The sequence below is a fragment of the Falco punctatus genome (assembly GCF_963210335.1).
Source record: "Falco punctatus genome assembly, chromosome: 1".
NCBI lineage: Eukaryota > Metazoa > Chordata > Aves > Falconiformes > Falconidae > Falco > Falco punctatus.
In genome coordinates, this window is record NC_137580.1 from 45,960,258 (window position 1) to 46,104,436 (window position 144,179).

A 144,179-nucleotide genomic window follows, 5' to 3' on the forward strand; every position below is an offset into this window, starting at 1 on the left:
CAACAGGGCAGACTGCATGCAATGCTGAGAGCAAGATGATCACACCCCAAGGCCTATGCTGAAAATCTTAGCTGAGTAGTAGCAGGTTAGTTGGATTTGTCTCAAATAGACATGAGTTTATGGACTAACCACTTAGAAGTTACTCTGCAGAAACTTAAAAGCAACACATTTGCCAAAGTAGAAATATTTGTTCTATGTTCCATTGTAACAGAAAAGTACTAGTCTCAGTTGTTTGCCTAGTACCTTTCTATACTGCATAGTATTGGGGTTCTTCACAATGTCTTCCCCACATTCCCCCACACCTAAATCTTACAGACTCCTACATTTCCTCCTCCAGTACAGATTCCAAAGAACATGGCTTCACATTACTCATTACTAACCTTTAAAACATTCAGAAGTAACACACATTCTAAAAAACCTCCCTTATAAAAGTCTAGTACCATCAATTACTAATGATCAAGTGGCACAGAGACGTAACTGCATTAAGCTTTAAGTGGCTGACTCAAATTAGATGTATTAACCATTAAAGAAACCTAACAGTAAGTAGCCATGACTTGAAAGTGTTCCCAAGTAGCTTCATATGCAATTGTCTGTCAGGCCTATCATCAAGGTCAAAACCAGAAACACTCAGAAGTTAGTGTGCTACCTGGAAAGTCGTGTTTAAACCCCTTTTAGACATTATATAAAAGCCTTAAGTAAAGGGATCAAGTGATTCTAGTTAGACATAGAAGAATTTGGCTTGACATTAAGACCACTTTTCCTATATCCCCTTCAATAAAAAAGTTCCAAAGCAAATTGCGGCTGAAGCTACAATCAGGCATTACACAACAAAACCACTTAAGAACAACCAGAGACAGCGTGGTCAGAAAATGTACCATGAGAAAAGCAGTCTGGGGAGGGCAGAGAGGGTTTACTCCAGGTAGTGAGCAAGATGAACTATCACTTTGCTGCCTTTTCTGGAAAAAAACACATCCTAGGAAGGCTGTCCCCTTAACACCCGAGTGTAGCTCCAACCTTATCCCAATGCCACTGCTTCCTCTTTTAAGTTTCCCCATCAGATCAAGCTACCAAATTTAATTCAAGAGTGCCTAGCAAACTGGATATCTAGTAGTATTGCTTACAGTTAGAGTACTCACTTGAGTTGAAAAGTTTAGTGTCTCCACTGAGCCTGACAGTGTCGTAACACCAACACGCAGAAATCCCATTTTAGAGATAAAACCAGGTACAGTGACTTTAAAAAAAGGTCCTGTAAACAAGACTGAAGGGCCCATCTAGCTATTCTAGCAGTTTTACTAGAGAACAGAACTTGGTAACCAGCTAACAGGCATCTACTAAACTAAACCGCTTCTGAGGAGTCTGCAAAAGGTCAACAACAGGCTTACCCATTATAACCAAGTTTTAAACTCACTCCAGTGGCCTGTACACAAATAAACAGCTTTTAAGGTCTCCTTAAGTTAAAGCACGGCGCTAACACACACATCTCCTAGCCTAGTATTGGTATCAGTCTTAGATCCATGGCTTTCAGGATTTTCCTGCATTTTGTTATCCATGGAACATCACTAGTAGGAAATGAAGTAGAAGAGTTGTAAGTAAATGCAATTCGATTTATTTTCCAACAACAACTCATACAAAAGCAAAAGAAACACTGACTGCTTTCAGCAGAAAATCTGTACAGCGTTATCATTTACAACAGTTTTACATTTAAAAATCAGAAAAATAGAAGAAACAAGCACTTTCCCTAGACATTGTTTTCTTGACTGTATTAACAAATGACTCCTGACTATTTACAAATTTCAAATTCAGGCTACTGCTTCTTAAAGCGTTATCGCCTAGGCTATACCATATTGAATTCCAATTTCTTGAAAGTATTTCATTTCCCAATTGTTTTTGAAACATTTTTGCAAATAAAGAAATTATTTTTCTAAAAGGTGAGGCAGTTAATCTTACAGTAAATTATTGCAGGAGTGAGTTTACTGGTAATAATGAGCAGTATAGTTTAGTTACCACTCATATTACTTCAAGTCAGATCTTTGTAGAAGAGCCAGATGAAAAAGCAAGGTAACATACAGATGCTCAAAAATATCTCCCTTTGCTCTTGGTCTGCAGGTGGACAACTGAAATTTTGGACACAATGGCAGGGGTGGGGGAAGGGTATCAGTAAAATCTTGCTGAACTAATTTTAATTACTTGAAGACAGCACTGCCTTTGGCTAGTTTTATTATTAGAAGCTTTCATTAAAAAAATCTCATATACATAAATTAAAAGGTAAACAGAAGTCACACAACTTAATTGTATTTTTACATAAGTTTTTTTCAGAGATTATGTAGACCAACCACAACAGAGAACAGTCTTCAACTTTGCTTAAGCTTTCTTACTCTTAACAGTTTATGATTCAAGCTAACTTTTCAAATTTTAAAATAAACTTCCTCTAAAACAGCTTGCACAACACTATTTAACTCACAGTATCAAAATCTTTAAGTGGCTCACTTAAACACACTTCCAAGTCAAATTCACCTTCTGCTTGATAATCAACATGTCTGACTTTGGTGACAATGCCAGCACAGGTATCCTGGAATACAAAGCAGTTAATTAGCAGTTAAATACAGGTTTAGTTATGCTGTAATTCATTTCACTCCTGTAATTCATTTAGACCACCTGGTAACAGAGGCTTACAAACACTTTAAAGGCCATACAAAACCCAAGGCTAGTCTAAGATCAGAGAGTTAAATGAAGGCTTCTGCCCATTCAACCACATTCTAAGATTTCCTGCAAATGTTTTAAGGCTCTATATATGCATACAGTGAAACATTATACAGATTCAGTATTCACCAGAGAAACAAATCCAGTAACAAAGCCATTACTACATCTTTACTGAAGTTCACTGCTCAACTGTACTAAACGCTTTCTGGATATAAAAGGAGCCTACTTCAAAAAGCCTGAGTATGCCGAGAAAATTACTACTTTAGATTGCAATATCTAATGTTAAAATAAGATGTATTTCCACTGTACATCACAGTCCATAACCAACATGCTTTGAACAGATACATTTTCTTTTGCAGGCTATGAAAAAATGAGACACTTGTCATTTGAGATGGTAACTTAAGTTCTAATTCTCTGGACTCAGACTACAGATGAATATTGGCTATAGCTGAGAAAGTGTCTGAATTTGAAGATTGATCAGCTTTATGAACAGTCCCTAAACACAGCGGATTATGGAATTTCTCGTGTATTATGGCTACTCTGGATGTAATTCTTTACAGACCAATTATTGACAAATATTTATGTAAATGACAGATATGCTTACATCATTATCTTGACAGCTCGTTTGAGATTCAGTAGAATTACTTCCAACAGATTCTGTCTCCATCTCACCAAGGTCAACAGGACTACTGTAAAATAATTAAAAAACAATACAGCTTAAAACAAATTATTTTTTTTCAGTAGTAGGTGCAGTTCTGAAAATGATAGCCACACAAGAACAGAGACGTGCAGAGATTTTAGGGACAAACTGCAATGCAAACTGCAGAGACCAAACAGGTCAACTCAATACAACCAAAATGCCAAAGACTAAATTAAATTCTCGAGATTGAATACTGCAACCTGTCAAAGAAAAACACCCAACACTCAAACAATGCCCCAACACAAATGATGACGAATGTTATGAAAGAGCCAGGAAATTCTTTTTCCAAATAAGGTTTTCATCAACTTGTTTTGAAACCTAAGATTTAACACCTACTATACACAGAACTAGACCCCAGCATCTGAAGACAAGACTAGTATTTCTAGACCAATGTATACAGTAGGGTTCAGGCTGAAATACCAACTCCCATCTCATCTATTATAAGGAAGCTAAAAATAAGCTTTTGCTTTTAGATCCCATTGCTCCATTTTGGTTTTAATATCAGCACCGTTATGGAAAACAACAGTAGTTTATTACCACAAAACTGTTTCCTGAGGAATAAATTTACACCTGTGTCCCCTTTATTCTGTAGTCCCAGTTTTATTTCAGATGTTCCCTGATTAGCTTTATTGCTTTCTATAGAGGAAAATAACTAGTCACATTATTCTACATCTTTTAGAGCAGAATACCATAGTAGCTTGGACTGTGAATAATGTGTGGCCACGCTTTTAATTTAATGGTATTTTGCAATGATTTTACAAGTACTTCTTTCCTCCTGTCTGCTCAAAAAGCATTTATACCACTTTTCTTGAACTAGCAAGTGAGGCTACGAAGGCAGGTTCTTGTACACTGTACTGGTCCAAGCTCAATATTCATGAGATCTGTCAACTAGTGAGAACCCTTCAGCACTGCTTGACCACAGATAAGTCTGCAGACTGCTCTGAAAGAATCAGCTTGCCTCAATGGTGTGGTATTTTCTTTTCTGATTTCACCAAGTGGATATACATTAAAAAAGTAAGGGATATATATATGTACACCCTTGCAAGGATACTGCGTAAGTTTAATCCCTCCAGCTAGGTCCAGAAAGCTCTTAGATATTTTGACCGAGGAGGAACTGAAATAGCACTAAGTGTGGACAAGTAACTAATGAAAACATTCAGTAATCACTGACTTGTTTCAAAAAGGGCTATGCTGGTTTTTTTGTTTGGTTGGTTCTTTAACATCACATTTTATATATTAATTTCTATAAAGGTATCTTGAATACTGTATACATACATTTCTTGCAGATCACATCCTTCTTCAGTAGGCGGATCCCAGGAATGCAATGCAACTTTCCATAGTTTAATTTGCTGGTCCCATGACCTACGGCTGTACTTCTTAAATTTATTTGGAGTTCTGGGATGAACTCCTGGTATACGATGGCATCTATTCAGATATTGGACACAAAAAATTCATTAGTGTTTTTCACATACTTAACATTTAATTTTAAATGCTAAGACTGACTGCAGGCTACGCAGATTCATTACAACACAGCAAATTCTGGATTATATCATTTATGAGAAAAGACTACCACACAGTTCCAGCACTCAGGTGAATGTCAGCTGTATGATAAAATTATTAGGTTTTCTGTCTTTGAGTCAAATGAAATAAAGTAAAATAAAATTTTAAAAAAGGCATATCAATCATAGGTCTGAAAACCTCATTTCAAACTTAGGAGCAACTGTAGTCTATTTTGTGTTTTCTTTTACTAATTAGAAAGTTGACTGCAAAAAGCAGTTTCATTTCCTCTAGTTGATGAGCACAACAAAAAATACTTTCACTTCCATTTCTGCAGCATGGGAAAGCCTGAAGGGATATTCTTCATGTACTGACTAGTCAAACAAAAAAATCCACATTTCATTTGATTGTTAGTATGACTTATCAATTAAAAAATGTCTTGGAAAGTTTAATTTGTAGATGCCTCCTATTTGCATGTGTCTCAAATACCAAGTCCAGTATGTTAATATTCTTATAAAGAACAGGTATGGCTTACAATCGAACATTACTTTTCCAGAAACTCAAGCAGCTTACCTAGGAACTTCTTTAATGTATCTATCATAGGCGATTGTGTTTTTTCCGTAGTTTATCTGTTTTTGTCTTCTCATCAAAACCACTTCATCTGTCTCAAGTTCTACTGTCACAGTGGACTCTTTTGAATCAGAACTAAAGAAAAAACATCATCGATTTGGGACTACTAGAAAACAAGCACCGCTCAAACTCACGTGTAAAAGATTATAAACATGTTAAAACTTTTCAAATGAATGCTTTGAATGTTACTAAACTATGATGTTGGGGCTTAAAATGAACTACTTCAAAACAAGCATTTTCAGAAGCAATATGGTACATGTGAAAATTCAGATCTGTTTCAGGATTTTCCTCAGCTAAGCTAGAAATTTATCCTACCTTCCAGAGGAGGACTTCCTTTCTCTTGTAAATTCATTTATCAGAAGTTTTCTTCTATATCTGTAAGAGTTCAAATCAGTATTAAAAATACATATACACAGAGATAACATGTAAGGCTGCACTGTCATAGCTCACAGTTGATTCCACTTCTCAACTAAGCAGCAGTCTTAAAGTCAACCCAGACACTGTAAAAGTCTTTCCACTATGGACTGGATGCTTCAGTTTCCCACTAAAAAGAAAAAAATAATCTGAGGACTTTCTTTTCCCAAGTCTTTTCCCTAAAAATCTTTTTATAGCAATGATAAGCAAAAACAGTAATTAGTGAAATAACACGCAAGGTAATCGAATCCAAGAGATTCAGGAAAGGCTTCTTCCAAAAGGGAGATACTTAATGATACACATCAACTCTACAGAGAGTACATTACATTATTCCTGCAGGACTTAAGTCAAAGCTGACCTAAAAGCACCAGACAAGAAGCTAAGGCTGGTCTTATTTTACTGCAGTGGTGAAGCTGAAAATAAAAGTCAATACAGATTCTGCAAGACAACTACCGTTTCCCCTCCTTTCCCCACTTCATCTTAAACACCCATGAATACCTGGCAATTTCTTTGTTAACACTGGTCCTCATTTCATCTTCTTCGACTGCAGTTCCCCAGTCTGAACTCCGGGAAAGGGGTCCAGGGCCTTCTGGTGTTGTAAAACTAGAAAAAAACCCAACTCTACATTAAAATTGAATTTATTTTTTTTTTAATTTCCCACCCCCAACTCAATAGCTATTTAATATATTAATTTATAGTATTCACAATGGCTGTAAAAATTTTATGTTGAATTAAAATGTCATCATTATAAAGTTAAGCATCAGTTTAGAGTTCTACCTTGAAGCTGTCTGGTTTAGGTTTGGAGTTTTTTATTCTTAAAAAGTTTATGTAGATATCTATAGAAACATACCACTGCAGCATGTAACCTAGCCTACACTTTCAATAACTTTAAGCTGGTATCCTTCACAAAACAGTATGTGAAATATCAACTTCACTTATTTATTCATTTATTTTCATTCCACTAAACGATCTAATGAATATTTTTTTCTTCATGATCGCAGACTCACTAGCTATATGAGACAAAAGTTAGAACACAGAATTAAATTGTACAACTAATTAATTAAAATTACACAATAGCACCAAGAGTTTCTGCATGTGAAAATATACTTAGTAGAGAAGGCAAAGGCACAAGAAAAGCCATCTATTTTTAGCTAGCAAACCAAAATTTGTTACGACTTTGCAAACTGGTATTTAACAACTTCATTGCAGCCCATTAGCATCACAATCAGATTCAGACTGTTGCAGGGGAATAAACTTATATCCCTTCCCAGCATCAACAATAGCTTGCATTCAGATTATTAAGTATGCTTTCCAGTTTTTCCCCTTGATGATCAATTTTCCTAAAGTACAAACTCAAAACTGTATCCTACAGACTAGAGCTTTTTCAGTAGACCTGGAAATGCTCTGGAGACTTACCAGGACTCTGTGTAAATAAGTGCCTTGAAGTCAGGGAATTAGATGCATCTGTGCTAAAACCAGTTCCAACTGCCTCCCTGCTCCCAGCTCAGCAAGTGGCTCGCACTACACTTTTAAGCTTTTAGTAACTTCAAACTAAAAGTTCTTTTTAGATTAAACCCAGTTATGACCTCAGAAAAATTAAAAATCCATAGCAAACAGTACAGGTCCCTCTCCAAATATCTGTTCAAGCTCCAAGGATTTTTAACATTTGTGTATATTGATTTCTAACTTTGAAGAAAATGCAGGTCACGTTCAGTTACAGCTCTCCCATGGCAGAGAACAGTGCAATCCCAGAAGTACTCTGTTAGTCTCACCATCTGAGCTTTGTCCTCAAAAATGCGTCATACTTTTTCATATTTGTTTGATTCTGAACCTGTGCTGCGTATACAGAGAATTAGGGAGAACATGGAAGGGTCTACAGCTTTTTCTCTTGATTAATTTGCTCTGGTGTCAGACATACTAGGCTTAGCCATCTTTCTAAAGCCTCTCATCCCCACATGCTATTTCATGCTCAGTAAGAAGCTCTGGTGCTGTGCTAGGACTGCAAATGGTGCTCAAACTCTGCCAGAGGGGCAGAAAAACAAGGCCATAACCACCCTGCCTCCATCTCGATCCCCTTCCCATTTTAAAATTTTATTTTGACAATGTTGAATTAGCATAAATAAGAAGTAGTTTTAGTGCAGGACGCGAACAACTTCAATCAAAGTCGAATCCAAACTAAACCAAAAAGTATGCCTGTTCAGTTCAACAATAGAAGACACAAAAACGCACTGCTTATTTTGGTTGAAACTGATGAAGGACACAGGTCCTGAAATGAATTTCATTTACACTAAATACTGTAATTTGAGCCATTAACCAGTGCCTTCCCTGCTTATTCTCAGCAAAGAAAAATGGGGAGTTAGAGGGCGAAACCCATCTTTTTTAGATTAGAAATCTATCTAGATTCAATCAATTGGGCTGCAGGCCACAACTCCCATGCACTAATAAAAGGGATTAAAAGGACCATGGCATAAACAGCTCAGACATGAAAACTGAGATAAAATAAGATACTTTCGCTAAACTGAAGTTTACTTGTGCTGGGAAATGGTAAGGAAGGCAGTGAGCAGCAGTATGAAGAGTGAGTGACCTCAGAAGTGGACCCCACCACACATGTGCCAACATACTTAGACAAAACTTCCCAAGATGGTCTGTACTGCTTCCAGAAACACGAAGGCACCTGACTTTTAAGACTTGAATTTTTAATTTGTTGTCTTGTTTAATTTTAATGCAACAGTATGTACAACCTACATCCACAAACATAATTAGTTTGTGCAGTTATTGCATCATGGTAAATAGCAATAAAAAAAGTGTGAAATAGAACCGAAAATGACGAAGAATATAACTAAAGACATAAGAATGAAAAATGTTCGTTCTTAAGAAGTGACTCCAAGATATAAGCACACTGCACTAGGTTCTTTTTCCCTCCTTTAAGACCAGCTGTTCATGATGAGTGATCTACAAACAGACAAGGCTTGAAAAACAGAGTACAACAGTCAATTCAACAGCTCCTGATACACAAAATGGCAGAGAGTAGTTTCTTTTGCAAGCGGTAGCTACCTGTTCAGTCTGCTGTCAGGTCTGTACTTTTCTTCCTCAAAAACGGATGAATCGGGCTCATTCTGCTTTCTCCGCTTCCCATCCGCACCACGTTTCCTTCCTTGGGACCAGCGAGGCGGAGGCTGAGGGCTGGCAGCAGAAAAGCGAAGACGACGTGAGCATGCCAGGTGGCTTTATTTTACTAACCTCTGGGAAACCTCATCGCATGCAGGCAGCACCATAGTTTATTTACTAATTTTACCTCACCCAGCCAAGCTCAGCGACACAACTGGGGCCTGGAGAGCCCCTCAGAAGGAGGCTCTCCCACCCCAGGCAACCGGGCCGCTGCCTGCCCCGCAGCCTGCCCCTCACAGCCCGCCCTGGCGGACAGCGGCGGCCCGGCTTCGCTTTCCCTGAGGGACCCGCACCTCGGCGAGGGGCGGCCGAACGTGGCGGACCCCGGCCGGCGGCCACGCAACCGCCCATGCCTCACGCAGGTGAGCGCGGGCCGCCGTTCCCGCGCCCCTCGGCGCCGGGCCCGCCCGGCGGACGGGGAGCGAGGGCCGCTCGCCGCCGCCCGCTGCTCCGCGCCGGGGCGGGGGGGGGGGGCAGAAGGGCAAGGGGTGAGCAATGGTACCGCCGCCCCACCTGCTCTCGGTGTCGCCGTGCGGGCTCCTCTGGCGGAAGGACATGACACGGAGTGTCCTCAGGAAGGCTGGAGGGAGAACCGGGCGGCGAGGGACCGGCGCAGGCTGCGGGCGAGCGGCACGGGAGAGAAGAGCAGCCTGTCTTCCCGCTCAGCCCCTTCGCATCTCCCGCCAGCGCGGACTGACGCCGCCCGCCCCGCCTGCCCGCGGGGCGCCTGCGCCGGCCGCTCCATGAGGACAGGTGCGCGGGGCGGACGAGGGGGAGAAGAGGGAAAGCGCAGCGGCCAGCCCGCGCCACCTCCCCGCCCAGCCGAGCCGGCCGCTGGGCGCGAAGCAAACCCGCTCCCACGTCGCGGCCCACGCGTCTCTGAGGGCGCCCACCACCCTACACCCCCCCGCCTAGGGTAATGGTTTAGTCCGCGCCCTGCGGCCCGCCCCGGCCCCGCCCCGGGGCGTGTTGGCGGGAGAATCAAGCGCAGCGGCGCGCGGTTTTGGCGCGCGCTTGCTGCGGGGCGGGGCCGGGGCGAACGGCGGGACCCCCACCGCGACCACCCGCCCCGGTAAACGTCAAAAACAGCCCAAACAAAAGGAAAAAGAGAGTGTCCCGTGGTTTAAAGGTGAAGGGTCGCAGTCATCGGCTCTGTAATCCATGGAGAGCGCGTGGCATTGCAACCCTGTGGGAGGCTGTTATGGCAAATTTATATTCCATAACATAACATTAAAAATATTTCATATCAATATTGATTAAGGTTGGATAATGGCACAACATTGCTATGCTTTAGGAAGTGGAGTTTCCAGGTGTTTTTAGTGGCAGACACAGAGTGAGATCCTGTTATCTGTGGGATCTGGTACATACAGACAGAGTGCAACGGTCACTTGGGAACAACTTGGAGAAGGCCTACGGCAGAACACAAGCACAGCTGTCAGTAAAAACGCCTTTGCAAGCCCTTGTGGACTGAAGGCTGTTGGAACACTTCACAGAGAGATGCACACAAACCGGGCAGCATTTTCCTCTTCTGGCCTTAGGGTCACAGAATCATTTAGGTTGGAAAAGGCCTGTAAAATCATCAAGTCCACCCATTAATCCAGCACTGCCAAGCCCACCACTACACCACATCCCTAAGCGCCGCATCTACACAGCTTTTAAATACCCCCAGGGATGGGGATGGTGTCTCCACCATGTCCCTGGGAAGCCTGTCCCAATGCTCAGTCTGTTTTCAGTATACCACAACAATCCCCATCACGACACCCCAACTGACCTTTAAAGTTACAAAAAGGTGCCGCCTACTGCTGCAGTTCACAGGAGCAACACACGAGAGGAGAAAGCCTGCAGTGGGGACAGTCATCCTTTTTTCCCCCACTCTAACAATAACTAGCCCATTTCATTAAATCCCTTTCTTCGCAGCACACTCAGGTAATACTCATTCATCCTAATTTTTCTGGTCATAATTTTTCTGCTGTCAAAATATAAGTTCTTAAGAATTACAGGCTAAGAGCTACTGTCACCTATGGCCATATTAGCTCTAACTTGCCATATAAGCTGGCACAATTTTGCATTAATTCTAATAACATGGTTTCTGCTAGCCACGTCATGAACCCAATCATCTGTTGCACTGGCCCAGCTTGCCTCTTCATAGTATTTGGTTACTGCATGCAGCATACAATTAACTTATCACTATCCGTGTTCACTGCCTTTTTTTAAAAAAAATTTTAAAAATTACCACTGTACAACTATGATAACAAAAGTTAAAAAAAACCCCAAAACCAAAAAAACCCACAACAAACCAAAACCAGAGCAGTATTACAGTCATGGTAACAGGATACAGAAAATAGGATTTTAAACTTAGTTTTAGCAAGCTTTCTTCAGGATCATACATGGTTTGCTTGTCTACATTTTTGCTACATGCTTTCTCTCGCAGGTAGCAGAAAGCCAGCGAACCTGGGCTCTGGTTACTTGTCAGAAACGCAGTTATAGGTTCATACTGAATCTAGCTCATAAATGCATGGATTCAGTCTAAGTTACTGAGCTCTGAAAACAATACAAAAATTCTGCAGGTTTCACCAGTAAAGCTTTCTAGTGCTGATGTGGCCGTAGTCCAAAATACTTCTGATGATATTTAAGGATACGAGACTACTTTAAAAAGTGCAATCAAGATTTTTTGTTGTTTTAACTTGCTTATTTGTTTAGCAAGGTTGCAACAACCAGTGCAGTTCTCAATCTCTGCTCTCTCACTCTAAGACTTGAAGAGCAGCAATGGAAAATTTAATAGTCAACTGAGCACGTGCAAAGCAGCCCTGGAGTAGGTGTTTTACAGATTAAAGCATAAAACATGTCTTCTGACGAACCTGGGTGATATTCATTACTATGAAAGGCTGTATTTGAGTAATACTCGCAAGATCGGCAATGGAATGCGTCAAATGAATGGCAGAAGTAGCAAAAAGAAGTTGGTTTGTTTGGGTTTGTTTGAACAGCTTAACACAAAAAAGAAACTACCAAAGCCCAGCAACATTTTTTGGAGAGTTTCTGAGCACACATTGACAGCTGGTGTTTTGTTTTGATTTTTTTTCACGCATACTAGCAGGGTTGAAGCATACGTTGAGAGGGAGAATTTGCATCTCTCTACTGCATGGTTTCACAAACTACACAGCTTATGCAATTATTTACAGAAATGAAAGATACCTGCTACTCTGACTGGTGTTTCTGGTTATCATTTATATAGAATTGGAACTCTTCTGGTCCACAAGTTGAGTAGAAAGAACAGTCACCAGGCAGAGTGGGTGGCAGTACATACCTTCACGTGCTAGGAATAAGGAATTACCTGAACAGCATAACTGCAGCAGAAACAAATACGTTCCTCTAGACCCATATTATTTAAGTAATTAAGACAGCTGTTAGAGGAACAGCACCTGCAAATAAGCAATACATACCTTAGGTCTTTCTGCCTTTTCTTCACCACATACTCCCATTAATTCCAGGTCTCTAGACTCAAACCTCGAGTAGTTTCAGGAACACATTTTCTTTGTTTCCCGATTCATCTTTTTCAGATTTGAACTGAATGGCCTACAGGAACATCCCAGCTGAAGTGTAGTGAATAACCACACAGCCTTCCTTACCCCTTTTGCAGGTATAAAAAGAGGCTTTCTTCAAGGCTGTGCAAACCCATACAGTACAGTATCGACAGCTGCTTTTAACTCTGGGCATAAGACCAAAGCAAGGAAGGTAGAGGTCAGATAAGGGTCTCAGATCAGCCCAGTAAAAACTGCTGAATTTTCTTCTACCAGAGACCACTGCTGTATTATATATGTGGTCTTGAAAGCCAAGAGAAAGCACCTGCTCAGTGAAGCTCAGGATTCCTCAGATGTACGAAAGACCCTCTTCACAGTGAATTCAGAAAGCTCGTTGTACATTGTCTTGTTAGAAGTGGGAAAAACTCACATTACTTTTTTCCAAAAAGGCACAAATACTATTCAACCACCTGGCTGGTTTTTGTTTTTTTCCTTTTTGCAAAGCAACAGAGGGATGAGTACACACAAGACACTCACACCAACTTCCCAGCAAAACTAACAACTTCAGCAGTGGGAAGACGACTGCTTCCTGCTAGCCTGCCTTGGGAACTGCACCAGGCCAGACCAAGAGTCTTCAGACATAATTTGCAATAGCTTTTAGAAATTAAAACTGTTTGAAATCTCAGCAGTTGGCTTGCTTTGTATTGAGTTATCTTGCATTACTTCGCTTGACTCTTCAATGGTTTTACACTTCCCACCCATTTGTGAATTCACAGAATTCAAATGTTTCACTTCTACAAACTGCATCTGCATTCTCATGATGCATATGTCAGACTCCTGCTAAGTATCTATTTGGAAACAGTGTTTTAGTTGTTTAATGCCTTTTGGTTGGAATGACTACATACTTTAGTGCTCCTAGCTGAAATCAGTGGTATTTTGAGAGGAGGTAAGGGGAAACTGTGTTCACTTTCCATCAACTCCTCAGTTTTTCCTCAGAGGCTGTACACAGTTCCTGTACTTAATGTCCTCAGAGATCTCTGTTGTAGGATGTCTCCAAAATGCTTGCCTCTGGGCAGTAACAGTCAGGCTGGCTCTATGCTCAGTAAAACACTAAATAGTACAATGTAAAGGATTTACCTTGGAAGTTCCTTTCCCTTTACCTGGCCTTACCATAACCATACAAACGCATGCATCTCCTGTGTGGCATCTGCATAAACACCCATGCTCCTGCAGGAAAGTCTGCTATGCTAGCACCTTTTCTTTCCCACACACCGCTATGAAAAACAGAACTGTGTTCCTGAACCAAGGACATGCCTTAAGTACAGCATAGGTTCAAAACACATACAAACTCTTGCCCTGAGATAAGAAGTCTTGAACTGCACGTTTACCTGAACACATCCAAGTGAGCCAGACAGATAGCTCCAGCCTAGAGGCCACACAGTACTTCTAGCACAACACTGTGTACAAGTTAAATTCAGTTTATCCAGCAGAACTGCCTGCTGTAACACAGCTTAGGGATTACAGCTGCCTTGCATCTTTCTGTCCTTGTCAGCAAAGAAATTCCTTCAAAGAAAACACTTTCACACCACAAGTATGCATAACCAATGGCATAGCAGAACTGCTGGTGAAGGACTGTTTCTATAAGCACAGATAACGTATCATCTGTAAGGAGATTCTCCCAGTGGAAGCACACCAACAGGAGATACATGTCACTTCTTTGAAGAAATTTAAACCTGGCCGTTCAAGTTCAGTGTTTATTTTGGCTTAATTGCAAACTGAGCACAGATATATGCAAAGTGGATTTAATTAAAATAGGTAAAATTTATGGAAGGCTAGCAAGTACAAACTGGAGATGGACTACCAGACTTCAGCTTTGCCTACCTCAGTTGTAAACTCTTATGCCAAACAGCCTTGGATAAACAAATTAGTGGACTGTCCGCATTCCAGTTTTAACTGCTCTGCTCAGACTGATGAGGTTACTGTTACTAATTAGAAGACATTAGGATGGTCCTACATCCAGTGGCAGCACTGCAAGAATGACTTTAGCAGACCTCAAACCTATCTCAGTTTCATTCCTTTCCTTGTGCTACCATAGCTTGGCCAAGCATACAGAACCTGGATTAGGGAATAAATCTGCCCAAAATTTAACTGCCACAGGCAAAATGATTATATTCTATTTCTAGTCTAAGTATCTTCAACTGAGAAATAAAAGATCTTTTAAGGACTGCTGAATTACAAATCCTATGGATTTGTGTCCATATATCCACTGCAGGACCTATCCATCATAGGCAAAAGTTTAAGGGCTCTGACAGCTGACCTTAAGTATTCCATGACAGCCTATTACTCTTACCCAACTGCTCCATCTTCTCCAGGACACCTTTCTCATGGCAGAATGAGTGCTGGGGCTTCAGCTGCTCCCTTCCACTAGGTTACAACGCACTAAGTAAGTTCATGACTAGATGTCAAAATAAAAAATGAAGGGTTGGACACAACTCAAATTGTGAACTCCCTTTAAGAGTTTGTTTTCATCTCTGAAGAGTCCTCCTTCCCCCTTTTAGCAAGGGCTACAAATAACTCAAAACACCATAAAACAAACAAACAAACAAAAGACAACTGAACCCACATGCTCCTTTTGTAATGAAACTCTGACAACATAACAGCAAAAGCAGACTAATAGGGATCTTTAAAGTTAAAGTCTTTAATTCTTCTGCATAAAGACAAAATGCCAAAAATTTAACACATTCCCGTATTTACAATCACCATAAATCACATGAAAGCATGCAGGCTGGAACAACAAGGTTCTAAGTATTACTTCTTAAAAAACTGCTGTACAACTGTGTTCCTACTATACACACACTTGAGTGCTCTGTGGTGTGTGACTGAGCCACCCTTGTGCTGGGACACTACTGAACGCTATGCCCGAGCATGCTAGGAAATCATGTTTTAGAAGGGACTGGGAGTAGTTTCTGGGGAAGCAGCTTACTCCCACATCAGCAGCACAATAGGTTTTTGGCCCTTGGGTACACTGCCAGCCCCACAACAAGGCCATTGTGTGCCATCCCTAGGCCTGACATAGTTCTGCAGTGGTCTTGCAAAGGAAAAAAAAAAAAAAAAAAAAAAGAAACTCCTACAGAGAGACAATTCCCAGCTCTACCAGGCATTTGTACCCCAGTACATGACACACAAAATGCCACAAGGGCTGTAAAAAATTCTTGTAACTGGCACATGAATCTGGTCTAAATTCTACTGTAGCCACAGCCCTCACTTTGACCTTCTGATCACAGTGCTAGAAGAGTAAAACAAAGGAGAGCCTATCTCAACACCATCACCACCCTCAGCCCAGACAGCCCACGCCCAGAAGCAGCTCCAAACCTGCAAATGCTGCTGCTCACCTCCAATTCCTGTAGGAACAGCAGGCACTGAACTCATCCTCTTAATACCCTTAGCAGTAGATTGTCTCTTCAGGTCAGGATGCAATAACATAAAAGCAAAATCCAGGTATTTACACTGTGTTGCTGTTCATACAGTCACTTACCCCCTTAAAGAGAGGGATCAGATTTTGATAAACCATCTGCCCTTGCTCTCTCTTCTCTCACTAGGCACAGACAAATTCGAGCTTAATATATCTTATCTCAGAGAACAGTAAATAAGGCCAAATGGATGAGCAACCAATCCAAAAGCTAAGAACAGTTTAACTGGAGAAAGGTTACAATTATGTACATTCTTTTGAAGCAGTTCTTCAGGTTGGATGTTACAATTCTGGTCCAGTAAAAGAAACAGAGTTTAACTCCTTTGTTTAAAGGGTGGCATTCTGCAGATTGACTCAATATTGGACCAATTCACCAGCGTAACATTAGCATGCTAAGTAGCACGATCTCCAAATGGCAACAGCAGGATCCATCAACTGAAACAGCCTTTATAACGATGCACATGTCATCTGCCAACACAGGTACAGCAGAAACGTTCTTGCAAAAGCTTTAAGGAACATCCATTGTAGCACAGGCTTAGTGAAACCTGAAGTTTTACACTTGAGGCAGAGCTTGCAGAAAACTATCCTTAAAGAACTGGAGAAACCTAAACAAAAAGGTAGATAACAGCATTTTATAAATACAATCTATCTAGTCATTAAGAGCAAAACATTTACTATTTTAAGCTGCAGTGTTATAGTAACAGTAAATGAAACACAGCGCTGCATATGGTGAGCTTAAAACACAGTATAAAAGACAAACCTATATTGTCAATACTGAAGAAAGAGTTACAGATAGTATGAACACTTTGCGAACATAAGTTATTGGAAAAACATAGAGAATACTACATACTCTATACTCCTAAAGTATTTGTCAGAGCAAATGAAGCAGCTCAGCCTATCTTTCCCAATCCCTTGCATAATTTTTCACATAAATGTCATTATTAATTCATAAAATACATTTTTATCTCAATTCTAATTAACACATTTCTGCTATATCGTAAGTGTCCTACTGACTAAGGTTTTTTCCTTTCAAAAGCAACCACATACATTCGAACTTACAGACATTTAACTGGGCTTCAAAACAGCCACTTCTGTTTTTCCCATTTAAGACAGAAGTTTTCTTTTAGCAAAAAGGCAGGCGGTATGGAATTCTACCATGTAAACCACTATCTGGTTTGCAAGCAACTTTTACCTGCCACAGCTGACGTTCTGCCAATTGAGAGTTAGAGCTCATCACACCTAAAACTCATGGTTAAAGGCAGTGTCTCTTAAATACTGATCTTTGCATCCCCAGGAAACCCATGTGTTGCTCCACAGAGAAGCTATTTAATTCACTTTCTACATTTTACATGTCACAAAGATTTTTTCAATTAGAATGAGTGATTACGAACCCACTGAATATATATATTCCGTAATAGAGCCTTATTTACAAAGACAACTGCAAAGCAGCTAAATATCAATTATACAGAAGATCAGAAAGGCTCTCTTAACTATGATGTACAAAGGCATGCTTCTTTTACCTGCACATTTCACCTTACGTTGATTGCACATATGCTGACTGTAAATCTCTTGCTTTTTCAGTACAGATTTTATGCGACTGCATCAGTTTTCCAAGACTTGATCTGCTGATCTCATGACTATAACCCTTTTCTTCAAATCATTTTCTGGCACAGGAGAAAGTCCTTCTTCGATACTTCTATATACAAAGAGAGACTAAATATTTTCAAATATTGAATTAGCACTTTTCTAAAGTGAATCCGTATTGTCTTATTCATGCTCAAAGAGTTTAAATTAAAAATTAATAAAGTAAATATAAAAATATCATTAGCACAATTTTTTACTCTACCTGCCTTTTCCTCGTATTGCTAGAATTCAAAATCTACATAGTCTAAAATTAATACTGTGCTGTATATTTAATGCCATATATTTTACTATGCAAAATATTCCCACATCACTATTAAACAGGTATTTACATCCTAGTCCATAACATTTCAGAGCCTGCACTGAATGTAGATCAAAGACAATCAAGTCATACAAAAGGCTATTTGCTAATAAAAGCTATTTTAACTCAAGATTACTACCCATCCTATTAATGCACTAAAAGAATCTACAGTCCAAGAGAAAATTTTCATTGAAATCTACTGCTGCAAATGCAAAGTTGTGATTTCATCACAAAAATATTAAAAGGCAACAAAGCCGCTACTGAAATAATTTAAAAACCTGACTCGTTATCATTCGGGTGATAACACAATGATAAAAATTTTCTGGCTGAACAGGTAAATGTTTCAATTTACCGAGTCCGAAGTATTAGATCTTTAAGTTGCTGCATTAAATGCAATCAGAAGTGATAAGATACTAATACAATACAGGAATAAAAAGAGAAACTGGGCTGCTTGAACTGAACAGTTGGATTCTGTAGAATGACACCTGTATATTGGCTACCGAAAAAACCAGGTAAAATAAGTAGTCAGCATGAGCTCACCTTGGTATTTAAATTTTTTTCCTCATTATTCTACCTTCAGCACTTGCACTTCCCCATCCCCTTTCAGGGTATTCTGGCTGATGTCCTTCCAATAAACTGCTACAAAGTTTAAGCCTACAAATGAAAAAAAACAAAACCCAAAGACCAATTTGTTTTAATATGGTAAACTTTTATACTAAATACAGCTACAACCTGCTATTTACTCTAATACAGACCATAACACGAGAACATTAAGGACATAATATTACCACAAAACATATAAATACTGGCCAACACATCCCTAAGAAGAATAGTTAAAAAAAATAATCTATGTTTATAAGAAAAGCTTGGATTGAAATACAGCAATAAAGCAACTATGTTTCTAACTTAATACGGAAAGAAAAGCCCCTGATCGATGAGTTGCATTTTATACCTCTCCAGCCTGCAGTCTGTATCTCTGCAAATTTTGCTGTCAGGCAGAAAGAAGTTAGTTTTTTTCTGTTTCTGATTGTTCCATCCTGAAGAACAGCTAGCTGGAATCGGGTCACTGCATAAAAACAAACAACTATCATTATCAGCACAAAACATCTTAACCTCTAAGGAGGCAGAGAGGAAGCTTTCAGCTCCTAGGCTGTGCAAGTGAGAGGCTAGAAACAACCATGGGGACCAATTCTGTAAAATGCCATTGCTTTCCATAATACAAAGAGGGTGAAAGGGGCTCACCGTTTTCCAGCATTACTTAATGGCAGAAGCAGCAGATGGAGAATCAGACTGGAAAAAGCCAAGTAAATACAAATAACAACCAAACACACCGCATGTTGGAAGAAATGGAAGAAGAAAAAAACCAGTGGTATTAAACAGTGAAAGAAAAGAAAGATAAAAAGCAAAGGACAACTTCACAGCACAAGCAATAGACAGGAAATCATGATGACTACGGTATTTACCTTGTTATTTCTATACCATGCTGTACTGTCATTACTTCGTTATTTTCACCAAAGGCTTCCCACTCTGAGCACTTTGAAAAAGCTTCCTGACATCCTGATTCAGTAAGACTAGAAAGAAAGTGAAAAGGTCTGAAACCATGGACCTTTGCAACACAGTTCCTCTAAATTCTTCTGAAGGTAAGGGGACTAAGTAGAGAGAAAAAAACCCACGCCTGTATAAACTAAACTTAGTGTGAAAAGTCTACTAAATCCCCAAAAACGTAAATAATTGTTCCACTTTTCCTGGGGTTCTGACAAAACTTTGTATAATTAAACTATGCTCTCCTCTACATAGCCTATCAGTTCTCATTTATAAGAAGACTTCTTGTGAAGCAGCTAGGAAAGGAAAGAAAAGGAAATATGATAAAGACCAATTGCTAGAGGAGTAGTTTAATTCCTGAACAACTTCAAATGAAGACGTAGCCTGAAAAACTCTACCCTTTTCTTCCATCTACCCATACCATCTTTCATAAAGGCAGGGAAAAGCTTAACTAACACACACAAAGTTTCTTTCACATTCCTTCATGGATACGTATTCTCTGTAATACCTGTAGCAAAGGAGGCAATACGGTGAGAATTAAATAGGCAGCAAGTTCAGTATTTGCTGACAGATTTGCAATGAACACTGGGCTTATTCCCTTACCATAACATTCATCAACTTGTACACACTCTGCAAGCCAAAAAGCAGAATACAGTGCACATAAGAGGTACAAGAAATAACTACGGCAGATGCCTAAAAAGTTCAGAATTACAACCTCTGAAGCAGAAACCAAGTTCCACGAGAAAGCAACAGCACATTAGTTTTGCCTAAATCTACACACTAGACTGTGCTATTTTGTGCATTCTAACACCAAAGTTTCTTCACTTTTGCAAAGGGTCACTGCAAATATTTGCTATCATACAACGCAATTATCTGGCATGATTTTCCTTCCCCATTAAATTGCACACACATTTAGATAAAAGTAAAGCTATTAAGAAACGGAGGGATAAATACTAGCCATATTCCAAAAGTCAGTTCATAGTATTAATGAATCGCCATATGGAAAATAATTTCATACCTTTCCAGTGTGTGGCACATATGCACATAATGTTTTTTGCTCTGTGAAACCCCAGAGGAGTCAGAATTGTTTCTTTTTCTGCGTTTCCAGACTGGAGAAGAATCTGGAGAACAGGGACTACAAAAATAAGACAAATCACACACTCAACATTTCTCATTTGTGTTTAAATGCTTATCAGAGTCCTGCAAAATAACAGTACATGCTACACAGGAAGACTTTTTTTGAGGTATCACTCCTCAGTCACAACAGAAGAACAGAGAAAATGGCTCAAATTTTGGTAACCACTCCACTGTATTCCAGCAAGTGAACCCAGCCACAATCGCAGAAGAAACCTGGAAGCAGGACCATTTTCAGCTCCATGCACATGCCCCAGATCAAGGTATCTCAGTAAACAGGGAAGTGCATGAGGTGCTGCACTGTTAAGTCTCCCTGCTGTTCTGCACACAGGTATAATACTGTTAATTAATGATGGTCACTCTTGTTTCTGAAAAAGGTATCCATCCTACTTTCAGCATTTGGCAACAGTAGTTGAAGAAATGTCACTACCCCATTGTATAACCACAGAAGCTGAAAAAACACTCCCTTTTGCCACTGTTAATCATGCAGTTCTGTAATGCTGATATTTTTCCACATTTAGCACTCCATACCAGTGTGGATTACATTCAAAAGCAAAAGTGCCAAACTCCAAAGCTGAGCATTAACTGCCCTCCCTTGTTAAATGTTTCCTACAAAACATCATTCCTGACAGCATCAACGTGTATTGAATTGTTTCAGTAAGTTAACCATATAAGTTATCTCATACCTCTCCAGTGCGTGGTCAGTCTGTCTGCATTCATCTTCACACTCGTTTTTCTGCTTTTCGTCAAATACAAAGGAGCCAGAAACATCCTCGTCTTTGCAGAACCATTCCTGGGAACTGCCTGAGGGTTCTGTACTTCTAAAACCAAGAAATTAAAAAAGTGAAAAAAGCCGGGGGGGGGGAAGGAAAAAAAGGGATTTTACATACTACCCATCTGGCTTACCATTCCAAGCAGAAGACAGTTAAGCTGCAGTAATAATTAACAGTTCATCTCATATGACATCGAAATGGTGCAAACAACTGCAGCTTCGACCTTAGGTCAACTACAACACAGCTAAAAGTATTTACACAATGCAGTAACAGAGCTAATAGAATTCCATTAACTCTTTTCCTCTCAATTTACTAGTTCAAATCTTACAAAGTTTTAGCTGGTGTCAATTAGCAGAGCTAGCCTTGTTACAGAAATACAAAGTTCTGAAAAGATAAAGAAAATTCCATCTTGAACATAGCTGCCACTGTCCTGCAGAGCACAGAAATCTCTTAATACTCTTACACTTCTCAAACCCTCTAACGTATTTTTATTGCATGAGAAAGGCTGTTCCACTGACATCAGAAAAAGGAAATATGGAAAGGTTATTGATGTCAAGGCACAGCAATAATGGAATTTCTGCTTATGCCTATCCTTTTCTAGAAAAATAATTACACCTTGTGCTCACCAGCATAAACACCCAGAGGAAAGAAGCATACTAATGTAGACAGACCAAATACCTTGCTCCCCAAAGCGCTGTATTGAAGATGAATTTAGACTAAATAATGGGAATATTTTGAAGACTAACAATTCAAAAGGGAAACAAGGCATTCAAGGAGACTTCCATTTCTAAGCCTGATCCCCTCTTTTCTTCCCAGTTAGGAATTCTCTAAAGGAAATACAGATAGGAATGCTCTAAAGGAAACAGAGAGTCCTCCTGTATAGCTAGAGACACATGCCGACTTAATTCACCCATACGCACACTGGCTGCAGATCCCAGGTTTCTTCAGTAGGAGGATCCCAGGCATGCAGTGCTATCTTCCATAACCTGATCTGCTGGTCCCAGGACCTGCGGCTGTACTTCTTAAATTTGTTGGGAGTTCTAGGATGCACTCCTGGTATTCGCTGATTCCTGTAAATACAAAGTAACATTTATTATTTCAGAACATGATTTCTGTTCTTAAAAAAAACCCTCAGTCTATCAGATCACACAGGCGTCAGTGGCCTAATAAATTAAATTTTCATATTTTTAAACACTTAACTGAAATGCCTATGTTCTAAAACATTGTCAAAACCAGACCACTCTAGCAACAACTAACAATAACATGCTGAGTCAGACAGAGGTTCTTCAAGTCCAGCAATCTGACAGCTGTCAAAACCTGACCCCTACTGCCCATGGTCAAATATGAAACAGAAGCAGCATAACTGATACTCCTTTGACAGTATCCTAGCCTCCAGCTACTTCTGTCTCAGTTTTACTGAGACAGGTGCAGTTTCTTTGTGTTTAGCCTTGTACGGAGTCTGGCTGGGATGGAGTTAACTTCATTCATAGCAGTACTGTGTTTGGGATTTATGGCTAAAACACTGCTGATAACACACAAATTTTTGGCTATTGCTGAACAGTACTTGCACAGCTTCAAGGCCTCCTCTTTTTCCCCCACTCTGCCCTGTGCCTTCTTGCAGCCACTAAGTTCAGGGGGAACAAGAAGTTGAGAGGGCAAACTGCTGGAACAGTTGACTCAAGTTACCTAAAGAGATATATTCCACACTGTAGAGTATCATGCTTAGCATAAAAAACAAGAGCACAGGAAGAAGGGGAGGCGTCTTCCAAAGCGGCCACTGGTCAGAGACTGTCAAGGCACCAGTCTGCTTGCAGCAGGCAGTGAGAGTGATTGAGTGCATTTGCATCGTTTGCTCCCCGCCCCCCCCTTCTTCACCTATTAAACTGCCCTTATCTCAATCCATCAGTTTTCTTGCTACTGTTCTTCCTATTCTTTCCCCATCACACTGGGGAGAGGGAGGGAGCAAGTAGCTGTGTGGGTACTTAGCTGCTGGCAGGGGTCAATGCACAAGTATCTTACGTCAACTTTTATTTCACCACTGTCCATGCATTATTACAACAGGAATTGCTGGAATTCTAAATAGCATTTGTCGCTTAGGAGTTTAGAAAACAAAGTACCCCACTCTCTGCGTAAAATGTAAATGATATGCCTTTCCACTGAGTTTCCACTGGGCAGACACTGTAACAATGGGGTCTGGGATCATCTCATGGCTGGAAGTACTTTTTCTCAGCTGGTATCTCAAACCCAGATCCTGCCCACCAGATTACTACTGGAGAGCTCACTCAAATTGTATCTACAGCACAGAACAATCCCGTTTATAGTCCTACTATATCAGAGTCAGCTTTATGCCTGGCAGGACGTATATTACAATAATGTTTTAAATCACAGTAAGTACCTTGGTCTTAAGTGGTTTCGTCTACCAGCTTTACAGATCAACATACCATAACACTTTTTCTAAGTTAAGATAAACAGATCCCTGCTAAGGAACAGTATTAAAAACTACCCCATTAAAGTGCAACCCAAAACACTTTTCTTTTTTTTTTTTATTAAGGTTTATCCCATGTTTTTTCTGAACACTGTTCTCACCTTTTCCTGATTTCCACCTGTGATTTAACTGAACACAGCACAGCTATGCAAGTGCCAGGCATCACTGTAAGACTGGCTGCAGTCCTACCACTGACAACAAAATGACAATTCACAAAGCAATCCCAGACTCTTTGAAGAAAAAAAAGTGTAACTGAAGATGTGACAGTGTGTCCTGGTTTCAGCTGGGATTGAGTTAATTTTGTACTTAATAGCTGGTACAATGCTGTGTTTTGGATTTAGTATAAAAATAATGTGGATAACACACTGATGTTTTAGTTGTTGCTCAGTAATGCTCACTCTAAACCAAGGACTTTACAAGTTTCCCATGCTCTGCCAGTAAGCAGGTGCACAAGAAGCCAGGAGGGAGCAGATCCAGGACAGCTGACCCAAACGAGCCAAAGGGCTATTCCAAACCATTGAGCATCATGTCCAGTATATAAACTGGGGTGGAGTTAGCCTGCCGATCACTGCATGGGGACTGGCTGGGTGTTGGTTGGCACGTAGTGAGCAACCGTATTGTGCATCGCTTGTTTTTTCTTTTGGGTTTTATTCCTCTCTCCCCTTTCATTAAAATAGTTATTATTTTATTTCATTTCAACTATTAAACTCTTATCTCAACCCATGAGCTTTACATTTTCCTCCCCGATTCTCCTCCCCATCCTGCTGGGGCAGGATGGTGGAGGAAGTGAGTGAACGGCTGCATGGTGCTTAGTTGCCAGCTGGGGTTAAACCACAACACCATGTCATTGTGTGATATCTGTGATCATTTATGGTATCTGTAGTTGATTTTTAGTCATCTAGTTAATCTTTCAAGTTTTGCTCAACAACAAGCTTGCAGTGTCCACTGCACTTGGCTGGCAATTTTCACCCAGACTCTAACAGGTAGAATCCATAGAAAGCTGGCAACTGTAAGCAGCAAGCCATATTTAGAAAAACACCTCTAAAAAAATAACCCTCAAAACAAACAAACAAACGAAACACAAAAAAACCCAACAGCACAAATACACATCCACACATTGCTACAAACTAGCTTCTGAATCTTGACAGCTCTGCAGTAAGTAGAGGGGGCTGGCTAAGAAATCTTGTCTGAAGCCCAAACTGGAATGACAAAGAATGACAAAAAAAATTTCAGGTTTTGATTTGTTAGTTACTGATGAATTATTAAAGACTGTTCTCCCTTAAGACTGTTCTCTCAACACTTAAATGCAAGGCTTGATTCAGTCCTCATTCAAAGCTGACATTTTCTGGTATCAATTAACATCACATTGACCTAGCAGCACAGTCACCAGAAGCATCACAAGGAGCTGATTAATACAGAATTTATTTAAAGTATATTTGCTAATAGTAACAGCAATATAAAAAGGGAACATTTAGCTTTAAATTTTCGCTAAATTTGCTCATATACAGAAAATACCTAGCTTCTCTTTGATAAAAATAAATTTAAGTTTTCTTCATTTACTGCTCATATAGTTTTAAGAGAACTAAACCTGTGTGCCGATCTACACACACACCAGGAACAAGTAAGAGTTTATTTGGAAATGTGCGACATAGTGCAACTTACTTTGGAACTTCTTTAATATATCTGTCATATGCAAGAGTATTCTTTCCAAAGTTGATCTGTTTCTGTCTTCTCCTCAGAACCACTTCATCGGTTTCCCTTTCAGCTGGATTAGCAGAATCACTTGAAACAGAACTTAAAAATAAGAATTAGAATTAGGTTGAAAAGAACCTTAATAGCTTCACAGCAAGTTATATGAACACGTACTCTAGAACTGCTTGGGTTCTTACCCTGATAGACAGTAAGCACAACTCTTACTTCACTAGTTTACACAAGTGAAAGTTGTGCTAACCAAATGAATCACTGCAAGAGCAGTTTTGCAAGTTCATGCAATTGCTCAGGTTTGTAACAAGTAAACATACACCTGAGGGTACTGGTGCTAGAGCTGCCTTACTAGAAGCTTATAGCTAGCCCTACAAGCAAACCAAATGGCACATAATTATTGCATATGTATGTAACCTCCTAATACAAATATGAAAAAAGCTTAAACTCAGTAAGACATAATAATAAAGGAAGCTAGCTTAAATAATCTAATAGTCATTTCTCTCTCCAAGCCTCAGTGGTTGGTTTTCATTTTTCCTTTCACAATTCCTTTATTTTCTCCTATGGAAAATGTTAATGAATGTACAATTTAAACTGAAGAAGATAATCTGAAATGATCATACAAGTAGCTTTTGAGATAAGACTTCTCAGTGCTACTATGTCCTTAAGGATTCCTTCAGGCTTGAAATGCAACAGCCTGACTGTATTTCAAACCTTCATTAATACATGTAAAGTAGTCAGAGATCATCAGATGGCTATTGCTATGCAACAATAGTTAATAGTTGTTCAGTACTTACTTCATAATTTTTTTAGATGTTCTCATTGCTTTGTCTTCTTCAATTCTACTTTCCCAGTCAGGGTAACTAGAAAGAGGCCTAGAATGTTCTGGTGAGCTGGAAAATAACGGTAACTCAATATGAACATTTATTGATGAACATTTTTAATGAACAGAATCTTCAGTAGTGGACAAAACCAGCTTCATAACTATAACATCACGGGCATGCCCCTACTCTTATTTCAGTTCAAAGTCAAACAAATTAAAACATTTCAGCCCAAGTCACCTTCAGCAGTGATGTAAGATTATCAGTTTTACTTTGCCAGGAAAGAAAATGGACATGAAGTGAATTTCATGTCAGAACACAGACCTGGCAACCTCTTAAAATACTCCCAGCTCAGCCAATGCGAACCCACCTCTCTACTACTCGTGGACCTTCTCAATACTGCAATGCCATTAAAGGGCACAACTCATGAAATTACTTGAAGTCAAACTCATATCTAGTTGCTGCTCTCTGTCACTGGCAAAGGACTTTGTAAAGGACCAGGGAGACGCTCAAAAAATAGAAAAATGCCCATCGTGTGAGCAGAAACAACATTTTGTCAGACACTGTCATATCACAACATAATCATTTCAAGAATGTAAAGTCTAGTATGTAAAGCCAAAGAGTGAGTCAGGAATCTCTTAGTTAAATAATCAGTTGGATCACTGGTGCTCTCCGAGCAGAGAAACACTTATCAGGTTCCTCATTAACTTAAAAAAATATAATAAATGAAAACTGTATAATGTTGTAATATTCTGAAGTGATGAAAACTCCCTTCTTTTAGTCTGTCCACTTCTTTCAACATTAATGCCTTAACAGTTAACATAAGCAATACAGAAGTACATTTAGCTTATAGTCATACTTACCCTAAACTGTTTCACATGAATAGATAAAATTACCATCTATGCCACCAATATTATTTTAACACACAACAAAGATTCCACGGAGGAATCTACTCAGCAGAAGAGAAACACAAAATGCTGCTAGCACATCCAATGCGACTCACAATCATAATATACTGTTAATATTTTTTATGATAGTATCAAAGACAGAAAACAGTCCTGAATACAAAGGCTTTCCTAAGCTCCTCAAAAAGATTCATTTATTAACTGAAGCAATATCAAACATGCCACAGAAATTACAATAGTCTTTGTACAATGTAATACCCAGAGATGTATAAATTATATATTTATTCAGTAAAATATTTAATCTTTTCTAACTTACATTCTACCCAGTTATCTGCACATATCCAAGCACTCACTTTTCATACTTCTGTCAGACATTAAGATACCAATCTCAACCTGCCTCCACCTTAGGTGGTTAGTCTAAAATACCCAAAAGCAAAGCAAAATACTCTTAAAACTACCTACCTATAAAATTTGATCTCATCTCAGAATGTTCTCAGTACTGGACTACAGGAAAAGAAAATATTTACTAAAAACTGTAGTACAGCTAAATATACCAAATATACTGTCAAGTGAAGAGGCAAACATCATGCTTGGCCCACACTTAAACTTTTTATGCTTTGCTTATGCACCTTTATATAAAAGCATATTGCTTTAATGGAATGTTACACTAACACTGAAGACCTCCGCAATAAAGGGCTTAAACTACTACCTCAGCATGTACCATTTCTCTCAAATGGAATACTTGCTAAATTATGGCATGTATTTCAATTAGCCAAACTGAATGGTCTACTCCTGCACAATGCAGATACTGTCTGCTAACTCTGTACTACTGTATTAAACATTTCATCTAATCACATCTAAGGTTTTGTCGGAATCCTAAAGAAAAGAGCGCAGCAAAGTGAACATTTAAAACAAACCGCACTTACTCCTTACCTCTCCAGCCATTGGTCTAAATGTCTACGCTGATATTCATCAAACACCAAAGAATCTGAATCATTCCAGTTTCTACATTCCTGTACTTGATGCCAGCAGTATGGATGTTGCACAGAACTAGAACACAAGAATTTTCATCAGAAATCAAGTCACTGGAAGTCACTGAACATTGCCTATACAAAACAAACATGGACAAAAAGAGTATCATCATCTATATTTACAAAATGCAGATTTGGCATACAGATATGTTATTTGTGTCAATTTACTCATTCAGGCAACACTAACTTTGTCTAACTAAAGTTGTTAGACAATGCAATTGCTGAGAAAAGATCTTCGAGTAATCCAAATAAGACATCAGAATTTTAAAATAAACTATTAATACTTAGATAGCCAAAAGTATACCCTTTCTATTTGCAAACAAAAAGGGGGAAAAAAAACCCCAAGAGGACTGTCACCAGTGCTTATGGAACTGCTGATATGTGCCAACATTCATAGACTGTCTTCTGTCAGCAACGCATTATTTGACATTTATATGCCATTCTACCTGCTACTAAACTTGTGGAAGAGGCAAATACAGAAACATCACTTCAACATAAGAAACCAGCATGTCTAAGGAGAAGTAGGTCAAATGTTTACATGGGAATACTTTTACACAGGAAATTCTTTACCAGACACTGCTGTGGAGTCCTCACAAGTAAGCAGGGGACAAGGAGTTATCTACATTTTCCTCCTCAAGTTTTGGCGGCTTTGGCATCTTAAATGATAGGTTACTAATCAAAACACCATCACAGAATGTTCTAACATCAGGCCTGGCTTCCGGGCTAAGGACCACACCTGCAGATGCACCACCACCAGCCTGAGAGAATGATCCCATATTGCAGACTCTACACTGTAAACATGCTGTTGTTCTGTACGTGAGAGTAAACAGCAAACACACATTCTGCGTGTGTGAGATCACTTTTTAACTCAACAAGCGAGAGGGAAGGAAGGCTTCTGCTATTTTAATCCTGCATTAACAACCCATTTTCTTCCCCTTCCTCCTCCACCCTGACTGGCTTTGGGAGTTTCCTGCTCCCAGAGGCCTCAAAGTTACTAACACACAGCACAAATAGCTCACTCCAAATCGTGCATCTAGGCAAACAGACACTTTCAACACATCACATTCCATTTTTGCAAAGGTAGCGAGTGGATAAAACTTTTCTCCAATCACCCTCGACAACAACTACTCAAAAGACTTGAAAAAGACCGGGAAGGCACACCACCTAGCATACCTTAGGGACAACACTATTTGAGGAAATACGGTAACCGAAAAGTATGCCTTTTAGAAACACTCCAGTATTTCTTCACCTGCCGTGCCGTGCAGTCGCTGCCCACCTCAGGGTCCGCCCTACCCTAGCCCGTCTGCCCCGACCCAGCTCCCTCCCACCGCAAGACCGCAGGACCAAAAGAGCCCCCCGCAAGAGACATGCCCTCAGCGAGGGGCTGAAGACGCTCGGTGGAGGACGGCGAGCTGCTAGCACCTGCTTCCCCCCACCACCACCCCGGCTACCGAGGGGGGCCGGGCTGCAGGCCGGGGAAGGCGAACGCAGCCCACCCCGCGGCCGCACCGCCTACCCCCACCCACAGACGCCACACGCCCACCCGCCCACACTGCAGAGCGCCGGGAGCTCTACCGCCGCCCTGAGGGAGCAATGCCCCTCACGCCCCGGCCCCCCGCAGTAGCTCCCACCTGCGCAACTCGCCCGGCTCCCCGCCGCCGCCCCGGCGCCGCGGGCCCCGCTGCCCTCCGAACATGGCTGAGGCGAGCCAGCCGCCGCTGCCCGCCCAACATGGCTGCGCCCGCCGCCTGAGGCAGCGCGCACGCGCGCCGTTCCTGCCGGGCGGGGCTGCCCCGGCGCACGCGCACCAGCTCCGGTGGGTGCTGGGGCACCGTTGGGGCCGTGCTGCGGGCCGGCAGCGGGAGCGGGCTTTACACGGGCAAGGCGCGTCCTTCAGCCCACGCTGCTGTGAGGCGGCGGGGCGCAGCTTCCCTCAGGCCGAGGGCACCGCTTCCCTCGCAGCCTCCCCGGCGGCTGGACCCCCAGGCCCGCCCCGCCCACCGATTACCTCACTCGTTAGCCGAGGATTCGGTTTTGGCCGAGCCAGGCTCCTGCTAGATGTGAGGTGAATGAGCTCAGCAAGGGGAGTCGACAGGCTCCACAACTTACGCTGGAGAAATGTCCCCCACATCTCATCCTGCTACTGAAATGCACTGCCTTCTGTAGCCTGGCGCTTGTCAGTGCATCGAAGCAAGGCCACAATAAAAAAGTTGTTTTATACAGGATATCTCACCGCTATAGGCCACCGCTCCCCTGGAAAGACAAATTTCTAGTCATCACCCCTGCTGATTTCATGACATCCAGTGTCAATCCCTCCCCCTGCTAGTTAGGGAAAGTATCTTTTTTTCCTGGGATACATACATCAATTTTTTACACACCTCCTTTCATTTGTGCAACACTCTGCGTTCAGGTTACAGTAGGAAAATTCATCAAAGAAGGAATTATCAGGTGCACCTTCAGAAGAATTTAAGTCCTCATTGTATTCATACATTCTAAGCTAAATTCTGGTAAGTCAGACTGCATTCTACCCACATAAAATTTTTACTGGTAAACATAACTTCAAAATGAAAACCAGAAGTCTTATATAAAATCAATTGTATTTTTATTCAGCTCTTCAGAGAATTTTAAGATTAACCACACGTATTCATTAAGCCTTTTCCTTAAAGCCTATCCAAGTAATACTGTCCATTTAAAAATAGGTAAGCTATCCAGGTAAAAAAAAACCAACAACCAACCACAAATAACCAACCCTGCAGTGTATCTTTGGAAGAAAATGCTTGCAATGCATGTAAGAGCTTGAATATTTGTATCTCAAAGTCAAAATTTCATTAGAAATGGCACTCAGAACTTTAGTTAGTTATGTCTTGTTGAGGTTTAACCTGACTAGAATGGTACATAGCTGCAGTCTATCAATTTTCAACACAATAAAAATACTCATACTGAAGAGATCACATAATAACCTGGTATTTTGGTTTCAAGCTATAGCAAACCTCATGGCAAACAACTGCATTCATATCATGGATCCAAACCAAATCCTGCTTGGACAAAATGCCTTTTTTGGGTCAGCGAAGTATGTTAACCTAAAAAATCAACATATATGTAACAAGTTTTGCTACTATTTTCCGGAATGCTACAATTACAGAAAGAGCACAACTGTGCAAATAAATAATATAGCCACAGCCCATGTTTTCAGAAACATCTGTTCAGCTGCAGCACACAGGGAAAGTTGGGCTATACATGTATACACACATATGGGGTATTTATACTGACACTGTGCACCCACATATAGATTGTCGTATTGTAATGACATTACATTTATATAACATACTTCAGACTACTAACATTGCCTACCCACAATGTGATGTGGAATTCAGTGACGTGGAAAAGCATACACACAGCTGAAAAAGCAACACTAAATGACTAGTAATTCAAGAAAATTCTTTAAGTATTTTAGCGCATCACATTACTTAGTTCATTTTTTTCTTAGAAAAATGCTGTAAAAAGGCTGATTCTAAACCCTATCCTTATGTTTAAGAAACATATCAAGATTGGATGGGAGGTAATGTATTTCTTTTTACTGCAGATGGAGAGAGATCTTCTCTAGAAATAGCCCTATATGTGCATGTGGTTCTTCAGGTGATGACCTGAAACTATCATGTAGAAAAATGCCTGTTCTTGTACTCTGTTCTTTTCACGTTCAGTGATTTATTCAAGACAAGTAATATATCACATGACTGTGCTGTGGGAGAGGTCACAGTTTCACCTTCTACTGTCTCTAAGAAGAATACATCACATGCATTTTTACAAGTTGGTTCTCTAACACAGCCTTTAAGAAGCTTACAAACTGTGGAGGCATGCCAGGTTACTTTGAGAATTAAAACTTGGGGAAAAAAATGCTTGTTTTAAGGGATTTAAGCCAGGCACTGTTATTAACATAAATTGTTATTTTATTTTGGTAATTATTACTAAGTTTTCTAAGAGGCACTTCTGTGGATAGAGCACTACCATTAAAGGAAGCAAGAGCATTACACACTTATGACTGTTACTTTGTCATACTGTTATATTGGCAAAAGAAGTAAGATGAATAAAAGCAAAGGTCCACTGAAATGAAAACTTCCAATCAATTAAAAGTAAACTTCTGTAAAGAACAACTCTACTGCACAAGCAATTAAGAGACTAAAGCTCTTACTACATGAGATACTACTGGCAACTGAACTACTTTTCTTGTATAAAACCACCTGCAACCACAAGTATCTATTATCTCAGTTTCTCAAGGCCTTTGTGATTTTAACTTTACACATCTTTACAATAAATATTTGTATTCCAAACAGGAAAAAAGCTGTAGGAATTGAATGACTGTCAATGGCAAAACAACTCCAAAATCCTATCTTCTCTTCTGCAACTACTTCAAGGACCGGACCACATACCTTATCTGTGACACATGATGCAAACTTGCTAGAAGTAAATGTTACAAAATACTTATCTGTAAAGGCTGTTGTGTAGTGAGGAGGTGCATGTCAGATGACACTACCCGGGCCCTGGAAGAATCTTCCAAAGGTCAAAAAATCCTGCAGAGGCCATTTCAGACTTCCTAATAACTTTCCCACAGATGTACTGGAAAATATTTTAAATTCAATCACTGATCAGTTCCTTCATTTTTTATTCATTTTCAGACTTGTTAACAAATCTGTCTGAAACTCAGGAACTCAATTTAATCCTATTCAGTTGAAGAGGGACATACCTCTTAAGATCTTTTTTGAGAAAAAGTGACAAAACCATACTACCAGTCTTAATGTCAAATTTTCAGTCTGTACAATCCAAACCAACAGGTACTGAAAAACAGAAAAATCACCCTTATTAATAGGTAGTATAGGTAATTGCATAGTAAATGTATATGTAACAACTGAGATATGCTCAAGCAATTAGCATCCTTAAACCCAAACAGTTTGGACTTTTGTGTATGACTAAAAAAACCCCACAAAGAAAATACTCAACACCAACAATAGAACATATATGTTAGTTCTCCAATGACGCTGTCAAATCTGTTCTCAGTTCCTTATCCCTCTCCAAAACATGGCTTGCAGCCACATTTGTAACCATTTTCTGGCTGGCTGGCTCTAAGTGCAGTTCAGCATCCTGTAGCTAGGCTGAGCCTCTAATCTTTCATGGTTGTGCTTCCAGTACTTCTACCGTTTTTAACATCCTGCCACCTATTCCTGCTCAAAGCAGTTGCCTGTCATGGTAACCAAGACATTTTCATGTAATCACTGACATGTCACCTACAGTAGTGATTTACTGATAAGATCCATCTGATCATGCAGGTAGGAGGTATTAGGGCTTTTATTCTCCTGTAAGACCGAAGCGTTAAAACATTCCTTTCTCTCACTATCTGACCCACCTGTCTACCTGAGGTTACGACCCCTCTAAGGTGGACAACCCAAGCAAGCAAATACCTGCATCTCAGCCCCTGCTGTGTACAGGTCAGTGTAACAACTCACACATTCTCCAGCAGCTCAAGGATTTCCATCAAGCAGTATGCCAAATAACTGTTCATTGAAGGGTGTGATGGATAGCTAAAACACTAAGCACTGCATTTGGGTTTAGGAGTAGGGCTTTCTTAAATGTATGGAAATGCTTTTATTGTAATTTACAAATTATTCTGATGCAGATCAGATCAAGAAGTATGCATCAGACCCTATGAATATTAAAACAGTGACTACTGCTTATGATCAGTTTTTGAATTGCAAACCTGAAAAACTTTTGTTAATGATGGTTATTCTTCGGGTATGTAGCATGGCGACTTAGACCTTTGTGATCCTGGCATCTCTTTCAGTGGAAAGGTTACCCCTCAGGAAAAGCTTACAGGCTTTGGAATAGCTGGGCATTCCTTCAGAGTATTTAGATAGTTCAGATGTTTGCTGCAATCCCTCCAAAAGTATAAAAAAAGCCCATCACCTAAAAAGCATCGAAATAAGCAATGTAGCTCCTGGAAACCGACAGATTTAACGATGCATAGCATAACCATGTAGGTAGATGGCGTATTTTTCTGAATCCTGCTGTTGTTTGAAATAAATGCATCCATCAAAAAATAAGCTAGAGGCAGATTAATGGAATAAAAGCTCCCTATAGGAGTTTTACATCTTCAAGGATTAAATTCCTTAACCTACAGAAACCTATCCCCTTCATAAGTGTAGGGGACCAGGAGAAGGAATACAACTGGTATAGTTTGGTGAACACTTGCAAAGATTAGTAAGAACTGTACAAATGTATTAAAGAAAACCAAAAGTATCAATGAAGTCTAACCAAAGTAATTTTCTCAGTTAGCCCTTTTGCTGAAGAGTCAAAACCCAAGTTAAACTTAAAAATTGGAAGAATTTAACCTACATTAAAACTTGAGAAGAGAATAGTACTGAAAAATATAGAGGGATACCCTTGTTCCATCCAAGACGTAAGAAAGCAAAATACGGGTTAAAAAATACCAGTAATTACAAAAACTGACATCTGGTGAATAAAATCCCAAGGAAGAGGTAAAAGTGGAGAGGAACTGAAAAGGTTTACACCTGTTTTCAACACTGTAAAAGAAAGCTTTGGAGTCTGTACCCCTGTAGAATATGAAGTCTCAGAAACAAATCTAACAGGCCTTTCAACCAAACCCATTATGAAATACATTCAAATTAAAAAAAGTTAAAACATACCCAAGTGTTATTCATCGTATTATGCAAACATCTAAAATGCAAAATTTGGCTCGGCAAGTTGGACAAGGCACTTGGCTTGACAGCCAGGTCTCTGGGTGCTGCTGATCCTGTCGACTGGCAAACCATTTGCCCATGCAGGTGAGGCACCACATGGGACGACAGTAGCATTGCTGGCATTCCCCTTCATTTGACTCCTGGCAGTTCTTGACGAGCTTGATGTTAGCGATAGTCTGCATACACCCTATGCATGGCTCCAGCTCCTAAAGGAGGAGAAAAATGTCAAAATAATGAACTGCACAGAATGGTTTCTGTTACTGCTTTTCAAAGGCTTTTAGAAAATTATCTGTGCACAGGCATAGCAGGAATCTGTTGGCAGGAATGAGTTGGGCAGAGCCTCAAAGCAGAACTGCCCCATCAGAAGACACCAAATGGTTTCCATCTTCACAGCAGTGTTTTATTAGAACACCCTCTAATGAATGAGAACAAAATACCTCTTTAAACAGAAAACTGAAAACTGCTGCATGAGACTGATTAAACAAAAATGACTGGAAATAAACATCTTCTCTCCCTCTGAAGAGCGCCACCTGCTTCCAGAGCACAGCAGCCAGAGCAAGGTATGCAAGTAGCCCTCTTTATCATTCAGACATAGTATTTTTCAAAAAGCATACCAATATAAAGGACAATAAACAAAGTAAACAGTTCTTACCATTTATTACAGCAGATGGCTGTTCTTGTCTTCCATCTTGGTAAGTAAGGCATAAATAACAGAGGAAGTTAGGGCTTTACTGAACACAATGGGCGCTCATCTTGAAGAACCAGAAATCCACTTAATTTTTCTTGGCTAATATTAGAATAATTCATATTTCCCTGAAGTTAATTACGCCACACAAACTTGCAGTTGCATATAGGAAGATCATCTTGCTATGAAGCGATTTACAATTAATAAACAATAATTAGCGTTTCCCATGTGTACTCCAGCCCATGCTCCCCAAGAACTTAACAAAATTCAAAAGACAGCACACTGAACAGGCACGGAGACCTGAATACTATTCATACCACTACTGGTGTAACAAAAAGCAGCTCTGCTTTGTGATCTCTAGTTCCCACCTCCACTGTCTCTTCCCTTATCAGCTCAAGTGTCTGTTCAACCACACTGGCAGCTTGACTGTGGGGCGGATCCAGATGAAAACTAGTCATCTTTCTTTGCCTCCTTTAACCTCAATTACTTCCCCCAACCAGGTTCATTGCAGGCAAAGTCTTGTGTCAACATGGGGACAAGGAGTGTGCAGGAAGCAGGACTGCTTCTTTCAGAGGCTGTTATCAGCTTTAACTTAGGAAATTAGGGCTTATCTTAGTTTTTCGGCAGGAAAAACTCTTAGCATAGAACAGTTAAATAACTTTTTTCACTTATTAATAGAGCTCCAGAACAGGGAGGAACCCCATGCTGTATTTTTAATGTCTGTATCATAACTTCTGATGTTATTTATCACTCAATGTCATACCAAAGTTCAGTAGTTCAGCTGACATTTAAATGTGTCACTAATTAAAAGCCCTGCAAGAAAGCAACTCAAGTGAATAGTATCTTCTATTTTGAACATTTCTTTTTGCTGTATGCTGGCACTGCAATCAGAACAAACAAGCACATTATGTGCAGACATATCTGATCCAGTTTTATTTTAGCTAGTTCATGTAACCATATAGTGAAGACACCATATAAGCTGCATGACATTACCAAAGATATCAACTACTCACTACATTAGCTGAAGCATCTGACACTCACTGCAAAGTCACCAGAACCAGTTTTATTAGTTACCTCTGGTACACTGAACAGTGCTCTACTCACACTTCCAAATGTTGAACAAGTATAGTAATGACCAGGTCTCCGCGAATATTACTGAAGGTAGGACTCTATGGCGTTACTGACAACTAAAGCAAGATCCAGTTAAGAATAATTCATTTATTTCAGCAGAAGATCCAGCAAAATCTGGCTGTCTAGAAAAGCAAGCTGTAATGCAGCGAACTGCCTAAAGAACAGGCATTACAACTGCGATTCTAGCTCCCCATAAACTTTCTGGAAATATAACCTCACCATTTCCAAATAAAATTTTAATGGAAATTATTATAGGGGACTTTCTTCCACTATGCTGTTTCTCATGTCTTAAAAATGCAATGCTCATGATACAGTTCATCTCCTCACAGAAGAAGCTGCCAGAACTGTATTTACTGCATGTTTACTGAAATGGAAGGTAAGCCCTGTGACAGAGGCACCCACACTGACCAAGCTAACAGCATTTTGGTTTAGTCTTCACGGACAAGGAGACCTGACTACAGTCAGTCCTGCTGTGCAGACCTTGAGAAATTGTGCTAGGCCATGTCTTCTCAGGAGCTGATGGTGCCAGCCTGAGCTGGAACTATACGAAAATAAAATTGCCACAGCTGCACACCCTCACTGGAGGGGAGTGTGACTACCAGTCAATCACTTTATGCTACAAATATCCATAGCTCCCCCATCCCCCCCAACCCTGAGTCCATTAAGCTCTCCTATAAGGCAGTGGGCTGCACAGCGGTGATCTCCCCTTAGGCAGGACGCCTCTCAAGGTTACTCCTCAAGGTCAAGAGACTCCTTACCCAGCATGTCTTATCTACAATGAAGTAAGACATTTTATACAAGATCTAAAGCATACTGTATACAAACTAGCTTAATTATTAGAATTGTAGTAGGTCATGAAGTGTCTGACTGCTGTTTGATTACCATTTAATTACTATTTAATTCCATTTAAATAATCATTGTTTAATAACTATTGTTTGCTCATAATATAATCATTGTTTAATAAAACTGGTTAACCCCACAACTTCTCTTAATAATTCACCTGCAACAAGGATTGGCATAGTCAGCATTAGGGCGGGCTCAATCACTGACTACTTATGGAGGCATGGGATTAGCCCTTTGCTGAAATTTTTGGAATATTGGGCATGTGAAAACTGGGATAATTGGAATAAGATAGAGGAACAGTTAAACCTCACTAATGGGAAAATGAGAGATGGTAAAGAAGAGGAAATAATATGCAAAACATTGGAAACATGTTTGGAAGCAGCCTGTCAGTATAAGGAATGCAAGGAAAGGGAAATGCAAATGTTAGAAGATAAGGTTGAAAGAAAGCAACAAAAGAAAAAAATCAGTTTATTTACAGTCAATTACTATTTTACAATAATGCTTGCTTGGCTCACAAATATATGTAAAAAGTCCACAGATGTAAATAAAGCCCAATTTGAAAGACAATGGACAACCTTTTCTTGCTAGGAACGTGAGAGTCCTAATTGTGCTGGCAGTCTGTAATTGCCCTCATACCACTTCCCTTGGGCACCTATACGAATCAAAGAATATTTTGGGTTGGAAGGGACCTTAAAAGATCTAGCCCAACTCCCCCTGCCATGGGCAGGGATACCTTCAACTACATCAGGTTGCTCAGAGCCCTGACCAATGTGATCCTGAATGGTTCCAGGGATGGGCATCTACCATCTCTCTGGGCAACCTGGTCCAGTGTTTCGCCACCCTCATCATAAGACATTTCTTCCTTATATCTACCCTGTTTCAGTTTAAGACCATTGCCTTTTGTCCTATTGCAACAGGCCCTGCTAAAGTCTGTCCCCATCTTTCTTACAACCCCCCAGTAAGTACTGAAAGGCTCCAATAAGGTCTTCCTGGAGCTTTCTCTTCTTCTCTAGGCCGAACAACCCCAGCTCTCTCAGCCTGTCTTCATAGGAGAGGTGCTCCATCCCTCTGATCATCTTCATGGCCCCTCTGTGGACCTGCTCCAACAGGTCCATGTCCTTCTTATGTGGGGGCCCCAGAGCTGGATGCAGTACTGCAGGTGGGCTCTCACGAGAGCAGAGGAGCAGAATCACCTCCCTTGACCTGCTGGCCATGCTGCTTTTGATGCAGTCTGGGACACAGTTGGCTTTCTGGGATACGAGCACACATTGCTGACTCATGTCTGACTTTTCATCCACCAGTACTCCCAAGTCCTTCTCCTCAGGGCGGCTCTCAATCCATCCAGGAAATCAAATGAGTTTTATATTACTGGCATTTGTCACCTCCTGGATTTGCTCCTTAAGATGTTGATATCTCCCTAACTTTCTCAGCCACTGCATCAGCAGTGATGATGGTTTACTCTCATATCTAACAGTTAAGTCCATCACAGAAGCCTGACCTCTCTTGACAAGCATCATGTCAAGTTTACATAATGAATTTTGATGGTCTTTTAAAATTGGCTCCTGAAATATTACCCGTTCTTTCTTTTTAGCTTCCTCTGCCAAGGTGGTTGTGTCTCTTTACTCTAGCACCTTGAACCACAGCGCAATATCCAATATGGAAAATGTCTCACTCTCTGCTTGACAATGCCGTTTTTAATTAGTGTGTCCTGCCTTACCTCTTGCCAAAAGCTCTCTTGTGGGGTAGACTTTAGCTCTTAATTGTAATTCGGTGATGAGCTTTCTGTGAGGAATATCCCTATAATATTAAATCCAGTTATTACTAATTTTATCCTTGTCAAAGTTGGTAATCCCATGGCCTTGGGATGGCAACTTGGTCCAATTCAAAAATTCCTGCTTTCACCAGTCACAGGGTCTCAGAAAGATGACCTTCAGAGCAGACATCTCCCATTCCAAGACTGGTTCCCCACTGCCCACAGCTTCTGAGATTGACATGACTGCTCAGGGGTCCCAAGTAGATGGCATTTTCTCTTTATCACCACCTGCCATAATCTATAGTTTTTCAGACTCTTTCTCTACACCAGGGGTCCTCAAACTACGGCCCGCGGGCCGGATACGGACCCCCCGGGGTCCTCAATCTAGCCCCCGGTATTTACAGAACCCCCCGCCTCCCCTGCCGGGGGTTGGGGAGGGGAAACCAAGCAGCCGCAGATGACTGCCTGCCACTTCATCCGCACGCCAGCCCCCTGTTTAAAAAGTTTGAGGACGCCTGCTCTATACCTTCTTGCCAGACAACAGATCTTACAGCATCATCCAATGACTGTGTGATTCCTTACAGTCTATGGGCCTGCACACTAGGAATCCATCCAGAGAGCCTGGTAATACCCAGCCCTCCACACCAAGTGCTGGAATACAGGATGGCATCACAGATACATGCAGGCAGATGTAACCAATCCTTGATGGCCGCGTGAATTGCCAGACCAAGGGTCTTGTGGGCATGTGGCTTTCACACTGGCTTGGTCTGCTAAGTAAATCAATCATGAGATAGTGTATCTGTTCAAGATGTCCACTTTCTGAAACAACTTCAACAAAGCCTGCCCGATCTGCTTTAACCATTTGTTGTTTTTCTAGTACTTTTGGCTTAGATATTCTAACCCACGGCCTCTACATGTAGTCCCAGGTATTTTTCCAAACTACTTGGATCAATCATATTGAGAAGCATGCCATTTACTGTCTGTGCCAGACAGTCATTAACTGTGTAAGAATCCTTTGTAGGCTGGATGTAAAAGGCATGGCACTTCTCCCCTTGTGTTTTGAGGCTGTTAAGATTGCAGAAGACCTCTAGAATTTAAATATTTTTCTGCATTCCATCTCAAGATTCACTTCATAGGACCAAGCTGTCTGCGAAGACTGCTAGGTAGATCTATCCTGGCTACTAAAAGATGTAAGCAGTCCAGAGTGATCCTGCCAAGACTTGTGTTATTCTCCCTTTCCAGTAACAGTACTGGAAATGAGACAGGAATGCCTCTCTTGGAGATAGGATTGATCATCAGAGGAATATTCATCCTTCTCAAATTATCATCAAGATGGACCAGATCCGGTTTACACCTCGACAAGCCCGGTGCACCGGGTGGAGGCCCTCACTTCTTTTATTTGTGCGAAACAATATGGTAACTGTAGTACATTCTGCATCATCCATGTTTAAAATTGATGGAAGTACAGGAATATTGGGGGAACCAATAAAAAACCTAACAATGACAATTGTAAAAGCAAGTAAGAATCACCTTATTTCTGTTACACTAGGTGACAAGAATCTCTATTGAATGTAATGTGACAAATTATTCAAAGGAAAACACCTACATGATCATCAAGAAGATAAATCAAACTCAATCAAAAAGCAAAGTAGGCTGTCCCTCATGCCCAAATTGTATTATTAGTTTCCTCTTTAATGACACAACTATAGAAGCAGTGCACCTGTGGACAGATAAAGGGAGAGAGAGTGAAAATGGACTATCCCTAAAAGCATGCTGCCATCTACTCCCTGACCTCACACTATGCCAACAACTGCCGCTACTACCTATCAACCTACTTCCTATTCTATTATTCCCACAACTGACCAAGCTACGTATCCACAAATTTCTGTGACTGGACCCCTACACTAATAAATGTACAGAACAAGAAGAAGTCATATTTAACCTGGTGTGATCCCTGAAAAGGGTAAAACTGTCCATATATACTAATCCATGTAAGAACACTTTGGAAAGACTTAATTGTTGATAGAAATCTTACCCATAATGTGATCAATCAATCAAATGTGTATCTTCATAACTTTGTAAACATTACTGGATGTGACTTCAATTGCACAGCCCCAGTGACCTCATACGTACTGTTAAAGGAAAACTATACACTGTATCAAGACATTTTACCTTTTCTCATCGGAATGAACTTGACACTGTTTCACAAGCTACTTGAAACATAAAGACTTACAGGCCTTATTACAAAAAGTACAACAACAAAGCAAAAATGCAGTAACTGTACATCGCAATAGAGAAGACATACTTCTCTGTATACTAGGAAGAGTGAAGAAAGATGGGGAACATCACTGGTAGGAAACCCTACTATGATGGTCTCCAATGGCAACAGATGTATTGAATGCCAGGTTACATCCAGTAGTAATAATGTTTGCCTTCCTGATAGTTTGTTTTGCTGTTACTGTCTTTTTATATATATGAGTCTGGGTTTTGGACCAATCGGTGTATCTCATTATAAAACATACACAGTATCTTGCTACTGATTGTATGGACCTATCTTATAATCAACTTTCTATTTTTTTTTTATTTGTCACTTAACCCTCCAGTAGACAACATGATGCTATTACTGCCTCGTATTTATAGCACAGAGGCAAGAGATGGCTGTACCACCACTCTGTGAAGCAAAGCGAATTGACCGTCATCACAGGGTGGAGTGTGATGGATGCACCCACCATGACCAACTGAACAGCATTTTGGTTCAGCCTTCACGGACAAGGAGACCTGACTGGAGTCAGCCCTGCTGTGTAGACCTTGAGAAACTGTGCTAGGCCAAGTCTTCTCAGGAAGGTAATCTAAGCCATGTCTTCTCAGGAGCTGATGATGCCAGCCTGAGCTGGAACTAGATGTAACTAGAACTGCCATGGCTGCACACCTGCACATACAACAAAGGGGGGGTTGACTATGAGTCAATCATTTTACACTATAAATATCAGTAGCTCCCCCGAGCCCACTGAGCTCTCCCATAAAGCAGCAGGCTGCGCAGTGGTGATCACCCCTTATGTAGGATGCCTTTCAAGGTTATTTCATGAGGTTGAGAGATATGTGACCTAGCACCAGTTATCTACAGTGAGGTAAGTGACATTTTACATTAGATCTAAAGCATATTGTATACAAGTTAGAAGCTACCTTAATTATTAGAAGTGTAAAGTTGTAGAGTGTTTGACTGCTGTTTAATTACCATTTAATTACTTTTTGATTACTGTTTAATTACAATTTAATAACAATAATTTAATAAGTATAATTTAATCATCATTCTATTTTGGCTTAAGACTTTAATAAAACCTTTGGGTTAACCCCAGAAGAATGATTTCTCTTAATAATTCACCTGTGACAGCCTTCAGCAAACAGTTATCAATTACAGAGTAATCACAGGCTCAACTATATTGCAAATATAATTATTACAGTCTCATATGGATAGAAGGTCTCACCTGAGTGCTTGGAACAGAATACGTCTGGTTAATTTCCACCAGAGATGTAAAGGTTTCTAGAAATAAATCACTAAGGCTTTGATGGATCACAACATTAGCTGCATTGATAATAGGAGCACGGAGCTTTTCTCGGAGCTCCCCATACTCTGTGGAGTTCAACCTGAAGAAGAAAAGATGGAACAAAATGTCGTCATGATTATCCATTCAAATACCTTGATAGTACATTGCAGAGGCTAGCATCAGAGAAGTGAATCCACAGAAAAACTATTTATATATTAATCAGAATATAAGTCACATACTAACCAGAATAAATACACAGCAAGCATTTTGTTTTCTTTTGCTGTTTAGTTGCGGTTATATTAGACAACAGAACACGCTGTCCTCCTTCATATCCCTGTCAGACTACTGACAAGATATGCCAGAGATTAACTAAAACATCATACAAAAATAAAGGATGGCTTTTGAAGTAATCACCATGAACAAAAACAACACAGGTACATAAATAACGCATTAACTGTAAAGTATTGCACGCACAACTTCTGTCCACCTTTTAATGCCTACTTACTTAGACTATATGTAGTTTATAAACTCCTGAGGACAGAAATCAGAGTTATGTCATGTGGCACGTATCACAAGGCGATGCAGTACATGTAAGTGTCAGAAGAATGTCAATCGGTATTAGTTACTGTGATTTTATAATACAGGCTTAGATGAAACCTGAAATTTCACAAAGGCTACAAACAGCTGCTGAATGTGACTTGCACTCTGATTCAAGCCTGTATTAAGTTGTGTTTCACACTAGTTTGCTTCTGCTGAAGTCTAAGTAAGGCCCACAGACCTCAAGTGGCATATGAAACCTTGTGCAGGTCCTTTAATGACACATTACTGTTGTTATCCCTTTTTACTATAACAGTTCTAAATGGTAGATTCAGAACTCCCCAGCTCGATGTTTCCACTCATTAAACAGCTTTCATGGAAAAGCCCTGGGAACATCACCCTGAAATTCCTCGTTCTTCCTACCACTCACTGACTGGATTCCAGTACAATGCAATGCTGGCTTAGCTTTAGCTCCCGGTGGTCTCCATTGTTTTAACTACTATAGGATAATGTTGTTTGTTAAAAGATGCTATCTGTGCAAATAACAGAGACCTTTCTATCCTGAGGAAAAATTCACATTGAACACATGGGACCATGTGGCCTGCCTGCACAAAAATGTTTTTCTTCCAGAAACATCCCACTGTATCTAATTCTGATTCTGGATATATGCAATGATCCTATATCCTTAATAGGGGAGTTTTTTCCTATGGCACTTAAATCCTCTATGACTGCATTCTAGCAGAGGTTTGCTATTTCTGACACATCTTATTATAAGAACTCTGAAACACTGTTTCTCAGTGCTGTTCTGTTTAGCAACAAAATATAATTTTTGGGGTTTGGATTTTTTTTTCCCTAAAAGGACTTGTCAAAGCCACCATGATTTTTCTCAGCTGGAGATGTAGTTTTATCACTCTGGCACTGAAGCACTTGCAGAAGAAAATCATTAGTTGTTTGATACTTATTTGGTCACCACTCTCACAGGTCTATAAAAGTCTCTTCTTTTCTTAGGATTGTCATGCTTACCTTAACTAACCTCTCGTTCTGAGCTCTGTTCACCTGGATCTAACAAAACCACCTCTATGCCTTCTTTATGCTTGCCAGGACCCCTCTGCTAACCCACAAGTCTGGTCATATGCCTACTTTCAGTTAACTAGTAAATAAATGCTGCCGATGTACAGATTTACAGCAAACAGGTATTCAAATGCCTTTTCAAATATATAGTTTTAGGAGCACCAACGTGGCTTTGTGTAGTCCTTTTAATGACACAGTAGCAACAGACTTTAGCACCATTCTACTCAGTTACGGGTTTCTGCAGCTTGTACTTTTGCCTAACTACACAGAGAGACTGCTGAAAAGAATTTCATGGGCCCTTGGAAAACAAGCCCTAACAGTTCACAGCACGTTTGCTATGATTTACTGCTACAGGAACACATACATCAGAAATGGATCAAAATTACTTCCTTGCTCTGAGGGCATTTGGCTTGCAGTAGCTCAGCGAGAACTCTTCTGAGCAGTGACAAAATAACGAGTCTTGAGCAGAAGGAAAAGAAGTGTCATGGGTGAACAACAGCCAGTGTTAGACAAATAACTATTTCTCCTCCTCCAAAATTGTGAAGCACAAAGACTCTCCCTTTCATTCCTGTTCTCCATCTTTCACCTAAGTTTTTCTAGTTACTTCTTTCTGCATCCAGCACAATCCTCTTAAGAACAGATCAAACAGGGAAGTCCCTCTGTTTAACTATTGTGCATTCAATACTGCAGGTGTGTGAATCCTTCTAAATGACCTTTCTTCACTGCACTGAGTGGCAGAACTGCACATAAAACATCTCTGAACACCAGACAGGGAGCAAAACAGAAGAGACGAGACCCAAGAAGTCTTTACATCTGCCACAAAAGCACTTCATTAGCACCATCAGACGGCATATATATAATATAATTGTATAGTTGTTTTACCGGATATCAAATGCCTTCACGTAGGGATTAATACTGGCAACACGGATGGTGAGGAACTGCACAGGCATATTTGAGTCTGGGGTGAGTTCATGCTGTCTGGAGTCTGTCACAGTCAAATGAATGTCCTGCTGCTGGGCAACATGTAAACAGTAGGTGGTCACTTTAATCACCCATGTGTCCGTAACAATCACCCTCGCTCCTGGGGCTCCAGTAGCAAATTTGTCGATTCTCCTAAATTCTGTATTGATGGAAGAAGCTACTTCCCTCCAACCAGACTGTGGGAGAGCATGAACAGCAAGTGTTCGGGCTAACGGATGATTATTCCAACCTTTCCGTGACCAGTAATATGCCAGGGCACTGGTGACTGCTGGAAAGAGAACAGCGAAGAAGAAGAAAGTTTTCCATCCTTTTGAAGCCAGGTAGAAAAAGCAAAGATGTTTTTCAGGTGCAGCAAAGCACATACCAAGGTAATAACCTGCAAGGAAAAAGACTTACTTTCAGAAAGCAATTAAGTACACACATAAACACATACCCCTGAATCATACAGCTATCTAACCAATGAGCTCACCTCCAAGAGAGCTGTTGTACTTCCAGATGACAACTCAAATTCAAGCCTCTTGTCCTAAGCAATCAGAGGTAAATTCTTACCTGCCACTGATTTTTACCAGAATTACATAGCTATATGAAGCTGATTTGAATTTGCAGGTTAAATAAAATTACCTGTAAGATGCCACTTTTACCAGAATTATATACTTAAAGGAAGCCAATTTGAATTTGTTGGTTGAATAAATTTACCTGTAAGATGCCACTTAGTTTTAGCAGAAGTATATGGCTAAAGGAAGCTGATCTGAATTTGCTGGTTAAATAAAATGCTATTCCTTTGTAACTGCATGTATGCTGATGCAGCCAACTAGTTACAAAGCCTAGGGTATATGCTGCAAAGAAGCTTGAGCGACAGTAAACCCCTGCATTTCCAAACTGTGTAGCCTGATTCACCCACACCTGCATGCACCCAACACGCGGACTCGGGTGAAGAACACCGGGCACAACAGGTTTCCGAGCGCAGGCTCACTCAGCAACGGGCTCGCCTCTCGATGCAGTCTCCCCGCTGTGACTTTGCCCGTGGGGACCCCCCCCGGCCCCCTCGCCCGCCGCCGGCCGGGGCTCACCCAGGGGCAGGAGGGAGTGCGCCAGCAGCGTGCCGGTGCTGCGCCGCAGGTGGTACTGCACGAAGGCCGCGTCCTCGCTGCCCAGCCAGGCGGCCAGCAGGCTCTGCACCGTCAGCCCCGCCGAGCGCACCTCGTCGGGCGGGAAGACGAAGCAGACGGCGAACACCAAGTAGGCCAACGTGAAGGTCACCGCCGGGCTCTCCATGCTACGGCCCGCTCCCGCCGCGGCCCGACCCGCCGCCGCCGCCCCGCGGCTCCCTGGGAGCGGTAGTTCCCGCCTCAGCCCCGGATGGACGGCGCGGCCGCTGCCGGGCTGGCAGTTCCGCTGGGGCGGGGCGGGGCGGGGCGGCGGCGCGGCCGCGGGAGCCCCGGCCGGGTCTGGTCCCTCCCGCTGGCGGGCCCCGGCGCGGAGCCGCTCCGCCCCGGCCGTCTCGGGGCGAGCCCCCGGGGCCCCGCTCCCGCTGGGGACTGGCTGGCTGTCTCACCCCGTCTGCCCAGGGCTGGTCAGGGCTCGCATCTCCCAGCGGCCAACCCTCCCCGTGGCCTCACGCCTTACAAACCTCTTAGGTCATGCTTCACAGGCCTGGCAAAAGAGACCAATTCCTATGATCTTCAAGGTCTTTTCCAACCTAAATGGTTCTACAGTTCTGTGATTCTAAACGTAAAAGAACTGCAGAATGAGGGCAGCATCCTGAAGTTGGTAAATGGCCTGTTCCACTTAAGGGTCTGCAAAACCATTTTGTTTCCTGGTATATTTTATGTAATGTTTTCTTCCCAGAATGATTGAGACAGGGACGTAAGCTCTTAAAGGGCCTTAAAGAGAGACAGATTTTAAGACACCTTTGTACACTCCTGAACACAGTACAAGGGAGAAGCCTGACATCTCTGGTTGGTATTGAAGTACAAATAATAACTAACAGTCACAAAAATCACCATTTCTCTTAGAAAGCAACAAACCCACTGCGTGCACCCTGTAATAACCATAAATAGCCATTATTTGTCTCTTAGAGAAAGGGGAAATTGCACAACTGGAAAAGCACAGCAGAGGAAACAACATGCAATGTTACACACTACTGATGGGGAACTAAATCAATAGGAAATGCAGCCCACAGAATGCAAAATTTTACACTGGCAGATGGCTGATGTGTAACTGTTGTTGATGGACATGAGGAATCCAGTGACAGTGGAATAAAACAGTTGCATCAGTAAAGTTATGCCTGGATTTTGGGCATCTTATTTCATTCTGAAAGACGTCATTGTTAGCAAGTTTACTGTTTTAACAATCGTTTCATTGTTGCTGTCTAACGACTCAACAGTAAGGACTGTTTTTGAAGAATGGACTACGAAGTTCAATAATAAAAATCAGGTTGTGAAAGAGCAAGTTTTCTTTCTGTGGTTTTATTCAGACAATTGTTGAAGCAGAATGACTGAGACGTGGATGTGCTTGGGGCTACAGGGGACCAGTGGGTTTATTGTGAGGGGCTAAGAGAGGTAACATGCTCTAACAGCTACATGAGACAGTTGTGCAAAAGTCCTGAAGATGATGGAAGTTTATGTGGTTTATTTATCATTCAAAATCTAACTGTGGACCTTCTTCCTCCAAAAGCTTTCCAGCTTCTGGGCTGACCGACCCTACATTAACTTCTGTGTCAGCAACTTTCATTTACTTTAAGAAGTCTTAATAGTATCAACACTATTTCATGAACTCAGCACAGGACTGAGTGTTAAGGGACATTCCAAGTTTACTTATATTGACCTCTTTTATGAAGCTTGTGTAGGCCCCCTGACACAATACCTCCATAGCAGACACCTACACTGGAGTCGACATCTCAAATTCTGGCCCAGTCTTGCTTTGCGCAGAAATCAGAGTGTGCATAGCATGCAGCACTGAGAATGGGCAAGTGCCTGCCTGGCTGCCTGAGCAAGGTGACGGAGAGGCTGATGCCCAAGAGGCATGCTGGGGTTTGTGAAAATCCATATGGGCCTTTAGCACTTTGTCCCAGCCCTCTTATTTTGTTCCTTCCACTGCAAAAGGGTTTGAGTATTGAGAGTTCGCATTTCTAAAATTTCATGCCAAAGGGTGGCATTATTTACCTCAGAATTTGCAGACACAAGTATCTGCCCCTAGAGACAGTTAATGCCTGTGGGGCCCGATCTTGAACTAGCAGTAACGCCAGATACGACACATGGTTCTTCCCGAAGAGCACAAAACGCGTAGTTTTTGACCCAAAGCCAGTACACGCTTGCCCGAGCACGGGTCTGAAGCAGGACTGCGCTGCGGACCGCTGGCAGGCAGAGGCATTCAGCCGCCGTTCCCGCCAGCGCCACGGCGATGCCCTGCGCACTACGCTTCCCAACATGCCTCGCGCGGGAGCGCACTCCCGCGGGGGCTGATCAGCCGCGAAGCGCGGCTGTCCCGCCTCCCCGCAGGACGCGTTTCTGACTGGCGGGCTCCTTCCGAATGCCGCTTCCTCATTCGCGGGCCGTGGCTGCCGTTGAAATTTGAAATCCTGTGACGGCTACCGAGAGGGTGCTGCCCGGCGGTGGCTGCAGCGGTGGGGAAGGTTGAGGCCGCTAGGACCCGCGTACCGCCTCAGCCGAGCGTCCTGCGGGATCGCACCTGGGCCCCGCCGGCAGGTAGGGGTCCTCTGAGGGGGTGTGGGGAGGGGGCTGCTCGCATTGCCTACGGAGCTGTGGGCTGCCCCACTGAGTTTGGGAGGGGGCACACAGCCTCGGGGACCCTCTCTGTGAGCTTGGGGTGGTGTGGATCTGGGGGGTGAAGGGGGGGGGGGCAGGCTCGGGGACCTCCCTTTGTGAGCTTGGGGTGGTGCGGGGCTTGGGGGACGCACACACAGACCCAGGCCTTCCCCGCCCCCCCCCCCCCCCCCCCCCTTTGAGCTTGGGGTGGTGGTGCGGGGTTTCAGGGACACTTGTGAGCTTAGGGCTCGGAGATTTGTGGGAAACTTTTGTGAGTTTGGGGATGAAGTGGAGCTAGGAGCTGGGGGGTAATGGAGGGGGCGGCGGATGATGGAGTGGAGCTCAGGGGCTCCTCAGGAATTCGGGGGTGAGGTGGGGCTCAGGAGGACCTCGGGGGCATCTCTGTGTGTTTTGAGGGCGATGCGGGGCTGGTGGGCGCTCTGAGGGGATATACGCGGGCACTTCTGTGAGGCGGGGGGGACTCCGGGGCCGAGGGAGGCTCTGGTAGCCTAGCGGCTGGGGGGTGTTGGGGGGGCTCTTGTGGCCTGGAGAGATTCGGGAGCGCTGGGAGCACCCGGTGAGCTGGGGGGCTGCGACAGGGGCGGTTTGGGCTTTTTTGTTTGGGTTTCTCTTGCGCCTTAAAGCACGGCTAGGCGCATTGATGGACAGGGGCGGCGCTGCCCGGCCTCGCCGCTCCCCCGCTGCCCTGCCCGGCCCGCGGAGGCCCTTCACCGCCGACTCCCGCCCCGAGCGGCGCCTCCGACTCGGCCCCTGAAGGCCAAGGCCACCTTTTGTTCCCCCGCAGCCAGCTGCAGGCCCGAGTGCCTGTTGCGGGGGGTACCGAGGCCGGCTGCGCTGAGGCTCGGCATCTGCTGCCTCCCAAGCTTGGTTTTGGCTAAAGCTGCTGCAAATTCCCCTTCCCGCACTGGTGTATTGAGAGTCGGGTGACTTCTGTAGTCGGGGGAAGGTCGTGAATATGAAAGAGTCGGTTAACCAGACAGATTTGTTCTGAGTTGAGATGTTTGCACTAAAAAAAAAGTAGTCAGCTCTGTGTCACTTTGTATGGAAATATTCACAGCCTATACTAAGTTACTTTGTCAGTGAGCAAGTGTCTTGCATCTTGGCTCCTGGCGAAGTTCAGAAGGGTAATTAAGTAGAAAAATTCCATCTTTGCCCTGAATGTTCAGTGGCACGTTTCAGGCATTAGAGACCAAATTGGTGTTTTGAATGTTGTGCCCAGTGTTCATGAAACAACAGGTAGTTGCTATGAAGCCCTCAATTTGCATACAAAAGGTACCTGAGGCTTAATTATCTGATGTAATTGAATTTTATGTTCATTCTCAAATACAGAATGACAGACTGCTGCTTGTGTGCAGATAAATATGTTTCTAAAACTAGGAGCAGGTTCATTTTTTTTGAACTTTGATAGGCCGTAGTGGAAAACTTGCTGCCTTTCACAACACTTGCATGCCTTAGACACTGACCACTTCAAACAAAAAGATGTCTTGAATAAAGCTTCCCTTTCACTTTATCACAGCTTCTAGCTAACAAATTTTTAAATGCAATTTAGATCAAATCTTGATTGCAAATATCTTAAATGCTGAATTACTTGCAATAATTTAATCTTAGAAAGGAGGTTTTGTGGGTTTTATTTTTGGATTCAGTATCTAAAATGCTGGGCAAAAGTGATGTAGGTATATGGTGTCAATTTACTGGATATTTTAATGATCTGAATCTGGTTTAGCAAGGGTGTATGAGTAGCTCAATGACAAACCTGGAAAAGTATCAAAACAAACCTCCCCTGCTTATGAGGCTTGTTTTAGAAGGTGTTGACAACTTTGTCCTGTCCTTGGCTTTGTTTCTAAAGTAATTACAGTAAACAGCAACAGTTTTTAAAGATTTAATTGACCTGTTGTCTCAATTTTAGTTTGGAATGAAGGAAAGCAATGAAGTTCACTTCAAGTTCTAAAAGTTGTTAATGTAAAAATGTCTATGTATGAAATAACTTGGGCTAAAGTATCAATATGATCAAGAATAATGGAGGAATGAAGAAATAGCTAATACAGGCTTGTTTGCTTGCCATTGCTTTTGTAGCCATTGTTTGCATTCCATTACTGATTAGAAGTGCTGTTGTCAGGCTTGCAGACAGAGCAGCTAGTTCACTGGAGTGTATGAAGCAAATTTTCCCATAAGGATTATTGTAACAGTTGGAAAACACATATGGAGGCTTAAATACAGAAATTTGAATATATCAGAGGTATATGAGACTGAAAACATAATTTAAAACTTTCAGTGGGAGTGTTCTTATTACCTCTTTATGACAATGAAGACAATAATTTGAAGTCTTCCTTGGCTTATTTCCTGGATTAATCTTGACTACATGATGGAGGACAGAAAAACAAAGTAAGGATTAGACTTCTGGTCAAGTTGAGCATTTGAGATCACTTGGCTTGGTTATTCATTGCAGAAAGCCAACATCTCCACTTGATGATGCTGATTATCTTGCAGAGGTGGTACAAGATAACACATCAGTTCTTATGAAGGAAATTGCTTTGTTAACAGTTTGTCAGTTAACTAACTGCACTTCTCAGGGGTCATACTTCATGGACAGTGATTATGCCTTAACAGGCCTTCTGTGCTCTGGTACTTTTCGGTGGGGTTTTTTTTGCTGTTTTAAAGAAACAGCAATAGCATCACTGAATATTAATGTTAAAGCTTTAAAGAACTGCAAAGGCTCCAATGGGAATGAAAGGCTGACAGAGTTCAAGTACCTATAATGTGCTGGTTTGCCTGGCATATTTGAAATGTGTTCCTTCTCCAACTTATGTTCATCCTAAATCTTAGTTGTGATGCAGGCTTTAAAGTCCTTCACACTTGAAATACTAGTAAGATTAATCAACCTCTATGGTCTACTAAAGCTTGTGCATGTCCAATGCAAGAACAAAATTAAAGAAATACCCTTTTAATTTTATTTTCTTTCTGATTTGCATACCAGTAATGCCTGTGCAGCAAAAGGTTCTCAAGTACTGTGTCTCTTACAAAAGCAGCACATGCTCAGACAGTGTAGGAAAATGCCAAATTATTTTATTCAGAGCTCTGATCCTAAACACACCCTAACTAACAAAGTTTGGTTTTCCTGTTTACTGATGTACAATGTAGTAACGAGACCATGTGAACAAAATGGAGAATTACTGTCATCTGCCCCTTGCAAAAGCTGTAATTTTGCGTAGCTAGATGCACTATTACAAGACGCGTGACTATGTCACTACAGGCTTTAAGGGGTCGGAAATGAAAAAACTTGCAAATGGTAGAGTTCCCCTTAAAGGATGGGCAGCTTGATTAGTAAGGATATAATGTTAACTGTGGGAAGTGTAATATCAACAATTAACTTCTCAGATGCCTAACAAAAGCAGAAGGCCTATGCAGTGCTGTGCTTGGATGCTTTCAGGGTCTTTTGAAATATACCTTTTCATATGAAAATATTTAATATTTCTAAAACTTCTTTTGAAGCTGTTAATCTTTGAGAGCAAGTGGCAGGCTTCCAACTTCTTAAACTATCTGAAAGTGCATCTGGCTGACCACACCCTCTCATTCATGCAGATGTTATATGTGTTGATGTTCTAGAATGAGTCTGCAGATTTTAAATACAGAAAATGGAGAAAATGGAGCAAATGTCAAGGATGACCTAACAGCGGAAGACTCAGGCTTTTTCTTTGCACCAGAACCTACAGGGAGACCTTCTATTCTATGCCTGTCCCAGAAAGAAAACTTGCCACGAAAAAGTGTGGCAAAAGCTATGAAGGTAAGGTAAACTGTGCTTTTGTGTTGATTATGTTCTTCTATGATCTCTGCTACTGAATGCATGTGTTATTTGGAGCTTGAAAATACTGTGGTGTTCATGTTCTACCTTTTTCCTCCCCTCCAACCCTTTCTTAAAGGTAACATTTCAAACTCCTCTAAGAGATCCTCAGACTCGAAAAATCTTAAGTCCTGCGATGGTGGACAAACTTGACACTACTTTCATGCTGGGTGACTGCAGTGAAGCCTTGGTGGATGATCTTTTACCTGTCAATGTTGAGTAAGTAATGTATTCGCCACTGGTAGTATTAGCTATGTGGGACACACTCAAGTGACTTTTTCCCCATTATAAACTGCACAAAATTAACGTTGACTATGCTGACACTGATGCGCTTTTTTTAAAGATAAAATTTTCTCAAAAGTAATGGCAATTATATTGATTGTAATATTGAATACTGAACCCTAACTTCTCAGTAACTGGTTTCTTAAAGCTGACTTATTATGTATAAATAGCTTAAGGGACACCTTGGGCAGAGAACACAAACTTTCCTACAGTAAGGTTTTCATGTGAGACTACAACTACTCTGAAGCTAAACCTTAAAATTTCTTCTCTTGTATGTTAAGTACAGTTTTATCTCTTAAGATTTTTTTTTTCTCTATAAGGTAAATCTTCTGAAGGGTTAGCTTGGATTGACACCTCAAGTCAATGAGTATTAAGATTAAAGAAGATCTAGCGACACAAAGTGAATATAACATCAATCCCAAGTACAAACAAGTTTGTGCATCTTTATAGTCTAACAGCCTGTGTCTAAGTGGCTCATGGTAGCTGTCTAGAGAAGAGCATGAAGTCTGCAGGGTTTCAGTTTGGGGTTTTGCAACTGTCCTTTACTAGAACTATTATAACAGGTTACTAATACAATGTTATTTAATAGGCTTTAATACTGACTTTTTTTAACCCCCTTAAAAACTTGTATAAGCATCTGACAACTGTAATTCCCAGTGACAAGAAATCTCAGATCTTAGCTTTGTCTTCTGCAAGGAAATATATCCTTTTGCTTGTTTTTATCTACCCAATACTTTCATTTGACCCCTATTGTTTTTGGGAAGGGAAGAAGGAAGAAAGATGGGAACACTTAAATGCTCTTTAAATGTATGATTTACTTCAACTGTTAACTTGCATGTATCCTCCAGTTTAGAAAAGTGCTTGTGAGCTAGCCACCACAATTAAGTGACTTAGTTGCATTTAGGCCCCAAACTTATTGCTCACACAAATAAATGAAGATTTAGTACATAAAAGGTTCAACTGAGTTACAAGGGCTAGCACTGAATTGGTTTTAGTGAGGGCATAACTATGTGTGAAGACATGCCTTTACTTACTGTACGTGTCCTTTCTACTTTTTAAAATGCAAGGATTTGTTTGTAGCAAATAAGTTAAAGCACTAGGTGTTGCTAGTCACGTTTGACTAGTGTCAAGTAATTCAAGTTTCAAGCAGGTGTCTTGACTGGCATTTATTAGGTTAAACACTGAAGGAGAATGGGAGGGGCTTGAGCAGTTGAACCAGCCTGGGGCTGCGCTATTGCAGGGAAGAGGCACTCAGACCGGGTGAGAAGGACTTCCTGAACTCTTATCTCCTGCCTTTGCTTTTGGGTTTATCAAAGTGGTGTTTTTAGTGTGTGACTTTTACTCATGTTCTGTTCTACAGCAGATGCGGATAGCAATAGAAGTAATAAGTTTACAAAGGGGCAAAACAATGGGAGGAAATCCTGTTTCAGGAAGTCATGTGTTAACTCTCAGCAGTCTGAGGCCAAGCCTCTGAATTTGAGTAGGGTTTGGGGAATCAAAGTGGAGAGCGGTAACTTGTAGAATACTCGGCAGCAGTGAGTACACAAGCTCTTTAACCTGTTTTTCTTCTAGAGAATCTTATTTTTCTATTACCGGAGAAGTATTTTCTTACGTACCACTTGGATCTCAGATCTGCTATGGTACAGAGTTTAAAGTGCCTGCAGTCCAAGTTCTGTTTTGGTATGTAGGCCTTCATAGATGAAATGCTGGTGCATACTTTGAGGAGAAGAGTAGAGACTAGAATGGGAGGACCTGAATCATGACTCAGTTTGGTCCTAGACTCATAGAGGAATCTACATGAAGATGTACTACTAGTTGTGCCTGTGTTTGAGCTGCTTACTGTTAGTAAATATTCCTAAGAAATGTATATTTCACTGTCCAGAGAAACGGAAATCTGCTGTAGTGAATAAAGCAGCAGTCTCCAGCAACGGCTGGCATGAGGTCACATAGCTGTGTAGAACGGGTAGCTTAAGAATACAGACTAGCTTGAAGGATTGATCTCCCTATAGTTCATGTGTACCAGAGCTCATAACTTCGGTTTAGGTGGCAGCTGAATTCTTGCTGTTACAATATTCTTTTTGCTGCCAGCAGCCTTATGTCAAAAAAATCAGATTACTCTGAGTGTGCAAAGCTACTTATGCAAATATATTTCTGAAGATGACTTCAAATGATGTCTAAAAAATATAGCATGTGTGATCCTTTTTTTTAAATGCAGCACATGTCAACAAAAGCCTGAAACTGGACTGAACAATACAGTGATAAATACACAAATGCCAGAGAAGGTCAGCACAGCTCCTTACCCAGATGATGAGATGCCAGTGAAGAGTCGAGGTTCCTACAATATTGATTTTGATAACTTAAATGACATCAATCCTTTTCAAAGTGCAGTGCAATTGCAGCATTCTCCTGGAAACCTGCAAAAGTCTCCTGTAAGAGTATCTAGCAGCCCTGAGAGAACTTCTGAAAAAAGTAGTGATTCTGTTCTGCTGGATGATACAGCTCCTTTTGCTTCAACCACGGCAAGTAGAGACTGCCCAAGTGAAGAGAAGACTCTTTCCTCTGGAAAAGAATCTGTATTGAGAGAGTCAGAGTCTAATAAATCAGAGTTGTCCCTTAAGCAAGGAATCGGTGACTCTGTGAGGGATGTGAAGTCTGCTTCCACAGGCGTGAGTCAAATTGATGATTCGGCAGGCTTAGAAGAAACATCTACACCTGCTGTGCAGTTATCTGGTAACTTGAGTCCCAGTGATACTTCTAAAACTGGGGAATCAAAGCTTCAGAATGTTTCAGTAGCAGAAAAAGCCTCTGTGGATGAGCTGGCTGTCTCCAAAGGGGAACCTGCAGAAAAGCCTGATGTCACCAAGGCGGGACCAGTAAAATTGGAATTTGACTTTGATAATACCACTGTTAGAAAGCCACCTCCTAAGAAACTAGGTAAAAGACTTGGAATTAAGCCACCTTCCAAAAAAATTCCTGTTACCAAGACAAAAACGGAGAAAACTGAAGTGCAAAATAAGGGTCATGTGGAAGGTGAAATCCCTGTTCCCAAAGCATCTTATAAGTTTGACTGGGAAAAACTTGATGATCCAAACTTTAATCCGTTTGGAGGAGGCTCTAAAATTTCCAGCTCACCCAAGTGTTCTAGCCCTCAGAAAGCTCACCTGCAAGACGAGGAGAAGGATAGTATCTCATCAAGAAGGGAGCTTCTTTCAGTGGAGCAGGACAACAGACCAAGTACCTGTGAAAAAGAATCCAAAAATCTGTAAGTAAATCTAGCTGAATGTAGAAGCGCCTTGAACTAACGTGAGGAAAAGATAGCTAGATGTTATCTCTAGCTACTCCTACCTCTTTGACTTGGTCTGAGGCTAGCAGTCTCTTGCATGTTGCTGTTGCAACATATTGTGTTTAAAAGTTAAAGATCTCATCAGGGAAACCATCCCAGCACGGCTAGCTCTGGGAAAAAGATGTACTTAAATATGGAGGAATGAGAGGGAACAGGCTTATGTGGGAAGAGCATTAGTACCTTGGTCAAGTGTCTTTTGTCAGTCCTCCAAGACTAGACTGAAATGTTAAGAACTGACTGAGTGCTGATGTCTTTCAAAAAACAGGTAAGTAGGCAGCAGCATCACACATCATACAGCCTGTGAAGGGACTAGGCAATTATGTTCTCTCCTTAGTGTCCTGGCTGAACTTTGAGGTACTGTTTCTTCCACACATGTTCTTGGTATCTGAATACAGTCTCCAACAAAGACCTGTGCATTTTTTTGGCACCACATAAAACTTTCTGGAGAATAGAACATGTTGTGTTGCTTTTCCTAGGAAGTCTAACTAATGAAATGTCAGCATTACTTGCGGATAGCCAGGTGTGTGCTTACCAGAACTAGATTGGCACAAGATGTTAATTTGACAGGAATATTTGCTCTCTTGCTCCCTGTATTACATGATCAGCTAGTGTTTACCAAGACAAGAAATTAAGTTTGTGCTGTCAGCAGTAGCTAAAATATTAGGCTTCACTACTGAAGTTCTGTGTTTTACACCAGTAACCACTGCATTACTTTGGAAAGAGTAGCAGGCTGCTTGTTTTTTTTTTTTTTTTAAAAAAAAAAAAAGCTTAACAAATGGAAATAGAGTGTTAAGTGAATGGGAATAAGTGATACTGCTGTGACTTTCTTCTTCCCAGATAGCACTGCTTCTGATTAAGGGAGGACTTTGTCATTTAAGTTGTCATCAGGCAAGACAGTGTATTTACATCCCTACCCTCTGTAAGACTTGCTGTACTGTGGCAGTAGAAACTCTGAAAGTTTTGTTCAATGCTTCAACGTATCTGGTAATACAGAGTTCAGAACTGTCTGTGGTTTGGATTTTAACTTTTTTCTTTTTTCTTTAGGGAAATCAGTGAACAGAATGTGGTAGAAGACAAACCCAGAACTCAAGAAGACAAGCCAGGAGTTCAAGCAGAAGCTGAACTTCCAGGAGAGATAGCCATGGTAAGGTATAGGAAAGGTAGCCAGTTCTTCCCGAGTTGTTCCAGGAAACGGTTCTTTGACTTAACCTTGTCAAACCCATGTTTGATATTTTGTCTAAGAATTAGTGGGTTTATGTATCTTCAGCAGCTCTAGAATGGGTATCAACTGTGCAGACTTGTCTTTTGAAGGTAACATCAGACAGCCAAATTGGTGCCTTGGTGTTTATCTTTTTTGATCAGTAGTTGCATATAAGGGCAAGTATAAGGGTGTGGACTCTAAAAAAAGCGACTCCTTTATAATATGAGCTGTACTCAGTGTTGGTAGTTAGTTTCTATGCTTGTGAACTCTTGGTTTATTACACTGACTGCCCAGTTGGTTTATGACAAACAAATTTGATCGTTATTGTGATCTTGTTTTTACTGTTAAAATATTAATTTAAATGGATTCTGTTTTTCTCATCAGGAGAAACAAATGAGCCCGTCTAAAATGTCTCTAGCTAATGTCCTCTCTCAAGATAATTTGGTTTCTGCTGACAGTGGAAAAAAGTCAATGTCTGCAGAAGAAATTAAACCTAGTTCCCACAGAACTGAAATAGCAGCAGTTGAGCAGACAGCTAACACTAAACCTGAAGAGCTCTTCAGACCATCATCAGAAGGTAAGGACACTTTAAAACGGACTGAAAAGTTAGTGTTACAATATCTGTATATGTATTTCTCTGCTTCAGTTCTGTCATTGATTCTAGTTTTTGTCTCATCTTGCTCTTCTGAAAGGAATGTAAAACCTGTAATGACTACCAGGGGTGGGAAATGTACCTAAGCATACTTAAAATTTTCTCTGAATTAAGCTAAGTTCTAGAAGCTGACTATTAACATTCAGCTGCCTGGAAGGATGAAATTTAGGCTGGTACAGAAACAATTTTAGAGTTTTATTCACAGCTTTGTGTGCTGAAAAAGTGCTCCCTTGAAATAATTTCTGGTAATAAAGACCTTCAAAGTCGAGAGCACTAGAGATAAGCAACTGCTTTCTGTATTTGAGTATTATAGATCATTGCAGGCCTTAGCACTACTTGAACACTGGCTTCATATTGCAGTGTGGATGGTTGTTCTGCACTTGCATGCCAGTCTTGAAAGCTTACTGCATAGATGTGACAACCACCTGGAAGGGTTATTCCTTGTAGGAGCATTGTGTGGAAGGATGAGCTAATGATTTGACTGCAATGCAGTCTGTTACTTACCTTAATATTTGAGTGGAATCGGTGTATTGAGAAATGGCTATAACTTCACTGCTCACATCTGAGCTGTATGCGAATTTTAATGGTGAGATTGCCAATGAGTACAATATCTGAATGTGTGTATGCTGTGTGTTCTTTAACCATAGAACAGCAAAAGTTCTTTAACAGTGTGTTAAATTCTACATATCCTTACTGGTATTTGGGGACAAATGGAAGCTGTATTTTTTGCTTAGCTCAGAAATCTTTGCTTGCCTTCTATGTTTTTTTAAGGCCCAGATAGAAATACAGTACTAGCGAATGAAAAACTTGGGCTCACAAGGTGGGAGCAGGGATTTATTTGCTTTATACACATACCTATTTGTTTGCACCTGTGGGTGGCTTCGCTATAGACAATATGACAATATTGCATCTTCATTGTATCATTTCCTTCTTTTCCAGTTCTAGGAATGGGCATAGAAATAGACTATCTGGAACAGTTTGGCACTTCATCAGTGAGTATGGTGCTTAAATGTTTGCCTCCCTGGAAGAGGGGAGAAGGAAGGAAAATGAAACTGTCAAGTCTTAAATGTTTTCATAAAAAACTTCACTTTGAACTTGTCCACAGAAATACAGGTTCTGTTCCCAAGGAGTGTGTCAATGAGGCTGGGCATGGTGTGGTGGTAGAAGGAGATGTAGTTATAAGCAATTTGGCTAAAGTCAGACATCTTTTGCTTTCATTTTGCAAAGGTGCTCTTTTTCTTTAGTAGCAGTGAAACTGAGATGGCTGACACTTTGTCTCTCTGATTGCCAAAACTGCAAGGGCATAGCATAATGCTTTGAAAGTGCAGGATCATTGTTTTGAAAATATTTCTTTTTAAAGTTCTTTTGTTTTATGAGCAGTTTCAGGAAATTTGTCTCTAAATTGGGCACATGATGTTTTAATCAGTTCAGCTTAGTTCTTTCTCCTACTTTGGTCCAGAGTGGGAGTGGCTCTGCATATACAGAGAATACACACATTGTTTTTGATCATGCTGTGTTTGTCCTTATTGTATGAGCAGAGACAACGACATACACTGCTCAGTCAGCTTACAATACTATCTTTCCCTTTCAGTGTTTTCTGCTTGTTTTGAATAGTTCGTACGTGTCTGCCCTTTTGGTTCTGTCTGTGAACAGATTGAGCTCACTTGATATTACATAAGGACTTAAGCTTGTGGGCACAGAGTTCTCTTACGTAATTTCTTTCCAGAGAACAATGCTCTGGTCACTGAAGAATAGGCTTACCCTCTCCCCAGAGGATTACTTGTGTGTGTGATGTGTGTGTGTCATGCTATGAAGCAGCATATCTGCCAGTTTATTTCTCTTCCCTTAGTTCAAAGAATCTGCCTTGAGGAAACAGTCGCTGTATTTGAAGTTTGACCCTTTGTTGAGAGACAGTCCAATTCCTGGTACTGTTGAAACAAATACAAATATCATGACGGCTCCACTTCAGCGTGGGTATGTGTTGAACTGGTCTAGGCTATAGTATGTACACTCATAGAATTGTTTATATTGGAAAAGACCTTTAAGGTCATCGAGTCCAACCGTTAATGCAGGACTGCCAAGTCTGCCACTAAACCATGTCCCTAAGCACCACATCTGCAAGTCTGTTAAATACCTCCAGGATGGTGACTCAGCCACTTCCCTGAGCAGCTTGCTCCAATGATTGACCACCCTTGCGGTGAAGAAATTTTTCCTAATATCCAATCTACACCTCCCATGGCACAGCTTGCAGTTTCCTCCCGTCCTGTTGCTTGTTACTTGGAGGACAGACTGATGCCCAACTTGCTACAACCTGTGAGGCAGCTGTAGAGAGCAATAAGGTGTCCCACTTCAGCCTCCTTTTCTCCAGGCTAAACAACCCCAGTTCCCTGAGCAGGTCCTCATCAGACTTGTTCTCTAGACCCTTCCACCAGCTCTGTTGCCCACCTCTGGACACGCTCCAGTGTCTCAGTGTCTGTCTTGTACTGAGGGGCCCAAAACAGCAGGATTTGAGGTGCAGCTTACCAGTGCAGAGTACAGGGGGATGATCACTTCCCTAGCCCTGCTGGCCACAGTATTTCTGATACAAGAGCTTTACAAAGAAAGGTTGCACTTCAATATAACGTTGTATGTTTGTTCATTTTTAGTCCTGTTGCTGATTTAAGTAAATTGCTGAAGGAAACTGAAAATCCTGCAGTGAATCTTCAAAGTGAAGAAAAACCGAAAGGGCTAGATCTTCTGGGAACATTTACAACTTCTGTAAGGGTGTTCAGAATTATCGGGTTTCATGTTGATACTTCAGGAAAGGGGCGGCCTAGGTTATGGACTTAAGACTTACACGGATATTGTAAGGATTGCAGAATGCTTAATGCTTATTTAAACTGTTATCTTAAAAACCAGCTTGGATAGTCACATAAAAGTTGAATTTCTTGATGTACTTGTTTTCTTAAGTATTAAAAAATCATTTTTGTGGAAACTGGTGGCATTTCACATGGTCTAGGAGAATTTGAGCCATTTTTAGAATGCTTTAATCAAGCAATCTTTTTCATTCAGCTGAAGCCACAAAAATAAGACAAGCTTGTATTTATTTTAATAGCACTGCTGGGATGAAAAGCACTATTTTGATTAAACTCGATGCTCGACAGTCTAATGTTTATAGTTTGAACAGCTCTTATGTACAGATCTGCACACAGCAGTTCATCCTGAAGTGGTGCTTTTTTTACTAGCGAGGAACAGTGTGGTGTTACCTACTTTGTTTCCAATAGCTATAATTGGTGGATAGCAGTTTGTTATGCCTTGTAGATATCTTTTAGAAGTATGTAGTTATCTTTAAAGCAAGAAGGTTACGGTAACAAAGTTATGGAGGTATTTTTGGTGTTAAGTAAAATGTTTTGACTTAGATAGCTGCACACAGCTAATCAATGGCATGAAAATGGGAACCTGCTGAAACTGTACTCTTTGCTTCTCACAGGACACTGGTCCCGTAATTATAGATTCCCTGACTAGCGATGTTCCTCCACTCCCTATTGCTGCTTCGGCAAACAGTGCAGTGGATGCTATTATCGATGTGCTAAAATATAGCCAAAAAGACATGGATGCAGCTGTTGAACTGGTTCAGAGAGAGGTATGGCGAACCTTCCAAAGCAGAACATTGCATAGCCTTTAAAGTCCCTTTTGTTTAGATTCTGGTATAAATCTCTACGCTTGGCAATTCTTTCCATTATACTTGACATAAGCACCTTGTTCTAAAGAGCTTGCTGTGCACTTGATAGGAGCTGTAGGTACAGAACTCCTCAGAGCTAATACCTAAGGAGGTATAGTGAACTTCAGTATTAGCCAGGTTCTGCCTTAGAACTGGTAGGTATTAAAAGGCATCTGTTATTGGATGGAATGGTTAAGCTTAATATTGGTGATCTGAATACCCTTTATTTAACTGGGCAGGAAATAGCCCTTCCTACCAATGGGAGGGAGCAACTTATAACTATTTCCTTAAAACAACATAAAACTGTAATCCAATTTAGTGCAGTGATCGGTTTTTTTGTGGGATGGGGAGGCAAAGCAGTATGTCTGGCTAATGAAAATGAGTGAGATCTGGAGCTCGCTCTGGAGGAGAAAGATTAGTGGGAGAGAGTAGATTAGTGGTAGTTGGGGGATTTCAAGCATGTTCTGTAGCTACAGAAATTGCTTTTGAACCCCTGATGTCTTAATGATACAAGAAGAGCTATGTATCCACTCACTTCAGAAATTTGAGTACTTGATTCATTACAGCTTCAGGATAATGAATGTAACATTACAGATACTAAATGATGTAAGAGGAGTACCTAAGCGTAACCCCCCCCTTAAAGCTAATCATGTAACTTCAAAATTAACTTCAGAAGAAAATGGAGCATTCAATATACCTAGTCAGGAATTTTGCAGGCACTGATGTGAAGGACACCCAGTTACTCTTTCAGAGTGAAAAGATACTCACTTTTCTGGGAGTAACTTTTGCTTTTCCTCATTTAGGAGGACACTTTTCCTGTACTAGACAATATGCTGGGTAAAACAAGTGCATCTCTGGCACTGGACAGCTCTTAGTGAATTGATCTAAAATGAAGACTTTCTATAATAACAGGGAGTAAAGCTTGTAATATTTTAAAAACTGGTGCTCTAATCTCTTCTTTCAAAGAACTATTTTAAACATGCAAACATAGTTGTAGCAAGACAGGTGTGACTGGATGACTCCTGTTGTATGTCACTTCAACAACAACAAAAAACACTTGGAAGTACTATATTAACCTGAAAGGAAGGCAGGCTAAATCTTAGATTACTTTTTGCTGAAATAACTCGGGAGTGGGAGATGATGAAAAAACTTTTCCTTTTTGGGAAAATACAGCACTTCATGGAAGCATGCTTTTTTGGGTTTACTAAAGCATTTCTGTTGAGTTTGCAGATAGAAGTTTCCATCTTCAAGTATTTTTGCTTTTGTAACATCTGTTTCTAGCCTAACTGCTGTTAATTCTTTCTCTTCATAAAATTTTGGTACCTTTTTTAATTTGGGCCCCACTTCCTGTCATCTGAAATATTACAATACATTTTAAATTACCCTAAATACTGAAAATCAGTGTATTTGTCTACCGTGCAACTTTGAGGGGGGAATCAGCAGTAATCATGTACTCTGACCTTCTCTTTTTTAAAAAAAAAAATTCCAGGCAACTTTATGTATTTTGGGCCTCTGTCTTCAAGGCCTCCCATGCTACAGTCAGCTGTCAGTGTTATAGTTCTGAATAGAAAGCCCAGGACAAAATTAAGGTTATGGAGTTAGCACAAAGCATTTGTGCTTATCCTTCTAATACTGTTGCTGTGGACTGTGCTTTAATTGAGCTAATGTGAAACTAATAATGGTTATTCTTAAGTGAACTGAGATGTCTTTAAATTTGGAGACATCGTAGGGGGAGGATTGAGTGTTGAATATAAATTACTCCAAACAGCAGCTTGATCTTGACTAGACTAGACCTCTGGTATTTGTGCTTTCCTGTGTTAAAATTAGCAGATGTGTGGCTTTTTTTGTCTACCTTGTAAATAAAATGAGATATGTATCTTGAGAGAACCTAATGGGCCAAGGAACATATATGATTAAGAACATAATTGGCCAATGATGACATCTATGATTAAGAGCAGGCGAGAGGTTGGCCTGTGGTTTTGCCATCTGAAGAAACGCTGGTAATATTGACTGGAAATCATGTACGTGAAATGTACCTATCAATCTAAACTTGTTTGACTCAAATCTATAAAGAAACACTTAATTTTGATTCTGTTAAGCAGTTAGAACTTATTTTTCTCCATATCAAGTTACAAGTATACCTAAGCTGCCCTTCAGACTGTTCTGAGTATCAAATCTTGTATCTCTTCCTGTGTGATAAATAAAGGTTTACTTTTCCCCTCAAAGGTTCAAGAGAAACAGTTGGAAACTCAGGAATGGAAAAAAAAGTATGACAAGCTTCATATGGAATACAAGGAAATGGGGTATGAATCTGTCCTGATTTTTATATCTCCTTGTTTATTCCAGCTGCTTTTTCTAACTCTACGTTCAACATTTCTTTTAATGTTTTTTTAGAAAAATAGTTGCTGAGTTTGAAGGTACAATAACACAAATGATGGGTAAGTTCCATATTTATACTTTGAATGGCTTGGGGTGAGTGGGGCATGCTTAGCCTAAGGTTAGTAAGTGGAATTAGTACTCTGTCACTTCTGATAGTATTAATATTTCAAGTGCTTCCAGGGTGAGTGTAAGGTTTCAGACAAGGTAGTTAAAATAACGTATTTATGAAGACATGATATCACTTGGTGGGTAATGATGACTTCCTGAATTAGGCAAGAACACAACTAACTTATTTTCCAGTGGAGTGTGAGCTGTTGGTTTATTAAAACTGGCACATCCAGTTGTCCGCACCTTCTGTTTAACTGTTTATTATCTGACCTCATTCAAGTTATGTCAGTAGGTGTTCTTGCTGGAAAAATCTAGCCTTTGCTTCAGTTAAGTTTGTGGCCTCAAAGCTAGACAATGGAAGATATTCAATAAAACTCTTGTTGCATGAGTGCATTCTCCTAGTTCAAGGCTGAATAGCCAAATCTATGCCTTGCTTAATAAGGAGACTGAACATCATGTCAGTTTTTTTGTGCTTCTTGAAGCCTAGTTTAAGGGAAACAGCTCAGGTGTGCTAAAAAAAAGCTTGTCCTGACAGAGGTTACTAAAAGAGGTTGCAATGCTAGTTTGGCTTGTTATACTAGATCTCTGCTAGATATAAAATGCATGCTATTTTACATATTTAATGAAAACAAATATTATTGAATTCCTTGCTTCTGTCATGACATTTGAGGCTCCTGTTATGGTAAACTTGAGATAGTATTTTGACTATGTTGCAGGAGAAACATAGCTTTGGGCAGCACCTTATAATCTATGTTTAATGACCTTACGGTTGGTGTGAAGCAGTGTAACAAATAAAGAGAATATGGCTGCTTCCTTAAAAGCAAAGATATGGTGTCCTTTCAAAGGAGAGGCTATACTGAGACCCTTTTTTTAGTTTAGGAGGAAGACTTGAGGGTGTGGGAGTTATCTGTGGAACTAGTTTTATGCTAATGCAGTAACTACCATGAGTGTAACCCTGTTCACATTCTTCAGAGGATGCTCAAAAGCAGAAGGAATCATCAAAGAAAGAGATGCAAAGAATGATGGAAGAGAAGCAGCAAGTTATTTCAGATCTGAACTCTATGGAGAAATCTTTTTCTGAACTCTTCAAACGATTTGAAAAACAGAAAGAAGCGCTAGAGGGTTACCACAAAGTAAGATGCTATAATGCAAATAATATCCTTCCAAGACAAATGAGACTTAGTAGAGAGGAAATGATGAATTTCTAGAGCAGCCATTAATTAGCTGGTATAGGCACTATATGTAAAACCAGGTGCTAAGCTGTTTATTTAAACAATTTAAAAATTACTTGTTTGTTATATTTGGTGCTTGGCTTAAAGTATGGTAATGACTGCTCTGTTAGAACCCAAAGTTACTTCAAACAGAAGAATGAGCTGTTTCTTGCTGCATGCATATAATTTTTCTGTTAGTCATAGAGGCACTCTTGTGTAGCAACTGCTGTATAAGGGCAGCTCAGTTCCCCTATATATTGAGTGCATGCTGAAGAGGATTTGCTGTTACAAGTCAAAATGATAGTAGTTTATTGGGTGTTCTTCAGCTTTGTTCCTCCAGTCTCTGAAGATGCTGCAGAATGCAGGCCTGAGTTTACCAGTTTGGGTTTATTAAGCTAATGAGCATATGCTGTGGCTTCTTGCTGCATAAAATGCACAAAAATTGATTCAGTTGGTGTTCAAAAAAGTGCCTTTAGATTTTTTGCCTTCAGTTATCCTTTTAATATCTCCTATTTATTCAAGCTTAGGACTAGCCTGTTATAAGTTTTGTGGTAGTCTAGGTTTGAGAAATGGGCATAATGTCTGTGTTAAGTCTTAAGCTTCTGCTTTACTAACATGTCAAGCTTCATTTTCCTTTCCATCTCCCCACCCTAAATTTGGAAGCCCTTTCCTTAGCACAGAGTTAAAGCATCACTTGAAAACAGTCAGGAGCCTCAGCACTTAGCTCAAACAGTTCCAACTAGCTATAATAGCTAATAAAATAAGGTGTCTTTGCCTACCAAGATGATTTTCTTGCTGTTAATGTTGGATTAATTTGTCAGGGTCCAAAGCCTGAATCTTTCCATGGATTCTCTGAAGTATTGGATTCCTAGCTATTCTTGAGACAACTGCAAGCTAAAACAAAGTTGATTTAAGGAAAAAAAAAAACCAACTCAAAATGCACACAACTGCTTAGTGATGTTTCCCCTTTATTAAAAGTTTGCGACCAAGTAAACAGTATACCAGGAGGGAAGTGGGGTGAATAAATCTTATTTTGCAAAGTTAAGAGTTGAAAGGGGGCACTTTAGTCCCTGTGTAGGTCTGTGGGACTTCAGTTGTTCCTGTTATTCTGATGAGCAAGTATTGCTACTTTGGTGTTGTCACTCCATTTGTGAAGTGGAGAGACTCTTCCATCTACTAGCACATAAAAAGCTAACTAAGCTGCTTGATTTTTGGGACAGAATGAAGAAGCTCTGAAAAAATGTGCTGAAGAATACCTGGCTAGAATTAAAAAAGAGGAGCAGAGATACCAGGCACTAAAGGCACATGCTGAAGAAAAACTGCATCGGTAAGTACCATGTCAAGAAACCAAGTACTGGTAGTAAATACATAGTTTTCACAGTTGCTGCAGAATGTGATGCACTAATACCAAAATTTGGCTTAAAATATTTTTAGTTTGGGGATTGATCCAAAGTACAAGCATCTAGTGTGATTCTGAACAGTGTTGCTGTGCTGTCTGAAGCACGTGTAAACACAGTCTTGCTTCCATTTCAGAGCAAATGAGGAAATTGCCCAGGTACGAAGCAAAGCTAAATCAGAGACTGCAGCACTACAAGCCAGTCTCCGCAAAGAACAAATGAGGATCCAGTCTTTAGAGAGGAGCCTTGAACAAAAGGTTAGTGAAAATGCCATGGCTGAATTTCCAAGTTATTGCCTTGGACTAGGTCAGGAACTATCTTGTACTGGTGCTAGAAGCAGGCATGCTAACTGCTTGTTTTGGTGGCTGCTGTCCTGGAAAGCTTTGGGAAATAAGCATTGAAACTTAAAGGCACAATTGTATGTCAAGACTCATCTGTATGTTTAGATTATTTGGAGCAAAAGGTTTGTTCCCATAGGTAGGGCACAGAAGTGATCAATTCAGGCTGCTGTGTCAGGATGTTATCTGACCTTCTGAAAGAGATGGTGATCTAAGAATTAAGCATAGAATCATAGAATGGTTTGGGTTGGAAGGGACCTTCAAGATCATCTAATTCTGTCCCCCCTTCCATGGGCAGGGACATCTTCCACTCGACCAGGTTGCTCCAAGCCTTGTCCAACTTGGCCTTGAACACTGCCAGGGATGGGGCATCCACAGCTTCTCTGGACAGCCTGGGCCAGGGTCTCACCACTCCCACCATAAAAACTTCTTCCTAATACCTAATTTAAATCTACTCTTTTTAGTTTAAAGCCATTACCGCCTTGTCCTGTTGCTATGGGCTGTACTAAAAAGTCTGTCCCATCTTTCTTATAATCCCCTTTTAAGTATTGAAAGGATTAAACATGTCCCAGAGCTGAATCTGGGAATGAATCTTGACTGTCTGGTTCAGCTTGTTTGTAAACATGATTTGTAAGCTATTAGCACTGATACATGCTTTTGTATGACTGAACTCTTTCAGTACTGTTCAGGCCATTAATCCTTGATTTTGATGTTGGTTTGTGTTGCTTAAAGTCTTAGAAAGTGCATCAATTTCCTTTGCTAGAATGCTTCAAAGAAAAACATTTTGAGGGTTAAAAGTCATGCATGCTGTTAGCTTTACTGCATCATGGTTGTATCTGCCAGCATTGAAGACTCAAAAATAGATAATTGCTGACACATTCCCGTCGGGGAGAAGTCTCATATTTGTGTTAGTCTTCAGGCTTATGACTAAGGTTTGCATAGCTGAGGAACCAGTAAGCCTGTAACTGGAGAGATGAAACAAGCCATCTAATACAGAGCTGTTTTTATTCCTGTTATAAATACAGCAACATCTAATGTTAAGAACTCTAATTGACCATGTAAGGAATTATTCAAACTGGAAATTATTGCTGTATTTCAGTATCAAAGCATCATCTCAGAGTTGTCTGTCTTGTGAAGATGAAAATCTAAACTGTCACTATCTTGAATTTCAGTGTATCTAACAAAAAGACTTTGAGTCTGAAAAATCTCATTTCCCTAGTTGGTCTCCATGTATCATGGGAAAGTCTGTGGAAGTAAAGACAGTATAATTTCCTTTGGCTCTTGAGGCTGCCATGTGACCCTCTACAAAGTAGACTGTCCTTTAGAGTAAATTTGCATGTGTCACTAGTATGTAAATAGACTTTCTATTCATTATGTTGGCAACCATGATTTGTCATGACTCAGCTCACTCTGGAGGTCTTAAGCATACCCGAAACTCACACTTTTTCTTTTTTCCCCTCATCTTCAACAGGCTAAAGAAAATGATGAACTGACAAAAATCTGTGATGACTTGATCTTGAAGATGGAAAAAATTTGATAGAGGAACTGTCTTGTAAATATGTCTAGTGTCTCTGACTTCCTGTCTTGTGTTCACTCACTCTTTTACTTTTATGTGGGGAAAAATAAAACACTTTATTTGTACTTGTCTTGCTTATTATTGTCTGTATCTTTTTGTGCAAAATTTCACTGAAATTCAGTTGCTGCTTGCAGTAGGTAAGTCTTGTATAACATTTTCACATGTTGCTTAAAGGAAGGGCTTCCAGTTGTCTTACCCTCAGTCTTTTCCCTGTATAAGAACATCATGGTTCTGTACTCATGACCTGGCTTTGGTGAGGGTCAGCATGGGCCCCATCTCTATTTTGCAATGCCTGCTGTCTCACATGAAAACATTCTGGAGTCACAAGATTGTAATAAAACCTGACCTGTTGCAAATACTATAAGGTATTCAGTGATGTTTAAAAAAAAAAATAGAACTTCAGTTTGTGAGGAGTGGGAGTGATTTGTTTTTGCAGACAGGCTAAGCAGAGTACTGAATAGCAGGACAGATAGCTTGCTACTCTTATTTTCATGGTTTTTTCTGTGTCATTATTCTGTCTGATGCTACTGAGTTTCCAGTTGCCAGTTAAAAGCTTTCTACCACCTGCCTGTAACAGTCTTGAGAGATGTAGGCTGCAGGTCACAGGTTAGAATGAAGTCGGCTTTAATTAGGGCAACAATAGTCATCTGTGTCTGTTAAGACAATCCTGTTAAGCTGTTATTACTTGTTGCAAGTTACAGCGTTTTATTTCTAATATTAATGGGAGGTCTTTCCCCTCCTTGCCTGACTAGTAGCTCTTCCTATCAGAAGGGCTGTTGCTGCTGGGTGTGCTTGTGGCCTTACTTGGAGCCCTTCCCTCGTATGGAAGGGTAGTTAGTCTGCCAGGGCAGGTGGAAAAAATGAGTAGCAGTGCTTAGGAGTCTGGGGTCTACTCCTCAGTTATGTAGCTACTGCTCAGTATTGCTAAGTGTATTGGCAACTGTAGCAGGAACACCCTACAGAGTGGAGCAGGTCTACAGTTAATTAACATGCTTCAAGTTCGTAGTATGTGGGGTTTTCTTTGTGATTTTTCCACTAACCTGGGAGCGTTAGGTGTTATTACCAGTAGCAACAATATTGAATGCCTAGCTGCCGCAGAAGTGCTGCTGTATCTTTTTGTAGCTTAGGAAAGTGCCAGGAGTACCAGAGAAAAATAATTGTAGAACAGTGTACAAACCCAAAGTTTACTCCCTGCCTCAATGTCAGATAGCAGGGATTACTCTGGACTTTGTCCCTGTGTATATTGACTTGATCACACAGATGAGAAATCCTGGTCTAGTGTGTGAACTGTTGCCCATGTTGTTTAATTAGGGAAACTGATTTCTATTAAAAGTCTTCAGTGTTGGGGTTGCAAGCTGATGTTAGCCTATAACTAGATAAGGTTCAGCACACAGCCGCAAAGGTTAGGCTTGCTTTTTCCTCCCTGGTGGATCACATCTCAGTGGTGTGAGCCAGACAAACCAGTCTTTGGGAAAGGGTGTTGACTGGATGAAACTGTTTTGCAGTGGATTAGTGTGCTGTGCAGGGTCACTGTGTACATAATGCACAAAGAGGGGGGTAGAAAAGGGCAGAGCATTTCAGCAGAATCCCCGATTAGATTACTGCAAAGCTGAACTTGCATTATGAACTTGTAAACTGGCGTTATTGGGGAGAAGCCTGCAATGCTAAATCTTTCCACAAGATGTAGCTGCTGCTCTTTGAAAGATTAGACTGGGCTGCGCTCCAGCACACGGCAGAGCTGGACACTGACTAGCTTCTCCAGTTAAGCTTAATGCTGATAAGAATTGTGTTCATAAACTCCTGTTGGAAAGGATAGAGAGCTGCAAAGTGATGTATGCCAATGGACTGCATGTAAATAGTGACAATGCTATCTGGAGGTTTTGTGTTACAGGTGCCAGAGTATTACACCACTGCATGCACCTTTAGGCAACTGCTGCACGAGGGAACACTGAGATCTTCCTTTATTTTTTCAAGGTAAAATGTCTAAGATTCCCTCTGGCTTACTACCATATTAATGTGGAATATCTCTGGTCTGGACGTTTGCTGGGTGAAGGGAGAAGAGCTGCTAGGTGGAGAAGGGAAGGGGAGACTCTTCCAACTGATCTTTTGTTGCTTGAGTATAGCAGCCTTAGACATCACTGTCCCCAGTCTGTTGATGGAGGTGGATACAGCAGAATTCCAGCAGAGACCAGCATACCAGATACAGGTGCCTGACAAATCCCATTGGATCTGATACCAGGCATGTTATTAAGAATTACACTTCGGTGGTCGGGTATCGTCTGTTGGCATTAGGTAATGGAAACGGCACTTCAGTGTAATGTGGAAAGCCAGCACGCCACGTTCCCGTGTAATCTGTGAGCACTGCCTGTGAAATCTGCTTGGGGCTCTCCTGTTTGCTGGTTGTGTCGGTACTTACAAGGAAGCTGACAGTGTGTTAAACCCAGTGCTTGAATGGAGATTGGTATAAATGCCTGGACGCTGCAGAGGGCAGTTCTTGAACATGTGAGTTCCCAAGGCTTAACTTCAAGGCATTGCTTAGTTTTCAACCTTGGTAACTATATTTTTCTTGCCAAAGGCTGGGGGGGCAGGAAGGCCTCTGCATCTTTAAAGTGGTTAAAAGGGTTGGCTTATTTTTCCCCTGCAGTTGCAATATGTACCTCCAATTTAAATTTTTACAGATGGTGTGAGTGTTTAATATTTTGTAATTCCTGGCTGAAAAGTACTGTTTAAATGTTACCTTCCTTATTTTAAGGAATTGTGCTTGTCATTACTATCCTTCTAATGATGGACAATCCCCTTCAGAAGAATTCTTTACAGCATACAATATAGATGGCCAAATGCATGTTAATGAACTTGGGTGAGCTGTTGTATGTAAAAATTATGTGTGTTTCAGTGGGGTTAGTATGCACTTAACCGAGATAACAATCAAGCTGGTTAGTTTGTTACCTGATTGCCACTTATTTACTGGACCTCATCTGATGTGAATTGGCCTCTCTGCGAGCAGTTAATAGGAAGGAAAACTGATACTGCTTGGTTTTATTTATTATTTATAGAAGGATTACTAGGTGCTGTACAAACAGGATGACAGTTGTTCTTCCAGACAGCTTGTTTCCCGTTCAAATATGTAGGAGAATGTATTTTATTTCAGAGCTGATTAGGGTAGATCAAAGGTACTGAATCTGTTTGTGTGGTTTAACAGCATTGGTGTGTTGCTGTCAAGGTTTTCCACAGGTATGTGCTTTTAACACCTTTTCATGGCATTTCTTGGGTTCTCCAGGAAGTCTTGAGGATACACATCTGCTCTTGGACTCTTCTTGACCATACTACCATGCAGGCAATCTGTGCCAGATACCTGCATTGAAGTTGGTCAAACTGTTCTGTGATGGGACTTTCTCTTCTCTTTGACTTCCAAAGCAAACAACTGTGTAGCTTTGCCTACAGAGCCAAAAGTCACCTTTCCAGTCATTTCCTCTCCTGTTCAACCAAAACCAGTTTTCAGCAGAACACTTCTCATGGTCTGAGCACAGACTTTAGTCTCTTGCATAGTTAAATACTTTGATTTAGAAGCTATGGCTTAAACCCTGCAGGGCTCAGGGAATGTCTCCAGATTGATCCTAGAGTCAGTGGGTTGGATTCTGACCAACTTTCTAGTCCTTTTGTGCTGTTCTGACAGAACAGAGTGATTAAAGAAATGTCATAGCTTGACATGAGGGAATTTCAACAGTCATCTTGGTGTGAAAATGAAACTAGATAAGGGCTGAATCAAACTCTGAGGTTTCAGCTGGACATCTAAATGTACAGCTTGACTTCTAAGGTTGCAATTTATGCCTCCAAAGCAGGTATAACTCATCTCTTTCCCCTTCATGTTGTGAAAATCTAAATTGTGTAGAAGAAAAGCAGAGAAATAATGGACCATCTATTTTCCTTCACTTGGGAGGACAGATTTATTACCTGAACCAGAAAACAATAGAATGTCTTAAAGCAGAAAAGGGAAATTAATACTGTTTTTCCATTAGAAAACAAAATTATAGAGCATTTAACTTCAGCATGCTGTCTTTGGCTGTATGAGGAGCAGTCTGTCTTTTCAGAAGTCATTGGATCATGACATGACTAATCGTTTTAAGGTTTTGAAAGACCTGTGTGGTTTTGACTTTGTCAAGTAGATCAGTCACAGCATCTACTTTCTTAGAGATTTATTTTCCTTTCCAGTGTGCCTAATGCAGACAAATCTCTGCAGGAGTGAAGGGGAAGGAAGTTCCTTGTGAGTTTTGTCTTATTTTTGATGATAGTGCCAGTAAAATTAACTGCAGTTAACATCACATTTTTGCTTTTCCGTGCTTGCTGCTAGGTTTTTGCCAATGATGTTTGAAAGTCCCTCCAGTAGCTTGCAGACTCAGAACCTCTGTCAAGGCCCTGACTTTTCTCTTGAGAGTTTCCCAGTGGTGGTGATCTGCTGCCCTTAAGAGGGTTATGGTGTAATTTTATCCATATCCATGGAGTCTCTCTTAGCTCTTGGCATGCAAGAGGGCAGTCCCTTGGCTAGTGTCACCTGTCAGAGTGCTACAGGAGTTGATGGAGCTGAGGACCAGCTTGTCTGGCTCTGTGAGGTATATCTCAGTGGCTCAGAAGCAGCTGTGACCATTTAGTGGGTCTAACACATGTTACAGGTTGCAGCAGAGCACCAAGCGTGCTTGTGTGTTGTGTGGCTTATTAAGCTTGAGGAAAGAGCTCCTGAGAGCATGAACATGTGGCGAATCTTCTTCCCTGCATCCCTTTAAGTGTACTTAGACTTGTGCAAGGCTTAGGGTGTGTGCTTCCAGAACTCACTTCCATACTGCTGTAGTCCCAAACCTGGTGGCTGGCCCTTCCGTACAATACCAGGGTTGACTTCAGACTATTCTGAAGGAAATGTTGTAGGATGGTATGGAGCTATCTAATGAATCATTTAAACTTTTTTTCTTTATTTTCTAAGCTTGCTGAGCAATATTGCATCCTGGAGCCCAGTTAACTTCTTTACTTTTTGATTTTCAACTTTTTTTTTCATGTCCTAAAAATAAGATTGCTTTATATTGTCTGATTTAAGTTGATCCTCAAAGAAATAGTTTCCCTGAAGTGCTGTGTCGTCTTTTCTATTTTTTTTCCAAGCCAAGAGCCTATGTTGCTCCCTCTCAACACAAGTAAATGTTGTGCTTGTCAAATTCAATCAACCCAATTCCTTTTGTACAAGTTCTTCAAGCCAGTTCTGCATTGTTTCCTCTGGGGAATGCACTAGCCAAAAAGAGAACAAAGCTAACAGAAAGGTGATGCTGTCTTTGGGGACCACGCAGCATGTATTAATCAGTGTGAATAGGCTGTGCATCCTGGAGTGCAGGAGGGTGCCAGTCAAGCCCAGGTGGTGAGGGAATCCAGATGTTTTCCACTACTTCCATGTCTGGAATTTGTCCTCAGTTTAAGTGAACAGATACTGCTAAGGAAGAAAAAAAACCCACCAGCAATGGATGGTAGACCTAAGAATTGAACTTTTTTGGGGAAGCTAGTTATGCAACGTTTCATCATGCAGAAAGTTCCACTGCTTGTCTGCTTTCTGGCATGTAAAACAACATCCCCTGCCTTTCTTTCCACTAGCAAAGCCAGCTGGCCTGTGCTTGGGAGACAAGTGACATGCGCTAGCCTGGCTTGCACCAAGGAGTTGTGTGGGAGCCTGTGCCCAGCAGATGATAATGTTATTTATAATCATGGCACCATGATTCACTGTTCTATTTGAAATCATTGTTGGTATTAAAAGGGAGAACTATATTTGGGTTGGAAGAGAGGTAAATGCTGGTCTAACAATAGATCCTCAGCCTAGCTTGTAAGCTGTGCTCAGCAAAGCTGAGGCGGCAGGGATGTGATGGCTGTGTTTTCCCAGTCACAGGATCATCTGCTGCTACCCTGATTTTATTGTTGCTATTCACTATGGCCCCCAGAGCCTCAATGCAGAAAGTCATTGGGTATAATCCATAGTATCAGTCAACAATGTTGTTTATTGGATCTTGCAGTTAAAGGTGGGGTTTAGTCCATTGCAGTGGGTAACAGTCCAGGTGGTGGGAGCTGAATTTGAGTGCTGGGAGCTGAGGGCTGAGTAGTAGTGTGCTCTTTGAAAAACCACTTTGGTGCTCTGCACCTCTGTTTCCATGGTGCTGGCTAGAGACTAACAATGTCTGCCACTATTACATGACGCACTTGGAGGTTTTCAAGTTCCAAAAGCTGAGTATATTACTAATGTTTTAATTTTTACTATAATCTGATGGGCAGCCTGGAGCTAGCACTTCAAGCTTTAGCTGCCCAGATCTTGTGATAGGAAAGCTGTTGTTCTGATAGATGTACTAATTAACAATGAAGCATCACATCTGGTTGAGAAATCTCTGCTGTAGTTTCTATGGAGATATCTGTAAATAAATAAAATCCTTTCCAAAACAGTGTTTTGATCAGCAGTTGCTTCCAAACAATGGAACTCATATCTGGGTCCCAAATCTGAAGTCTCCAGCTGAGACCTAGTCCCACTGGAATCCAGGATATCAGGGCTGCAGGATTTGCTGTAGATTTAACTCTTTATTGGAAGAGAGGTAGATTAACTTCCCCCTTCCAAATAGAAACCTGATTTAAATTGAGCTGGTGCTTTTTGCTTTACCCATGACAAGCGATGCAGAAACTGCCTCTGTTCGTAGCTCAACAGTACCTCTAAAATAGACAGTGCAGTAAATATCACCTATTTATAACAAAAAAAATGTGCTGCTTCTAAATAAAAATGGAAGTGCCCCCAAGTTTTCTGTAAAACAAGGGCTTTGGACCCCGAGCAGTCAGTGCCTGGGAGCAAGGCAGAGGCATCTCTTGGGCATCCTGGAGGACTGGCCGTTGCAGAGTCTGCAGCAATTGGTGTGTTATATACTGTTTATTTAGCTGGCACTGACAAATCCATTGCTCAGACTTGTGCCATTTCAGTTGTTGGAGTGATTCAACAGAAGCACTGAGTGTTACTAACCTCTCTCTGGTGCCCAAGGCCCTTCCGGTGACAATTATGCAAGGTGGAGTCAGTTTGTCTGCTAGGGATTTGTCTGTAATTCATTCCTGCGAGTGCTGCTCTCGTCTTTTACTGTAAAGTCCATCTGAGGAGCCCTGGGAAAGCCCTTGTGCTTTTGGCTTAGCTAATGACAGCGTGAAGGGCAAAAGAGGGTGCTGGTGGTGACACTGGCTGGCCATGTGGAACAAGGTGACTGATCAATAGCTGGTCCAGGTGTGAACGTACCATGAAACATCCTTGTATGGATGATATTCTTGGTGTGGACTGAGAATATGCTGTCCATTCAGACTGTGCAAAAGAAAAATTAGGAAGTATCTGTGTGTACTTGAGAATAAACACTGTGTTTGGCTGGCTGCTGACAGGGAGGGAATCCCATCTGGAAGGGAATAAGTTTCCCAGTGCCCTTTGGAGTTGGGAGTACCTAATCTTAATTTCCAGGGTTAGGTCTAATCTGAGCATATGTGTTTACCTGAGCAGGAGAAGAACTGCAGTTGGGGAAATGTTGGCAGCATATTTGTCTTTTTCTGTTTACATTTGTGTGTGTGTATATATATATATATAGGTATATTTGCATCTACTCCTTGCTTTCTGATTGAATCTTCCTAGGACACCAGCAGCAGAGGATGTGGTATGTGTCTGTTGGAAAGCACAACTAAGGGTTGTTTTTAATATCTATCTATTCATTTTTATCCCAGCATTAGCTGGGCAAGCTGCTGCTTGTTGTGGCATCTGTTGTGCAGACCTGGAGCTGGTGGTCCCTGGTATCTTTGCTGGGAAATCTAAGAGGATGGGGCTGGCTGCAGAGAATTGACTATTCCCCCTTGCACAAGAAGATTAAGTCACTTGAGGTATTTTAAAAACCATATGTGAGAAATAGGCATGCAGATTTTATTGCTTTGCAATAAAAAGTCGGGGTCCAACCATCTTCTGAGTACAGGTGGCCAAGCTTCTCGACCCTATGGGCAATATCACAAAATCTTTGTGTGCTGAAAGCCACCAGCCTTGAGCCACATGCCGCGGAGGAGAGTAGCTGAGAGGCAGGTGATGATGTTTATCTCGGAGGCCCTGTTACCAAATGGGAGCGGTCCTGTCGGGCAGCCTGGTCCCAGCTACCAATGCCCTGTGCTGCCAGGGATGCGGAGTGCCCCTGGGGCTTACCTGCTCAGAGAAGTCCTGCCATAGCTGAAGAAGGATCCTGATCTGCTGACAGGAAGGCACTCTGCGTGGCTGCCACGTGTATTTCAGCTGATTTGCACAGGCGGACAGGCAGCAAAGCAGCTTGGTTGTCATCGACAAGGAATTTGGCTACCTGTACTGCCTGTCCAGCATGAAACTGCTGTGCACTGAATTGCTTGCTTTGCTCACAGTGATATTCCATTTCTCAGCATTGTGAAGAATATTATTTACAGGAACCTTATCCTCCTGGTAACCAACAAAGTAATTACTTCAGACTGCATCTTTCAGTTGGATTTTGCTGTGATTTGTGGCTGTGAAATCCAGAGGATGTTAAAGAAATGGATAATAGGGATTTACGTTAACATTCTTGCAAGTACAATGAACTGCAGCTTGGGTTTTAGTTTGACTAATGATCAGTAAAATATGAAGGAAAGGGCTGTAACCCAGAGACTGCAGGAGAAATTAACTGTACGGGACAGTGAGAGTTCCAGGTCTTCTGGTATAGCTCAGGTGGGGTCCCTGTGTTAGCAGCAAGCCTGCCTCTAGGTCCACACAAGCATACTGGGAGGGATCAGAGCTGTGAATTCGTGGTAGGCGATGGTGGTAGGACCCCAGTTCTATCCCTCTGTCCTATTCCAAGTCATGTCCATCCTGGCAAAAGCAACAAAGAGCCAACACCTCCTTGCACAGAAATAGAGAAACCTGCCTTGCTAGAATAAGATAACAATGTCTTTATGAACCACAGGACAGGTCCATAGAGCTGTGTGTGTCCTGGGGCATGTCCCTTGCAGAGACACCGCAGGTCCTGGGGTCTGCAAGAGTGGAGGAAGCAGAATTGCAGCAGTGAGGGTCTGAGGTGCTGTGGTCTCCAGCCTGTTTCCCTGTGGCTGCCCAAAGTGCACGGTGTGTCCATGGACAGTTTCTGGCAAGTGGCTGCCACCTGGGCTGGCTGGCCGTGTCTGCTGTCCGCAGGTAACAGACCCAAGTCTTGATGCAGAGGGACTTGCTGAGCCAGGGTGGAGTGAAGGTGGGGAAGGTGATCCAGGAAGGCAGGCAGACATCTCAGCTCCTGCTTTCTGTTGCAGGTGGGCATTTGGACATTTCCTGAGCCAAAGAAATTCTTGCAACTGACCTGAATTTTACTTAGAACTCATTTCAGAAGCTTGATAATTCCAAATATAAGAGGCTGTTTCAGACCCAAATTTGCTGAGTGAGAGGGAGAAGAAAAACAAGGATTTTATTTCCTCCCTAATCTCCTTTCTGCAGCTACTGGTGAGGGAACAATAATTTTTTTTATTTTTTTTAAACCCTGTTTTGCTGTCAGACTTTTCTGCTGGGGGGAGGGTGGGTTCTTTTCTTGTGCTTACTATGACGACTGTGCACACTAGCAAGTGACTCTGCATAATAAATTGGAGGTGACCTGAAAAAAAAAAAAAAAGGATAAGCTGCCTTGGAGTTCAAAAAACATATGCCCCAAAACCTGTTTGTATATTGACTGTTATTTCTAATTGCCAAGGAACTGCATGTGTGTGTCTGCTCTTTCAAAAGCGCATTGTGCGTGTTGTTGACAGGAGGCACTTTGGCTCCGAAGTACTGCTAAATAGCCTTGTCCAACAAAGAGGGATTTTTCTCTCCCTTTCCCTTCTTCTTTCTCTCTGTCCCCCTCCCACCTTCTCCCTCTTCCCTATCCTCACTCTTTTTCCCTCTGATATAGGGTATGGGGTGAGAGGCTGCTCTGTGCAAAGGGATGGATTTCAGACTTTGCCGTGCCATTTGTGTTTCTGACTTTTTAACTGTTGAAGGACCCAGTGCAATGGCAGTGACCTTAACAAGGTGACAAGGCCTTTGGTGTCACGCATGAGCCATGATTGCCTGCAAAATGGCATGAGAAGGTGACAGCCCTGATGCAGAAACACCAAAGGTAGGGAGATAAACACATGCACCTGAAGGCAGGTGTTGCTGACGGGGTCCTTAGCCTTCATTTAATATAAAATTCTTAATATTATTGTGCTTAAATAATTTAAATACATACTTTTTTTTGGAGTTGTGATTAGAAGCAACAAATATTACTGAGAAAGGCAAGGAACTGAAGTTATTTTGGCTCAGGAAGTGTAATATGAAAGGCAAAGGTAGACAGGCTTCTCCCTCTGGATTTTGTGCCTCTGGTTGTAATGTTCTGGTTCAGGAATGTCTATTAATATTAAATAATTCGCTTGGGTGACTTTTGTAGGTGGAAACCAGAACAGATTTCAAAGGAATCCAAAGGAGGCCCTTCATAAAGGAAACAAATAATTACACGTTGTTTTTTATTTTATTATGTTTTTACCTTATTTGTGTCCAAGAAACTTTAAATAGGCTTTCTTTGTTTGTCCACACTGGAGCAATATAACCAGGAAATTTGGCAGAGCCCCAGATCCTGGCAGCAGCTGCCAATAAAAGCTTGCTGAGCAAGTACAAAAATAAAATCACACAGTATCATTTTTAACTTTGATTAAGTTGTGCTGAATTGCTCCAAGGGAGGTAATGGTGAGCTCAGAGGGGTTAGGACCAGCACGGGATGTGAAGGATGTTTATCTTGCAAGTGTTTGTGCTGTATGTGTAGTTCCCGCTGCTGGGGAAACACTTCGTCAAAAGCCCACTATTAAAAGGGTTTGGGGAATAAACATTGCAACAACAGGAACAAATAAAAACCTTTATACCGTAATATGCATAGCAAGCCACTGTCAAATAAAAAAGCTGAATATGCTTTAAAATGCTCCCTGCCATCCAGCAATGGTGCTGCCTTAGTTTTGCCAGCAAGTGCCTGGGTGATGCTGGGGACCATGGTTCTTGCTCTGATATGCTGCAGCTGATGTGCCATGAGGAGCAGATGGGTGAAGGGCATGGGCATGGTCTTGCTTTAGGGTGGCCACAGTAATGCTACTGTTCCTCTGCAGTGTGATGCTATTTAGCGTGGGATGCTAGGGAAGTTGGCACCTGATATTTTTTGGCCTTGTGTGCTGTGAAAGGTGGCGGTTTGGGAGGTCTCCTGGAACAGGCATATCTGAGAAGCAGAGGAAGCAGCCAGCAACCTTAGGGGGTTGTCTGCGGGTGCCAGTGGAGCAGTGCTTGAGACACTTGGCTGTTTGTGTCAGCCAGGCTCATGTCTGGTGTTTGGCATGGTGGAGAGTTAACATGGGACCATGTTCATGAAGCCAATGGACTGTACCCATTCATGGGGATGTCCCTCAACCTTGCCCAAGGCCCTGGGGGCTGCTGGCGGTGCACTGGGGTGTGCTTATGCCTTTTCCTTGCTCTGGTCCTTGGTTGCTCTGCTCTGTTCAGGGCCAATCTTCTGCTTACAACATCCTTTGCTGGTTTCAGATCCTCTCTGTGACCCATCTTAAGGAGTTATCTCTGAGTATATGTTGAGAGAGCTGTCAGCCTTCAGATGTTTCACATTTACATTTTCTTTAGGGTGCAGGCTTTTCCCTGCATGCCTAGGATGTTTGGGATATCAGGTCAGCCTGTGCTGCTCTGCTCCCTTCCATGAGGGAAGGCAGCACATCTTCAGAACCATGGTTCAGGATTGCCTCTCCCTTGAACATAGAACCTTATCTGTGTTCTGGAGTAAAAACATCTTTACATGGAGGGGAGAGGAAAATCCTCTAATTCCATTTAATTTCACCCATCTTTGAGACCTGCTTGGACACATGCTGTTACACTGGAGAGCCCCAAAGTCTCAGCCACCAAAAACTTGGGGTTTTTTTGCCTGCTTCTGGCAAGGAAGGACTAGCTGGGGACATGAAGTAAGCCTCTCTTCCCCTGTGCTGTTGTCCAGAATTTAAGTACTTTTCTGCATCACTGTGCTGCCCTGCAATAGATGATTTCCCCATTCATCTCTCCATCCTGATTCCCAGCCTCCCTTCACCGGAAGCTGTGTACTTGCTCAGCTCAAGTGGTACCTGTTCGCATCCTCTCCCTGGACATTTCTGCTGGCCTTGCTCTTTGGAGGTTTAGCCCTGCTGCCCTCAGTAATTCCTCCTGAAAATCTTGGGTCCCGTGAAGAGCGCTCTCTTGAGTCAGGAAGTGTTTGTGCTTCCCAGTTTGTATGTGGATGCCAGAGTTCTCAGCTGTGCAGCCAAAGTCCCTACACTACCCTCCATTCCTTGGATACAAGTGGGGGAAAAAAAAACCCAACAAAACCCAAACAATTGTATTTCTTTTCATTCTTCCAGTTGGTGGAGTCTCAATGATCATCAAATGACTCCTCAGCTTTTGCATTCCTTTGGACATCATTCTCCAATGCCCCACTCGATTCACATGCTTTTCATCACAGTGAGACAGTAAAATTAGTTGCGGTTTTGTTTCCTCAACTTTATCCCATCATCAGCCTGTTATATACACTGTGCTTGCTTACACATTGCTCTGAATGTGGGTTTTTTTCCTCTAGAAATCCATCACTCCCAGGAGTCCTGGCACTGGTTTGCTTCATTTCCACGTGGTTTGCCTACTAACGTGCTGCTCCAGAGCATCTCTGGCCTGACCTTCATCATCATGTCTCACAGACACACAGGCTGATGTAACTTACACACTTTACTGTGGAGAGGTTTTTTTTTTTTTTGTAAACCCAATGAAAGAGCGTAACAATTGCAGTGAAGACACAGATTTTAACTGGGGCTGTGTTTTGCCTTTTTGAACGCGTTCCAGGCACAGTAGGACTGCTCTGTGTGGGGCTGCAAGTCAGTCCTTGTACCATGAGCTTCCCTGAAGGTGACGAACTCCCTGCTGACAGCAAAGGAGTGATCCCATCCCCAGAGATAGACATCTCGTGCTGGTGAGATGAACTGAGGTGCCAGCAAGGTCCTGAGCAACCTGTTCCAGCTCATTCAACAGGGGTTGAATGAGGGGTCCCCAGGGGTCCCTTCCCACCACAGCTGTGCTGTGACTGTGATAAGCAGAGGTTAGGGACCATCCCTGGGATGCTATTGGGTTAGGACTAAGCCTTGCCCAAGCTTCAGAGGTCCAGCTGTGAGGAGATGGGGTTCCACTGCAGTGTGGAGACAGGGGTCAGTGGGAAGGATGCTGCTTGTGGCAGAGCTCACCTGCATCAGCTTGTCACTCGTATAAACCTGTGTTAATGCAAATAGGGAATGGCTGTACCTATCCTTCTGTTTCTGGAGCAACTCCACTCTGATTTTACCTTAATTTTGTATCTTAGGCTACCTAAAATGACCTGACCCTGTCCTGTGGTCTTTTCTAGTCACAGAAGTGGAAAACTCATTTATTTTCCCTCTGCCTATACCCATTTCCTTGACACTTCATCCCTTGGCCTCCCTTTTTGACCTAACTTAAAAACTAAGTCTATAAAACTTTGTCACTATTGCTATATCCTGCTACAGCCCCTGTGTTAATTTCCTTTTTATTATCTGTATTAGTAGTAATATTTTTACTCTGGTACAGCATTTGGTCTCATCGTGTTCAGGACAGAAAAGGAGGGAGCTCTGTAGGGTCACATCATGTTCTTCAGGTTTGGGGTGGTTTATCACCCAGAGGAGGTTGTTCTTCAGGGCTCTGCAATGATGTAGCCAGCCTGTGACTGCAGGCAATACCACTGGAGGACTCAGAGACATGAAAAGCACTGCCAAATTATAAGAAGAATTAATTGTTGAAGTGCTGGTTGTAGCTGCTATTTAAGGCATGGGCATACTGGATTCCTGCTGCTTTCTTTGGGCTCTTCCCTTGGGAAACCTTGTCTCTTCTTGTCATTCCTGGGCAGAGAGCAGCTGTTAGCAGGATCTGACCAACCATTTGCTACTCAAGGCTGCTGCAGCAGTCATTTGGTGACATCTTTTTACAGTGTCTCAGTTCTGCCAGATCATATTTCCTGGTTATCTCCAAAACCCACCACTAGCAGGGCTGGAAGGGGCCTATGTCCATGTAAGACACCTCCTCAAAGACCTGTTGCAGCAGGGTCCCTTCTCCATGCTTCTCCTCATCACTTATCTACAACTTTGTCACGGTGGAGAAGCTGTGCTGCGGAGAGAGTACAACTTCCAAGCCCTTCCATGGGGTGCCCCAAGCTGCACACTGAGCAGCTGTCCTCCTCCTTTCTTCTCCACTGTTCACTGGGTTCTAGTCCCAGATTTCAGATGGGTTCTGTTGATGTGTGGAGTTAGTCCTCTTCCCTGCTACATCAATGGCAATAACCTAGTCAGGCAGCCCACAGGACCAGAATCTCTTGAGGTGTATTTCTGTGTCACTTATGGCATCTACTGAGCCACCAAAAAGCACAGTGCCAGCTCTTCACGTGTTGTAGCTAACAGGATTTCTCTGAAGATGCAGAGGTGTCTCTGTTGCTGTAAGCCCATATTGGGAATGCAGCTGGCAGATCTGGTCAAGGACATTCGTTGTGTGCCTGGATGCCCAAAAAATGAGAGGACCCACCCAGGAGAAAGCAGGGAGCAGCCATGCCCAGTGCCCATGCGTGCTGAGTGAGAGATATCAGCAAGGCGATCAGAGGGTGCATGACTCCAGGATAGCCCGTGATGTCTCTTGTCTATCAAACCTGGCCAGGAGAGCAGAGGAACTGGGGCTGGTTGTTGATGTGTATATTCAGCAGGCTCCCATTATTCCTGTGCTTGAGCAGCAGCTTCTTTTAAACCTTCACCTAGGGCTGGTTTAGACAAAACAGGGCACAAATGCCTGGCCAGCCTGACGGCTCTGTGAGCAGCCTGGCTGGACATCTGCCAGCCCAAGGCTGAAGGAGGCACCTGACGTGCAAAATTTATCATGACGCTTTGAATGACAAATTCTCCTCTTGTGAGTGCACTGAAGAGAGGAGAGACATTCGCTCTCATTGGTTTTCTTTATGAAAACCCACAGGTTTTCTTTGGCTGCTTCTGTAGCACGTTTGAAAACACAAGAAACCATTTCGTAGGGAGCAGCCAATATTGGGCAATGAGCCCTTTAACTCCCAACACGTTTCCATTGACTTTCACGTATTTTTGTTGTATTTCTTTTGGCCTGTGCTATAATTTAGGCACTTGCTTCTATGCCTCTTTGGTAAAGGTTTAAACAGAACTAAAATCCCATGGTGCTTTGCTGTGCAGACTTAGGCCTGGATAAATATTTTAGGATTTTTATCTCTGCTGATTTTTTTTTTTGTGTGTGCGCTGCATAGCACCATCGGTTAAGAGCTCTACTTTTGCAGTAAATGGCAGCCTGTTTGCATTTATTGTGTTTACTCTTGCAGGAATGCCAGTAGTCATGAGAAAAGCTTCACCAGCAGAGGTTTGTGTGATCAGTGTTATTGTACACTGGTACTTCTACTTTCAGTAGTGGTGGGTAGGATGTATGTATATATGTTAAATAGCATCATTCCTGTGCCCCCTCCAGTGTATCTGTGGTAAAATGATAGTAGTGTAAAAATCTCAGAGGGAAGCCCTGATTTGCATTGCAGAGATCGTCATTACAGGGGATAGACATAGAAGACAATAGAAATTAAACTGACTTTCATTTAAAAAGGGATAATATCCTGCAGTACAATATATTGTCCTTGGGTGTTCATGTTGATAAATATTATAAACAGCATCCGGTCAGGTCTGTGGCTTTGAGGCATCCAAAACTGCCAACCCATAAATATTCAAAACTGCAACACATGCAAAAAGTGCCCTCCTTGCATGCATGGATGTCCCATTGCTGCAACCAGGATGCAACCAGTGTCCATCACGCGTGCCTTGGTCCCTTGCTCAGCTCCTCCCCAAAGGGACTGCTGGACACACCAGTGGGGGTTTTGTTCCGGCAGAGATTACTAATTTCTTTAAACCTGTATTGTGGTTTGGGAAATTTCCAGATGTACCTAAAAAGTCCTAAAAATTTAATCCATTTGAGGTTCTTACTGCGTATTTTTTTGAGCCCCCCCCCCGGTGTTGTCTGATGCCTTTGCTGTTTGTTACTAGCTGAGCATCTTGACTGCAGGCTTTGCAGCTTGACAAGCAGAGCCCCATGTCAAAGTGCATGTTAAACTAGTGAGAGCTGGAATCTGTGCGTGGCTGTGAACTGAACATAAGTCTGCAAGGCTGAAAAGCTGGCATGTTAACCCACCTTGCCACCCCTTTTTATAACAGTGACAGACAAAGCCTGAAAGGATGTTTATGCTGGAGCCAGCTCCCATTATGTGAATTGAACTTCTCCTCCCCCTTCCTCCCTGAATCTGGCATCAAAACACTTCAGCATAATAAATATAACAACTATGTAAACCCTGCTATTTACTCTGACCTGCTTGTTTGCTACTTTACAGCATGCTTGCTCGGTTAAATCACTGGTCACTCGCTTGGGGAGCTCAGCCCATGCTTTGCTGCTGGAGTGCTTGGGATACATCCGTGTTGTGAACAGGTCCCAGGCTGCCAGGGTTGGGGCAGTGGTGGGCTGCGTGCAGGAGGGAGCCTGTTCTCAGCTGTGCCTGTGCCAGGGTGAGCTTTCGAAGCCGTGGTTGGCAGTGAGGTCCTTCTGCTTAATTTTTTTTTAGTGGCCGAAGTTTTTCCTTAGTGAGACGTTAGGAACCAGATGCTTTTCAGTCCATGTTGAAGCTGAAGTGTGGAGGAACATGTTAACCTCCAGCTGGGGTGAAGTGATTTGTAGGTCATGCCACAGCCATGTAGGGACTGCTGGACCTGGAGTTTACTGCTAAATACCATTCCTGGTGCTAAGAACCTCTGTGGGCTGGTGCCCTCACCCAGAATTTGACACATTCCCACTCCTTTGACATATCTCTTAGAGCATCCTTCCACACTCACAGAGGATGAGGCTGGGTTTAATCTTCCTGGATGTAGCTTTTAAAAAGTAAGGTATGTACTTAGTGTGAGTTAGTTGTCTTGCCCCTTGCCTGGTCACTGAGGAGGGATGAGAATTTCCAGAGGGGGACTCATCCTACTCAGCATCCTTGTTTAGGATCGGATGACTCACAGCCCCAGAAGGGCTGAGGGGAAACTCAAAGCTGTTTTTTGCAATCCCATGCTCCAAGGCAGGGCTGGCTCCCATAATCATCTGAAGCATCCCCACATTAAGTTCTGGGAGGCGGTTAGCTTGGTGTGGTGAATCCAGAGCCATCCCAGCACTCTTGCCCTCTAGCCTCTCCCTTCCCATGTCCCCATGGGGTTTTGCCCCATGTGCCTGCAGCAGTGTCGCTGAGGACCACAGTCCTGGAGTCCCTGGGGACTTTCCAGTCCTGCCTAGATATTTCAGCCAGCCATAAGTTTTCTGACAAAGGAACAAAGCCACACTACATATATCTGCGTGTCACAAAAACGAAGGGCAAGTTTTCCTATGCATGCATATCTATTGTATCAGAAAATATGTATTTTCATACACTGACATCAGCAGTGCTGTAACTTCCCACCCTGACTCTCTACAGGGGAGAAGGTCTGCAGAGATGTGACTTAGCTGAATCAAGTGCCTAAACCTGTTTGTACCCCAGTATTATTACAGCTCCCCCTTAAAGAAGATCAGCACTCCATTTAACAGCTCTTTGTATGACAACACACCATAAATTAAATTCAGCATAGAAGGAAATACGTGCATGCCTAGACCTGGTCTCTGAGCCTTTCTGTTAGGAGTAAAGCAGTATCACAAGTTAAGATGCTATAAGGGCTCTGAGCTTTGCCACAATTAAAGCATCTTCAGGTCTGAGCTGTAACACAAGACAGAAGCCTGTGGATCTTTCCACTCTCTCCTGAACAAAGCCCCAGAAAGAAACGAGAATAGGTTGTAACAGGGAACCTGGCCAAATTGCTTACTTTCCAGGCAAACATTTTGGGGTGGATGAAAGTGTGAAATATGTGGGACAAGTAGAGAAAGCCACGAATAAAAGGCCACGTGTGGGTGCAGGAAGGAGGGATTTGGAGCATTGCCAGTGGCATTCTGAAAAAAATCAGGAGTAGCAGCTTTGGATGCTGCTCTTGTGCCTGTGGGACCAGCGACTGGCCTTGGGGCTAAGACCTCAGGCAGCCAAAGGCTGAAGAAAACCCGAGAGAGGTGCTTTTGGGACCTACAGAGGGTTTAATGGAAAGACAGTAGGAAAAGAGGAAACCGTGTGATTTCCTAAGGGCTATCAGAGCTTTTGTGTCACTGGAAATATCTCAAGCTCGAGAACTACTCAGTCAATGCTGATTCTGGTATTATGCATTGCCAGATGAGACTCAGGTGGCTTGACTGGTATCCTGCAGTGTACACCCTCATTTTTTGCAGAATGGTGATCATCACCAATAAGAGGAGGGAAAAAGCTACTGGCAGGAGGCTGGCCTGACAAAAGAAGGCAGACCAGACACTTAGACTACAGTAAATAACAAAAATCTGTGAATAATTCATGCAAAATAGTGGACTGATCGAGGAGCGCTGGTATGACTAGTGGCACTCCCTGCTGCAAGGCACCACAAGGGCTGGATGCTCAGCCTGAGGAAGCAAATGAGCAGACCTTGGAGGAGGTGGGGAAGACTCAGAACCCGGTTTCTCACCTCTCCTCTTGTCCTTAAAAGAGTCCTGTAAAGGACATTCACCTTCATAACTGGCTGTAGATCACCACCACCACCACCCACCCACCCTGAGACAGGCTCCTACAGAGGAGAGTTCTTTGATACTGGTTTGCTCATGCTGTCTTCAGCAGTAACAGATGCAAGACAAGGCTCTGGGCCTTGTGAGGGAATGTTTCAGTTCTTTTAGAATTCCTTCATTAAGCTGGTTGAGCCCCATTGTGAAGCCTCCTGGGCTGGGAAAATTGGAATAGGAAAACTCGTTCCCCTCTGACTCCTCTGCACAGGCAGGAGTGGTACCAAAACAGCATGTGTGTATATATATATGTGTGTGTGTGTGTGTCTATATCTGTATCTATGTGTGTGTCTATATCTGTATCTGTATCTATATCTATACACAGACACGCTGGTACATAGGGCTCATAGTTACAGACCCTTCATTGATCTGTGCTCACTCAAGGATGTATTTGCATTTGCCAAGGATGTATTGGCATTGAAATGCCAATAACTTATCACTGCAGTGCTTTTCAGCCAAGGAGCAATGGGAACAGAAGTATATTTCTGCCTCTTATTAAAAATGCACGCTTTCAAACACAGGGCCTGTCCCGACCTCAGTGACTTTGAATAGCTCATCCACTGCAGGGGAGGTAGTCTGGATTATGCTGTGATATAGAGATCGGGATCTGTCCTGTTATCTGCTGTTATATTTTAATCTAAATATAAAAACCATTGAAATGATGGCTGATCTTTAAAATAATAGTTGCTCTCATGAATTGTTCCAACTGTGGTTCAAAGTGGGCTGTAGAATTCATAATCAAAAGGAATGTGCAGTTTCTAGTCCCTCCTAGATTCAGCTGCAATTAGCATCCCCATTAATATGCTGATTTATTCCCATACAATCCCTTTTTACTCATAGAGAGAGAGAGAATGAACAAGATCAAAGATGCACGGGTCCTGGCGCTTCAGCAATCTCCTGGGAAATCTCTGCTCCCTCCTGCCAGGAACTTCTGCTTTGCAGTTGTGGCTCTTGGACGTGGTCATTGCTACCCCTGGGTACACGAGCCTGTGATGTCCTACTGTATATAGCAGCTTTCCTCAGAGTGTTTAAAGCAGTTCCTCAGGAGGGCAGAGGGTTCCATCCAAACCACCTATGGGGAAAGCAGATCCTGACCCACATTGCTTTGCTGTTCCCCAGGGTCTCGTGGGAGGCCACGGACACTCATGGGACTGTGGACTGTGTCTTGCTCCCATCTAGGTTACTGGTATGAATGCAGCCACAAAGTACAATCTGTGCTCCAGAGAGCTTTGTCTGATGCGTGCCAGTGGGGTCTTGGCTCAGCTGGGGCTGGTACTTCCTGCCTTCTGCGGAGGAGAGGAAGGACGGGACGATGAGGGAGAGATCTATCTGTTCCCTTGGGTGTGCTGGTCCATGGCTCCTGTAATGCCAAAGCAAAACACAGATTTGTTGCAACAACAGACAGGATCGATTAGGATATTTTGTTCCATTTTTTGGTGCACCCAGCTCTTCCTCCTGCCTTTCTGTGTGTGTCACGACGCAGATGTACACAGCTGCTGTGATGTCCTCCGTGGCTGTGTGCAGCACCGAGGCCGTGCAGGACTGTCCTTTCCTGTACAAACCCCGCTGCTCTGCCTAACCTGTTTTTCAGGATATGATGTTTCCAGATCATTCTGGGGAAAGTAGCGCACTACCCCATGCTCATTTCTAGGGTACTGGGTCCCCTATCCAGCTGAGCCCTTCAAAGGCCAGCCTAGCGAGTTTAAAGCAATGGGTCATGACAAAGGGTTTTCCCCTAGTCCAGAAGACAGAGGGAAGCAGGGATTTTTCCACTTTTGCTCTCCTCTGTGTGACTATGGGGCACACTCTTCTTGCCAGCATTATCTCAGACCTTTGTCTTACAAATGCCTTCCTACTGCAGAGAGCTGCAAGAGGTTATGCCCTGGGTTTCTCCAGTTCTCTTCCAGTGGCATGTTAGAGTGATTTCACATGGGTTTGTGCTCTGAATTAGAAGTTTGCCTTGTCAGTGGCCCTTGGAGGTGCTGCACAGAACCAGTGCATGTCAAGGTGCACAGAGGGACTGTGCCACGGGCCCTTGTTCTGACCTGGGTGGATGTTTTTAGGACGTCGAAGGCAGTGACCCTCTCCGTTCACCTTGGGAAAACTTACAAAGACCCTGCTGTTGGCTGGGAAATTGTAAGCGGTGCCACAGGCTCTGGTCCTAGCTCTGTCACCAGCTGATTTTATAACTTTTCCCAAGTTGTTTCCTCCATTTTACATCATGGAAACAGCATACAAGGCTCATACATCCCCCGTCGGAGGAGCTGTCTTCTCTAAAGGTGTACAGTGCTACCTGAGAACAAGGTAACAGCTACAAATCACATCCTTTTTACCTCCGACTGTACAAAGCCTGCCTCCCCTCTTTCAGCACATGACACCAGCTGTGTATGACCGTATATCTGCTCTTCTAGCCCCAGAGGTGCTGTTCGGTCTGCCACCTTCTCTTTTCCAGACTAACACGTGTAAATTATTTCTGCCTCTCTCTTTTTATTTCCGCAGCCGTCGATGGCAGCAGGCGGCGGTGGGTCCCGCAGGCAGGTGCGGGCTGCACCAGCGGCGAGCCGCAGCAGCAGCGGGCTGTAGATGGTGCTGCTGGCCCAGGAAAGCAAAGCTCGGCTCGCCGGTGGTAACAGCTCCGGTAAAAGCAATGAACAGCAGCGGCATGAACGAGTCGGAAGGGCAGAGAGAACCAGGGCGGCTCAGAGCTGTCGGAGCACCTTGACGGATAAATCCTGAGCTCTGGTGCCAAACGCTGATGAGTCAAAAATGGGATGCAGAGGGACGGTGGCGAGTGATGGGGGACCACCGTGGGATCCCCAGGGTCTCCTCCGGCTGCCCGCTGCAGAGCCATGCCCGCCGACCGTGAAGCCGTACTGCTTTGCCTGGGCGAGCGCTTCTTGGGCAAAGGCTGGAGGCTCTGGCAGGAGCTGAAACAAGCTGCAAGAGATTAGGAATAACTGAACCTCAGAGAAATTCCTTCGTAATCCCCATTCACTGGTTTAAACCCTGAGGATTTTGATTTCTTCCAAACCTCTTATTTTTTGTTTGTTTAATACTGGCTCTTATGACCAGCTAATCTTGTTAGCCATAAATACAAGCAATTCTCTTTTGGATTCCTGCTAGATTTGTTAGTTATGGGAGGAAAATCTCAGGCAATTGAATTATCATGGTATAATGAATTACCACTTTTCCACCGAGCTGTGGCCACTGCCCATCTGTGAGCTCTTAGCCCTCTGCAATTGCACAGTGGAGCTCAGCAGCAGTTTTAACTGAGATTTAACCTGCGTTTACAGAAGGGTAGGATCTGCCCCAGCACCAGACACTGTTTCAACATCATCCAGTGTGCTAGGGGACAATCCATGACATGCTTATATCCAGAGTCCTGGTAATGCCTTGAAGCAGAGTTTCACAGGTTGATTGGACCGTATTTAAAGTATTTTGTAATGCTGGTAACATGTCTGCAGCTGGCCAGGTGCCTCCAGCTTTCCTGTAACCTTCTAGCCCATGCAAGACAGAGCCAAGATGACCACATGGAGGCTTGGCCTTGACTGCTGTGACCTGACAGGAGGTTTTCTGCCCCAAAACACTTGCCAAGCCCGGCACACCCTCACCCCTTTCTGTGTGGAGATGCTTATGGAGCAGCTTTCTGAGCCCTTCATCTGTCCTGTGCATGATGCTGGTATTTGTGCCACTGCAGCAGCAGTTTGGGATGGTTCAGATGGGGCATTTTTTTGTCACATGGCTCAGGGAATGCTAGGTAATGCTGAAACTTCAGGGCTGAGTCTTTATTTAAGGGCTGGCAGGACTCCATGAATCCTGAATAAACACCTTCATCAGTCCCTTCAAGTAAATCAAGAAAGCCAGCCCTCCTCAACTCCATTTCAGGCTTGCAAAGACTTTTTCTTTTTGCCTTCCCTCTCTTAGAGGAAGTTTATATCAGAATACTGCTGAAATTCAAGATTCCTCATCTGCCTTCCCCCATAAAAAACAGAGGCACAAAAGAGGCATTAAAGACACCGAACATGCAAATAATCGAATGTTTTCATATGCAGAAGAATGGTTGCTTTTAGTAACTCATCCTAGAACACGACGGCATTAGAGGTTTTGGAATGAGGGCCTCCCAACAGCATCAATAAAGGGAAAAGGTCCAAAAAGTAAGCTAAACAGTGCTTCTACTTGAATATAGCCTTTCATTCAGCCGTCCCCACACCGTTTTGGGCTCATTTTGGAGTTTTTTTTGATAAATGATGGAATTTGTATTTTTTGGCTCCCATTCAAGAGTTTATATTTTCGTTCTATAATTTTCTTAAACGTTTAATTTCCTACATTAGTTGACAGTCTCTTGCATCTGCCGGAAAATTAGTTCTGGTGCTTCTGTGCCTGCACTGGGAATTTATTTTTTTTTTTGAAGATGCAGAGAGAGCGAACCCACCCATGGGTAGATGCTACTGTACACAGACTCGCAGCTTTGTAGATGATACAGGCAGTTAAAAAAAGTATTTGAGTCAAAGGGCTCTGCTTTTACAGTCATTGGAGGATGTTCTGTTTAGCTGTAATCCTGTGGCCATCTCCAACACATCTGAACTCAGAGGTGACAAATACGTGGGTAACAGAGTTTTCTTACAGATGTTGCGATTGACCTGTGGAAGTTGCTGCTGTGAGCTATTGGTGCCACCATTAACCACTGGGAAGTGTTTCTGCAAGGTCTCCCCATTCCTCCTCCATCTATTCTGCTCTTGCTTCCCAGTGCTGCCTCTGCAAACGAGGTGTTCCTCATTTCAAGACGACCCTCCCTAAGATGGTGGAGCTGGCACATCTGAAAAGTGGTGATCCCAAAAAACAATATGAGGAAATATTTTTTATAGTGTCAATTAGGACTCCAGGGAAAGAATTAATCTAGCATGGAGCATCAAAGAAGGCACTCGGCATCATTGCGAGAGAGGCCCTGGTAAGGTCTGGGAGCAGTAGGAAACAACTGTGTAGATAACAAATTAGTTAGGAAGAGAGTAAAAAAGGTGAGAGGTAAAATTGTGCTGGAAAAATGTAGTTAGGTAGTGGATCATGAGAGTGATTAACCTGATCTGTCAGACAACGTGGTACCCTTCCCTGCGTGACTGAGTACCAAAGGGGACCCCCTCCTAAAGCCAGGGCCAGCGGGCAGCAGGCAGGGTTGCTCAGGCTGCTGTTGTCCCTCTCTGTAAGTGCGTTTGGACATTTTTTCCTGGAGTTTGGGAGGGGACTTTGCATCTGGAAATCCTGATTCCTAGAATCCTGAGGAATCACATGGTTTGAGAAACATCGTTTGGCTTTGTGCTGTCTTCACTCACCCCCTGTGTCTCAAGCAGAGACAAGGGTTTTTGGAGGCAAAACCCCTGGACCCAATGCCACAAATACATATTTTCATGCTACTGCAGGAGTGGGAAGTAATCGATTCTATTGCCCTGACACCAGCAAATTATTTCCCACATGGAGTGACTCCTCATCAGTTCCTACTGGGCAGCTGTAGGATTAATTTGCAGTGATGCAAAATGATAAGATCTGTCCCAACTTAGATAAGTTGTGCATTATTTAAAGGTTACTGAAAGGTTGAGAATTCATTATTTCCTTGATGCTTGGCTGGAAAGAAAGCCACGTGCTTCAGCCCTTTGGAGTGTGGAGGACTGAGTGTTCTTGGCACTATGGCAAGGAAAAAGAGGTGAAGTCCTGGCCTGACATGGGATCGGACATCTGAATGAGCGGACCTCACAGCAGTGGGACCAGTTGAACCTACTCTGTCAGCAAGTCAGGTGCTTTCTGGCCAGGTTACAACATTTCTAGGGCTTAGGTCTGGTGAGGCCAGTCTGTTCTTAACAAACAGTCCCGGTCCTTGTAACAATCTGAGCCTGCCACCCTGGTGTCCAAGAAAATCTGATCTGGTTTGAATTAGCATAGCATTATAGGAGATAAAGGCCCCCTCCCAATTAATATCAGCTGATATTTGCTACAACAGACATTTTTCCCAGTCCTTTGTTAAGTACATCTTCCACTGATGGGACCTGAGAATGTGTCATATCTTGGCGGGAACGGTCTGATGGAAAGCGTAGCAAATTCTGCTCATTTATCAAGCCCACAACATGCACAGTATGTTTGTGGCCATGGAGACTGTGTATAAAAAATCTTCCTACACCCTGAAAATACTGGGAAGATCAAGACTTGTTTGAAAGTAGAGAAAATGCTTGCTGCAAGGGATGCACAGAGGGCCGTGGGCTCCAGGAAGGAGCTGCTTTTGCTGGGTGAACACCTGCCTTTGGAACAGAACAATCCCCTTCTTCAAGATGTCTGTCCAGTGCATCATTTCTAGCTTTTGGCTAGATGCATTCTCACAGTCTGTGATATATATATGACTTATGAGTTATGGCAGAAATCAAGCTGCCTGTTACATCAGAAGGTTAAGTCCACAGTAAATGAATGGTCATGATCCTAACTCAGCAGGGTGTGATCGTTTGGCCTGCCAGGAAACCCACAGGAATGCAACCCAAGCCCCTGGGACAGCCCCCCACCCCACCAGGAGCTCTGCAAGGGGCTTGGACCAGCCTTGGGGCTGAGCTGGCAATGAGAAGCCCACTTTTGTCTCCTGCTGTTGTAAGACTTTGGCCCATGGAGAGACCTGCAAGGGGTCTGAGAGGAAGCAATAGGCATGCCAGCCTGCACTGCCTGCCCAAATTGGGGCTCACACCTGGAGGAATCTCTCATGTAGAGCTCTAGGATGCAGGTCATGGGCCTTTGTCCTTAGTCTGTCCAAAGCCTCACTCATTTTTGTAGGTTTTTTGATCTGAGCAAGGGCTACACGGTCCTTTCCGGCTGGAATCCTGTTGGATTTCATCTCCTTCCTTTCTGCACAGTGTGTTCGTTGTCTCCTCCATTCCCCTCTTGTTCATCAGGCTGGGATATTAGAAGATCTGTGTGTGGTCCTGGCCAGCTTCTGATCCATGCTTGCTCCAGGAGAAATTGAGGTTTCGAAGGTAAAAAGGGTGTGTGTGTGGAGTAAGGCTTATTTTTCTTGATACCAAAAATGTCTGGAAGAATGAAATTTGGCAAGGAAATTGCTGTACAAGCCACAGGTCACCTGAATTCCCAGAAACGCAATGGTTGGAGAGCACAAAAATGTACGTGAGAAAGTATCAGACATGGAAAACATACAATAGCAGTTCTTAGGCCAGACATGTTTGAAAAATTAAAATTCACAATCAGTTCTGCCATCCTTTTCTGTCAGGTGATGTGAAATCTGGCGCTGAGACTGGCCACCAGAAAAAGGCACAAGGGCCCTTGTACCGCTGGGATTTTTATTACGGTCCGTGCTGAAAAAGGTTTTTCCTCCATTCTTTCAAAAGGTGACTTTCTTCCTGATGGCCTCACTCACTGCAGGCCCCACACCCTGATCTCCTCTGGAAAACTGGGAGGCAGGACTGGGAAAAGTGACCACAAAAGAAGGACAGGTTTAGTGAGAGCTTAAGCAGCAAGCTTAAGCTAGAAGCTTGATCTCTTGACGATGGTGGTGGGGAGAGGAGATGGACAGATCCAGCCCCCAAAATGGATCTGGGTCAGGGACGTGCTGGCATAGACAGGCATTCCCAGCGCTGGCCACCATGGTCTCCCTCTCCTGCCGGTCTGCATCACGGAGGAGAAAGCAAGGGTGCAGTTGTGCTATGCAGTTTGAGGTGGGGATGTCTCTGGAGTGCTGACAGACCAATACACTATTACAGCTGAGAATTGTCCATCTTTTATGCTAACAAATAAACAAAGCCAACAATACTGAAATAAAACGTGTGTGTTCAGCTGTATTAGACATTTATGTATGCGCAGCTCACACAGGGTGGAGACCTGATGTCCTGTTCTCTTAGATAGACCAAGTCATTACCTGGACTACATACCCCGTGATGAACCGCTGCCTCCTGCCTTGATGCATTTCTGGGCTGTGCTATGAGCCCTGGTGATGTGTTTTGGGTCAGAAGGCTGGAATGTTCTGAAGCTGGTCTATAGAGGAGCCTGAGACCACGAGGCACTTGCATGGTGACCTCTCAGCAGCTCAGCCAGGTGCAAGTTCAAGTCTGAAACATGTCAAAATGACGTACAAAATATTGCTTCCCAGAACACTTTATTCTATGAAAATGCTTTGATATTTCAACATTTTGTCCCAAGTCATAATGGAAACAAATACAAAAATATTGGAAATTCCTGTGGGATGAAATTCCTGTGAAGCTCATTTTTGCACTTAGTGAAAGTAAATACAAAAATGCCTTGTGGGTCATTTTTTGTTTTTGCTCCCTTAATTAAAGTTTCCTGATTTTTCCACAGTGTGAGGGATGGTTTAAAGGGCTTACTCCCTTCAAGAGCCATTGCACGCAAATAGGCCTTGGGATTTTCCTGTAATGGGAAGGGAGATGTGCATGGAAATCCAGATTATTAGTGAGAATAGTCCAAGGGTAGGGAACAAATCCTCCTTCTTGCGTGGTTATGGGCACCTCTTTGCAGAGTGCTGATAGTTGCTTTGGTTTGTTTGCTGCTTTGCATCAATGTGATACTGTCAGGAAGAAACAAAGATATGCATTTTTAATTCATTTTCTTCCTGGCATATATAAAATGTGCTGCTTTGTTGGAAACATTTTCAGTTTATTTTTAATAGCAGTGTGGGACGTCAGGAAGCATTCAGTTTTCAAGCCTTGCACAGTGGCAGAATTCACATTTCAATGAGGTTTGAGGGAAGGCTTCTTTTGGTCAGCAAGGTGCTCGCCAGCCCTGGTGTTCATCTGCAGGCCAATTCCTTCTCCTCCTCAATCCACAGCTCAAGGCATGATGGCTGGTAAATTCATTGCTACCGTGTTAACACCAGACTGGGGCTTTACAAAGCAACTGGCATTTTTGGCAGGCTTAGTCCATCTGCCCCCTGAGATTCCAGTTTGAGGTCTGATATTTAATTTTTGGTTTACTTCAGCATTCACAAATATTAGTGAGTTGTGCTGTCACCTTTTTTCTCCAGAATAGGCCTTTCCCATCAGCCAAGGACCCTTAACCTCTCTAGCTCTCATCAGCAAGACCATAACCCCCTTTACTCCATGCAGCACGTGGCAAAACATATAACAAGGGCATGTCGTAACCGGCAGTGTGTGGCTGTCTGGCAGCTGGACTCCAGCTGTTTCTGGCCAGCCTTTTCCTGTGTACATGAGATGCTCTGATCTGCTGATTACATCTTTCCTGGCCACACAGGTGGGGAGGGTCTCTGGCATTGCCTTTCCATTTCAATATCCCTCTCAATCTTCTGCATCTTTGCCATGTTTGGAGTTTGCAGGTTATCCTCTGAACAGGGTAAATTTGGGGGTGTCTGTGCTATCAGGGTGGATCGATGCCATACAGACCCCCTGCTTTTGCCACTCCTCCAGCACTAGAGCTCCCCAGCATCAGTGTTTCCCAGCCTGGAGCTGAGGGAGCAATTTAGGATGGCCAGCACTCAACACAAGTGGACTGTTTTCTTGAACACAGAGTATTCCCTAGCATTTCCAGCATGTTAGAAACCTGCTTATTATGTTTGTCCTTGGAAAGGAAAGTATTATGTATAAGAACAAAGTCCCAGGTTCATAATACTTGCAGGGTATAAGCACAATATTTACGGTGTGGTGAGCATGGGGAGACACAGAGGGAAATGAACTCAATGCTCTTTATATGTTTGGTGGGGCTGTGGCCCCACACTAGCACAGGTCCAGAGAGGCGACTTACCCAAGTGACTTTGAACCCACTTGCGCATACAGACTCTCTTGAAAATTGCTGTGCTTCCTGTGTATCTAATTTGGGATTAGTGGGTCAATACTGCGGTAATTTAAGCAAGTGGTTCTGGGTGTGCGGCCCTCTGAAGGAGCTGGGGTGGCTCCAGAAGGCACAGCTGCTTTTAAGCCCTTCTCTGCAGGCTGACAGGGGACTGCTGCTCCTCAGGTGGCTATCACTGCTGACCATTGCAAAGACAAGCTATTTAGGGGAGAAGCTGGGAAAGCGATGTGTTGGAGACAAGGAGACAGGCCAGAGTCTCTTTTGCAAGGGTGCTGCCAGCCAGAGCCTCCACTGGCAGTGCAGCCTGCAGGGATGGGTGGCTTACGGTGATGCCTGCAACTCAGGTCTCCACAGCATCCGCCCTCTCCAGCAAATTGCAGTCTGTTTTCCCGAAGCAGTCAGAGCAGCACCCCCTCGGGACCATCATGTCGTTAGGTGACAAAGCTGTTCCGTTGCAGACAAGCCATTTGTCTTGTCTTTGCAGGAGAGCAAGCAAATGCAGTTTTCGTGAGTGCCATTGTGCTCAGGGGAGGTGCTGCTTTGGGAAGTGCACATCACACAGGACTCTCGCTGAAGGACCGGTGTGAGTTTGACAAGTGACATGAAGCCTCGCACTTTTTTTAGCCAGAGCAGCAAATTCAGCATAAATGCCCCCCTCCCCATTGCTACTTCAGCTTCCTGCAATAATCCTTCCCATCTATACCGGTCATGACTTATACCTGCCTGTTTCAATCCCTTTGGTTCTTGGGAGGAGTTAACTGTAGGATATGTCAGGCAGCATAAAATAATTAGTCATGTGGGGTTATTTCACTATATGCAAAATAACTTGAGGCGCAGATGTACCAAATTGTTAGGCTTCTTTCACCCTTGACCCCATTAGAATGCAATGTGCCGTGTTATTTTAATACAACACGTGCTACTAACCCACAATAGCAATGCTCTGTCAATGTTATAAAAATACCTTAATGCTAGATTAAGCACAAAATAATTAAAAGTTTTCCGCAGAATAATTAAACTTCTCTGAAATCCCATATGCGTGGGGAGATTTCATCCCCGGCTCAGGTGTGGTAGGACCAGGAAGACGAATCTGATAAAAGAGTGATCCTGGGCAAATGTGTGTCCGCTGACAGCAGTTTCACACACTCCCTGAGCTCATTGCTGCCGTGGTCCATCCAGCAAGAGAAACAGCTGTGCCAAGTCCCTTTCAAGTCACTTTTCCCCATGTTTTTCTATTCAATGTCCAAGAACTAGTTGCTCTTTTGTGTGCAAAAAGCAGTGTCTGACATGATAAGACCATAATCTTGATTGACTTCTGGAGAGATAATGGTAACAGCAATAATATTGATGCTCACTAATGGTTCAGAGAAGGGACACGTTGCAGGGGAGATAACTGTAGATTAATAGAAATCACATAGATATAGTATTGGAGATATTTGTTTTTATTGTTTTCTTGAGACTGCTAGATTTCAGATTTCAAAGTGCTTGCCAGACACAAAAATAGTAAATAATTTAGACATCAGAACAACATAGACGTTACAAGAGTAAGAGGAACGGAGGGTGGCTTTTAAGCTGGATGAGAGTTGTGAGATATTGGTATGCTAAGCACAAAAAACTCGTCAGCAAATTCAAAGAGTCCAGAGGTGGGGGGTGGCTGATATGGCAAACATTGCCTTGGGAACATACTTCAAAAGGTGAATGCATGGGGTGCTGCCAGACATGGTGAGAGAAAACAAGTAGTAGCAGCTATCACTGTCTGTGAGATTTTCCTAAGGGGACCAGACGGTTGGGAGGGGAATGGTGAGTCCCCAGAGTCTTGCTTGCACAAGCCTTTCCCTGGAGGACAGCCCCTCTGCTCCCCCCACTCTCACAGGCACAAGGTGTGCGTGTCAGGGTGTTGTGATCAAATGCATCGCCCTTAAAATGTGTTTTCCTCCCCTGTGTACGGACATGCCCAGCTGAATGGTGTTTGGAGCTATATAAACTGACTAAAACAGAGTGGAGAAAGCACAGCTGACACTGATGACTGTGAAAGAAACATTATTTTTTTTTTAAAAAAAATTCTTTTCACATGTCTGTTCCTCCCTTGGGCATTGAGGAATTTGCTCCCTGCTTCATTACCTTCCCTGCTGTGCTGTGGTTCATGATTCAGAGCAGACCTGTCCCACCTTGTAGACTTCACTCTGCTCCAACCTGACAGACTGAGCAGTCCATGGCGTGATGGAAACCCCTTCAGGAGAGAGTGCCCTACCCGGGGAGCTTCTTGCCGGGCTGGAAAGCTCTGCCTAATTCCCTGTGTTAGATTTGGCTTTGAGAAACCACCCACCACCTCTTAAAGGCTGCACTGGCTATGCACGGGCATCCTCCAGCTGGAGACACTTCCTGGGTTGACAGATCTCCCTGTGAGGAACGTCCATGTGAATCTACACCTGAAGGATGCCTGCCCATGCAGTCAGCATGCATCCCTGCTTCTCCCTCACCACCTTCTGCTGGTGGGCTTTAAGTCTTCAGTACCCATCCTGTAAGAGCTGGAGTGAAGCTGTTATTTTGTTGGTGCAAGGTGCTGTGCAAATGCAGAACACGTGGGAAAACGAGCAGAGATCAGCTGGCACTATGCTGGGTGATCCAGTAACCACGCACATTTTTCTCTGTGGTTCGTGTTCCTTTTTATCACAGAGGAGGTGTTTTTTGCTCCTAAAGCAGAGGGAGAGCGTCTATAAAACCGCTGGTATTTGCTTAACTGCCTTCCTGTAAATCTTCCCTCTTTCTTTCTCTCTCTATGGGGGTAAAACGTTCAGCAAATCCCCTTTTTCAAGTCAGGGATCAGGTATATCAGTAGGCACAAAATGAATTTCGCATTGGGTTTGGATCTCCTCCTCTGCAGGGATCTCTGGGCCTGCTAAACTTTCACACTTGATAGCTGAAATCTGCTTGTGATTAAAGGAGAAAACGAAAAGCAGATGGTGGAGGTGAAAGGTGCAGAGCGCTCCATTTTACTGCCCTGGATGCAAAGCCGAAGAGAGCATCACATCTTCCAGACAGTGTTGATGAAGGGTAGTATCCAACCTGCCTAGCTATAGGATGTGGCTTTAGCATCATAGCAGCTTCTCCGTATAGGGAACTGGGGCAGAAAAGCTGGGTAAAAGGTACTCGCTGAATGTTGGCCACTGGGATGGACAGGCACCTACTGGGGCACTGTGGGCTAAACCCAATCTGTACACCAGTCAAACCGCTGTCACAGGTGGCAGTATCAAAAAGAGTGGAACAGAAGAATCAATAAATCAGTGAGTGGTGGTGCCCAGGGTCCTGTCACTTCTTCCAGAGGAGGTACCTGAGATCCTGGTGGAAAGGTGTGACATCTTGCTGACATTAGCAATCCCAGCAGGAGCCAGGAGGGCAAAATTGGCTGATGCAATTTTTAAGCTCAGGCCCAGGGTGATGGAGTGGAAGGAGCAGACACCAGACAGGTATTTTGGTACCCAATGAATCAACCAAAGTGGCAGCATTTGTAAACAGAGAGATGGTTCCAGCCCTCACTTACTCCTTTCCAAACCCTTCCCCTCCTGACTCACTTCTGCCAGCTTGGCCGTGTGTTGGGATGGAGCTGGGGCTTGTGCTCCACCTGGGCTGGCCAACAGCCACTCCGTGCTGCAGTCTGCGAACCAGGCACTGAGCCAGCACACCCCATCCCACCCGAGTGAGTTCACCCCATCCCACATGGGTGAGTACATCCCATCCCACCAGAGCAAGCACACCCCATCCCACCCACGCAGCCTTGCAGCCCCAGGGCTGTCACCCCCCTGTCAACTCTCAGGAGCACCTCTGCCTTGGTGGTGAGGCACAGCCCAAAATACAAGGGTCAAGGTGGGAAGTTTGGATTAGACAAGCAAAGTGAACTTTTGCCTTGACTTTTGTGCTAGCATCTCTCACCAAAGTAGATGAATAATGTTTTTTCATGAGTTAGAAAACTTTACTAAACCTTCCCGGACAGGCATTGATGAGCACTCATGAGGCACAATCACTGCTCTTGTCCCAATCAAAATAGACAGGCTCTCATGGTGACACAGGATGTCTTTCTAGCTGTCTTCTCAGGGGGATGGGAATTAAGCATATTAGACCTCTGTGTTTTTATGGGCTCTCTGAAGTGCACAGCCTGAGAGCTCGTACTATGAGGACCAGACAGACACTCTTCATATGAGTAGATGAAGTGGTGAGAAATTATTAAGAGGATTAGCTGCTGGTCCAAACACATGTCTGCTGGAGCACCCAAAATACTGCTGCTGGTTCATAAGCTTCCTTTTGCGTTGTCTACAATTTCATAATCTGGGGATTCAGAGTTCATAGGGGAGTTAAACCAGGGAAGCAGCAAAAGGGTAGATTTCTGTAACAGATCCTTGAAAGCAAATAAAATAAGGAATGTGATTGAAATGTCACTTGCTGTCACTACCCATGGAGCCAAATCCTGGCACGGACCAAGAACGGTCAGGACAGGACTCTGCCAGGCAATTGCAAGAGGCACAGTTGAACAGAGCAGCACCCTCTTCCCTGCCCCCTGCTTCAGCTGTTTTTATGGAGGGATAAACTGGTATCATCCAACATTTTCTGGAGCCCTGAAATACTTGCAGAAAGGGCATTCTGGCTGAGTTGGGACAAGTCTTAGGCCTCACAGAAGAGGCTTCAGCTCCTTTTCTGCCCACCTTTCCTCCTTCTTGCCAGCAAACTCCTCCTTCAGGTCCTGGGATGTATTTGCTCAGGACATTGGCCCCTAGCCCAGCAATATTCCCCTGAAGCCTTTTATTTCTGAGCCAGTCCATATTTCTTCTTCTCTTATGTGATACAAAACCAAGGGTGCAATTTATCAAAGTTTCAGCAGTGGTTCCTGCCAGAGTAAAGAGAGGTAAGAGTCACCCAGTTGTCTGACTGCTTGCTACGAGCCTGAGACCTCAGATCTCTGTTCCCTTAAGGCTAAGTTGAGACACTTAGGTCCCACGTTTAGCATAAATTGTGGCTACCAAAAAAAAATAAATATCAGATTTAGGCCGGCTGGCACTCCAGAATTCAGGACTATGAGGACTTTGGTTTCTTAATTACACATTGTTTTCATATGAAAATAAGACAGGCAGTAATGAACATAAATTACAGGAGAAAATCAATTTAGACATTAGGAATAGTAGAAAGGCAGTGAAGTGCTGACAGTGTCAGCTGTGGGATCTGCTATGGGCGTCTGTGGAAATGAACTTACATCTTGTCTTCATAGAATCATAGAATATTTTGGGTTGGAAGGGACCTTAAAAGATCTAGCCCAACTCCCCCTGCCATGGGCAGGGATACCTTCAACTACATCAGGTTGCTCAGAGCCCTGACCAATGTGATCCTGAATGGTTCCAGGGATGGGCATCTACCATCTCTCTCTGGGCAACCTGGTCCAGTGTTTCGCCACCCTCATCATAAGACATTTCTTCCTTATCTCTACCCTGTTTCAGTTTAAGACCATTGCCTTTTGTCCTATTGCAACAGGCCCTGCTAGAGTCCGTCCCCGTCTTTCTTACAACCCCCCAGTAAGTACTGAAAGGCTCCAATAAGGTCTTCCTGGAGCTTTCTCTTCTTCTCTAGGCCGAACAACCCCAGCTCTCTCAGCCTGTCTTCATAGGAGAGGTGCTCCATCCCTCTGATCATCTTCATGGCCCCTCTGTGGACCTGCTCCAACAGGTCCATGTCCTTCTTATGTGGGGGCCCCAGAGCTGGATGCAGTACTGCAGGTGGGCTCTCACGAGAGCAGAGGAGCAGAATCACCTCCCTTGACCTGCTGGCCATGCTGCTTTTGATGCAGTCTGGGACACAGTTGGCTTTCTGGGATACGAGCACACATTGCTGACTGGTGTCTGGCTTTTCATCCACTATAGTCCTTCTCCACAGGGCTTGTTTTCTTGGGGCAGCACAAGGCGGTACATGAATCCTGGGATTATTTTCATCCCTTTTCTCTGATTCTGTACCAAGATTTTCCCTAGTTTCAGCTGGGTGCAATTTTTTTATTGATTTCTGGTCCCAGTGTTTCTGTTATTCTTTCTTGACTTAATGTAGGCTAAGGCAATTTATTTTCTGAGGAAGGTGAAAATACCTCCATATATTAATCTATAATCCTGAATTACTTTGGGATGACTGTAATAATGTAAGTGTAGTTATGATTTATTATCTTCTGTGCCTGACACATAGATGTCTCACTGTACTCTTTGTTTGGAGTTCATGCCATGCCCACGCATTGCTGCTCCTAACAAAACCGTTGATTCTGGATTTGGATTCATGGCTTTCAAGGAGATCTGCTGTCTTTGTAGCCTTGAGCAGTTTTCTTCATCAGCCCTTTGAAACCCTCTGGATTTATTTTATGCATATAGATAAAGCTTATTCTGCAGTTCTTTTAAGCATGTTAAGTATAAGCGGGGAGAAAAAACAGCACATGTAGAAGCATAGAGAGTAGAAGGAAAAAACCTCTTGTTGAATTGTCAGGGCTCCTGTGTGGTTTTATACCAAAGCTCTGCTTGTTTGAACTTTTGACCATTACCCAGATCACGACGGAAAAAGAAGCCACATTTTCCATGTTTATCAGGGTGAATGAACGTCTGCCACAAAATGTCAGACAGTATTTCTTAGTCTTAACCTGGCTGGTGCAAAGTTTTTTGCCAGCTTGAGAGATGTTTTAATGAGTCTGTGAGTAAATTGATGTCTATCAGAATTATTTGTATTGCTATTAATTGTAGCTACCCAAACTGCCATTTTAACTCTCTGCGGGGATAAGGCAATAACCTTGCAGCATGAGATCATGACAGCTATAGAAAGCTGGAGGAGAAAAGAGCTCCCTGCTCTCGGGAAAAAACAGTGGGATTAATCCTGATCCTGCTGAAGTTCACTTGTTACTGATTTTAAATGACCTGGTGTCCATGCAGGGCTTCCTTCAGGTCCCTAGGACCTTCCTACAAATCTACACTTGTTCTACAAATGGGTCTACAAACGTTCATTAGCCAGTGCCAAGCCTCATGAAATCCTTGAGTGTCCAGGGAGAGACTTTGCAAGACAATAATTGCTTGAAAATTCCCAAGTGATGGCATTTGGGATTTCCTCTTTATCCTGAAAAATAAACTGCTTAATTAAAAGGAAGAGTGGAATTTATAACAAGGAAAAGACTCTTCAGTAGGTCATGAAGGCTACAGTTTGTTGCTTGGCTCAGTTCAATGAACTCTCCTGCACTCAGTGGCTCAATTAGCTCTGAGTATCTGGAGCAGTTTTGCAGCATTTCCTAGCCAGCATAGTGTAAAGCTTTAAAATACTTACTAGAAGTACTGAAGCTTTTTTTTTTTTTTTTGCTTTTCCTGCTCAGGCTCAGGGAGGCGATATAAGGAGATGACAAACTTGGGCATTTTGATTTCTCTCTTGGAATGATGCTGTTTAAAAATTTCGTTCATCTTATCAGGCCAGCCAGAGTGTCTGCTCTCTTTGTTTGTGTTCCCTTACACAATTACAGGAAACAGCTGGAGTGATGGAAATTGTGAGCTGATCCTACCAGAAATGGTCACTGGCTGAACTGACTGTCAAAGAGCACCCTACAGTTCCTTATTGCCTGGCTTCTGTTTTTCAGCGCCAGATGCAGGTGGGATTTGAAGGTGATCCCTGTTCTCCAGAGGCTCACAGAGGGGAAGATCTTTTCTTTCTCTGACTTCAGCAGGGGATTTCTGAATCTATTAGCTGAAGCAGCACCTCAGTCCTCCCCTCATATTCAGGACCCTCTCACAAAATGTGAACAACTCTGTGTTTCTCTGAATTGTACCTGCATCAAATTGTGAGTGCTATTATGAAAAACAAAAAAGGAAATCCTCGGATATTTCTAGACAGAAGCCAGTGTCTTTCTCACTGGACTGAAGACCTGGCAGCAGAGATGAGAAACCATGCCTGCATCCAGCCTGCAGTGCCTCAATAGCTTTTGTGGTCTGAAATCAAGGTGCCTACGTGCCTGAAGAGTTGAGAGGTGATAATCTAGTTGTCAAAAGAACTGACAAGTTTGTAGGGTAAAGAGATGATATTTTATTAGGTTACTTTATCTAGATAGAAATGTATCAATGACTAGTTGAACACACAGGTGCCTCTTCAGGGCAGATCTGAAGAAGAACTTAAACTCCCCCCAAACATGGCAGGTCAGCTGTACAAGAAGGGCTGTGTGCCCTCCAAGCTGATGTTTAATTCCAGCATTACTAGTTGCTGCCTCTCTGAGGTCTGCCCATCACTGCCTGTGACGGCTAACACACAGGCAAACTATGTCGTCTTGATTGCTGGGGAGGTGCATGTGCTCACAGCCCCGACCAGACAGCCAGGAACTGAAGTGAGCAGAGACCTTGGTGAAAGCACACTGTGGGACATGAAGAATAGCAGTATTCATTGCTTTGAGGAAACCTGGCAGGATGGGCAGTTCCCCTTGTATTTTGGCACTCCTGCTTCTGATCTGGGGACCCTGAAGAACTGAGGGGAAAAGAAAGAAGAGAGGAATAAAACCCAAACCCTTATTATTCAGACTTTTAAAAACCTCCATCAAAGGGTTGGTTTGTGTTTTGGACATGTCTCAATGTAGGTTGTCATTAGTGACTGACTAGCTATATTTGAATAGATGCAGTGACAACCCAGAGCCTTTTCCCAGCCTTTTTTTCACTCTGGTATGTAGGGGAAAAAAAAGGTTCACTGCAGTCTAAAATACGTCTGCAGATGGTGCGTGCTCCTTGGCTCCAGTTGGGGCTCAAAGTGAAACACCACAAAATGCCCATTGTCACTAGCACTTTCTGCCTGGCCGTGGTAAGAAGCCCTGTTTGCTCTCAGCAGATTTGGATCCTGGTTCCTGTCCCTAACATATTCTTATGAACTTTTTTGGATGGGACACCAAACTTTCTGAGGTTTGGTGGTTTCTGATTATAGGCTGGTTGTTCTTGGGAATGGGAAAAAAGCCATAGTACCAATTCTCATCCTGTCGCAAATGTGGACTGCATCCCAGGACCCCTGAGGTCAAGCAGATCAGCAGCAGTGGATGTTAGAGGCAGTATGAAACCACAACAACTCCGCTGAGGCCCTTGGAAGGTGGGTAAAGTACATTGCCGTTACTTCCAGTAAGTCAGGAATTTGGATCTTGATCCACAGAAGCATTTAGGTCCCTGATTCCCAGTGGTTTCCTAGCTATGGTGCAGGTTAGGGGCTGACTCCGTAAATAACTGGTGGGTGTGAGCCCAGTGCCTCAGTGTGTTCAGAACTAACATTAGTTGTGGTATTGCTGTATACTGAAGTCCTGGCTGGAATCCGGGCTCCTTGAAAAAGAGTCAGAGACATATAGGCTGGGATTATAGTGGCCAAATATTGATGTTTACAGTGTGGGTGCCTACATTGGAGCTACAGGCAGTGGAAACATTACAGACAATACAGTTTCAGTAGAAAGTGGGGCATCATGAAGTAGCCACCTAACCCTGATCTTCTGAGAAAGCTTCTTTCTCTTCACCAACTGCAAGGGAAGCTGGAGTGGCGCCTGTGCTACTGATGTCTAAATTTAGGTAGAAGGTCTCTCATCCAGAACAGGACACAATACCTTCTTCAAAGAGGTCGTCATGCTGTATAGTCAAGACAGCTTGGTCTGGGAAGTGAAAAGCAGAGGCACTGAATTGTAGTTAAGACCAGCCAGCAGAGCCAGGAGTTGGTACCATCTGTGTCAGTTCTCAGGTTTGCTATCCACTGCCCTGCTGCCAACCCCAGTGGTGACTCTCCACTGATTCACAAACGGGACAATCTGTTCTTCCTTAAGCTGAGGTCTTCAGAAATGAGACGTCCAAGGTCATCAGACACTCTTGAAATCTTTCTCTGTCTGGTGTTTTCTCTGATCCTCTTCCCCTCTCTCCTCTCACTCTCTGGCTCAGTTGTTTTGATTACATGAAGTGCAAAATTTTCTCTCTTGAAGCTTTTGCCCAGAACTCTAGCAGGACACTTTTCCCTAATTTCCAATATCTTTGGAGCAGATCAACAGGTTTTAGAAAACTAATTCTCCATGGTAGTAAATCGGAACATTTCACCTGAGGCTATAGCCTTTTACCTTCTGTGATGTGCTTTGAACAAAGATGGGGAAACATGAAAATGTTCCCTGAACTTTGTTTTATGGATCATAGGAGACTTTTCTTTAATTTCTGAGTTGTCAGGGGGAAAATACCCAAAACATCACTTTGCATATTCAGTTCAGATGCTGACAGAGCAGATGGTGAGAGTATTTTTGCTGCAGTCTCCATGTGCACTCATGCAGTTCAGTGCAGTAGACCCTGATCCCAGCTCAGGCCTGTGGCCGTTCCTGCAGTACACATGATAGCACATTTTCTTCTCTCACATCAAATGCTGGGTGTGTTTCCATCCCTTAGATAAACTTTATACTGTTACTATTTCCCTTTCCCCCATGGTACTGATTATCCCAGAAATAGATAGGAGCTGGAAAGCTCTGTTCTGGATCTGAACTATTCCTGTGTTGCATCTGGCATTGTGACTGGATCCCTTTTCGGGCTGTGTTAATTTTGCATTTGCCCTTGTGCCAACTCTTCTGTCTTTAAGCCTTATCCCCTTTCTATCCTCTCCATGAACTGGACTGATTTTTTGTCATTTCAAGGACTTCTTGTTTGAAGCTGCCTCTTTTCTTCTCAATCTTTCCACTTGTGTATCTTCTTGACTCTGTCATTTGTTAACTTCTGCTGGGTTGCTCACCCTGGGCTCACAACAGGGGCTGCCTGAGCTGAGCCTCCTGCAGTTGTAACACAGCCACAGTGGGGCACAACATTCTTTAGGGAAAAAAAGAAGACAAAGGCCGTCTTTAAGCTTAGCCCTCCCTAAAAAGAAGCTTAAACCCTGGGTGAAATGCTCACCTGTTGATCACAGAGAGATTTCAGCATGCTGCAGTTATTCTTGGAGAATGTGCAACTTCTGCAGGACGATGTGTACTGGGTTGATACAGAAAACTTTGGTGTCCTTCTGGGAAGAGCAGTGCTTCAGTGTTGGGTCTTCCACTCAGGTGAGTGTGAGATGTCTCTCCAAAGCTGAACCCCAAGCTGCAGATGATTGCTGACTTTGGTCTGTGTCAACACTAAGAGGAAAGCCTTTGTGTGTGGCCTGTGGAGGGAGTGAGGACATAGATAAATGGATGTTTCTTGTTAAAAGAAAGCCAGAGAAGGCAAATATATACATAAGGATACATGTAGCTCTATTTATTATGTGTCGTATGTAGCATGCCACATGGAAACAGGATGTGTAAGTATCACACTGATCCTTTCAGTCTCTTTAATAGGACACCATGGTCATCCCATCAAAAAGAGACTGACCACTGGTAACACCAGTAAGGTTGGGATGAAGCATGCTTAACTGGTGTCATGGCTTAGGCAGAAGCTGAAAGGGAGGGCTTAAAGGTTTCCTTGTATTGTTTGGACATATGGAAAATAGATAAACCATAGCACAAGAGAGGAGAGCACTGAGGGAGTAAAAAGAGAAGAAACATCTCAATCAGGTCTTTGAACCTTTATCTTCATGCCTTTGAGGTCAGCTAATGCCTGTGGAGATGATGGCAAAGATGTTCCATTGTTTGGGGTTTTTTTGTTTGTTTCAGGAAAGACAGTAGAGCCAGAAACCAGACAAGTCACATCCAGAGTGAGCACCCAGTAGCCAGAATGGGCTGGAAATGGAGTGATCACAAAGGGGCAATACAGCACAAAGTGATACCAGAGTCCTAGACTTCAGGGATTTACTGTCCTGTCCCTTCCCTGCACAGCATGCAGCCATTGCCAGAGCACCACGCTGCCGGCCTCGCTCACCAGGATTCAGCCTAACACTTCTGCAGACTTCGGTTGGCATTATTTTCCCCAGTTTTGCATTTCCCAGGGTTTAAAGCCAAGTGGGAAAAAACATAATGTTCCAGGATGCAAAATGATGTGTAAGGTCATATGGGAAGGGAATCTGGGTCTTCCTGCTCATCTCAGATTGCTGCACTGAAGGGATGTCAGGGACAAAAAAGCTTCTGCCTGGAGTAGGGAGACTGACCCTTTGACCAGCTAATACCACCACAGATACATGACCTGCAGCCCTTGGAACTGGCCAAGCTGCTCTAACTTTTCTTTTTGAGATGTTTTCCTTCTCTAGAACATATGACAAAAAAGACAGGCAACCCTTTGCCATATTCCCAAATGATCTACTAGAGTCCAGGAAGCTGGATCAAAAGGTGAGCAGGGCTGAGCTGTGTCTGCCTCTGCTTTGTCAGCATAAAGGTCCCATAGTCTGCAAGTGTGCAGTGTGAGGCAAGGAACCCCCATGGATTTTAGGACAACGACCCCAATAGGGGTTAAGAAGGGATGGACTGATGCTTGAGGATGGTGGTCCAAGGATAATTTTCTAGAGTATGTTGCCACCTATGAGCTGATATTGACTTAAGACTTTAGACCCATGAGATTTTCCAGTTGCTCCTTGAATACCTGGAGAGCCCTGTCTCTCCTTCTCCTGCCCTTCCTGCGGGAAGGCAACTTCAGCCTTTGAGGAGACTGCTACTTTGGGAGGCTCCATCAGTATGAACTTGGGGCATCTCCTGCCAAGGAAGGCAGGATATTTTCCATGATTTACAAAGCTCTTTCAGATCCTTGGGATAAGATTATTATTTTGATGCTGTTGTGAAATCTCAAGGGTCGTGACTCAAGAAATAATTAGCCATATGGAAATCAGAATGAGTTATTTTAGTAGATGACAGGACTATCCAGAAAATAATCGTAACGTTTTAAGACTAGATAAACAAGAGCTATGGGAAGGACATAAACTCTTATGTTTAAGGGCATAACTATTGCGGGTCAGGAAGTAACTCTTATTTCAGGCCATTTATTCTGCAACTGGTGGCTGCAACTGGAGCCAGACACCATCAGAATCAATAACCGATGGCAGAGGCACCTCTGATTGTTTGTTACTTCCAAGTTTTGCAATGAATTCATTGGGATAAACAAACTTTTGTTTTCCTCTTGCAAATTCAACCACCTCCCCACTGCTTGTATTCCCATACTTTATATTCTTCTCGGCACTAATTGCATGCTTTCAGTCAGCGTCTTTCTGCTTTCCAAGACCGTAAGCCATGACTTGGGGGCACAGTCACATTTACATCCCTTTGCAGATGGCCTGTTTCTAGCACTGTCAGTCCTTGGGTTTTATTTTTTGCTGTCTTTATGCTGAGGAACAGACACTGCTCAGTGGGTCTTTGTGATTCTAATCTTTTTCATACAGTTTGAGGAGCAATGAACTCGAAAAACAAGATCCCTTTCTCCTGGGGGAGAAGGCACCTGAATTTAGGCCTGTCTTTGCCACCCACTAAGGATGTGCGTGACAGTTTAGAGAGGGCTGAGAGCAGCGTGTTTGTCGTCTCTGTAATGCCCTTTGTTGTTCCCATATAGCTCCCATTTCTGTAGGCACCATCTGTTTGTTGGGAATTTTTTTTCTGCCCCGTCATTGCAGACTTCAGGAAATGCCATCTTGCCAGGTGGCATCTCTATTTGCTGCTGCTACAGGCGCTCTAGAAGCAGGTGCAGTTTGTGGCATAATGTAGCTTTGTGCCAGCCCATTACAAGCCATGGCCCATTCAGGGACTTGGATTGGGTTATTGCTTTAGCTCAGCTCCATTCGAGACGTGGGCACTGCATCTGAAGTGCCACTGGCAGCTGACTTCTCACTTTGATTTATGCTAACCTTAGGGCTGCTGGTAATTACATGCATGTTCTTGTATTCAGGAAGTTATGCAGTCGCCAGGGAGCAGGGACTTCTTCATGCAACACCGGGAGGATGAATTGTTCATTTTGATGAGCATCTTGGAGACTTTGGGGCATATGAAAAAGCCTGCTTGTGTGTTTCTTCTTGCGATGGCGGAAGGGCTGGTGGAAGAAGAATTGATAATAATGCTGCAGCTCTGCTCTGCAAGAGTTTCTGGACTGATTTGTTGGTATTTCATCAGCCAAAATAATGTGTATAGAGTGATGGGTTTGCATAGTGTGATTCTGTGGCTCAGTAACCGGGTTGGATGACCAGCTGGGTTTTGTTGTTTTCTTGGCATCCCTTACAAGTAGTGCAAGTGGAAGAGTGGTCACTACACATTTTTAACATGGCACTTAATCTGCCTGTTTCAAAAGGGCTACATCAGAGAAATGGTCAAAAACTTTTTTCAAACTGGTGCCTCCTCTGTGAGTGCCCAAAAGATAACGTTTAGCTGCAGTCTTACATAGGAATATCTGTTCTGGCCTGAGCAGTGACCACTAACCTTTCTCTTCTGAGCTACCAGGCATTTCATATTTTAGATAATGTTTCTTCAAACAGGTTTGTAGGCTCTCATTGCCTTTTTCATGCACTGCTGGAAAAGATTGGAACCAGCCAGGTGATTAAAGAACTATTTGCCTTAGCAGAGAGTGTTGTCATATTATAAGCCCTTCGGTAGGGCTTATAATAAAAAGTATCCTTTTCTGCCGCTGCTCCAGATGAATTTGTAAGGAAATACGAAGAATGTGAGCCAAATTCAGAGATGAAGTGGGAGGGAGTTTCCTTTTGAATCACCTACAGATGCTTAGGTGAAGAGCATAGGAAGAGCTTTTCATCTGGTGAAACTCAAACATCAAGGAAACATAAGCAAGAAAATCTGTGCTCTCTCTCAAATTCTGCTTTCTGCCTTTGCACACCCTTCCCCCTACTTGCAAAGTACAGTATAAGCCCAGTGCTGTAATGTAAGTGACAACAGCTCTGAATAAGGTCAGTTATTCCTAATAGCACATGGCTTGTTAAACCTTGGAAACCTCGACACTGGAAGAGCGAACGTCTCCACCCACCTTCCCCTCACAGTGAAGCGAAGCAGAAGTTGGTGTGTTTGCGCCTCATCCTTGCTTGCGTGGGCAGTCAGGGTGTCTTATACCTGCTTTGCTCCTACTGCCATGCTGCAAACATCAATGATGCCAAAGCGGGTCCCCACCGCGAAGCAAAGCTCAGGTCTTCTCTGACATTCCCTCAGCCCATCAGCACTCACTTGTCACATCCAGTGCAGTGTGTCCATACGCAAGCGAATACCAGATTGCTGGCCTTCTGCCCTGCCCGAAGTCACCAGGTGAGTGTGTAGAGCAGCCTTCGGGAGTCCGCTCATGTTTCCTGTGTCAGATTAGTCCCCTGCATCAAGCATCTGGGCTGGACTCTCAGAGCCATTACATTACACTTGGAAGGCAATAGCCTAATTTTCTGTAGGAACTCTCTCTTCTGTCACTGTCAAGAACATCCTCCCAGTCCCTTGCGGGTGCCAGCAGAGATGTAAACATGGAATCTATTACGGTCCTTTAGCATCTTTGTTTACAGCTGCTCTAAATGTATTCACCTCAGCACCTTCCTCACATTGCTTCAGTGCACAACCACTCGCTTTAATGCAACTCATCATGCTAATAGAGATAATTTGTGGGATTTTTTTCTTAAATTGCACAGGGTGATTGTACCCAAGAGACACGTATGAGCCTAGAAACACTGTGGAAAACACTGTCTTTGTAGAAAATTTAAGGTGTATTTTTATTGATTTGTTTCTTCAAAATAAATCCCAAATTAAAGGTACCTGTCAAGTCTTGTTCCTCTTTCTGGGCCTGATCTAAAGCTCCACAGAGATGTTGAAATAATTGCCCTTGGCCCAAGAGGCTTTGGATTAGGTCTTCTATTAATGTTCATTTCTCCATAGTATTTAAGTGCAGATTAATACACAGATGTGCCATTAAATGGGCTCTAAGCAGAGTTGGTAATGCCACTAATAAAGGTCAAGTAATAATTTTAACCTATGTGAAAAGAAGGATTATGTGATCATTCCCTCTGCCCATCTGTCTTCATTTTTTTGGATCGCTTGGCTAACCACAAACCAGTTTTGAGAGAAGGGAGAAGATCTGCAATACAACAAAGTTCCTGCAAGTTCTGTGAAACTTGACGGCTGACTAGAGGATAAAGACACGTGTTAAGTGTCCTGAAAATGGGGAGAAAAGGTCAAACCTCATTATGTCCATGAGCACATGGCTCAGGACAAACTGCAGTGCATTTTGTTGCTTCTTCAGTGGGGCAGAGCAGAAGGCATGGGGCGAGTGAGGGGGGTTACAGGGGGTTGTGTTAGCCGCCAAAGGCTGCACGTTGAGGTGAAACCACATTTCCTCAGTCTCGTTGTTCAAGGAACAGCTTGCTTAACATGAGCAAAAGAATGCATTTTTCCTTTACCTTGTGCACAAAATCTCCTGAAATGTTTTGTCTCAAATTAACTTGAAATATTTAGCCTGCAGCAGATATCCGGAGCATAACATTTCAGCCCGCACAGTTGAAGTCTGGCAAAATAGGAAGTGATTGGAAGCAGGGTCTGTTCCAGGACCATCCAGGAGGAGACAGAGAGCTGAACGGGACAAGCTCTGCTACTTGTTTTACCTATGCCTGACCACTTCTGCAAAATGTCATTGAATTGCTGGCTATTATGGCTATCCTCCACTCCAGACAGATAGGTCTGAGTTCAAGTAAAAGAAGCTCTTTCCTGAAACACATGTGGTACCGAGTCTCTTCAGAAACCCAGCTGTACTGCCTGAGGTATTTCACTGGCAGCAGAATGCAAACCTGGGGTCAGGATATTGTCTTGGTTGAATTTTGTGTGTGTAAAAGCAAATATGCCAGAAACACCAGAGAAGGAGGGAGGAGATGGTAGCAGAAAAGCCCAGAGCTGCCACAAATGAGCTGTGCATGTAACCCCAGCTGACCACAGGGAGGGTGTTTTGAGTATAGACTTGACCAGAGAGAGAGACCAAGAAGATAGGGAGAGGCTGTTCTTTAGTCTTTGATTCCCACTATGCCCAGAGGAAAACAGGAACACAAACTTTCTCTGCAGATAAACAGGACCGCATCAAACCCACTCAGTTAGCATCTTTCATAATGGAGACATTCCCCATGATCCCAAGTATTGGCTCTGTACTGTAGCCAAATGATACTGCACTACATTTACATATATATGGAAGATATAGGTATCTATTTCTAAAATAATAAAAAACCCCACCCTGGACTAAGCATCACTTCACAGGCTTTTGTGAGAATTCTGCTTAAATTTGAGTTTATTCCTATTTGTCATGTTGGGTGAGATACATGCAACTAAAAGTAGATGCATAGAGCATAGATATTTCCACCTGAGCTGAGCTCTGTAGCTGTTTTTTCTATTTTTTTATATCCAGGCTATAATTCTGCTTATCTTAAAATAGACCTGTAAAGTAGGTCAGACAAGTATCTCCTTAAAAATCATCTATTGAAGAGCACAAGAGTGGCCAGCTCTACTTTGCAAGGCATCTCATTCATTAGGTGACATGAATTCATCCTCTATCGGTCACTAGGTACGTGGTGCCTAATGCCTGCTCTGGAGTGGGTGGTCTGGTCTATCAGGTCCTGGGCTGGATGACAGGGCTGTTTGCAAGCGGTTTCTATGAGCTGTCTGTGTAGTTTCCTTTGCAGCCAGATTTTAGCTTTTTATGCCTTGGATGGCGGTGGGACACCCCAGCCCTGACCGTATGCTTGTCTTTCTGCAGGAGACGTGTGTGATGTGTCTAACTTGTGCATTTTAGCAACCCAGCCGCTGACCCTGGCCACTGTTGTGCTCTCTGTGGGATGACTGATGCCACTGGGTTTGAAGTGTTGTCAATTAACCCAGCTCTAGCAGGCGTGCAAAAGAAGGAGGGTGGTGTGGTGAAAGCACCCCACTGGATGGCAGGAGATCTGAGCTTGACTCTTCACTCTGCCACAAAAAAATATCACTGTTGATCTTGGGTGCGTTTCTTACACTCTTTGCTCCACCACAGTTTCCCCATCTGTAAAATGTGAATGATTTTTACCTACCTGGCTGAAAACTGAGGACCTCATAACTGGAACTTGAGGAACCTAGAGGGAAACTCTGGTCTGGGTTTGCTCATGACAAAGCATCTACTAACATATTTTCAGCCAGTGCCTGGCAAAGTAGAAATGTTCAAATTTCTCTTTAAATAAGCTCTTTCATCAGATGAAAGAACGTACTAGGAACTGGTCAGCAATATGCTCTGCAGAGTGGCCCCTGAAAGGGGAGCGCAGACCAGGGAGTTAATAGCTTCCAGGTAATGAGAAGGGCACAGAACTGCACCAAAATCAGGTCAGTGATGGAGGACTGACCCAACGAGCTCCTCACCTCTGAGTAATCCCAGTTACTAGCTGCTGGTCACCTCTGCAGTGGGAGGTCAAGGGGAATGGGGCCATTGCACTTCACTTTGCCAGTGAATATTGAACAATAACCAGCTCCATAAAGCTTTTGACTTTAACTGGCATGAATTAAAGGCTTTGGTCAGGTTGGCCTTGGAATTGTTTAGGATGAAACCGATTCCTTTTAGCCTTTGAGAAGGTCCAATTTAAGCTGTTTAGCTGAGCAGTGTGGAAAATATAGCAGTTTAGCTATTATGTGGTCAAACTGAAGAGCAGACGCCGTTTACCATCCATTGCTGGATCCATAACCCCACATCCTCTCGGAAACACCGTACTTATTACGCTTTCTATCGTGTGTTGTTATGGCCACCAGCGATGAAAATCTAGCCTGTTTTATCCATCAAGTTTCTTGGCTTCCATGTTGCTTATACGTCTTACACATCCCTCAGTACATTTGCTGCAGGGCAACAACACATGTTCATGGCAAGGTTTCCACTCCAGGCAGAAATGTGTGTGTTTTGAGACAGAAGGGCAGGAAATGCTTTTGGTAGATGTCAATGGCCTTATAGTTTGTAAGGATAAATGTGGCCACAAAGACTCTTACGAAAAGAAAAAGCATTTCTAAGAGACTGACTATTTGCTCTTTTAACCCTAACCCTTTTTTAGGCTGGCTACATTAGCATCTTGTTTTGCTTCGGACATCTAGAGATTGTATTAATATATACAATACCCAGATTTCTGCACTGGGCAGCCTCTTTGCCCATCCTACCGCAGAGATGGTTTCTTTCAGCAGCATTGAAAGTGGCTGGTCTGTGCAGACAGGACAGTCCAAAAACCAGAGGCTTCTTTTTTTGCTCAGACCCATTTTACATCAGTTCTCAGCTGCTGTGAAATGATAGGGAGTACGAAGTTGTGAGCTTTGAATCGGCTGAGAATGTGACCTATATTTTGGACAATGGTACATACAGACAAAGGAAAATATTAATATGGGCTCCTTTCTGGAAGGAAAAGAACATTTCTCTCTTTATAGTTTCCCTCAGGAGCTGTGAAGGTACATGGAGGAGCAATGAGAAAAACCTAGGAAAGGGAAATTTGGGGCAAATGCTAGTAAAGTGAGGTGTTAATCTTTCCCCATGAGGACACGATGATCATTTCTCAGCAACATGCAGAGGGAACAGAGACAGAACTGGTGAGCTAATAGAAAAGGCAGCTCAGTTCAATAAGCATGGTCTTCACCTGGGTATAAAATGAAGAAACACAGGGGAAAACAAATGAAACATGGGTCCCTTTCCAGAAAGAAGTAACCCTGTGAGGGGACTCTTAGGCTGGACTGCCAGTGCTAATTGCTGCCTCAGAGGCATAACCCCCCCTGCTTTGAGTGGCTGCCCTCCTCAACAGGATAAGGACTGTTGCTGCCCTACAAAAATGAGCATGTGAGCTCCTGGGTAAGGACTGGACAGAACGGAGAAGAGGCATAATCCCATCCTGGTAGGCAATGAGCCTGGGTGATCTTAGAGGCATTTTTAGAGGCATTTTCCATTCCTGTTTTCCTGATTTTGCACTGGAGTGATTAAACCTTGAAGTGGTCAGTATTTATCCAAACATTTCTATTCTGAAAAACTGGGCTCCTTGTGAGTTTTCCTGCCCTCCCTTGTGCTAGCAGTTGGAAGCTGTGAGGCCAGCTGTTGTCTGTAATGTCTTCTCGCTCCTGCTCCTGGCCCAGCTCTTAGGAAGTGCAAACCCATGCAAACAAACAAACAAACAAACAAACAAACAAAAATAAAAGCCCTCATAGCAAGACACTTCAGGCAAAGTCAGTCTGAGAGTCTACTGGAAGGTCTACTTGAAGCTCTTTGTTCTTGGCACTGAAGCTGGATCCTGTCCCTGCTACGGATGTTGCTAGTACAGTGCCCACAGCTGTTTCCTCCAGACGATACCGTGCCCCTGGCTAAGTATGGGTGGCATGAGGGGAAATTGCCTTCTCCATTCCTTCTGCCCCTACTGATGGAAGTGGGCTTTCCTCCGTACCCCAATACACTAGCCCAAAGGTTACAGGTGCCACCGGAGTAATGACGCAGTGATTGCACCTTCACCCCCTGCACTATTCATGAAGGGCCTCACCTCCGCAGCTAGTATGAAATCTTCCAGCCAGCTCTTCTTTATGTCTTCCTCTTGTTTAGGTCAGCAAAATCTGGTTTGTTGGAGCTATGTTTCTTATTAGGAAGGTTTTGTGGTCCAGCATGGCCTGTCATATCTTTTTCTTCCTGTAAGTGAAACAAATTTAGAAAATTTGGGTTTCATTCAGTTGTAGGACAAAACCAAATATGAGAAAAACTCACAAAAGATGGGATTGTTTACTGATATAATCATAGCACAGCCCCTATGGCAGAACCCAAGCCAGTTTCCATCCCAGTACGTTAGCATGGCTATTATGAAGGATGCAGTTCAAGACTAACTGTGACAAGACAGACAAATTAATGCAGAATTTTCTAAACAACTACTTAATATGGACATCCCACTCTTTCATATCCTGGAAATACATATGAGCTTTCCCATTTAGGTTGCTGGAGAATCTGGAAAAAGTATCTTTGGCTGCTGATTAGTATGGATGGAGTTAAAATTAGCAGTGTCTCCTGTGATAAAAACCATGTTATAATCATCATGGAGCCTGAGCAAGCACTTCCATCACGCATGTCTGTCTTATTTAGTACAGGTTTGGGAGACATCACTTTAGTCTCTGGCTCTGCCAAAGCAGGTCTCCACTAGAGAAAGTTACTGCTGCTCTTTGCAGTGCTTTGAACAAGCTGGGTGTGCCCATACCAGTGTTGTCTTCAACCTGGCAAAGGGAACCTGTCTGTCCCAATCACAAACGGCACTTTATCTAAGAATGACGGTCTGGTGCCTTGGGGAATTGTCTCCCTGTTCCCAGAAACGATGACTCGTGTGAACAGCAGTTGCTCATCCAGAGCCAAGGATGTTCTGTACCTAAAGCTGATTATGTGTCAGCTCTGTTTGAAAAGGTTTCACTTTATGAAAAGGTTTATTTAATAGAAATGTAATTTTAGGTGATGTTTAAGACAGCCAAGTCTCCATCTTGATTGGGACCTTTGATCTCAGTGGAGCATTGTGGCAATAGCCATGTTCTCAGAGGGATGAAGCCACTAACAAGTGATGGCCATGTTGGCTGGGTGGGTGCCAAGGAATGGCTGACGGGGATGGTGTGCCAAAGCAAAAGAGAAGGGACAGTCTAAAAATGTGTATTTGTTTGGAAAATATCTATGGAGGGAAAAACAGGTCATATTGACAAAACATGGGCCTAGGACAAAGAGCTGGGTTAAATACCATTGCTGGCACAGACTTCGGGTGTGCGTCCAAGAATAAGTCATGGGACCTTCTGCCCTGGTTCTCAGCCCATAAAATGGAGATGTGGGGGAGAATAATAACAGCCCCTTTCCTTTATCCTGGCTTTGTACGTGTCAGACCAGAAATCCCTCAGGAAGGGGCAGCATCAAAAACAATAGAGGCTTGTTCCCTTTTCAGGACTGCGAGCATTACTGTACAACAGACACAGGTTGTGCTATCTGGAGGCCTCTTTCAAGGTTATTTCATTGAGACAAGTGTTTAATTCTAGGCTTTAGAAACAGAAAATGAAAAGACTCAACTGTTCCAAAGGTCAAATTGTCCACCTGTCCTGAGCAGGCTCCTAGGCTGATATTTTTAGTGCATTCTTTCATGTTTTACTTTGCCTACAATCTGAGATGCAAGTTCAATGGCAATTTGCAGAGCAAAGCAGTAGCTTGATTGGAAAATCTCTGAAAGAGAAAGTTTGAGCTCAGCAAAATCTAACCTTCCTTCTGGGACAGCGTTTCATTTTAAGGTTAAGTGACTTTTGTCCAGGACTTGCTTTCATCAGAAATGCTCTCACATTTGGGAAGACAACTTACACCTTGTGAGATAAGGGAAATGGAGAGGGAATGATTTCTGGTTCTCAACTTTGTATTTAATTCTGATTTTGTGTCTTTTTTTGTCAGAGTGGGAGCATTAAGGTAGAAACAAAAAATGAGTTCACTCTTTTTTTCCCTTCATGCTTTTTCACCAGGAAAAATAATTATTTTCTTTAGTCCTCAAATGGAAACAACTAACAGTGAGAAAGGGTATTGTTCTTAAAATTTGAAATGGAGAAATTTCTCTTGGGTTTGTTTTTGGTGGTTGTTTTTTTTTTCTTTTCTTTAAAGAATGTCACATTTAAACATAAAGTCATTCTTGGGTAGAAATTTTTGTTGGAAAATATTTTTAGCTGCTTGTTAAAATATATATTTTTCCTCCATTTGTGGGTTGGTCTGTTGCATAGACTACAAAGCCATGAAGAGTATGAGCTACTCTAAATCACCTCTGTGGGATGGCCATACTGGTGTTCAGAAAAAATCCTGAAAATATGAAATATTTCACTGATAGTTATTTTAGAAATATTGATGATAGGCAAGGCATGTGTTACTGAGGAGAGCTACGTGCTTACAATTTATCTTCAGACTGTTCACAACCTGAAGGTAACCTTTCTGAAAACTTTTAAGAGGATAATAAAGAAGACTGTACAGAAGAGAAAAAAAGATGAAAATGTAAAAAAAAAAATTGAGAAGGCTCCTAAGAAAAACTTATTTTCTGTTACACAAGATCAATGTACAAAGTCTAAAAAAAGCACTGCATATGGCTGATAAATTTTAATGTTGTTTTGTTTCCATTTTAAAATATTGTGGAGTTGTGCTAAGCAGAATTCCTGAGGCTGAAGGAAAACTCAGGTACTCCAAACAAATACTGTTTGAAGTGAATGTTTTTTGGCAAGGTGTTTCACAGTATGCATTGAATAATTCCATCCAAGATATTTTGATACCTTGTTTTAGGAAGAGAAAATGCTGAGGATTCAAAGTAAAATAAGACTTCAGGGGAAAGGAAATTAATCTGTTTTCTTGGAACATCTCTCAGAATGTTACAAATCCTGCAGAAATGTATAGGTAGCCAGAAGCATCAACTGAAGGCCTCACCATTCACTGGCCTGTTACCGAAAATGAACATTAGAGACTATTTCCTTTTCACGTTGGTGTATATGATAATTTTATGTTCTAGAGAGGTCCTGTTCAGACTAGCTCCTTAGGAATGCCACCCTCCAAACTCCCCCCAAAATCCTCAGCAACAGACGGCACTTTGTGTATTGAAAGATCCGCTTATTAATCACTAATGTGCAATATTAACTACTCCTTGCAAAACCCTTATAATATGTGGAAAGTTAAGGCAAGAAGTTAAATTCCAAATGATGAAGGGATCCCTTGCTGGCTATCAAGGTAACAATATAGAAATCAAAGGCATTTCTAAACCATAGGTGAAACTTGAATTCTAGAGATATTTGGGCACACATCACTGAAACCATGAGTTGATGATGAGATGTTTCTACTTCTGCTACAGTCAGCATTTTGAGCCTTTTCTCTCTTCTGTACCACAGAGATAATTTATATGTTTGTGGGAGATACTACAGAGCTATAGGAAACACTGAAGCCCATTAAACTTTTGGAATGAGCGCACTGAAAGTTGTCATGCATTATTTGGGATTAAAGTTGAGTACTTCTAGCCAGACCTTCCACTACTGAAAGTTAATTGGTGAAACTTGATTTTATTGGCTGGCAAAATGCCTGTGCACCTCAGGTGAAGGTCAGGCGTGTCGCTTGCCTGCTAGGCAGAGGCAGGAACATGTGGGAATTTCAAGGCAGCTTTCATTCCGTATTTTGGATTTCAAGCTCTGATTGTCTTTAGAGGTTGGAAAAAAGCTGAGAAAAAGCACTTTGTTTCTTCCAGTTCCCTGATTTGGAGGAGTTTGTGGAAAGAGCTGTAGAAGCCCTGGATGATCAAAAGGACTGGCATGGCTGGGGGACTCTCCTCTTCAGACTTGGGCTGGATGCAGCCATAGGATGGACATGAGGTTTGGCTATGGACACAAGAGAGGCGCACAGTCACATCCACATGCTTCTAGGATGCATTAAATTTTATTTTAAAGTGAAACTCAAATTAATTAAGCTTAATTATTCCCAAAGGTGCCTACTTCGCTCTACTGGCTGGGACAGACTCTAAAGGCTGACCTGAGTTCAATGGGATGACACCCAGCCCAGCTGCTTCATCAGGTTTGGCTTCAGGGGCTTGTTCCTATGTGAGTTACTGAACCCTTAATCAGCTGGGATGGTCTAGCCTTAGGGTGACATTGCCTGATCCGTGGCAAAAGCAGAAATCATTGATGCTCCAAGGTTTATTTCCCAGCTGTAGACAACTACCTCTGCACCTTGTCTGCACGTAGGATGTGATGGGTCATAAGGCACCTCTCTGGGGTCTTGCAAGACTATCCAGTGTTTGGGATGTCATCAGCATTGTGCCACCCCGTGCCTGCAGAGGTGGCATCAAACTCAGTTGGGCTGCAGCTGCAGCAGGGGCATTTCTTGCCCAGGTACCAGGTCCACACAAATCCTCCCGTTCTTTTGTGACACTGGGACCAGGAGAAGGCCTTGAAAAATGAGGCTGCCACCAGGAAAGCAACAGAGGGAGGCTTCCAAGGACCTTTCTGGAAAGCTGAAAACAGGAAATGTTTAATCAAGCTCTGAGAGAAAAAAAAAAAAAACAATCTAAAAAAGAAAGAAGAAAAAAGAAAGAAGAAAAAAGGAAAAAGAAAAAATAAAAAAGAAAAGAGAAAAGAAAAAAGAAAAAAGAAAAAAGAAAGACAGTCTCCTTTTGAGCAGCCAGGATGTTTGTGAAATCTCTGCTCCGTTTATTATGATGCCGAGTTTCAGCTGGCTGTTTTATTAAAGACAGCTGGGACACATTACTTACGCATTAACACTGAGCCAGCTTTCATTTTAAAACTTACCCGTTGCTGGGAGCTTTCCTTAATGCGTTCCTGCTGCTGCCAGCTCTATAATCCACACCAGCAGCCGTGGGGGAAGATCACCTCGCTTTACCATACTTCTTATTTCCGGAGAAAGGCCTAATAAAAATCAGTCTGGCTGATCAGGAGCAAGATGGCCCCTCTCCTCGCTGTGGCTCCGAGGTGGAGCAAAGCTTGCTAGAGTGAGGGGTCGGCAGTGCATCCGCCAAAAGGACATCTGCTTGTGAAGCAAAACCCTTAACACTCATATGCAACTCTCTCTTAATTGCTTTCCAGGGACGTATTAGAGCTTTTTGCAATGTAAACTGTGTTTCAGTACATCACAAATCACTGAGTGATGGCTCCAGTGTAGATCGTAGTGGAGGCTGGCGAGCCCTGTTGTGAAAGCAGTGGGGAAACAAGCTGATATGCTCTGGTGGGTGTGAAGGTTGGTCTGTGCAGTAGGGCAAGAGGGACTGCTGGGGGAGCGCCAGGACCCACCAGGGCTGGGGGTTTGGCAAGCACAGTCTGTATCCTTTAGCTCATGTCCCTCAAGCACACGGGGCCAAAATGTTCTCCTTGGGGATCTGGGAGATGACTGAAGTCCCTCACCCCAAAATTGCTCTGTATAAAGAAGTACTCAGGTGTGAATGGAGGGAGGTGACCATGTCTCTCATGTCCCCAGCCCTGTGGCCTGGGACATCAGAAGCCCTCTGGTCCCTGCCTGCCATCCTGGTCCCAGCCCTCAGCATGGTTAAGGATGCCTTCTGGGAATGTGAGTGTAAAATGCTAGTATGAATTCATGTCCCAATTTTGCAAAGGGGTCAAAGGGGTGATGCTCCTGTGCCCACGCTGCTGTTTAGCCTTGTCTCATAAAAGAACGAGACTTGTGCCACTGCACAGTATCTTGTGCATGCACATATATGTTTATGTAGCAGGTGTGCTCCCTAACTAGTTTTGAACTCACAAGCCAGTTTCAACTAAACATAACAGAAAGGTAGACATTTCAAGCATACTGAGTTCTTATAAGTGTAAATAAACCATTGGGTGGAGAAGAGAGGCTCTGCTAATGCCCTTACTGATAGGCTGCATTGGGACCTCAGGCTTTATTAGGCATCTGAGAATCCCCACAAATACGCTCCATTAAGCATTAAGTGTTTTAAATGCAGAGGACATTTCCATTCATATTTATGCCTTATTAGATATTAGAGTGTTCACCCTTCTCCCATGTACAGGAAGAGGCATTATTTTTTTTTTTTACATGGGACTAGACAGCTGCCTATGGAACAAACTGCCCTGAGGATGAGTTTTTTCCTGACATACCTTAGCTCATGCTTAGTTGATACCATTTCATTTCTCAGCAAAACTGGATGCTCCCTCCTGTAGTAAAAATATAAGAATCCCGTCCTCCCCCAACTTTGTTAATGTCTTAACTCGTGAATCACAGAACATTAAGTTCCTCAGATTACTAATACCTGTATACAAAAAGGAGCTTCCTCCTTTAAAGGTCTTTGCTTTTCTTTGACTTATTCTCATGTATTTGCACTTTGAGAGAGGATAAGTGAGCGTGCCATCTCTGTTCTGTTCATTATTTTTTAACATATTCCTTTAAGCTTTGTCTCCACACAAAAAGGGAACTGTTATCAGCTCTGGCAGTATCGCCAATGCTGCACAGTTACCATCCTCCTCCTCCCAGTGGGGAGGTAGCTGTGATGCCCAGCCTGTTATAACTATCTGAAATCCCTCCTTAAAACTCACTTTTGCCACAGTTCTTCCAAAGAATTTGATAACTGGTGAGTACTAATAAGCTAAGATTGCTTTCTAATGTGCTACTTCATAATGTCTCATTATTTCCTCATCTGCCTGCATTTCCCTGTTGCCTCTTACTTTAGACTTAGAAGATACTTGGATTAGAAACTGCCAGCAGTAAGTGTTATATTTTTTTCTTACAGCAACTAGCACAAAGTCCAAGTCCAAAATTAGGGTTCATCCATGGCAACACCTTGTCTTTTGAAGACCTCTTGCTCCTTGGCAAGTGTTTCCATTAGTAAATCCAGGTGCAAATCAGTACAGGAAGGTCCTTCATTGGTTTTGATGCAAAGTTAACACGGTTAGTTCAGCTCACTTTGAACGCTTATTGAAACTGTTGCAGACAAAGCAGCTGAACAGTGTCCACATGGTCCGTCTTGCTAGATCTGCTATTGATGTGATCTTCATCGAAGGCATAATAGAAAACAGATGTAAAGTAGCATCTTAAACAGTCCCTGTTCCTCCCTCAGCAAACACACGTCTCTGCCTTAAAGCATCTTTATATCAGTGTAAATGCACCTGAACTGGGTCTTGTGTTGGTGGTCAATAAAATTCTCACCCACCTCCAACTACCCCAGTATGGAAGCTGTTTTTTTGGTCAGACTCCATGCATCCCCCCTCTAGGTATACACCCCGAATCTTTTCACTCTTGCTAAAAACGTTTATCTGTTTTTCCAGTAATTTATGCAGGTCTAAGCCCTCTAGTTCTTATCCATCCTTACTGCTATCCCCAGTAAGCAGTTCTCACTAAGCAAGGGCTTCACAGAGGTCTCCAGGTAGGTGGCATGGAAGAAGAAAGGCTACTTCAAGGGGAGACTTTAGATTGAAGTAGTGTGCAAAACCTACTGTACAAAGAGAATAAATCATAATTAACAACAACAGTATCCAGTCTGCTCTGTGGCCCTGTGAAAAAGTTAGCATGATTTTGGCAAGCCATTCTGCACTGAAGGAGTCTCAAATTCTTGGCGGCACCTGATAGACTTCAAGCTCTTCCCCTGTGACACAAGTTGGTGTGAAGCCAGTGCTGTGTCCTGATGTGAGGGTGGCTACCCAAAGGGTGCCTCAGCCACAGAATTGTACTGAAATCATAGCAAAGAAAGGAGACTGTTCCAAGGATCAAATTCAGCAGTGCTGTGGTTGCACAAAACTACTTAAGTTCAGTGTAGCAGCACTCTACAGAGGGACTAGATGCCTGGGAAAAGCCAGAGGTACTTATCAGAGCCCTCCACAAATTATGCTTTGAAAAGAAACCATTGAACTTTTGGAAAGCATTATCAGGTTCATTAAATTTTAGGCTTAACAGTGTAGAGGTATAAGCCAAAATGGAGCTGATATGTATTCAGAGATCCAGAAGGGCATGTGTGTGTGTCTAGTTGTCTAATATTTCCAAAAAACTTTCCTCCCCAGGTCAAAATGCACAGATTGGAAATCCTTATGAATAATTTTGGCTTCACTGCATTGATACTTGTCAAAAGGAAACAAGCACTCTGGAAAATTCCTGAGGGTCTCCAAAGCAAGGCAGAAGATGGAGGAGGTATGCTCATGATCCTCCCAGGGAGGCAGCTAAGGACACGCATGTCCCCTGTCAGAGGCCATTAGGGAGTTGACCTAAGCTTCAGTGAAATGTCTCATCCACTCTCGGAAATGCACAGAGGTGAATGAGCTACCCTGTATTGCTTCTTCTTGGGTAAAAATTTCCCTTTGCTTTGCATCCTGCTCAAGAAAAGGGTTAGGTCACGCTGTGAACAGCAGCCTTCATACTTCCAATTCCAATGCCTTGAACGACTTTGTCTTCTTTAGCTCCTCCATTACTATGCCATAATACTCATTGGGATAAACGTGAACACGCTATTTTATACCATGCCTTGGCAGTGAATTAATTACCAGAGTTAGGTATAGGAAGGAGCTCTGTAGTTCATTCATTGCAGTTTGCTTTAATGAATTCAAGAACCATTGGGTCAGACCCTGGGCTTGAGTAAATCTACATAGCTGCACCAGACCAGGTGATGATCTACCCCATTATTTTTCTTACATTGCTGCAATTTGCCTGGGACCCTTGGTTTAACATTTACATCCTGAGTCTTGCAAAAAGTGCCAGGGGAAATTTATAACCACAAGTTAATTAACCATGAATCAGTTAATATTTGGGCATGTGAAGTGCTATATACATGCAAGGGATTAAGCTGTCAGAAGGAACTTTGGTTTTAAATCTCCTAGGAAAGTTGTCACTTCTGGCAGCCTGCTGGTCTCCAAGTTAACACTGTACAGGGTGACTGCAGGAGCATTGATTCAGGGAGAAGGTTCCTCTTGCTATTTTGTACAGTTTCTGGGCTTTTCTCTATGGGATTCCCATCCAAATAATACTCCCCCTCTTGCCTTGGGAACCTACCCAAGTAACCAGATTACCCTTTGTTTAGGGGGCTAATTGATGCACAATTCGTTGAGTGAGATACATACGCCTGTGCTATACGCATCACAGTGTGTCCTGCCGGCCCTGGAAGACAGACACCTGTAAGGTCTGTGCAGACCCTGCTGTCTGCAGAGATGTTGGCAGCAACAGAGAGATGAGCTCTGCATAGCAGCAGGGGTTCAGTGGTGAGTTTAAGGACCCATCTGTTATCGCTCTTCTTCCTGGCCAGTTCTGCTGGAGGATTTATACTCTAATCAATCCCACATTGCCTTTTTTCCTGAGCAGAGCTCTGAGGAGTTAAGACTGTCGCCATCTGACATTGCCTTTGCTCCTGGCTGACACGTTTTGCCCTAGCCCAGACAATACTCCATAGATGCAGTCAGAAGTAAGCATCTTGCACGTTAAAGCCAGTTCCTTGCACCACCTTGCTGCTTGGACTTCTGTGCTTCCACCAGAGCTTTAAAACAGCTCCTGAACCAATTGGTTAGCTGAGTGGCTTGAGAGAGAAAGAGATGTTAGTTTTTCCTCCAGCTGGCATACCTTACTTCTATTTGGAGAGCACTAGCTGTTAGGATGCTGTTGCCTTGGTACGCCTAGTCATCAGGGCAAGGAAACCCGAGGTTAAGAATAAAGTAGGGTGTTTTTTTGTAATCCTTTTCCTAGTGATGGAGGCTAGCCCAACAGTGCTGTTTTCAGAGCTTTGACTCCATTCACTGAGCAGGAGAAAGAGAGATACACCAGAACCAGAGTGGGCTGGTAACGCAAGCAGTGAACTTCTGCTGTTGTGGATTTCCCATTTTTCGATGTCAGTTTGACTCAAGGGAAAGTCTGCCCAGTGAAACGTCGCTGTTGCTGTGAGGCATTTCAGTTCCTCACCGTGGCAGGGTCAGGCCCTCTGGTCCAGAGGCTGCAGGTGACCCACTGGGGCCAGGAAGAGATTAGGAGCTGCAGACAGCATCGCTGATGGCTGTGCACTGCAGTGGACCTGGAGGAGATGACATTACCTTGCTGCAGGCAGGAGCACTGATCATGTTGCAGGACCTCAGCAAGCAGCAGACCATGGTGCTTTGGCAGACTCTGCTGCACTTTAGGACGTTGATGCGGCTGCTCTGAGCTCCCTGAGGTGGCAACAACCTCATTTCACAGAGCTTCAAAGAGCCAGGTTTGATATAAAAAACTCATTTTTTTCTGCTAACTTGAACCTGATGAATGTCCCGTGTCTGCAGCAGTTGCTGACTAATAGTGACAGTTTGCATGAAGAAAATGAGCATGAATGGAGCATTAATAAAGCTCTACTAGACCCATTAGAGCAGGTGCTTTCCCAGAGCTAAGAGCTGATGTTAAGTCACTGGAGCTGTTTAACTAAAGGAAGGGATGGAGCTGAACTTCTCTTTCTACAATACTCTCTAAAATACTTGGAGAAATGGTGTGTTCATAATGATATGCTGTTATTTAGGGACTCTTGCTGTCAGTTTTCTCTGCTCTGCAGGTCAGGTTCACAAGGCTTATAACATTTTTATCATCAGAGAAGCAGAATAATATTAAGAATGACTTCTTTTGCTAGGGGAAGGTTTTATAGTAGTAGATAGGTAGGCAAATTCATCACATAATGTCATGACACTGACCACATCCATTCACCAGTACAACTATAACAATACCTCCCATGTTACCCAGTCTCTTTGGGCCTGATCTGGCTGGCTTTATCACATGAAACAGCAATTTATGTTTATTCCCAGGTCAAAGAAAATAGTCTTATCCCACTTTCTCCACCAAGTAACTACATCAATCATTAACATTACAGAGCCTGCTTGAGAATGAGCAAGTGTTATTCATAACATGGCTGGTTTAATAGGAACTGCAGAACTGTTGCTGTAGGAGGCTGATTTCTCTGTATTTGGGCTGTTTGCAAGCTTGGGCAAAATAAAAAACCCACCTGTAAAACACAGGGCTAGATGTTGCCCTCTTACTCTGCATGAATAGCAGCACTGAAATCTGGGGACCTCTCCCAGAGCAAGATGCTGCTCCAAAAGCAGGGGTGGAAGGGCCCAGCTCTTGATGCGGGAGCTGTGAAAGAAACACAGAAGTGGCAGCTCTCTGCATCTTCTTTAGGGAGTTGCTCTCTGGTGTGTGTCTGCAAATTCAGACAGAAAGCCCTGTGGGGTGAACAGGCCGCCATTTACTTTATTCCTCAAAATAATTACTGTACTCTAGCACCTACCAGACCATCTCATCACACACTGGCTGGGGATGTACGTGCTGAGCTCTTGACATGACCACAGCGTGAAAGTTTCCAAGCAAGCAGGAGAACAACGCACAGCAAGGGAGATGGATATCCATTAGGTTTCCCACATCACAAAATAGTTATTAATGATTCTGCAGGTTCCCCTCAACACTAATTTCCTGTTTAATTTAATAGGTGGAGAATGTCAATGCTTTGTGGACTTAAGGGCTTATTTTTTTGTCCTGGATTCCAAGTGCCTTGTGGACCGGATCCCTACAACATCTATGTGATCAGATACAACCCAGGATGTTTACTTCTTGTTCCAACAAGTGGTTTCTAACTTTTTGCCTCCCTTGATTATAAATCTCTTGGCTGCCAAGAACCTGGAACTTCACCCAACCCACGCAGGAGCTGGTTCTGCATTCCCTTACCCCACCTCCATCAGGAGCAGCCTTACTGCAGCAAAGACAGTTGCATCAACAGGAGATTAAGATCAGCTCAGCTCAAGGCAATTTCCCTGAAGAAGAAAAACAAACAAACAAACATACATCAAAAAGAAACCATTATTGAGTTAGCTTGATGGTGAACACAACACTTGATTGGCAGAGGCTGCCATCTGCAGAAGGGTTTGGGGTACGGTGCCTTCACCAGTGTGATAGATGAAATTGTGGAGAATCCCCATACAGGTCCACGAGGCACGAACAGGTTAACACGACTCCACCGCATTTTTCTTAAACCCGTTAGCCCACACCAGTGTGGAGGCCCAATTTTTCTCTGACTTGGGCATTCATTTCACAGGGAGTGAATTATCAGGAGCACCTTCTCTTTTAGCTCAACATAACCCAAAAATCAGACCGTGGTCTCTTGAGAGAACACTTTAATTTCTATTATGGTCTATCCCCTCATGCTCAGCCTGTTGGCAGCTCTGAGCATGCACATGTACATTTCTTACAAGATCTCTGATGACCACAGGGAAAAGGCCCTGAGGAGATGCTGGAAATGCATGTGCTATATGGAAACTATAACTTACCCAGGTGCACAGCTCTTGAGAAGTCTGAGCCTCTGAGGAGCTGAAAAACCCTATTTCCTGTGGAGGAGGAGGAGGTTTTGCAAAGGTTTTTAAGTAGGAACAGAAATGCTTTAAATATAGACAAGAAATAGGTATAATTTGCCTAGTGTTCCTTTGGATGCTAGGTTTTACAGGAGTGTTCATATAAAAATCTGTCAAAATGCATCTCCCACAATGAAAACAAAAGGAGGCAATTAAAGAAAAACCAAACAACCCACAACCATGATGAACCATCTATAAATAGAAAATTTACTTTATTATCCACAACAGTGCCTAGGTATGCCCCACTGTGCTGGGCACTGCACAGAGGTTCAGTGACAGCCAAAACTCATCACAAGCAACATGCAACCTTAATAGTCAAGGCACCACACAACACACTGTTAGACTCATTTTCTCATATGGAAATTATAGCCTTAAAAGGTTAAGCAACCCAGTGACACAAAAACAAAAAGCCATGTTAAACTCAGGAATTAAATACCACTGTGCTGAATCCTGGTTCAGCACCCACTGCACCAGCCATTGCACCCCAGCAAGGCTGTACAGCCGCACAAGCACATCACAGTGAAAGCAGCTCTTATAGATTTGTTTCCAAATAAAAACACAATCCAGCACTCAGGCCTCCCCTCTCCTCCATGAAACCATACCTCCATCACAGGGAGGGAGTATGGTTGGTCGGTTGGTTGGTTTTGTAAGCAGGACCTGCTGCAGCCTCTCCCCATGTACACACATGTGCCTTCATGCTGCCTTTCTGAACACAGCTCAGCTTACATCTAAACTTCTCTCAGATGCACTCTGCTTGTTAGCAACCTCAGCTCCTCTGTTTGCTGCTAGCATCATCTTGCTCATTGCCTCCAGAGCAGCAACAGCTGTTTCCACTGCAGGTATGGAAGTCTTTACATTACCCAGGAGCTGCTAAGTACCTCTAATTGCCAGCAGCAGTATAATAATCCCAGGGTGAAGAGCATAAGATGGGTAATTTTTGTTTGCATGTGTAAACTCTGAACCTTATGCTGAGAAAACATGGAGTGGCTATTGGTGAAAAAAAAGGTTATCACTTGCTGGAAGAGATGGCCAGAGGGAGCATCCATTCAGGTTGGGAGCCTGTGTCCATGTGATCTGAAGAAGAGCATACAAAGATGGTAATTATCATGTTGCTTCTCAAGAATATTTTTTCCCCTCTCAGTGGTTTTGCAGTTTAACTACAAGACATCTCTTGTATTTAATAGCTCTGTGTTGCTTCTTCCTCTGTGAATTTGCCTGGTGGCTTTTTAAACCCAGGCAAATGTCTGATATCCAGAGCACCCAATGTTGACAAGTCCCACACTTTAATGAAGAAATCTCTTTTTGTGTTTGAACCTGCTATTTTTCTGTGGTGCTTAATTGTTCTTTTATCAGAAGGGAAACTGAGCACCTACTTATTATGGAACCTCTATATACTGCTCCTTAGCTCAGAAGCTTCTAGCGCCTCCTGACTTGTCTCTTGTAACCTGGTTGCTGCAAAGATGAGCAGCTGATAAATTCAGCTGTCCCACTTCTCCAAACTGCAAGAGCTTTGAGTCACTGCTATTTATTTTCTTGGGTTCTTTTGTCCTAGAATAACTTTTTTTTTTTTTTTTTGTGGTTAATGCAGGTAATACTCAGTATAAATGCTTAAAAATGTAGATAAACTACCATATCATGACTTTCCTAATCCTTTGCTATCCTTTCCCTGCCTCTTTCAGCCTCCCTAGGGTCTTGATCTGCAGTCTGAGAAACTGCTTTACTGCACAGCAATTGAGACCATAGGAAGTATCATTAAATTGCCTTTTATATGACTGAAACATTTATCATCAATCTGTTTGCAGTTTGAAATGGGACTGCACATCTCAACAGCTCTTTCACAGCTCATAGAGCAGCGTATCGACATCAATGGGCTGAAGTTTACCAAGTTTTATGAGATCAGCGAGCATTAGACATGCTTCACATGTTGCCATCTCACTGAAATGATGGAGTTCCTGCTTTAGAAAAAGCCAGGAAAAGCTCTGTTAAATGGTTTGCCCCTTTTGTTTTTGATCTAATACTTATCCTGGTTTTAGAGTTTTTGAAACTGAGGTACAGAGACTTGGGCTGTGTCAGAGGACAAATCCTGGACAGTAGATGGGATGAGTTCTGCTTCCCTTCTCCTTATGCTTTAAGGCCAAGCTCAGACTTCACTGAAGGTTAAGAAACAGTTTGCAGATTGTTAACTGAGGAGCACCAATTAGTATTTCATTTCACAGAGGAACTGGAAACAAGGTTGTTTCTACACATGATTTAACAAGGAGGTAAAGGTAAAAGGAAACTGCACACCATCCATCTTGAATCCTAACAATCTGAACTTAAATGCTAATGAAAGCCGAGGAATCTTGCAACACCATGGGCCCTGTTAGGATTTCTGTTATACCTCGTAGCCTGGCATTTCAGGAGCAATGACCTGCCTAATACACAGCAGAAGAAATTATAGTCAGGTAATGTAGCTTTGAAGCAGAGCAAACAGCAAGTACAGTGTTGGATGCTTTGAATAGTAAAATGCTCATAGCAAGGAATGCCAATGAAAACTTGCTTCTTCCACAGATCTTTTCACTACTATTTATTCATCATAGGCTGCAAATAAATAATATACAGTAGAAAGCTACATGGGATTAAACTTTGAAAATGACAGGCATCACAGGTAGGATGTACAGGCTTGAATTTCTTCTTAGTCACATAAAACAGAAGCAATTAGAACTGGCTGGACAAATGCCAACAGAACGTTCTTATTGGGAAACATAATCCCGTTGAAATGCAAATACTTCAATAAGTCATGCAAGTACCTTTCAAAATCCTGTGCTGAAGGAAAGACAGAGTTCTCAGATTTTCAAAATGAACCTCAACAAAGCAGAAAAAAAAACATTATTTTTGTTGTTCATAAAAATCTAAAACCAAATATGATTTAAAAATACATAATTGCAAAGAAGAAAAAAAACCCCAGCCAAATGACATTGTGTAATTGATCCTGAATGCTATTTCTTCCATCAAAGAAGATCTCTCCATTTACAGAGTGGTAGAAAGGGAGGGAATATTTTAATGTGGCATGAAGACAGATGTCAGCCTCTCAATAAAGATTAATCTCTACTGTCAGTGGTACCCAGACCAGGGAGCAACCTCTGCCTCCAGAGCAATTCAGTGCAGGCTGTTTTGCACCTATAACGTTCATGGCAACCTCTGATGTGAAATGTCTGTGTCCATGCTGTGTGTTCAGGCACAGAAATCTTTGTTCATATTGTGGACAAGTCCTGCAAAGGGTGATGCCTCTGATTGTTCAGGATACGTTGTCTGTCTGCAGCCATGCTGATGGGAGTGTGGGTAGGTCTCCATCCACCTTACAGTACTGGGCATGACTAGTGCCCTATGGCCATATGGTTGACTGCTTCAATTCAAGACACACAGAAAACTTTTATGATCTCTTTAGGTAGCAGATCTCATTGCATGGGGTATGTGACCTGCAGGCTTTCTGCCTACTAGATTTCTGCTCAGGTTTGAGCCCGTCGCTTCCGAGCAAACTGTTCTATGGCTGCATTGGGCAGTCCAAAAAGACCTTTAGTAGTTCAAAATGCTGCTGGTCTCTCCAACTTATTTTCCTGCTAGACAAAAGTGTCTGGAAAAGACAGCCAGATGTCAGGCTTGTCTGTTACAACAAATGGGACTCAATCTGTTAGCGTCAATGCATTTTACCTGGTATTCTTTATTGCATGGAAGGTAGTGCACAGCCTATAGCCATGAAAAGAGAGGGGCTGTGTGCTGAGATTTTTCTGTTCTGCAGGCAAGCCAAAATATTGAGATTTCATTCAACTGACTTGAGTGAAATTTTCACTTTGTTTTTAAAAGGGATTGTGACAAAGCACTAGTTCTGGCTTGCATGTAGTGTTATGGTTTAGGCTTTAAAATATCTTTAGAATTATCCAAATGTAGCTACAGAGTGAGAATAATTTCATTTAATTTAATTTGTTTGAAGACAAGTTCTCCTTACAGTTCATCTAAAGACAGACAGATCCAAAGAATAAATCTCCCCATATGTTTTATTGAAACCAAAACTCTGTATAGAGGTCTCTTGAAAGCATCAAAATATTTTTGTGTCCAACCCAAATTTTCAATAGCTTTGTAGATGCAACACATTGAAAAAAATATTCCAAAATTATCCAGTTGATTAGAATCAGCATTTTCAATTAAAAACATTACAATGCAAAATCCTTCCTCGATGGCAATTAGGAGCTATTTTCAGCAGCTGAGAAGGCAGGCGATGTGGACACTGAAACTGCAGGATCAGTGTGGGCGGTGTGTGTGTGCACACATGTGATTGCAATTTTGCATGCTTCCTGAGTGGGCCATTTTCCCGTGACTGCATGTGTGTGCACAGCAGCACTGCCTGCCTGGGCACACAGAGACCATAAGCCGTGTCTCCTGCTGCAATCACATGGGCGCAGAAAATACGTCACTCTGAAAAAAGCTTTATTTTTTGTTTGTGCTCATTTTTTGAGCTCTAAGGAGGTCCGTTCAGGTCATGTTTGCAAGCTTTGATCTGCAAGACCGAAGCCCAGAGATGTGAGTCTTTAGTGAAAGCTGAGAGCCTCGCTTAATTGACTGAGTCAAAGAGCTGATGTTTAGGAAGAGTGCCAGTTGTGACAAAACATAATGAAATTATGAGAATTGGCACCACTACAGTGTAGTGCACTGCTTATTCCTGACAGCAATCCTGAAAGTCATTTATACATGGAAAGGACACAAAAAAGCCATAATTAGACCATATGGCTGAGTGGTTCCTCTGGTGTCACTCAGCAGAGCTGTGCTGACTTCTCTCTTTCAGCAGCTGAGTGAGTGGAAGGGTTGGATGCAACCTGGAGCATTTCCACTTTATTTTTTTGTAGAATTATCTTTTCCGTCACTATGAAAACCTCCCATTATTGGTTTTCTGGGGGGATATATGTCTATATCTTTGATCTCAACCACAGCCTCCTGGTCTATAAAACTTGGAAAGCTGTAGTGCCGGCACAGCCACTCTTATCTCGGAACAGAGCAGCCATTCTTAATGTATATGTATTTTTAATACTCTTGTCTTCGTCAGGGTACAAGATGCCAATGACCCAAATACAACTGTTGGCATAGAAGACAATACTGTTTTTCCATATATATTTGCCTAACAGACTCTGAACAAAAATGCAAACAAGTCAGGGAGCTAAATGGAGTAGAAAGCTCACATGTGAATGGAAGGTCTGGGGGTCACCCCCTGCAACATGCACTGTGTTACTGCTCAGAGAAGGGCAAGAGCTGTAAAGAGAGATCATCACAGCTGTTTGTTTTGGGTAAAATGCAGGCCATATACAGTTTTCTCTGCTCTGGATGCAATTCTGAGCAACACCTCTAAAGTCAGTGGAGTTATATTGGTAGAGATGTGGTGGAGGTGAAGAGGAGAACTGACTCTGAATTTCAGGTCTGGTTTGTAGGCCACTGAAAACAGATATAAAGCCGGTGAGAAAGTACAATATCCCAGCCCTTGATAAACTGGCTAAAAAATAGAGGAAAAAACCCAAACAAAAACAACAACAACAACAACAAAAACCACCACAAAACCCCAATGTGTTTCCCATGGGAAAATGCTGATTTTTGCCCATGTTCTGTTCTCATGTCCATCTTGATCATGTCAACATCGGCATCCAGCCCTAGGAAATATTTTAAAGTGTATTTCTTTTGCAAGGCCTAAGCATCTTATAATCAATAATTTATTTTAATAGCACAGCAGTTCAGTAAGGGAAGGGGGTACTAAATGTGTTTCCTAAGGCTACACAGGACTGAGTTCCTAGTAAACGGCTGATGGTGTCCCTAAGTTACTCAGCAGATCTTTAGCGCAGTTAGGCATTGAACCACACCTGCTGGTGCCCATTTCAGTGCCTGAATCATAAGAATGACATTTATTTACCCATCTTTTATTCCCTGAACTTTATTTACCAGCCTTTATTTTATTTACTCTTCATTCACCCACTCTTACCACTGTGCATATCAAAAATATTTCATTTTCAGGCAAAGTCAAGTCTGTGGGTGTGACAGCTGGCTGAAATATTTCAGGTTTCCAAATATTGATAACATTTATCACTGGAATTTCAAATTTCCTTCCAAGAAACCCCAGGAAATCGGTCATTTTTTCACTGAATTAGTCTCAATTTTTTGACCAGCTGTGTACTGGATGCAGTTGGGGTAGAAGACTGAGACATATTAGTATAATTTCAAGAGACATCTTTGACATCAGCTGACAAAAGGCAGGCAGATAGTGCTTAATACTTGTGCAAAAGCGAAGCTTCAAATTTACTCAACTTTTTTTTTTTTTTTTCTCCTTATAATGTGGATCAACAGGCCACTTCATGCCTTCAACCCTTTGGACTATCCAGAGACAGTCCCAGCTCAGAAGTCCTGGTGAGAGTGTCTTGTTGACTTTTAATTCCTTTCAGCATTTTGCAGAATAGGCCAGTGATTTTTCGAGCAGCGAGCAAGCATGGCTTGTCTCCTAAGGCTGCCTGAGCATCAGCACAAATGTGTGTCAGTCTAGGAGGGTTGCAGAGACGCCAGAAAGCCCCAGCATTTATTAGTGTGGCTGGCGTCTTGATTTCTTTTGATACCTCATATGTTTTTGTGGTGGTGGGTGGGGAGGGCGCCTCTTCTGCCTTGTGGGAAGTTCATCTGAAGAGAAGGAAACGGAGGAAAGTGCGATCGTTCAGCCCTGTGCAAGCCGCAGCTCTCACGGGGTGCCAAAGCAGTCCTCGCTCCACTCACGAGCGGCAGAAGCAGTGCCGGGTTTATCAAATTATAGCTGGGTACGGTTCTTCAAAGGGATCCTTGCGGCACGTCACAGCAACACCATGATCAGTCGTGATTTATGGATGTCTTGCAACAGCTCTGCCAGATGTGCCTGCCCTTTGTTTTCGGCAGGAGCTGGAAGCTGTCCACCCTGAAGCTGTCCCATGCAGAGGGAGCGTGCAGGAGAGGCAAGCTCTTGGAAAGAGAAACCAGGCAGAGCTTGGAAATGGCAGAGCCCCTGGGCACTGCTCAGATGTCTCAGCTGCCTTTATGGGGCTGCATCTGTGCTTTACAAGCTGTAGGTTTCACTGATGCGTAGACGGATGTTGTGAAAGACAGTTGTGGCTGGGATTTGCAGGGGCTTGCAGGTGGTAGTAAAATTTTGGAGAGCTGACAGCAAGTGATGTTCTAGTCAAAAATCTCAGAGAAAAAACTGTGATCATTATGGGGTTATAAAACACTCAAGATCTGTTGAAGCTGATGGAAAGGTTCCTGTTGATATCTTGGGGAAGAAATAAAATGGGAATTTGTGATTCTTGGTAACATTTGTTGGCTGGAAGGAACCACACATGTAATTCATTCTGTAGTCATTTGAAACAGTGGTGGAGGAATCCAGTCCACCTGCCTGGCAGGTTGGGGAATAATCCTTCTACACTGGGTGAAAATGTTTCTGCATAGTCAGTGAAGACAGTTACCACCCTCAGCTGGGGAAGACCATCACACTGGAGACTTCAAAACTACCTTCCTTCTCTCCTCTCTCCCCGTAGGAGATGCACAGACACTTGCTTTAGGAAGCCTGGTTCTCTTGGCACTTAAAATGTACAGCTGTTAAGGTAAGCAGAATCCATTCCCCCAGACATACCCAGTTCCTCCTGGTTTGGAGCTACCTGGATTCCAGTGACTGCAGCTCAGTTTTATCAGCACAACATGGAAGCGACTCTGCCGAAGCACACCGTGGAGCAGTGCTGCAGGAGTTAGAAATCAGAGATAATAAAGCCAGGGTGAAAATGTTGTAGCAAACAATCTGACCCCCAAAAGGAGATTTACATACGTGACTTTCTAGCCTTCTGGATCTCTTGTTTCTGTAAATTTGTAATGCTTTGCTGAAAAGGTAGTATAAATAGAAAAAAGTGTAAATGGGAGTGTACGCTGGAAAAAGGATAGCCTGAGGAGTTTGTAATGCAGGAGGGGACATGCTTTTTTGATGGGAATTTAATACTTTTCAATGCAAATCAGCTGCCAGGGGAGGAGAACCTTCCCTTTTTGTTCCCAGGGTGTACACTGATGAGATCCTGTCATCACAGATCACAGCCTTGTTAAGGAAATGCCCTCTCCAGGCACAAAACCCGAGAGGTCCAGGGTCCCCATCCACTGGGAGAGGCAATGCAGATCTGATGGCATGTGCATTTGGGCTGTCTAAGAGGGCTCAGTCTAAAGGCATGAAAAATAACTGGGTTTGGACAGCAGTGAACACTACCACACAGCCTGATTAACTGATTGGAAATAAATGAGTTTGGAGGCAGCCCAATTCCTGCCAGTGACTGGCTGTTGATTCCTTTCTAAATACAATTTCTTGGACAGCTAGGCCACAGAGGAAGCCCGCCTGGGACTTCCCACCTTTGTGTGCCTGGCTTTCCTTTATACAGGGGAAAGAAATCTGGAGAGAAAATGATAGCTGGAGGTGTAATCTTCCAGGAATAGCAAGGTTTACCCAGTTCACACCAAAGTCACTTTATATCCAGGCAGTGGCAAAATGACCCACTGCTAGAAATTAATCATCAGCAAGTAGAAAGGTGACAAAAACCACAAGACCATCAAGATTTATCATTGGTGAAGGGTGAAGAATTTGCAGAACCTGTAAAGAGAAGAGTGCTGCTGGCTTGGATCCCTTTCTTTTGCCAAACAGAACTCACCTAACAAGCATATATATTATTTATTATCTTTCCAATACTTTAGATACAGTCCAATCAGTGGGTTAAAGAGCTTTGGGCAAGGTTAGCTCTACTGTCCTTGTGAGTATTCAATGCCAGATTTTTCTTCTGGGGACTCATAACAGTACTTAAATGCTGCTAAAAGCAACATGAATGACAAAATTCTGATGCGTACCAAGTGCACGTGGAAGTCATGGGAAATTCTGGGCACCAAACTGGTGCTTTGTAGTTCCCAGGCTTTGTCTTCATGGAAACGGATGTGGTAGCCCCCAAATAACATATCCTGACTGGCCTCTGGCTGCCCTAAAGAAAGGGATGACCTGTTGACAACATTGTGTTGTACCCTCCCATCACAAGAGCATGGGGCTTGGTAGAAATGTTAGCCAGGGACTGTGGGAACAGGGATTTGGGGACTCGGATTTGGCCTCTGGGGTAAAATGCACAGAATTCAGAAAATGAGAAATGTAGAATATATGAGCTGTAAAATCCCTAGCTCTAACTAGTTTTCTAGCTCCCAGGTGTGAGACACAGAGGCTAGCCAGTTCCATCCCTCTATTCTTCTTGGGCCCAAGCCTTAGAAACAGTGTGATGGAGGTCAAAGACTTAAAAAGTATACTTTTAATGTGGTTCCTTTTCTTGCTGTATGAAAGGCTATTGCTGAACAGCAAGAAGCTGGACTGAGGTCACATGTTAGCATGGATCTGTCCCTATGTCCCCAAACACCTGAGACCCTGAGCAAAGGTAACGTAGATCCAGAGAGACACAAGGAAAGGGAATTTTTCCCTTTGGTCCTGGAGCAGTATGAAAGAGAGGCTTAGTCTGGGCTGATGGTGACTGTCCTGGCCAAAGCAGGGCGTAAGCAGCAGCACGCACCATGTAGAAGACAGCGCATGATGATGAGGGTCCCAAAGGACCTATCTGCTTTTGGAGATAAGTTTATTTGTTCTATCGCATCTGAGGTTGCAAGATCCTTTGCTCAGAATCTGTGTGTGCTTCTATAGGCAGATTTTGGCCCCAGGTGAGTACAAGTACAGCTAATGCTAAACTATAAATGTACACATACACAGGGAAGCATGATGATCTGGGCACTGACTGTCAGTCTGAACGACCGCTTTGGTGTCTGAATAGCCATCAGCACTGTCAGGGCTTGAAAAGGAGCCAGGAGCCCTTCGCTGTAAGAAATGACATGCTTTGCTGGCCGTGCCGGTGGCAGCAGCAGAGGTCTTTGCCAGCGCCAGCAGCTGCCGCCAGACTCTTGCCATCATGCCCCCACTCTTCCCACGGAGCGGGAAGGCAAACGCCGTCTAGCCCCTGCAGATTTAATGCTCAATGACTCTTTTTCCCAGTCCAAGAGCTGCCAGGAGGGACTGATGGGCTACGTGAAAGGTGCTCCTGTCCGCTCAGCACAAAGCCACTTATCAGGGCCAAGAGGTGGGAAGAGGGGGAGAGTTACTGTACAAACAGCCATTCAAGATTAATTGCTTTTCATCTCTGGAGCAGGAGTTGGCCTTTCAGCCCCAGGATACAATAAGGGCCTGTTCTGATTGTATCTTTCCAGGGGCCTTGTACAGCCAGGGGTGTTTGGCAGGACCAGGCTGAAGTTTTTGGGAGAAATGAATTGGGCTGCTGTCCTCCTGGGAACTGTTATGATGCTAATGGAAGTGATTACTGCCTGTTTACAGCCACAAACGGGGTGTTTGTGGCATATCATTTCTCTTCTCCCTGGATTTTGTGCTGTGAGTCCATTTTCACCCCCAGCTCCTGCTTGTCATGGCCTGTCGCTGCTTGTTATGCCCTTATCTTGCTGATAAATCCCATATATTTGACAGGGCAATTCACATGTCTGAAGTCCTGGTCTTGCCAGCTCTGGTGCCTGTCTTACAAATCGTGCAACATTCAGTGTTTCTTTTAAAGCTTCAGCAATTGGGGGTGAACTATTGCATGAAAATCTCAACATTCATTGAAAAAATGCCTTGGTTGTCTGAGAAAAATCTGGAAAGAAAGAACCAGAAAGTGCCCAAAGACACAAACAAAAAAGCTGGTATTAAAAAAAAAATCCCAACTTCTATTTAACTACTGTCATGGGCTTTTGAGCTTGATTCACTACTATGGAACACCTGAGGGTAACCATCGTGAGAGCTCCTTCTGATCCAGAGTCAGATTGTACTGTAAGATCAGTGAAACAGATCATGGACTGCATTATAATGATGATGACTCTGGACCACAGGGCTAGGAGGTCTACATGGGTCAGCAAGCCCAGAGCTGCACCTGTGTGGGCACCTGTATTATACAGCCTTTGGAGTCACTGCACATCCACTTCACACCAATGCTCTTCCCACCAGCCAGAAAATGTAAGACCTTTTGTTCAAATCCCAGTGGCCTCATTTAGCATAAAATGCTGTCCTTCACCGAAATGGGCTGTGCTTCCCAAGAGCTGATGTAAAAATGCCGGTGACCAAGCAGCCAGGTCCCTACCTGCACCTCCACCCCACCTCTCTGCAGAGGAAAGGGGCACCTTTGAACTTGACAGTGTGCCTACCTCGCTGCTATGAGTGATGCTGATAAGTGATGCCAATAAATAGGGAATATCTTCCTTTACTGGGCTGAATTACGATTGCACCCTCCCTAAATAGTGTCTCTGCCTGCAAAAGAGTCAACAGGTAGTACAGCAATTTGAGGTTGTTTCTGACATGAAGTATTTTAATTTGTTTTTGATGTGATTTCAGGCTCTAACTCCATTGTTCTAATTTACCCACAATTCCCCCCGAAATTTGTACTGCAGGGGAAAATAAAAGGAAAAGTCTCAGTAACTTAATCCAAGGCATATCATAGTGACTTGCCAGCATAAACCCATACTGACTTGTGGTTGAGGTCAGCGTTCATCCATACTGACCCAGAAGGTAAATATAGACCGTGTTAAAAACCAGGAAAAATATTCTCCTCATGGGACAATACATCTTTACGTTGGCTAGAAGTCTCAAGTCAATTCCTCTTATACCCTCAGAAGAGGAAAAATTGGAAAACAATAAAGAGAAACAAATGCATTTTTAAAGAAGGGAAAGATACTCTTTTTAGGGCAACATAGTAATTTTTCTGATTCAAAACCACTTGCCTCATTGATTTTTGATCCAAACCACATAAACTCTACATAAAAATACAGCCTGTCCCTATAGGGAATTTAAAAATATACACTCCTTAGCTCTTTTCCTTTGTCAATATAGCATGTGTCAGTGTGGAAGAAAAAACCCAGAAATAAAAAAAAAATATAAGAGAGGATTATCTGCATTAGTCCAGGAGGTGCTGTGGGATCCCACAGCTGGGGATGAACCGTGCTCTCAGGCAGACGAGGGGGAAGTCAACGGGACCTTTGCCCCTGGTTTCAGTGAGGTTTTCATTTGCTCTGCTCCTGCCGAGGGCCATCATATGAAGCATGTTGCTAAAACTGTGCTAATATACAAATGTCTTCTAGCCTGTAAGCCACAGCATGTTTGTGAGACCAGAACCACTGAAGTTCTGGATGGGAAAGACGTGTCATGCTGTAACTGACGTTTTTTGTCATACTGATCTCAGTCTTGTGCAGTTGGACTTCCCCTGTCAACCTAAGCTCAGGACACTTTGTGCAGGGCTTCACACAAACCCAGCTGAGATCAGCAGCAGAATTCCTCATCCATAGCACTGGGCTTTAAATTTGGCCCATCAAAAATTTTGTGTCTCCTCATTTTAACTGATGTTGCTGTGTCACTGTGAATTCCTAAATAATTCCACCATCTCAACAGCAACATCTCGGTGTCTTCTAGTATTTGTCATCTTATCTTTTGCTTATTCCACTTGATTGCAATTTCTACCCTGACCTGGGGTCACTGGTGGTGGTCATCTCTGTCTCTTGTGTTGTTGGATGCAAAACTGAATGCACTCCTGGTGCAGATGGGCTAGATGAGCAATGGGAGTGTGGCAGTCTCCTCCCCTCACAAAGCTTCATTTTGGTACATGTAGCCAGGAATCTTTTAGGGTCTGGAGTGTTGTATTCTGTTAAAGCAATCTTAGCAGAGGAAAAAAGAGCTCTTTGTGACTGAGCAATTACAAAATATTTCAAGGGGTTTCTTCTCTGTGGTCCTTGTGGGTCAGTGCAGGGGAGTCAATCCCTGTCCTGGAGAAGGCAGATGGACTAGATGACCCCTGCAGGTCCTTTGGAGCCCTGTTTCACATGGATGCTAGAGTCTGTCAACCTTAGGGTCATCTTTAATCTCCAGCTTGCTTTTGTTTTCAATTTTCTTTACATTGTACAAGTGCAGCATCCACCAGGCTGCTGACCTTGCTGTTTTGGGAGCGCACCAAGCCATTTGTTTAGGCCATACAGTTATACCAGATGGCTTTTTTTCAAATGTATTTATCACAATCATTTTGAGCAGACTGAAATTGCAAGTGTGTAACAGCTTCTTGGGAAGCATGATGATTTCTAATATTCTCATCCTTGATACTCCTGCGTTGAAATTTCTCTAAGTTTACTTCCAGAGAATTAAGTAATTGTTATTGATAGATCTGTGCTGTAAGTGTTGTTCTCGTGCATAGTATAGGGGTTCT

At 42.9% G+C, this 144,179-nt stretch overlaps 3 protein-coding genes across 16 annotated transcripts; 1 reads left to right on the forward strand and 2 right to left on the reverse strand.

The window, feature by feature from the left end:
• Positions 1 to 1,583: 1,583 nt before the first annotated feature.
• Positions 1,584 to 15,172, reverse strand: SLBP (stem-loop histone mRNA binding protein). The gene is made up of 8 exons (XM_080366963.1): positions 9,623 to 15,172; positions 8,996 to 9,124; positions 6,440 to 6,544; positions 5,843 to 5,902; positions 5,471 to 5,602; positions 4,676 to 4,825; positions 3,305 to 3,389; positions 1,584 to 2,569 (listed from the first exon to the last, which is right to left on the reverse strand). The coding sequence occupies exons 1-8, from the start codon at positions 9,664 to 9,666 to the stop codon at positions 2,453 to 2,455; spliced, it is 822 nt and encodes a 273-aa protein (XP_080223089.1). The 5' UTR covers positions 9,667 to 15,172; the 3' UTR covers positions 1,584 to 2,452.
• A 129-nt stretch (positions 15,173 to 15,301) lies between these two features.
• On the reverse strand, positions 15,302 to 49,189 carry TMEM129 (transmembrane protein 129, E3 ubiquitin ligase). Of its 11 annotated transcripts, none has more exons than XR_013924065.1 (12): positions 30,062 to 30,418; positions 28,333 to 28,449; positions 26,471 to 26,566; positions 25,635 to 25,766; positions 22,408 to 22,557; positions 21,401 to 21,532; positions 20,599 to 20,715; positions 19,502 to 19,609; positions 18,991 to 19,104; positions 18,579 to 18,692; positions 17,617 to 17,809; positions 15,302 to 16,701 (listed from the first exon to the last, which is right to left on the reverse strand). XR_013924065.1 is itself a non-coding variant. In XM_080366899.1 (5 exons), exons 1-4 carry the CDS (start codon positions 46,998 to 47,000, stop codon positions 35,137 to 35,139), a joined length of 1,089 nt encoding a protein of 362 aa, XP_080223025.1. In that variant the 5' UTR covers positions 47,001 to 49,189; the 3' UTR covers positions 28,363 to 28,449; positions 35,126 to 35,136. The 11 variants fall into 11 exon arrangements, 3 of the variants coding, with proteins under 3 accessions (XP_080223025.1, XP_080223023.1, XP_080223024.1); XR_013924066.1 differs by having other exon boundaries at positions 17,617 to 17,792; positions 21,401 to 21,535; positions 30,062 to 30,416; XR_013924067.1 differs by having other exon boundaries at positions 21,401 to 21,535; positions 30,062 to 30,415.
• A 98-nt stretch (positions 49,190 to 49,287) lies between these two features.
• On the forward strand, positions 49,288 to 69,603 carry TACC3 (transforming acidic coiled-coil containing protein 3). Of its 4 annotated transcripts, none has more exons than XM_080366708.1 (17): positions 49,288 to 49,432; positions 53,117 to 53,294; positions 53,431 to 53,570; positions 55,206 to 55,313; positions 55,849 to 56,895; positions 58,021 to 58,120; positions 58,562 to 58,754; positions 59,769 to 59,821; positions 60,679 to 60,803; positions 61,475 to 61,586; positions 62,299 to 62,451; positions 64,756 to 64,832; positions 64,924 to 64,967; positions 65,989 to 66,149; positions 67,448 to 67,554; positions 67,761 to 67,881; positions 69,434 to 69,603. In XM_080366708.1, the coding sequence occupies exons 2-17, from the start codon at positions 53,118 to 53,120 to the stop codon at positions 69,497 to 69,499; spliced, it is 2,784 nt and encodes a 927-aa protein (XP_080222834.1). In that variant the 5' UTR covers positions 49,288 to 49,432; position 53,117; the 3' UTR covers positions 69,500 to 69,603. The 4 variants fall into 4 exon arrangements, with proteins under 4 accessions (XP_080222834.1, XP_080222836.1, XP_080222835.1 ...); XM_080366709.1 differs by having other exon boundaries at positions 49,314 to 49,432; positions 53,093 to 53,294; XM_080366710.1 differs by lacking the exon at positions 55,206 to 55,313 and having other exon boundaries at positions 49,290 to 49,432.
• Positions 69,604 to 144,179: the final 74,576 nt, after the last annotated feature.

Bases quoted from the DNA above. Each gene is read 5' to 3' on its own strand.
- TMEM129 (XM_080366899.1), bottom strand. From the start codon at position 47,000: ATGGAGAGCCCGGCGGTGACCTTCACGTTGGCCTACTTGGTGTTCGCC. The intron at 46,102-46,795 runs GTGAGCCCCGGC...TTTTCCTTGCAG, and splicing joins GCACTCCCTCCTGCCCCTGG to GTTATTACCTTGGTATGTGC. The intron at 43,237-45,626 runs GTAAAACAACTA...TTTCTTCTTCAG, and splicing joins GTGAAGGCATTTGATATCCG to GTTGAACTCCACAGAGTATG.
- SLBP (XM_080366963.1), bottom strand. From the start codon at position 9,666: ATGTCCTTCCGCCAGAGGAGCCCGCACGGCGACACCGAGAGCAG. The intron at 5,903-6,439 runs GTATTCATGGGT...GAACTCTTACAG, and splicing joins GTTAACAAAGAAATTGCCAG to ATATAGAAGAAAACTTCTGA. The intron at 4,826-5,470 runs GTAAGCTGCTTG...ATATCTGAATAG, and splicing joins TACATTAAAGAAGTTCCTAG to ATGCCATCGTATACCAGGAG.
- TACC3 (XM_080366708.1), top strand. From the start codon at position 53,118: ATGAGTCTGCAGATTTTAAATACAGAAAATGGAGAAAATGGAGCAAAT. The intron at 53,295-53,430 runs GTAAGGTAAACT...CCTTTCTTAAAG, and splicing joins GTGTGGCAAAAGCTATGAAG to GTAACATTTCAAACTCCTCT. The intron at 61,587-62,298 runs GTAAGGGTGTTC...TGCTTCTCACAG, and splicing joins TGGGAACATTTACAACTTCT to GACACTGGTCCCGTAATTAT.